At 40.5% G+C, this 139866-nt stretch overlaps 10 protein-coding genes across 16 annotated transcripts in view; 9 read left to right on the top strand and 1 right to left on the bottom strand.

The window, feature by feature from the left end:
- The first annotated feature begins 522 nt into the window (after positions 1 to 522).
- On the top strand, positions 523 to 6064 carry LOC143013259 (troponin C, slow skeletal and cardiac muscles-like). The gene is made up of 6 exons (XM_076166816.1): positions 523 to 662; positions 1811 to 1841; positions 2323 to 2469; positions 3408 to 3522; positions 5251 to 5387; positions 5904 to 6064. Exons 1-6 carry the CDS (start codon positions 639 to 641, stop codon positions 5933 to 5935), a joined length of 486 nt encoding a protein of 161 aa, XP_076022931.1. The 5' UTR covers positions 523 to 638; the 3' UTR covers positions 5936 to 6064.
- Positions 6065 to 10636: 4572 nt separating this feature from the next.
- LOC143012830 (sodium-coupled neutral amino acid transporter 3-like) lies at positions 10637 to 25257 on the top strand. The gene is made up of 16 exons (XM_076166154.1): positions 10637 to 10820; positions 13362 to 13469; positions 13573 to 13642; positions 14413 to 14528; positions 17382 to 17455; positions 17539 to 17631; positions 17976 to 18057; positions 18786 to 18868; positions 19414 to 19472; positions 21453 to 21569; positions 21685 to 21764; positions 21855 to 21955; positions 22504 to 22628; positions 23125 to 23269; positions 23412 to 23515; positions 24339 to 25257. Exons 2-16 carry the CDS (start codon positions 13405 to 13407, stop codon positions 24441 to 24443), a joined length of 1419 nt encoding a protein of 472 aa, XP_076022269.1. The 5' UTR covers positions 10637 to 10820; positions 13362 to 13404; the 3' UTR covers positions 24444 to 25257.
- A 447-nt stretch (positions 25258 to 25704) lies between these two features.
- ccdc22 (CCC complex scaffolding subunit CCDC22) lies at positions 25705 to 34142 on the bottom strand. Its single transcript, XM_076166153.1, has 16 exons — positions 33768 to 34142; positions 32719 to 32896; positions 32344 to 32476; positions 31872 to 31978; positions 31481 to 31565; positions 31137 to 31306; positions 30338 to 30553; positions 30057 to 30227; positions 29402 to 29521; positions 28985 to 29101; positions 28809 to 28910; positions 28553 to 28660; positions 28271 to 28366; positions 27720 to 27779; positions 27536 to 27610; positions 25705 to 27154 (listed from the first exon to the last, which is right to left on the bottom strand). The coding sequence occupies exons 1-16, from the start codon at positions 33815 to 33817 to the stop codon at positions 27041 to 27043; spliced, it is 1902 nt and encodes a 633-aa protein (XP_076022268.1). The 5' UTR covers positions 33818 to 34142; the 3' UTR covers positions 25705 to 27040.
- Positions 34143 to 35868: 1726 nt separating this feature from the next.
- On the top strand, positions 35869 to 75734 carry vps13d (vacuolar protein sorting 13 homolog D). 3 transcript variants are annotated; one of them, XM_076167061.1, is made up of 69 exons: positions 35869 to 36397; positions 36992 to 37121; positions 37610 to 37687; positions 38755 to 38945; positions 39318 to 39398; positions 39999 to 40115; positions 40199 to 40303; positions 40601 to 40771; positions 41037 to 41137; positions 41558 to 41726; positions 42266 to 42367; positions 42634 to 42826; positions 43403 to 43585; positions 44110 to 44240; positions 44370 to 44421; positions 45238 to 45417; positions 45570 to 45700; positions 45786 to 45918; positions 46290 to 48551; positions 49194 to 49345; positions 49504 to 50550; positions 50835 to 50925; positions 51019 to 51145; positions 51243 to 51423; positions 51802 to 51984; positions 52728 to 52881; positions 53457 to 53673; positions 54051 to 54222; positions 54584 to 54699; positions 54861 to 55085; positions 55169 to 55461; positions 55934 to 56067; positions 56534 to 56689; positions 57081 to 57267; positions 57435 to 57509; positions 57591 to 57791; positions 58372 to 58461; positions 58839 to 58979; positions 59385 to 59510; positions 59774 to 59879; positions 60424 to 60576; positions 61037 to 61172; positions 61275 to 61322; positions 61838 to 61988; positions 62111 to 62327; positions 63255 to 63502; positions 63649 to 63840; positions 63922 to 64048; positions 64181 to 64323; positions 64737 to 64867; positions 65418 to 65593; positions 66839 to 66962; positions 67538 to 67773; positions 67866 to 67968; positions 68158 to 68315; positions 68473 to 68581; positions 68710 to 68880; positions 69472 to 69573; positions 70026 to 70175; positions 70271 to 70423; positions 70531 to 70627; positions 70711 to 70856; positions 71345 to 71479; positions 72129 to 72296; positions 72429 to 72561; positions 73221 to 73416; positions 73501 to 73632; positions 73778 to 74018; positions 74532 to 75734. In XM_076167061.1, the coding sequence occupies exons 2-69, from the start codon at positions 37025 to 37027 to the stop codon at positions 74664 to 74666; spliced, it is 13062 nt and encodes a 4353-aa protein (XP_076023176.1). In that variant the 5' UTR covers positions 35869 to 36397; positions 36992 to 37024; the 3' UTR covers positions 74667 to 75734. The 3 variants fall into 3 exon arrangements, with proteins under 3 accessions (XP_076023176.1, XP_076023178.1, XP_076023177.1); XM_076167063.1 differs by having other exon boundaries at positions 59777 to 59879; XM_076167062.1 differs by having other exon boundaries at positions 43406 to 43585.
- Positions 75735 to 77585: 1851 nt separating this feature from the next.
- On the top strand, positions 77586 to 90105 carry dennd2da (DENN/MADD domain containing 2Da). The gene is made up of 14 exons (XM_076166164.1): positions 77586 to 77779; positions 82911 to 82958; positions 83477 to 83581; positions 84982 to 85157; positions 85742 to 85854; positions 85953 to 86022; positions 86829 to 86906; positions 87048 to 87188; positions 87739 to 87887; positions 88287 to 88458; positions 88624 to 88674; positions 88771 to 88852; positions 88955 to 89200; positions 89796 to 90105. Exons 1-14 carry the CDS (start codon positions 77713 to 77715, stop codon positions 89858 to 89860), a joined length of 1563 nt encoding a protein of 520 aa, XP_076022279.1. The 5' UTR covers positions 77586 to 77712; the 3' UTR covers positions 89861 to 90105.
- Positions 90106 to 90588: 483 nt separating this feature from the next.
- Positions 90589 to 100990, top strand: LOC143012840 (serine/threonine-protein kinase 38). Of its 2 annotated transcripts, none has more exons than XM_076166166.1 (14): positions 90589 to 90682; positions 92119 to 92256; positions 93842 to 93893; positions 95172 to 95294; positions 95745 to 95828; positions 95904 to 96027; positions 96568 to 96722; positions 96932 to 97043; positions 97249 to 97310; positions 97965 to 98082; positions 98250 to 98373; positions 98568 to 98663; positions 98783 to 98877; positions 99456 to 100990. In XM_076166166.1, exons 2-14 carry the CDS (start codon positions 92126 to 92128, stop codon positions 99590 to 99592), a joined length of 1413 nt encoding a protein of 470 aa, XP_076022281.1. In that variant the 5' UTR covers positions 90589 to 90682; positions 92119 to 92125; the 3' UTR covers positions 99593 to 100990. The 2 variants fall into 2 exon arrangements, with proteins under 2 accessions (XP_076022281.1, XP_076022282.1); XM_076166167.1 differs by having other exon boundaries at positions 96932 to 97034.
- A 3542-nt stretch (positions 100991 to 104532) lies between these two features.
- On the top strand, positions 104533 to 114211 carry tbc1d25 (TBC1 domain family, member 25). 2 transcript variants are annotated; one of them, XM_076166463.1, is made up of 8 exons: positions 104533 to 104691; positions 106322 to 106431; positions 106529 to 106680; positions 107528 to 107655; positions 109815 to 110003; positions 110649 to 110924; positions 112273 to 112770; positions 113196 to 113575. In XM_076166463.1, exons 1-8 carry the CDS (start codon positions 104587 to 104589, stop codon positions 113445 to 113447), a joined length of 1710 nt encoding a protein of 569 aa, XP_076022578.1. In that variant the 5' UTR covers positions 104533 to 104586; the 3' UTR covers positions 113448 to 113575. The 2 variants fall into 2 exon arrangements, with proteins under 2 accessions (XP_076022578.1, XP_076022577.1); XM_076166462.1 differs by having other exon boundaries at positions 112273 to 114211.
- A 1578-nt stretch (positions 114212 to 115789) lies between these two features.
- Positions 115790 to 117555, top strand: ndufb11 (NADH:ubiquinone oxidoreductase subunit B11). Its single transcript, XM_076166464.1, has 3 exons — positions 115790 to 116024; positions 116944 to 117074; positions 117340 to 117555. The coding sequence occupies exons 1-3, from the start codon at positions 115857 to 115859 to the stop codon at positions 117467 to 117469; spliced, it is 429 nt and encodes a 142-aa protein (XP_076022579.1). The 5' UTR covers positions 115790 to 115856; the 3' UTR covers positions 117470 to 117555.
- Positions 117556 to 118603: 1048 nt separating this feature from the next.
- rtel1 (regulator of telomere elongation helicase 1) lies at positions 118604 to 135432 on the top strand. Of its 3 annotated transcripts, none has more exons than XM_076166137.1 (33): positions 118605 to 118888; positions 119479 to 119677; positions 120587 to 120677; positions 121470 to 121551; positions 121837 to 121897; positions 122350 to 122425; positions 123082 to 123166; positions 123942 to 124007; positions 124331 to 124487; positions 124669 to 124701; positions 124836 to 124911; positions 125493 to 125590; positions 125850 to 125905; positions 126321 to 126392; positions 126476 to 126554; positions 126994 to 127126; positions 127335 to 127448; positions 127709 to 127749; positions 127916 to 128001; positions 128124 to 128201; positions 128410 to 128487; positions 129467 to 129613; positions 129713 to 129828; positions 130421 to 130538; positions 131286 to 131442; positions 132155 to 132300; positions 132710 to 132805; positions 133076 to 133271; positions 133631 to 133768; positions 133859 to 133990; positions 134540 to 134752; positions 134871 to 134990; positions 135350 to 135432. In XM_076166137.1, the coding sequence occupies exons 1-33, from the start codon at positions 118787 to 118789 to the stop codon at positions 135415 to 135417; spliced, it is 3510 nt and encodes a 1169-aa protein (XP_076022252.1). In that variant the 5' UTR covers positions 118605 to 118786; the 3' UTR covers positions 135418 to 135432. The 3 variants fall into 3 exon arrangements, 2 of the variants coding, with proteins under 2 accessions (XP_076022252.1, XP_076022253.1); XM_076166138.1 differs by having other exon boundaries at positions 134546 to 134752; XR_012965085.1 differs by lacking the exons at positions 134540 to 134752; positions 134871 to 134990; positions 135350 to 135432 and having other exon boundaries at positions 118604 to 118888; positions 133599 to 133768; positions 133859 to 133983.
- A 1135-nt stretch (positions 135433 to 136567) lies between these two features.
- The window catches only part of icmt (isoprenylcysteine carboxyl methyltransferase), a 4796-nt gene continuing 1497 nt past the window's right edge, over positions 136568 to 139866 (top strand). The window contains exons 1-4 of the mRNA XM_076167208.1: positions 136568 to 136821; positions 137601 to 137689; positions 139510 to 139679; positions 139796 to 139866. The exon at positions 139796 to 139866 is cut by the window's right edge and continues 147 nt beyond it. Coding sequence (XP_076023323.1) covers positions 136603 to 136821; positions 137601 to 137689; positions 139510 to 139679; positions 139796 to 139866 — 549 coding nt within the window. The 5' untranslated portion in view covers positions 136568 to 136602. The remainder of the gene's footprint in view (positions 136822 to 137600; positions 137690 to 139509; positions 139680 to 139795) is intronic.

Raw genomic sequence — 139866 nt, forward strand, 5'->3', positions numbered from 1 at the left:
TCTATCTATCTATCTATCTATCTATCTATCTATCTATCTATCTATCTATCTATCTATCTATCTATCTATCTATCTATCTATCTATCTACAGTATCTATCTGTCAGGACTTCCAGTAGTATTTGCACAATAGATTATTTGCGTTATAGATAACATTGTGTTCAGAATTTAGAAAATTATATTTTATACGTCATTTTAGGCAGAATGTATTTTTCTATTACTGTGGCTTTGATGAAGATTAGATCACATCCAAGGAAGAATTAACACAGAAATCCAGCAAATTACAGAGTGTTCACTTATTTGCTCTTATAGCTGTATGTAGATAAGCATGCACTCGGCATGTTTGCATATTGGACTGTTGGCATTGTGTTTGTATTTTTTTTATTTGTACATTTTCACGTTTGCTATTGTAGAAGCTTGTACAAGAGACAACCTGTCCAACACTATTGTTGGACAGCCCCTGTTTTCTATTCATAGATCTTTCCCTCTCTCTTCCTCCCTCACAGTTGGATTATTTAGGATGGGTCAGGATCTTTTTTGGTCCAACAATAAAGACGGGGACAGTCACTGAATTTCACTCTTGGTGCAGCAGCAGCAACTTGTGTGTTGGTGTGTAGGTTACACAGACAGACCATCAGAAATGGATGACGTATATAAAGCAGCGGTGAGTATAGATAAGGCCTTATTCAAAGTCTGATATGCTGTTTAATATATTCTGTATGTCTGATGAAGTTGAAGTGATGACTTCTAACACATTATGATCCAAAAATACTAATTTATTGTCAGTGTGAGCTAACCTTTAGAAAAGACCAAACACAATTGTATATGGTTACACTGCATTGTGAAATAATGTTTATTAGTACACATCAACAAAACACCATGCTCCAAGGTAGAAGTGATGATTTCAAAGTAACAAAACAACAGGAACAATATCCTGCTGTTTCAGAATACAGAACTTAGGCTGTAGTTACGGTGACACGTGTTGATCATTTGAAAGATGTCTTTGATATAAATCAGATTAGCGTTTCAGGCGTAAATGGATAGGCTTCTGCAAATATGATTTATTAGATTTTTATTGTGCTTGTTTTCTGTGTGATGATCATAGTGTTATGTTCCTTTTAATGGACTCCTTTTACTCTTCATATTGTTTATTAAAACAGACATTGTGCCTTTAAGAGCAACAAAAGGGCTAAATCAAGAGCGTGCTTCAAAGGCTATTTTATGTGTTCCCGAAATAAAAGCAGATACCCATGCAGTGCTCGTGTGTGTGAGTGTTGGAAACTGAAGCCTGCACATGTCTGCTATGCTTACTTCACATTTCTGACAATAGAACAGTTGGACAGTAAAGGACGTAGAAGGGAAGAGACAGCTGACGGCTCAAGCTAACAGTGTCAAATACCCCCCAGCCTCACACCCTCCACCGCAACACTCAGAACTCAAGCCCCCTGCCTGCTCTGGTACAGGAACTGAATGTAACAGATTCTTTTTTCCGGAAATTAATTTCAATTGAACAGCTTCAATATGAATGAACATTGAACAGAAGTACATTCATATTTTATATGACTTATTAAAATAAGGCTGTCACACCAGTGAATACAGGGATAAGACTCAGCTGGAGATAAGCCTAAATGGAAGAGCAGGCTTTACTAAAAAATCTAATTAGTTAACAATTACACTTTTTGAATTGACCGCAGGCAGGTGCTTTTGGGGTTAGCTAAATATGCTGGCCATTCCAACCACAGTACAGTGAGAGTTGCTCTGCAATGAAGCTGTAGACTGAAAACATCTCCTTACTTTGATTTTCTCCCACAGGTTGAGAATTTGACAGAGGAACAAAAGAATGGTGAGATATTTCTAATAATAATACTATACCTAATAATGCACTGTTACATAATTCAGTAACAGCACTAATACTACTTTACAACTGCTACTGCTGATAAAAACATAAAACATTTGTTTTGCAATGAATGAAAATAATTAAAAATGAAAGCTGGCTGCATCCCAAAATACAATAAAGCAATGAATACAAAGCTGTAATCTTGTTATTTTATTATATATTTGTCTTTTTTTGTCAGTGTTAATAGGAAGGAACTTGTGCAGTCATGTTTATTTGTAAAGCATATTTGTACATCATTATCACATCTGATCACAAACCTGTCTTTGTTCTTATAGCCTTAGCTGGTTAAATTCTTACTTCAAATGTTTTTTTATGTAGTTGACTGTAATAGTTTAAAATCCTTAAGCAAAAGTGGATTGATTTAATAATACTGTAATTTTTAACATTTCCTAAAAACAAATTGTTCCTATGGTGAAACTCCTTCTAGAGTTCAAGGCTGCATTCGACATCTTCATCCAGGATGCAGAGGATGGCTGCATCAGCACCAAAGAGCTGGGGAAGGTGATGAGAATGTTGGGACAGAATCCAACCCCCGAAGAGTTACAGGAGATGATAGATGAAGTGGATGAGGATGGTACGTCTATAACATATGTCATTCAGATCACAATTCTATTAAGTCACCACCCTCCTTTTTTTGTCTGAGTAATGGGTGCAATTCTGAAGCTATGTACAGTATATAATTTACCAAGGGCCTCTACTACAAAGGAAGCTCAACTGTTCTCGGCCTTGGTGCGTAAGATGGCTTGACAAAGTGAAAGCCCCGCAATCAAGGATAATCAGTACAATGAAGCAGCTTATCAGCAGGATTTGTTAATGCTGAGACCTGCACGCTCTCTGCAAACACAAGCCTGTAGGAGGAAGATAGTGTAGTCCCATGCTGATACATAATTCACGTCAGAGGAGCTTGTGTAAGTGTAGTGTCCTATTTTGTTTAGGATTCTAAGTAAAGTGTACTGAGCCGTGCATGTCAAATGGACTTTAAATTCAGGGATATCAGCAAATATCAGCAGTGATACGTAAAAATATGACTTGAGCTTCAACAAAGCCGACTAACCCTTAAATTGCGCCTCATAGTACAGGCCGTAAGTTTCAGACAAAATTCTAAATAATGGATAGATGCATCTCAGATCAAGGAGTAGCGAGGAAAAGCATTTTGATCCTTCCATGTCAGCTTCCAAGGTTATCCTTGACATTTAACTGCTTACCACCATCAAGTTAGTCGATGTTGTGATTTTTGTAGTATTGAGTGCGCATGTACACCAAGTTTGGTCACAATGGTAAGGAATATTAAAGAAAAACAAAGACTCAATTTTGTCAACCTGAGTCTAGACATTCTACATTAAATGTTTGCAAGAGCACACCCTTTATTCTTAGTTAGTTAGTTAGTTAGTTAGTTAGTTAGTTGGTTGTTTAGTTTGGTGGTTGCAGCAGCACTATGATTTATAATTATGCACTACAATTACAGTTTGTTTTTTTAGGTGGATTTCTTAATGTTTCATGATGTGTTTGCAGGCAGCGGCACAGTAGACTTTGATGAGTTCCTGGTTATGATGGTTCGCTGCATGAAGGAAGAGAGCAAAGGCAAATCAGAGGAGGAGTTGGCTGAATTGTTCCGCATGTTTGATAAGTATGTTTTGCCTCATTGCATACAAAATCTTCAGAATTCAAAGGAATTGATACAAACTATAGTTGATAACCAAATACTACACTTGAATCTAATCGAAATTGAATACATAGCTATTTTACTTAACTAGCTGGAAAATTTAATAATAATAATAATAATAATCGTAATGGTGCATGAATCAGGCTGTAAAATACATGGTGGAATGCAGGCCTACCCCAGGTTTCACCAGAGGGCTCTACCTTCTTCAGGTAGGTCTTGCTAGGATCTCTGTTATACTTCCTGCTCCTAGGTGTTATACCATAACCTTTTGAAGAAGAAGAAGAACACCCCTTTATTTTATCCCAGCAATTTCAGAAATTCAGATCCATGCAGTTCTTACATACATGCTTACTACACACAAATCTTAAAATTGCGCCCCTCCCGCACGCGCATGCCTATGGAGCAGCCAGAGCAGGTTGGGGTTTGGTGCCTTGCTCAAACTTAAGGAATCTGTGATGATAACCACATAATCTTCTGAAGGATTTCAAAGTCTTAGGGTGAGTAGTCTGCAGCCAATTGGTAACAGAGTTAATTTTCTGAGAATCTGAATTACTGTATATAACGAGCGATTTGTAAGAGAACATTGTAATAACATCACCCCTTGGACATGGTGTTGACATAGGCTTGGGCATCTTCAGTGGAAACAAATTCCTTTTCCACACAGCTGTAGCTGATTCGGAGACGAGTCTGGTAGAAAACTAGGACTTCTTCCATGCCCTGTAGCTGGCTCCTAATAGCTTTGAATGCAGCCCAAGCCCGGGTGACTTTTTTTTAAATATAGATTGAATGAAATGCCCTGTGTTTCCAAATATACCAAATATAGGAGGAGGCATTCTGGGGAAATCGGTATACCAACATATTTCAAATACACTGACTTGTAAGGGTATAGCTTCATGAAAATAATGGCATAGCTTAAAAAAAATTGCTGCAATGGATTTGGGGATTACATTTCTTTTTTTAAATTTTAGTTTTTATATGCTTATTCTATGTTGTACTATCTATAATTCAATGTATATTTTGACTTCAGAGTGAGTGTCTGAGACAGACACTAGATAATGGTGGCATTTTCACTGCATGACTATTGTTCAAAGTGGTATTTGCGTAACAGTGTTTGAACTCTTACAAGTGCACACTTGATAGCTAACCATGTTAATGCAACATAATTGGCAAACCACTAGCTTACCATGTCAACACATCCTTGTTTTTAAATTATACCTTGTAGCGCAATGTCTTCCTTTGGTTCAGAATCCGGCCCAAACATAGCATGTGGCTATTAGATCTTGTATTGATGCCAACCTCCACAGAGAGAAAACCGATCAGAGCTGTAACTCAGTTGCGTATTTGCATACCATCCCGCCTACCCAAACACCTTGTTCAAACAACTAACAGAGATAAAATTAGAAATGAGTGCAAAAGCATGCACAGATTTTTCTCTCAACCGCTTTCAGACCCCATGGGACTATGTTACATTTCTGATATTGAGCATAATATGGGATCTTTCATGTTTTCTGTCCTTTTATCTCTTATTCTCAAACTCTCCTTTTACCTAATTTTTGCTAAATATCCTCTCTTCTTTTACCTCAGTTTTGTAGAAAATCTCACTTTCAGTTTTCTTCAACTTTGTCAAAGTTAAAGGTTAAAGTAGGGTATTATTATGAATGCTGAATGGACATGTACTGTATGTGTATTGAGGAATGGCGATGGCTACATAGACTTGGAGGAGCTGAAGGCAATGCTGGAGTCCACTGGAGAGGCCATCACTGAAGATGACATTGAGGAACTGATGAAGGATGGAGACAAAAACAATGACGGAAAAATTGATTATGATGGTACGAGATGCAGCAGCACACAACCCAACATTCACCAGCTGAATTTTCAACAAGCGCTGACCAATCACATAATCCTGTTAACCTTCATGTCATTTTTGATCGTAAAATAGATGGTTTTACTCTGCTAGGGGAATATTGTAATTATTCATAACCAGTTTTGTAAAACTGAAGATGAATGGAAGTTTGTTTAATAATATGGCAGGACTGAGGCCTTTTTCCCTTTTCCTGACAAGATTTTGATTGATGCTTTGATGCTGATTGAGACAGGTATACAATGTCACATAATTTCAGTCATACTTTGTGACTGTCCTGCTATGTGCAGCATTAAGACTTTTACAGATTAACCTACATAGTTCAATATAATTCATCCTGGCTTGTAAGTATGTTTCACAAAATATTTCACTTGCTAAAAAAAGATATGAAATCGGCCTACATAGAAATTAGGTTGTACAGTACTCCCCAGTTGAAATGCTCATTTTTTTTAAACTGTGGAAATGTCTGTCGTCTCTCTGACAGAGTTCCTGGAGTTCATGAAAGGTGTGGAATAAAGGACTCATCAGACACATGGAGACCCCGGAGCATCACAAGGACACACTCACAAACACACAGTGATGGACTGTAAATTTATTTTCCTCCAATACCGATAAGAGGAGAGATTCATAGTAAGAACATTTTCAATAAAGAAGCATTATCAGAAATGCATAACTTGCAGAACATATGTTATTTCAGTAAACCTTCTTTTACATCTAATAGTGAGAAAAAGTAAATATTGTCCTTGTTATACAACTCGTGTATTCTTCTTGTGATGGTGCGTCTTGAGGGAGGCTCATACGTGCAATCCTAAGAACGTTCCTCAGACCGACATCTTCTTCAATATTAATTTTCAAAAAATCTGAGTTAATGTGCGAATAAAGTCATTGTCAGCCTAAGTAAATTACTGCGTTAATGCGATAACGCGATAACTTGCCAAGCCCTTGTATATTTATAAACTTATTTATGACACAAAACACCTATTTTATGTCTTACGTTGAATTTTGAAACATTTTGACAGACTATCAAATTATGAATCCTCATTTTCACCGCTGATATGTCCAAATAATAATTCACTTACTCCATCAGATATCTTTCTGTCAAGGTTCTTTTTGTTCCCTTTCTCTCTCTTTTATTTAATGTGTGGGGGTGGGTGTGTTTCTTGTTTTTCACCACCTGACCCAAAACTTTGTAAGAACAGTATACAATTTAAGGTTAAGGTTCCCTGCACTCATCTTTCTTCAGATTCACTTTTGTCTTGTGAAATTGGAACACATGTATAGATTCCTCAATTTCCTCATATTCTCAGATATTAAATGTGATGTCATGTCAAGCCAAGTCAACTCTATTTCTATATCCCAATATCACCTACAATGTCTCAAAGGGCTTTACAGGCCCACAACATCAGGAGAATTCCATACCCCAACCAAAGCTCTCAAGGAAGACGAGGAAAAACTACAGAGAAAACCTTTATGTATAAGGAAAAAAGGAAGAAACCGCCAAGAGATTCCCCCTCCAAGAATGGGCAGATGGAATGATGTCTGTCTTCCGCGAAGCCAGAGCTGCCCCACTTTTGCTTGTGTAAGTACTGTAACATAGTCAAGGTGTTATTCCAGTGAATGTCAGCTTCATTGAATAATTTAAGCGTTTGCCTGCTGTAGGACAAATTAAATTAAATACTAAAGGAATACTTCTGTATTTGCACTTGTGCTTGGGGAACCACGTCCCAATGGGTAAATTAATTAATTAATTAGGGAGGAACTTAAAACCCAATTCTATTCAATTCAATTCAATCAAATCAATCTCATATCAGAAGAAGAGAACTTTGTCACATCCTTACAAGCCAGACATTGTCTACTCCTACAGTGGAAATCCTCTACTATTTTCAATCTTTATGCTTCTACTTGGGCAAATGCCATGTGCAATGCCATTTCTATGCACACGGCTGCAGCCAGACTTTTAACTTGCACCAGGCAAAGGGACCACAGCACTCCTACAGTTTTAGGATTGATGTTTTACTGCTTGTTTTTAAAGCTTGCTTATCTATGTGACCTTTTAATTCCAAATGGGCCTGATCGATGTCTGAGCTCCTTTGGCAGAAATCTCCTGGTAATACCTTTATCTTGCCATATCACTGAGGGAAAGAGGGTGACAGAGCCTTCACTGTATGTGCCACTAAACTCTGGGATTGCTTGGCAGAGGATCTCAGAACAGCAAAATCATTAGTTTATGATCTAAGGCAGTGGGTCCCAGACTTTTTCTTTCACGCCCCCCATAGATCAGAAGGCTTTTCCGGATCTGTGATTTTTATTGTTATTTTTTTATGTTTATTATGTTTGCTATTTGAATGAAATTTTATTCTGCTTATTTTGTTTGTTTTTGTGTATTTTTGTGCACATTTTGTTTGACGTCACACTCAGAGGGTTTCATATGCCCTCTTTGTTCCGAACGCTTGATTCAGAATCTTTGAGGTTACATGCCTGGGACATTCACTGAGAACTCTCTCACCCGGGGAGTTAAATATAGTAGGACTGCAAAAACACACATGTGCTATGTTAGAAAAAGCAAGTGGTTTGATGTCATATAGGTCAACTTATCAGGCAGACCAGGGCAAAGGCAACAAAATTGCTGTTGGTGTTAGATAATATGCTGTTAGGCAGCACTGAACAACTAGATTCTAGACGATAGACCAGCAGAAACAGGCACCAGAAGGGTATGTAGCAATCTAGAAGTATAGGGTGGGTTCCAGGATGCCATAATGTTAATTTATGTCATCTTTTCTCTGTCATCTGTCTCATTTTGTGAGCTGTGGAAAACCATTGTGGCATTGCCACTTAAGCAAAGGATTTAGAAAGGTTCTACTGTCACAAATGGATACGGTCGTTGCTCTGATCCCTGAATGCAGAGAGGGGGTGGTGTAGTGGAAGCCACATACTAAATCAAACATCTCATAGTCTCTGCAGGTGAGCCTGGAGCATCAGTCTTTTCTGCTTTGGTAATAAAGGGCTGTATATACAGGATTAGAGAAGGAAAACACAGCTCTGTCAAATTTATACATGCCTATAAAATGCATCTTTCAATTCAGCATCCTAATCCACTCTCTGTAAATCTCATTCATAATAATGTCTTTGTAAACATACACTTTGTTTCACAGTGGAAGTTATTTAATCACCAATAGGAAAATTCAAGAGATGGTGCCACCTGATGACGCTATGGACTTGCTTGCACTAAATTCAATTCATAGTTGTTAAAGAGAAGTTTAGAGACATGATATGGTACATGACATGGTCAGTCTGTATGGTTTGATATGATGAAGAGGGCTGCTCTTCTCTATTCTATGCGTGCGTGTGTGTGTGCGTGCGTGCGTGCGTGCGTGCGTGCGTGCGTGCGTGCGTGCGTGCGTGCGTGCGTGCGTGCGTGCGTGCGTGCGTGCGTGCGTGCGTGCGTGCGTGCGTGCGTGCGTGCGTGCGTGTGTCTTTCTCTCTCTCTCTCTCTCTCTCTCTCTCTCTCTCTCTCTCTCTCTCTCTACTGGGCCTCAGCAATTGAGCTTGGCAGCCTGTATTATGTGCATAATCACAAAGAGCTTCACCTGGATAATAATCTGCTTTCCTATGTGCCTGAGGGGCTGCCAGAGATGAAGCTGCAGGTGGTTCATGTCCTGCTGAAACATAGGCAACCAAAATCATTCGAAAAATAAAGTATTTTAGGCAATGTGTTTTCTTTTTAACCTGGCCCTTATTTGCAGATTTTGCTACCAATATATTTATGATCTATCATCATTTATTTATACAAACTATTGTCGAAGCTGAAACAGAAAAATTGAAATAGAGACAACACAGAGGGAATCACACCAATGTGCAACAATGAAATTTTAGCTAGAAGGCCCCCCATACCTCTAACAAGGCAAAACGGGCTGAGGCAAAATGCGCCCTTTATTTTTTCCTCATTTTAGGCATGATCCCACATTTCTCCTTCTACGCATCCTCCATCTGGATGACTTGGACCTGGAGAACATGGAAACTCCACACAGAGAGGATCGGTGCTAGGCCCGGAGTTCTAATCCCCATCCTTCCTTCTGTGACAGCTCCATCTGCTGCCCTAAACAACTATTACACAGCTATTGCAAATGGGAAAATAACAAATGGGAAAATATGAAACAGCTATTATCATTATAGGGGTTAATTGCTGCATTTATTCAAAAACTAGTTGAGACCTTTTCATTTTAAAAGAGTTCTCTGACTTTAATCATCTAAAACAAACAAACCAAAAAGCCATTGGTCTCACTTAAGCTTACCGTCATCTCCAGCATGTTTCAACTACAGTATAACCTACTCAGCGCAGCATGCACATTTGTTGATTGACAAAGTGAAATGTGTAGTTAAGAACATGTATGACAGCTATGACTGGTACACGCTGAGGCTGAAGAGGAGGACTGCCTGACTTACAACAACTCAACAAGCACAATGAAGAGGTCCTTCTCCCATTTATCTATGGCATTGTGCTATTTAAGACCTAATTACATCGAGTTACATGTGTGGTCTTATTCAGGTTGTGTTTCACTCTCATGCATGGATTATCAGCAGACTATTATGCTCATGGTAAGTGGGACAATTATCCACTTCTTCTCAACAAGAAGTGGGTAATGGTGAGAGGATAGTTCAAACACTGATACACTTTCCAGTGCATTTGTATTGTCTGAATCGGAAAACTTCATTTAAGTCTCTTAATAGATTATTCCTATCAACCTACTCCTATCAATTACTATTCTGGCTTTGAAGGTTCATCTCAGCCATCCAGGTAAACAACTGCTAGAAGATTTCATTGGGAACGGCCTTATACTGGACATCTGTTCTTTCAACATGCATCACTTGCTGCGGGCCGCGTCTGGGGATAGTGTTATATCTGCCTTAATATGGAACTTTTCTGCCTGGATCAAATACACAGCTAGCTATTAGATGAGTTGATAATGTGGTTCAGATGTAACCTGCCTGCCTGTACTCAAACTCTTATCCAACTTAGTGCTGATCATATCTCCTTATCTTTTCCACAGCCCTTGCAAGCTGTGATGGACATACCTACTGTACATAGAACAAGTGTACACGGGGGCAGTGATTCCCACAGAGCCATCCAGACAGTTGACAAAATGTCATAGCCATGTATTCCCTTTTTTGACATGAAAGGGGAGTGCCTAAACATATGACATCACTAGAAACTTGAAACCATCTTGCCTCTTGCCTCCCTACTCATTGCATTCTCACCACTTTCCCTCACTTCCCCTCTGGTATGTGTGCTCTGTGCTGGTCTTCAGAGAAGGACAGCTTTCATACACTCCGCTCCAAACAAACACCTATTTTATAACATTTACCCTCTGCTTTCGGGAGTCGGCTGTACCGACTGTTGGAGGTAAGTGAATCTACTCCTTTAACTGTGTTGTAACTACTTGACTGCCACGTGGGTTTGCTACTTGAAAAGGTCCACTCAGGAGAGCGACAGCCTGCAGTAGAAGACCACTGCTCTAGGCAACTTTTGCCAGCATGTGTAATGGCTTATAGAAAATGAAGAGTGAAGAGGTGGTGGTGGAACCCACTCCTCTTCCTCTCTGTTTAGATTAGACACTCTTGTCTTTGGTAGCAGGCCTCACAGAAAAATGACCAAATGCAAACATTGCATGTATATTGACAACACAATTGACTTCAGGAGATGTTGTAATGTAATGTTGATGAAAATGTAGAAACATGTGACAAATAATGAAACACATGTAAAGGTTATAGTATTCCATTACTTGTAACTATCCATTTCATTCCTGGAAAGGGTCTCAAACAGACTTTTCCCTTATAGCACACGTTGTACAGCATTTACTCTTCAGTCATTGACTTCAAGTAAATTCTGATGTATTATAGCCATGGTGAACTTATATCTTCAGTTATTTTTCATGTTTTTGAATAAGTCTAAATGAATTAGGAAGGCAAGAGGATTTTTAATGTTAGCAGTGATCAACGTACAATCATAGATTTGGACTTTTTTGTTGTTCGGCACATCTGAAAATGTAAGTCAGTCCTGGCCCAGAATAATGTAGCTATTTACTGTTGTTTCAGTGTTTTTCTTTGCTACACAGTTTTGACTGTGCAAACCAATTTCCTTTCATGGGACAATACAATGTTGTATTGAATTTGATAGTTACACTAGCAGAAGCTCAGCAGTATTTTAGAGTTGTAAATGTGTAATTGATGTCAAATAAGTCTAGAAGCTGATTGGTTAACCAGGATGGGCGTCTCTATCACATCAAGTCAAATATTGAGAGGAAAGCTGGCCAAGAGGGGGGCGGATGAAGGACTGTGTGTGTGTGTGTGTGTGTGTGTGTGTGTGTGTGTGTGTGTGTGTGAGTGAGATAGTGTCTTCATGTGAAACAGTGGTGGCCACATACTACTGCGACGTCAATTACTACCTTGTGATATGCTACAACATAGCATTATGGTATTAGTACCATGACAATTGTGAAAACAAAGCACACACTTTGTTATACTTCAGTACAAAGAAAAACATAAATGAAAATCAAAGGTTAAAGGAACCTTAAATTGGCTACACACACCACTCTCGAAATCAACCAGCTGACACATCTGCCCGATCTAAATAAGAAGAGCTATTATTCCAGGGTTTATCCAAAACATAACTGCTGTCATGAAATATGACTCACCAAAAATGACAAACACAACCACAAGTGGTGACGAGTGAGTGAGTGAGTGTGTGAGTGAGTGAGTGAGTGAGTGAGTGAGTGGTGAGAAAATAAAATCAAACAAAGAGCAGTAGCTGGGTTTTTTTGTTTTACATGTGGTATTCAAACTGAAAAGATAAGCTGCTATGGCAAATGAATTAATATGCAAGGTGTGTCCTTGAGAAGACTACAGTACAAAATGTCAATGTCAGGAAGCAGCTCAGTCATGTTTGTGTTGGGAGGTCAGTCTCAGCTGTTATCAACCTGTCTGTCATTGCTGGGGCCAGCAGGGTTGAGATATCCACAGCTGGAGCTGCTGAGCTTTGGCCCTCGAGCCACCGTTATCTGTGGAGCCACACAACCTTTTCTTCCAACTATATGACTACATTTTGATGTTCTACACATGGATATCAATGAGGCTCCTGACCTTTGATTTTATATTTCTCTTTCTATTTTCATCCATGTGACCTCATTGCACTGTATAGTATAAATACTATAGAAGAAATCAAAAATAAGCCACAGTAAGCCCCATTTGCTCAGCTTATATCATATGTTAGAATATCCCCATTGTTTGGCATGGCTTTAGTATTTTCTGTTAAGGAAGTGTCAATGGTTCTTCTTCAAAATGTATGAGACTACATAGGAATTCATATCCAATGGTGTTTTCTATGCATATTTTACTAAAAATGTCACTCTGCAAGTGACGTGTTTTGCTTATATGTTGCTTATAACAGATTTCTACATAAAATGTCTTCTTCTGTAGATGTTCAAAATAGTTTTTTGTATTTTTTATGTATTATAGTGTGACTGTAAGGCTTTAGTTGGATGACAACTATTATGTACTTCAGTTTACCCCATGGCCACATTTGAATAAGATAGGGTGAGCAACCATAGGGCAGCTATGCAGTCGGTCTCCACATTGTGAATGCACAGTAGCACTGTTTAGTTTACCTTGTCAATTCATGTATTATTTGTATTACTATTCATTAACAGTTGTTGTGGGAATAATGTGTTTCATCTATTTAATGTTATTGAGAGTGATTTGGTCAAACCATACCCTTGGTCTTAGGAAGACCAAGCCACAGACATTCCCATTCTACTGTAAAATGTAATGGCAATATGAGCCGTTTCTGAGTTATGCATGCGGACAGATACAAACACATAGGAACCATGACAAAGCTAAGGTACTTATACTTGCTTCTCATACTTTTTTATACCTCTTTCTTTTTTAGATTTCACGTTTCCCTCTCACAAGTCAGTCTACTTGTCATAAGTATGGAACTGCACAAGCTGTCAAATGGAGCTCAGTGTCATGACACTGCAAAACCTATGGATGAAAGGTGCATTTCCTCTTTTTTCTGGATTGTTTGAATTTAATGACAAATCAAGTTCTGTTTGTGGCATGTATAGCTCTAATAACGCTCTTTTGATTTTATTTTGTAGAATCCCACCAGAAGAAGAAATGTTCCTGCAACACAAGAACGATGCAACAAGGAGTCCACAGTTCACAGATGTGAGTGGAGTGAGAGATGGATGTGCCTTTCTGTCTCTCAGTCAGTGAATCAATGAATATTAAAACTTGCTTGAGATGTTGGAGTCTGCCCCTGCATGGCATAATGATTAAAAAAACACTAAGACTACTAATGAAGCAAAATGGGCCTAATGGCCAAAATAACAGGCAAAATCCCAAACTAATCTTGCACAAAAAAGTTGAATAGAGTAAGTTACATGAGGGAAAACAACTGACAATACAAAACTCCCATACGAAAAATATGAGAAAAATGGTCTCTGAAAATAAGGTAAAATGGGTATGTCACACCTTACTAGCCTTCTTTTGTCAGATGTCTAGGTTGTAGTCTTGAGCTAGAAGAGCCCACAACATTATACCGCTGGCAGGGACTACACATAGACTTCAATGAGCTGCAGATATAGCAACACTGTCAGGGTTTCCTCCTCAGTGGTTGAATAACTGATATTTCTGGGATTTTGTAGAGAAGTATTAGAAGTAGTAGCATCATCTACAAGTAGTACCCCACCAGATCTAGTTGCACTGGTATTGGGAGCATTACATCAGGAGCACTACATGGGAGAGGATCGGCACAAACAAGACGTGTTTCACTAGTGGACACAAATGGTTTGAAACATATTTCATCTATAATAACCTGCCATTCCAAGGAAACGTTGGAGTTGTATACTGTATATACATCAAGGGGGTGTCAGAAGTGTAGAAGAGCACCAATGCTTCATCATGGCTGTGAACTTCTTGTTTTGTGTCTTTGCCAGTTTGAAGGTAAAACCTCCTTTGGGATGTCCGTCTTTAATCTGAGCAATGCTATTATGGGGAGCGGCATTTTGGGTCTGTCCTACGCCATGTCAAACACCGGCATTGTTCTTTTCCTGTGAGTATCATTACCCACATAATTGTATGGATTGTATGTATGGATCATGCACACATGCACATGCACCCAAACATGCATGTGAGCACACACATACAGAAACACACAAATGTACACAAACATACACACTCATGCAAACATACACGTGTGCATTCACACATACATTTGTCTGCTGCACCTCAGTAGGCTCCTGAAGGAAAACTTGCCTAACAGGGTAATTCACAGTCATGAAGATCAACAACAGACAACATTTGCTATGAATATGAATTAATCAACTCAATTAGATCAATCTCATTAAAGAAGCAGTGAACACTCATGACACATTCGCCTGTAGTTCTCTTCTCTAAAGAAATATTCAAAGACAACAACATATTGATAAATCATCATTTCTAAATGAGATAGCAGACAAACAAAGAACAGTCGAGGATTGATTTTGAGTGGATTATAAATGGCAGATTAAAAGATGAATGAGGGATGGTGAAATATGGCAGGGTGGTGAAATTAAACTATCAGGAGAATAGTTTGCTATGCTACTATAAACCTTTTAAACCGCCTGAAATTTCATATACCAATTTAAAGTGGAAATGACACAAGACTTGCTGCTTAGAAGCTGCTTTACTGGAGAGGTGTCTTCAAATGACTCAGGATGTGTCCAGCTGTTGCTCAGGTGATCACAGCTAGGTGGATAGTATTGTCACTGTTCGAGAAGGGGACATCAGCGGATCTCTTCAGGTGATCTGGCATGTTCTGCCAGAGTTGCCTTAACAGTAGAGTTTTTCTTTCTGTGGAAACTGCTTAGAAATGGTTTCTTGAAGCAGTAAATTGGTTGTAAGATGCTTGAATGAATCTTAATCTTCAACTAGAGGCAATTATGCTCTGAGTGCAGTTGAGTAACTTCTTAACTTGAGCACATTAGTGATGGGTTTCAAAATGGGATTGGGATTCAAAGAGCCAGCTCTTGTAGCCTTTGAAGTGAACGACAGGAGCCAGCTCCCAATCAGGAGCCGTTTCCTTTTTTTTTCTGGTAAAGCCGCACGTGATTGGTCAAGATGTGAGGGAGGGGCGGTGTGAAGCGCACCCCCCTAGGGTGGGCCAGATGGGGCCACTGAAAGTCTTGGTGTGGCCAACAAAAACCTAAAACTTCCTACGGTGGCTGTCCATGATTTTCACCGGCAAGTGCGCGAGAGAGGGGGGGGAGCCATTTGAAATTACATGCCATTACAGCTTCTTACCTTCCGCAGTGGGCCTCATCAACAAGGCCAATTGTTCTGATTGTATGTTCTTCCATTGACCATACAATCATATGGTCGGATGGCCGGTGCAGGCGCACTCTGTGGTGCACTCGGCGGCACACTCGGCAGATGAACAAAATGGATAAGTGATGGTGATGAGAGGTTGACTATACAACCCGACTGTAGTCAATAGCTCATAACTGTATGTTCATTGTCATGTCAAATGCTTTCTTCAATAAAAATTATAAAGAATGTAGAAGTTGTTCCTGGGCCTTGCTTTCACACACACACCCATAAAGAGGAAAAACTCCTGTTACCGTGCAGACAGCGACAAAATTCCCCTATAACGGAAAAAAACCTCAGGCCGAACTGGGTTCTAGGTGGGCGGCCATCTAAACTGTAGGGTTTAGAGAGAAAGAGAGGGAGAAAGTGTTGTGATACTGGCCAGAGAGTGAACACTCGAAGGACTCAAAGCTGTGTATTGAGAAAATGTAAATCTATAGTTAGTAAACTAATATTGTAGTAATTTCCATCTCTCCTGGAAGCGGCGGCCCTTATGATCAACCTTCCTCTCTTCATCTACCCTCACTATGGCAGAAATTACCTTTAAGATTAAGATTTAAGATACTTTATTCTAGTCATTTTGCATGTAATTCACAGCAATTACACACAATTGAAAATTTGTCTTGCACCCCCTACATATCACACACACAAACACATGCACTACAGAGGGGGTGCAGGGCAGCCATTCTTCGGCGCCCGTGGAGCAGTTGGGGGTTCGGTGTCTTGCTCAGGGGCACCTCGGCAGTGCCCTGGAGGCAAACTAGCAACTCACCAGCTAGCAGTCCACTTACTTGGTCCATACGGGATTCGAAGCGGCGACCCTCCGGTTCCCAAGCTGAATCCCTATGGACTGAGCTACTGCCGCCCCCCCACTACCTGGAAGGTGTCCCAGCATTACATTTCAAAGTTCCAAGTTTTCATTTTATTTGTCATGTGCTGTCGTACAAGAATGAATGAAACAGTGAAATACTTTTTCTTCTAGTTCTCCGACAAGCTTTGGTGAAGGGACATGCTGTTTTCTATTCTTAATCTTGTGCACACACATCTATTTACAGTTTCTACTGTAAATAGTGCACTGGAAAAAGGGGCTCATGAGCCTGTAAGTGTAAAGTGCAGAGAGAGAGCATTGTGCGTTTTGTAGTAGTTATGTAATGTTGTGTGGCTGTTTAGGAGTCTTATGGCTTTCGAATAAAAACTCCTCCTGAGTCTCTCAGTCCATGTTTTGTGGCTGCAAAGGCGCTTCCCTGACCTCAGCAGTCTGAAAAATTTGTGAGTAGGGTCTTGGTGGGGGTATGGTGTGGGTTGCCCTCTGGGTGGTTGATGTCATGCATGTCTGGTTGCATGGGTGCCGGCGGCTAGGGATGTTGGTGCTGGCAAATCCTCCTGAGATGGCTGGGGAGGGGATGTATATGGCAGTGGTATCGGCCATGTGAGCGCCAGCCTGTGACTGGTTGTGTACTGAGCAGCCATAGGGCAGGAAATATCCCCAAACCATACTGATAAATGTGTGCAAGATGATCTACTTATTACTTCACCTGTCACTACTGTCTGTGTTCTATAGGATCTTGTTGACGTGTATCGCTTGTCTGTCCTGTTACTCCGTCCATCTCCTCCTGTGCAGTGCTGGTATTGTGGGTAAGTTGTCAAAAGTCACCCAGCAATGCTCATTAGTGATGCAATGCTAATGCTGCTGTTACGCTCTTTGTTCTTCACCTCAGGAATACGTGCCTATGAGCAGCTGGGCCTGCGTGCATTTGGTTATCCAGGAAAGATACTTGCTGCTGTCGTCATAACTTTGCATAACATTGGTGGTAAGAAACTCATGTGAACATTTCTCTATTGCAGTGGTAAACGCAGTGGTCCGCCGCCAATATAAAACAACAACCAAGCCAAAGAGTTGCGGTAAAAATGAACAGACAAACCTGATAACAGAGGATACAAATACATGGAGCAATAGTGTTATCTGGAGCGAGACGAAGAAGTATTGCCTCATTCCTATACCTGAGGCGTTGCTTATTCAAATAGCTCCACTTCTGATCCCGGGACGTGCCCCCCCTTCACTAACTGTCTGAGCTGCAGTCTTGACATGTCTCTCACACAGCTCTTATTGTATTTTCATTCTTATGCTCTCCATATGTGTTTATCTTCTCTGCAGCCATGTCCAGCTACCTGTTCATTGTGAAATATGAGTTACCACTGGTAATTCAAGCCTTTCTTGGCCATAGGATAAGTTCTGAGTAAGTATTCACCAGCTTTGAGATCTGGAGATCTCTGAGTTCACCATTTCTCCTGTTTCTGGTTGCCTTAGCAATAGTAAGTCCAGACGTGAAACACTGATAGACACTATAAGTTTGATCATCATAGAAGGCATTTAAGGGTAAATGGAAGACATAGATGGGAACTGACACCCCAAGTTTGTTTTGCTTCTCCTTAGTGTAAATGTCACAGCTGGCAGTGTGAGCAGTGGTAACTTGAACTGGTTAGTTTGTGTATTTCAGTGTAAAGTCTACCAAGCAAAATGGAGAAAAAAAATCAAGAGATCAGATTTAGCCTCTATCCGACTGGAACCATCTGACAGAAAAAGGTCTTAACTCTTGAATAAATTTTATGTGACTACAATTACTACATTGTTTTCCTCATTTGCATGTTAGGTAATTACATACAAATGAGGGAAACAATGTAGTAATTGCTCTTTCGGGGTGAACACTAAAAAGGCCAGTAACAGCTATTTATGAATAAGGAAAAACATTCAATATACCGATGTGCTTTATGAATTACCCCCCTGAATTCATTTATCTCTCCTGCTACCACATGACAGAACTTATTTACAAACAGTGCTGACTATTTTGCTTTGGTTGTTGCTTCACATAATGTACTTCAGCTTTGGGTTCCAAACCCACTCATTGAAAGACAATTCTTTCCACCATTTGTCTGTATGTGTGTATACGTGTGCATGTGTGTCTAGGGATTGGTTCATGAATGGAAATTACCTCATCGTCATTGTCACTGTGTCCATCATCTTCCCATTGACCTTGATGAAACATCTTGGTAAGTCACTGACTTCAATTAACAGCTGTCTATACTAAATTAGAAATGGCATTGAAAAAATAAATCTGTCTCTTAATTGCTGTTTACAATAATTATGCAGCATTTCAGGCCGTCATTGAATAAATGCTTGTTTACTCTTGCTTTTTGTTTGCCTCCTGGGGGCAAGGACACGATTCCTATGCATTTACCAGGAACTATGAATGATTAAGGAAAGTGTTTGATAAAGACTTCGAAAGCACTTTTCGAATTTTAGACTTTTCACAATTTAGCAACATTTCAGGGAACATAGGCTAACATCTATATGGGTTTAAAGTCTTATCTCTGACTTGGCCATTCCATAACACACACCTACAGTATAACCTTACCTTCTCTGGTAAAATGTGAAACAACTTTGACTTCGCTGTTCCCTTAATGACTGTAAGTTGTCCAGGTCTTGAGTATATAAAGGGAACACGGCAATATACTAAAACATCAAAGTATACAGAATTGCTAAATCAGCACTTAACCAACTGTCATTGAGTGTTTTGTTTGTTTGCATTCTGCAGGATATCTTGGTTACACCAGTGGCTTTTCTCTCACCTGCATGGTGTTCTTCCTGTCTGCAGTGAGTCTGTGCTTCTATCACCATATTTATTCACACACTATACCATACGTTTATGTGTCGGCAAAAATGCAAGCAAGATGTGTTCCTGTACAGCTTTTATAGAATTATACAGTTACAGTACATGAACAGTTGTTTAATTGGCGGGTGAGGAGTCCACCGTGTAAGGGAATCCAGGTGATTATCATTTTTATATGATTGAGTAAATTGATTTACATGCTATACACAATCTAGGTTTAGAACTCTGAGTTGAAGTCCATTTATTTTAATAATTAATATTTTAAAATTTTAATATTGTAATGAATATACATGGTGTTTACATAGTCTTTGGAAAAAGCCTTCACCAGACTGACAAAGTTTAGAAGTTTAGTATTTAGTCCATCCATTAGTGCAGTCACATCAATAGCAAATGCAGGATCGACCATCAAGTCATCATCTGAGAGCTCTAGGATGTCCTTGAACACCAACACATAAATGTACATACATTTAAAAAATAGCAGTCGCCTTCAAAATAAATATCATGGGAAGTTGCATGATGTACACCTATTTGCGTTTGATTCCTTATTTACCATTGACCTCATGCGGGCCGGTCAGGGACAGCCAAGGGGCTAGATGAAATCTGCAGGCCACACATTGCTCTCAGGACTGGTGCTAATGCATGTTTAGCGATAACTAAAAAAGGACATGGAGAGTTCTCACGCGGTGGAATGCATCTGGCCACAGGAGGACCCAGCTAGCCCTCCACCGAAAGGTAATGCATGTTTTGAAGATTAGAAAACCAATATTTCTCTGTTTCTTTTGCTCTAACTGACCATCATAACTAACACATAACATGTGTGTCTGTATCTGTCAGATTTTGTGTCAATTCAGTGAGCCTCAAAGCCCAGGATTGGAGGGAAAATGTTCAATCAACAAAGGTTCATGTGTACACACACATATATACAGAAAATACAGAGAGTAATGGGTTATGATAGATAATGGGTGTGTGTATTGTACTGTACATGATTTTATTTCTTTACATTTATGTTATGAAAATTAAAATAATTTGTTTTTTGGTTCACAAAACAGCTATGGTTGTGTTTTTAGTTTGTGTGTCAAGTCAAGTCAATATTATTTGTATAGCCCAATATCATATATAATGTCTCAAAGGGCTTTACAAACCCATAATATCAGGAAATTCCCCAAAGCTGTGCCACTGTGTCGAATAGGAATTTGGGGTGGCTCTTATTATCATTAATCAATTTTGAGTAATATGCAATTCGAGCAGAGTGCTTGTTTGTAACTTATTAAACCATCAGACCAGGCAAGTCGAAAAACTTGAACCAGGGTCCAACTTGCAAGGCCTTTGCTTTAAGGGAGTAAAAATGTATGTGTTCCTGTGTGATTGTTCGCACCTGTTCCCCATTGTGTCTAGTCTGTGTGTGTCTAGTCTGTGTATATGTAGTCTGCGTCTCTCTCCTCTTGTCGATTCGTACTGGTTTCCTGGTTGTTTTCCTGCTTTTGCTCTTGCATTTACTTTGTGGTCCTTGTTGTTGTTGTTGTTGTTGTTGTGTTTAGTGTTACTCGATGTTTACTTAAGTCTGGTTTTTGCTCTAGTGCTCTGTTGAGCTGCTGTTGTGGACCTGGACTACCTGAACCTACTTTGCCTGCCATATTTGTCTTTTTCCCTGTAGATATATGCTTGAATTTGAATAACTCCACTTGTTGTACCAGTTGCAAGTATGCTTGTATTTTGAGTTTCCCTTTTTCTTTGTTCAGTGATTTCAGTGATGAAATATCCTTTTCTGTTTACCCCTGTGTCGTCCTCCACTTGAGTCCTCCTCCTTCCTAGCACATGATCTGGCTCATTGTTCTTGTGACAACCATGTCCAACATGTAGTTGCACCAGTTATTGTAGACGTGTATATATAGTATATTCTCTGTATATAATGAGAACACCTTTAAAATGCAAGGTGTAAATGGCTCCTCTGTTACATCCACCAGGTCATCTACAAGAAATTCAACACTGTTTGCCCCTTGGAAGCATTTGGCAACTACTCTGTGAATTTGGTGGATCCAGAGGATACATGCAATGCCAAGCTATTCACCATCAACCAAGAGGTGAGAGAGTTCTTTGTTGAATTACATGCAATAGTTGTTATACATACCATTGGAAGTGTTAAGAGCATGAATCATTCTCATGTGTAAAATATTCTTTGTTACATGGTTTTTCTAGACAGCATATACAATCCCTATCCTGGCATTTGCTTTTGTGTGTCACCCTGAAGTGCTTCCCATCTACACTGAACTGCACAAGTAAGATTACTGTGAGAGAGCTCCGCAGCTATATGTGTCTCTCATGTTCAGTATTGTAAAATAATAGTGTGTTATTTTGTTCCCCTAAAGTCCCACCAAGAAGAGAATGCAGAATATTGGCAACGTTTCCATCCTCAGCATGTTCATCATGTACTTCTTGACGGCCATATTTGGTTATCTCACCTTCTATGGTAACTATGGTATCTTTTTGTAGCATCAGACTCTCTAAAGCATACAACAGATATTACAAGTTGAAACAGCTTTATATAAATTGGAAGTGTTTGTGATGTTGAGGCTCCATATCTTCTTTTAATGCTCAATTTCAATCTGATCTATTTTCTTGACGGTTTGCATTCCTACAGATGGCACCAGGGGGAACACATGTCTGCACCAAAACTCCATACATGCTTAAATTCAACTAAACACGTGGTCCACATTGCCTCCCCATTTCTTGCAGATGGTTTTGCTCTTTCGTGTTGAATGTATAAGACACTTAGACAATCTTTTCCAAGGAGTGTTTGGATTTCTTTTTTATGTTTGGAACTGACTTTACTGACGGTGTGAGCGTGACATAACACACAACTCACAACTGTGTAAATATGCTTGGAGACGCCACTCGTATTTCTTCAACCAAAACAATATTGTCATAATGATAAGAATCTGGTAACAGAGTTTGGTAACAGTTGCTTTTGTGTGTGTGTGTGTGTGTGTGTGTGTGTGTGTGTGTGTGTGCTCACAGAGAACACTGAAGCTGAACTTCTGCATACCTACAATAAGATGGATCCTCTTGACACGCTGATCCTGTGTGTCCGGCTTGCCGTACTCGTGGCTGTCACACTCACAGTTCCGGTTGTCTTGTTTCCAGTAAGAACATCTTCCTCCAAACATCCAACACGTTATAAAAGATCAGCATATTTTCTGACTCTATGTGGTTCATTTAAAAGAGGTTTTGCTTCAGAGTTTTAATATAAGTAATCAGGTATAAGTAATCATTTAGGAAATACATTTTGCTACAATAGATGCCTCTTCTGAATCAAAATCCATAATTGATTACAAAAATATGTCCAAACTGTCTTACTGCTCTAAAGTTATTAGCCCCTGTGATTTCATTGGGTAGTTCTCTGCTTTGTCAAATGTTTTAATAGAAGTTTTTCATTCATTTATTTATTCAAATACTTCACATGCATTTACAAATATTAATGTGCAGCTACAACCTGCCAACTATTTGTTGTTTTCTAGGTAATGTATTTGGAAGTTAATAGAAAGACCATATCATAAAAAATGGTGTAATAGATTATATAACCATGAGGATTTGATCTGAAATCACAGCATTATGAGTTCATGTCTGTCTCTCCGTCAGATTCGCCGTGCTCTTCAGCACCTGTTGTTTCCAGAGAAACCCTTCAACTGGGCACGTCACATCATCATCGCCCTGTGTTTGCTTACTGCTGTCAACCTACTGGTCATCCTTGTTCCCAATATTCGAGACATCTTTGGAATCATTGGTGAGACATCACATGAACCAGGTTTCACTTGAGGAAATGCAACACTACAAATTACAGTAAAGGTGCAAATCAGCAATAAGAAGTGAATTTGTCTAAAGATACTGTACATTGAAGGAATTTCAACAATCTTCTTAATGCTCAGGAGCAACCACAGCTCCTAGTTTGATCTTCATCCTTCCTGGACTATTCTACATCCGCATCATCCCCACTGACCTGGAACCCATGAATACCAGACCAAAGATCCAGGTGGGTTCAAGTCTCTTGTGTTGAATATTTTTATTGAAGCAAGCATTTGACATGACATGACATCAAGTCTCTAATCAAATTATGTATTTCTCTATGTACTACTTATTCTATATGTATAGAAGTCAACAATTTTGAATGAAATTATAAATTCAGTCATAAGTAACCCAATGATACCCTTATTGCTGACAGTGTCATTGTTGGCACTGATCAAGGCAGATACACTTTATGGCCAAATGTATGTGGACATTGACTTTCGGTGTTTCAGCCACACCTTTTGATAACACGTGCAAACAATCAAGCACATAGCCATGCAATCTCCAGGTCGTACTAAAGAACTCAGTGATTTTAAACATGGCCCTGTCTGAAGATGCCACCACTAACACAAGTCAATTTGTGAAATTTCCAGTCTGCCCTGTCAATTGTAAGTAAATGGTACACACACTCATCAACTGATGGCAGTATATAAAATCAATCATTGATTGATTGATTTTAAAAGCTGATTTCATCTTCATCCATTTATATGGGATTGGGCCACAGTGGCAGCAGACTATGCAGGGCATTCCAGACATCCTTTTCTAGGGTCTCCACACAGTAAGATGTGCCCGGAAAGTGGTAGGAGGAGGTGCTACAGAGCCATATGGTTCACAGAGCACTCTCTGTATACATTCCTATCATGAAGTAATGAGGATATCTTCAAATTGTACAAAAATTATATATTCAAAATATTCAAAAAAAAAAGCTACATTCTGTACCTTTCAGGTGCTAGAAATGATTGGGCCAACTGTCGTGACTCCATTTGTATGTCTTCTTCTTGGATTTTCAGGCTGCGTGTTTCACAATGCTGGGGTTCGTATTCATGATCATGAGCCTGACGTTCATTGGACTCGACTGGATGAGTGGGGAAAATCGAAGCATCGGTGGCCATTAAAGTGCATTCCCTATGACCACCAACATAAACAAACCAACACAGCGCTTCCTCCTCTTGTCCTCGGTGGCAACTAAGCTTCCACTTATTGTTGGAAGCCTTGGAAATCATCCAGGGAGCTTTGCTGGGACTCTTATCATGCCAGTTTTGGATTAATAAAGAAAGCGTGGCAAAGGAGTCAAGTTGTGTCATCATACACCTCCTAGGGTGACCAATCTATCATTGAAGCGCTAAAAGAATTATCGATAACATAAGTAAATCTGGGAAGATGAGAAAGTGTTTCATGCTGTGATAAGGAAGTTACTGGATTTACCAGGTTAGAGATTCTATTTTAACATCGTAGTGGTAATCAGAGTGGTAATCTCATGATCCTGTCTGCAAAAATATTCCTTAACAATTAGTGAGGGGAATGCCCCTTAAGGGTCTTTTAATTGCAGGCATTTGGCAAATTGAACATTAAAATATGCTTCCAGGCCATGGTTGCCAATATTGTGGTGTCCCTTTGGTCGATACAGGTTGTTCTGCACAACTGGTGGATATTGTTTAATAAAACATATTTTAATGTAAAAACACTATACATGATTGCAAGTTTGTTGTGTGTATTGTAATTGTACTGTATATACACTGATAGAAGCAAGAAACAACACACTTTCTTACTTTCAGACTCCAGGTGTTTTTAGGACTCGCTCCCTTTAAGGGGCGTGGTGTTACCATGGCGGCGGGCGCCGTTTTGGTGTTAAAGGTAATGTTTGGGTTTGTAGCTGGAGTTTGAATGGTTGAATAAACGGCCACAGAGGTGTGCAGCCAAACAGAGAAATGTACTCGTCTTGTTGATCTCCACGACTCCTACATTATATGTGTAGGCTCAGAATATTATAAATATTTAACCAAGATTACCTGATGCGTCTTCAGAGGAGACTATTTGTGACTATTTGGGTGTTTGCCTCCATCAGAGCGCATCTTCCTAAGGAGGGGACTTGAAGCTGATTAGAAGCATCAACAGACTATTTTCAAATTGTAGCCTTGATGCTGAATGAAAATGTATTGTTGTATTGTTAAACTTGTAATTTGCAAGTGAAGTCAAATCAAATCCAGGTTTATTTAAAGGGTATTTGACATGAATGGCTCAGTAAACTTTACATAGAATCATACAAAAATAAGACGATACAAACACAAGCTCCCCTGACGTGAATTACGTATCTGCACAAGTCCATCTTGTTCCTATAGGCCCGTGTTTACAGACACTCCCCCTTTTGTGAGAGCGTGCACGTATCTGCATTAACAAATCCTGCTGATTAGCCACTTCGTGTTACCAATCATCCCTGATTGAGGTGTTTCCATTTTGTCGAGACACCTAAAAAGGCCGAGATCAGTCAAGCTTCCTTCCTAGTACAGGCCCCTGCAGAAGTATGGCAAATCATGTCTTCTGATGCGGTGATTCGTAACTTGCGTACATTTTCTGAAAAAACTGTAGTCACAAGTATTTTCCACATTGTAAGGGGATACGTTTTATTTTACAAGATATATCTGAAAACTGTAGTTAGGGTAGTTGCTTTTACTACTTTTGGGTGATCAAGGTGTATTAAATATGATTCAAGTGTATAAGGCATCTTTATTTAAGCTGGTACCACATTTCACACCTTGCTGACAAGACTGAACAAAATGTTGACTGCCATTCCCTGAACACAGATGTTGGGGGCAAAAATCTCTGAAATAACTTGAAACCAACAGATCTAATTGGCACCTTGCTTTTGATGATATATAAAAATATAATAACACAAATGGCCTGGAACTAATTCAAACAAAGGTTTCTTCAATCATATTAATCTTATGAGCAATTCAACCTTATTAAATGGAGTAAAGTTCCCTGTATGCCGTTTAGTATCATTGTGTGTGGGACCTTTAACCTAATATTTTGAAACACCTTTTTGAGGCAGCTGCTGCAAATCAAGCACTTTCTAGCTCTGAATCAGACTTCTACACTTCTCATCTGGAAGTTTGTTCCACTCTCAGGTTTACATAACCGTGTTAGAGGAGCCATAACCTGTGACTGAGACAGAGCTTTCTGACACCGAGCAGTGTGTTTGGCTCCAGAATACATTGATTACTCTCTGATTTGTGTTGTGCACAGATTGAAGACACTTTGTACCAGACAAAGCAAAACAACCCCATAACATAACCGAGCCTCCTCCGTGTTTCATTGTAGAGACGGTCTTTTCATTGAAAGCTTAACTGTTTCCTTGAACAAACATCTGATGTGAACTCAGTTTTTTAAAGGTGCTTTACAAAGAAAGTTATTATTAGAAGTAGTATGTGATTTTTCAGCTGCATAATTGGAATGATTACACCTGTGCATGGACCCTCAGGGAGCACGACCACGCTCAAAAAACTGAACTCTTCTTACAGACTGTGTATTACAAATATCATCTTAATTTCCATTGTACAAAAATCAGCTTTGCCTTACGAAAGAAAAGCACAAGTTTTCCAAAAGCCAAAGAGATGTTGGTATTGGCCAGCAGTCAGTTGAGAAAGGGAGTGCTGTTTCAGTGCAGCGCCATTTATGGACCAAGGCTTGCTCACGACTCACACAGAAGTTTCCTTCAGCTGTCTCTGACTTTTGCAGAAAGTGCAGAGTTCTCCTGTCGAATAGCCTTGTAGTCCTCCAGAATCTTCTCTAGATTGGCTACAGTCTTGTTACCATTTTCTGCCTCAATCTATGGAAAAACAACAGTTTGGTTACAAAAAGCTGAGACTACTATAGTTATGAAAACAGCTGCTATAGTTTAAAGGAACATAACTATATTCAAATATTATTTTCAGTGCATACAGTTAAGTCACATAAAGACAGTAGACGGGGGGAAACTGCAAGCCCAGCAATATTCACATTTTGCATTTTTGTTGGAGCTATGCGCTACAAACAGATTCCCCTCATTTCCAGCCTTTGTGTTAAGCTACAGCAGCGAAATATGCTGTTGACATGAAAATACGGATAAAAATTAGACAGATATCCATGTAAAAAAAAAACATTTTTCACAAAATGCCAGCTTGTTCATTTAAACCACGCCTGCAGAATATAATGAAATGGCAAATTATACCTGTTCCTCTAGATCTCGAATCTCCCTCAAGATTGTGCCCATGTTCTCAATAGTTTGAATCAACTGATGGCAATTCTATGGATAAATGAAAGATACAATGCAACATAATAAATTACATAAGTAAAAATTAAATTTGCACATGACATTCCCATATTGAATATATGATAACACAATTAAACCTTACTTCATGCAAAGCAGCCAGGTACTTGTATGATTTGCGGATGGATTCGTCTTTTTTGGCATCCTGAAAATGGTAAAGAAACAAAATTACATAAAACAAAGGGAATAGAAGGTTTTCAATAATTCAGCAAGTAAACTGATAATCAACCTTTTCAAATTGCATACACCTTGATGTGATTCAGTTATTTGTTTTTGGAGGAAAGGTTATCAGCACAATATCTAAGGCATATTCTGGGTAGAATCTTGTCGTCCCCAGCTAGTGATTCCACAAGTGTGGCTTTGAAGAGGGCATCCCTACCAAACGTATGTGTAAAGGCATCATGAAGTGCTCCATGCACATCTTTACAGTTTTACATGATGAACATGGCATCCCAGGCACCACTGTGGTCTACTATCCTGCTCTAAGTAAATGTACACGGATGTGATGGAGACAGTAAGACAGTGGTGACATTCATCCTTCTGTCTCTTGTAGTCATACATTTCACTATGAATGGACTGTAAAAGTTTTTACAAAGCAAACAATCAGCAAAATGTGACCTAAAATGTTGTTGCTACCTTGAAGACCAGTTCATCAGTCACAGCAAAGGTCCTGTCCAGTTTTCCAGTCAGGCTATTGATCTCTTTCTGTAGCTCCTTGGTGTCGGACAAAATCTGAAAGATTAATTTGACCAAAAGTTCAGACTGAAAATTCATGGCTTTTTGCAGCTTTTGTTGAAGGCTGGTTCAACATGATCAAAGTACATGTGTGATGTGTTTTTACATGCAAGTGCGTATCAATGCCAGTTGTGTGTCCCAAGTGAGTGCTATGCAAGCAACCTGCATCCAGCAAGAACATACCTTTGTTATTTCCTCTTTCTGTTTCTTAATGTTGTTGACAATCTCTAGAATCCTTTGAGTGTATGCCGAACGAGAAACATCTTGCGGAAGATTTTCCAACTCTGTGACCTAAGTGACAAATGAAATTGGATCTAGGTGTGTGTTTGGTAAAATGTGAAGATGCAACTCAATATGCAGAAACATTAACCCTAATATCACCAGACCCCCAGGCTAAAACTCCCATCATGCCTCAGAAGAAATCCAAATTCATGATTACCAATTGTTTATGTATTCCTTCCTTCTTCTTGGCCTCTTCTGCAGTTACACAGATTTTGTCATGAAGAGACTTGATCTCAGAAAGTTTTCTGGAAGATTCCAGCTAGGAGAGGAAAAAAAAGTTAGTTCTCATAAAAATAAACACATTAGTTTAAAGTCAACTCAGTTACTCCTTACATCATGTTTGCTGCAAATTTCTTTCAGTTTGCGATGCTCATCAATAAGAGGAGCACGGTGTTTCTCCCACTGAGACGCCAGGTTCATCACTCGCTTGGCACTGGCCTCTACCAGAACCTGGTGGTTAACAAGAAACACAAATAGTTCTTCAGTAAGCAGAGATGTCACAGACCATGGTGATTGTTTGATTATACACCACATTGGTTGACAAGACTGGAGTCAGTATAAAAAGTGCCGGTACCAAGTCCCAACACTGTAGTCACATTTGTATCAAAACCACTGTAATGTTTTAGAACCAAGTTTCTAGCTTCCTAGTCAGACAATTCTCAACATGGTGCAGGCCAGGGACGTTTGCCTCCCAGGATAACACTGTGACGTGTGTGAAAAACAATGACAAATGTCGAAGCGTGATCCTACCTGAAGTTTTTCCAAGTTGTTCTCAGCATCAGGCAACAAATCAATCGTTTTCTTCTTTAACAACAATTTTTCCTCTTTTTCAGAGCTCTCCAACTCTCTCTGCATCAACTCGTCCAGGACCTACCAAATTTACATAATGTTACTTAACAATTTCCCTAACATGACTTCAAAGCACAAAAAAGGAGCAAATGTGGAAATGTGAATGTCTTTAATTCCATTTCAAGACAGGCAAATTTGCCATGTCATGTGAAACACAGGCTCTTAGATTATGTAAATACTGTTAAACGTGAAAGAAACTGTTCATCCTAATAGGCAAACATTTGTATGTTGTGGTGCCATGAAATGAAACCTACATAATTGTGAGTCGCTGATGACGCAGCAGTTAACACAAAAGACTTGCTGTTGTTGACTATTATGCATGTTCTGTATAATGAACACTTGAATGCTGTTGTACATCAGTTGTACGCCAGGCATTAGCCATTTTACTATTAAGTGGCTATTTAAAAGGCCACAGTTTGGCCCTTCAGACAAATTGCATTGCACCCTTTGAAGATTCACATTATGATTGGCTCTGAAACAGAGTAGACTGCAAACATGCGCGAGCCAGACAACAAGTTTCCCTACTGTAACCAAATCACCCCATCACAAATCTTACCTGAGCATTAGTGACACTGATGCGTTTCATTTCTGCTGTGAGCTGGTCGACATCCTGGCTAAGATGCTCAAAGTTCTGCTGCAGAAATGCCAGTTCCTCTTGCTGAGAGATCTGGGATTCACTTTCTGACTGATGGCCATTGATGATGGGGCTCAGCAGTCCTGCCACCTCCTGGAGTGCACACATACAGATCGCTTAATGCTGAATTCAACAGTCAATGTAGATCAATTTAAATGTAATTATTGTATATTCAAATCTGCTAAATTGTGCATGGTTCTGACCTGAGTGAATGTGAACTTTTGTGTATGGGTGAAGTGAGTGCCCTTGGTAAGAATGAAGTCAGAGGGGGTGGTGCTTCTGAAGGTTTGCAGCAGTTCTGATAGGTCAGAGATAGACCGAGGTGCACCAATGGCACTTTCATTGCAGGGTAGTGCAGCAGAGCGAAGCTGTTCCTCAATGCGTTTATGCAGACGGCTAAATTTCCTGGTCCGGTATTCCTGAATCACAAAAGGAAAGGAGGTTAAGGATGATGTGTTCTTGTCAAACATACTGTACTGTAATAGGACACCTGATGGTTGGTGCTGGGCGCTATGGGTAAAACATTTTCATCATTATATCTTTCATACCTGTGATATTCAGTTTGTTTTTCTGTATTAACTGACCATGACGGATGCAGTTTCATGGATTCTTCATACTGGGAGGGATGCTGTCTGAAGCAGCGGATTAGATTGCTTGTAGTGGTCTCAAATGTAGTAGCAGCTTTCTTGGTGCATACATACAAAACGCCATGGTTTGCTCTGAACCCATTGTCTTAATCTGCGCGCGAGGGGGTGGGCCAGATCGGCTCTTCAATAGGTGTGTCGCCACAGTCTGACTTTGAGACCCAGAAGACTATGGCCATAACTTGCATTCTCGCTGCAAACAAACCGCTCCATGGAGTGCGATTGTGCTGTTGGCACATGCTCAAACGAACCTATCTAGGGGGGAATTGCTCCAGGTTTTATCTATTTTTAAAAGGCTGAACAAGTTCAGTAAGGGTATCAAAGATAACAGATACTTGGAACACCCCAAGTTATTTACCTGTGGTGTCAGACGAGAGAGGAGTCCCTGGCTCTTCCACTCGTTCTCCCATTCCATGCTAACACTCAGCTCAACCATGTGTTGCTCTAATAGGGATGCCACGACTGAGGAATGATGGGAGGGCTGGGCAGTCACAGGAGGGAGAATGTCCCGGTGGTAGTTCCTCACTTCTGTTATTTTAGAAATGGCACACAGACATTTGAAATCACCCCAGAACTTAAGCCCCTTAATTCATAATATTTTAAGTGGTTGAAGTCAAACTAAATTTTAAACAAACAAGCTGAGTTTGTGCAACTGTACAAAGACAAGTTAGAGAAATGATTGGAGTGCAGTGGGAAGCCTACCGTTAAGCTGCTTCTTCACTGAGTCTTTAGTACAGTATGGCAAACTCAGAGGCTGGACATGGAAACCTTGCAATGGTCCAGGGATCTACAAAAGGTTTAAAAATAAATTCAGCACCATCATTTTCTACAGGGGACCTACCTATCAGACCCTGGCACAGCTCCTGATACAGGCTCTTGTCCTCTTTACTCGTCTTAGTCTCTCTGAACAAGATCTTTGCTTGTGTTGTACCAACTCTCATACTGTATGTACGTCGCTATGAATGAAAGCTTCTGCTAAATGACACGACAATGTTTGTGAGTTTCATCTTTTTTTATGACAAGAGACCTTTTTTTTTCTTTGTTAAACACACTAGATACAGTGTTCTGTTCAGTAAATACATAAATACATTACATGTGAAGCATGGAGCAGTGGCTGTCTGCAGTTGGTGGGGAGCCAGGGCAGAGTGAGCTGGGATTTGATCACTGCAGCGATGGCTCTCTGGAGGACTACCGATTTACCTGGAGGACGAGAGGGCAGAGATTCCTGGTACTAGATTTCCAAATGAGAATTCAAACATTCAGACACCACAGTCATCAAAACCGTTGAACACACAACCAATAATATGGTAATAGCAGGCTTAATATGCCTGACAAGCAGTAGCATTGATTCAATAATGTAAGCCTCTGAGGGCTGATGGTAACATCAAAATGGCCCGTGATAGGAAAAAGGTTCCCCACCCCTGCTATACACAATTCCCAACTCAGTGTGTCACACTATCTTCTGTCAGAATGGGTGGGCGATATGACGTGAGATGATATTGATATTAACGTGCCTGCAAATGTTACCTAGCATTACAGTCTATCTATAGATTTCTAGTATTTACCTGTTGGCTGGTCTGAAGCTTCAGCATTCTCTCTGGGAAGCTTCTCCACCACAAACATCAACAAAGACCGAATCTCCGGCTCATTGCTGTATAGAAAGGTCTGGTAGCCTATGTCTCCTTTATAGCCAAGGTCCTGGAATTCAACATTTGAACATTGTTAAAATTACATTCTACCCCAAATTCCCCCAAGCGCCTTGGTTTGCTTCTGTACATCTCAGATAAGCTGTCTGCACTCTCTTATGTAGGCATCAACCAGAATACTGCCCGTACGTTAATGTGCATGTGAAAATGATTGATTATAGTTCAATTGCAGGATGTAATAATAATAAAACCAACAGTAAAACCATGAAAACACAACTTTCTATGGTGTCTTACCTGACATGCTTGAGCCAGGCTCATGCCCATCCTGAAGCGTGCAGACATGCCTGGAGGAAGTGAGCTAGGCAGCGTATTGCCCAGGCCTGGATCAATCACCCGGATACATCTGACCACAGCCTCTACTATCAGCTCACTGTTGAAATGTTTGACACTCTCGATGTCATCGCTTATTTCTCTGTAGTGGAAATCAGATAACAAAAATATGGTATCTTGTTCTTCCTTTAAAATTCACACATTTCAAGTTAATTTGACACATCAATGTAGTCACTTGGCCTTAGAGCGGGTATTCCATTGACACACAGTAGAATTAGGTATTTAGTGACTGGATGGCCCAGAGTCTGCCATGGTGGAATATGAGGCAGAGGCAGCACCGCAGGGGATCTAGATAGAGCAGGCAGTGGCACAGCCAGGGAAGGATCACAGGCTTTAATCAATGAAACATCGAAGAAGTGGAGGTGTGTTTGGAGGGAGTTGCCTTGAGGGTGGGAAAGAGGGAGAGAGTGATGGCGCGGGGGCGTGTAACTGTAAAGGTGAGCGGGTTGCGATAACCCTATGGTAGTTTGCGTATGATGAATTTTAATGCGTGTGGAGGCCGTGTACATAAGGAGTTATGAAGTAGTGATTCTCTTAAACATGTAACAACGAATCTGTTAAAAACACCTGCAGATTTGAATACAAATATAAATATTATGCAAGACCGCAGTTGCAGTATCGATTTATTGTCCAAACTCTAAATTTGTTTAGCACCAGGTCTTTAGTTATTCTGCAATTTCCAAGACCTTTGAGCTGTTAGTAACCACAGAGACCATCAGAGACCACTGGAAACTCGTGATCAGACAGCCGATGAGTAATCAATGCAGAAAAGCGGGCATTTCAATGATTTAATGAGTGGTAGTGAGGCTTCCAACATCATCAACATATAAAGATTCCATTACATCACAACAAAGTACAACACCTACACACAAACACTTCAAGGAAGGCTGAGAGTAGTAAGTTGTTTGTCATAGACACACAGAAATAGTGACGTGTAAACTGACAATACTTACGTGCCGACTTGTCTAAGAGCGTGAATCAATATTTTGTCAACTTCATCCATCGCTGATATTTTAATAAACAATAGACGCAATTACAGCACAGCGAGAAGCGCCAGCAGCCCTATAAATGAACACTGACTACACAGAAAAGTATGTTGGCGGACTAGCTTCGATTTCTTCTGCTATATGCAGCTTGTTAATGTTCGGTGCCAACGTTGCCACTCACTGTCACGAATACATGCATTACAATTCTCCAGTGCTACAGAGAAGCTCTTCTTCACATTAACCTAAAGTGGCAAAAGATCATGTTCACTTAATCAGCTACAAACCTAACAAATCTGACTTTCGGCGTTTTGCTAAATGAGGAAACGTAGCGATACGGTAGCAGAGACGCTATCTTTATGGGAATAAGAGTTCTCGTTTAACCAGCTGTTACCGTGGACAATAGAAAAACTGCCGACCAGAAACAACATTTCCCAGCATGCATCACGCGAGGCAGTCTCATGACCCGTAATTCGTGTGGCGGCCCTCCCTTCTCTCTACATTGATATACTGTATGTTTATGGAGTGAAGGAGGGTTAAGTAGCATGCTTGTGCAACTATACGGCCATATTCAATAAAAACCTTTACGAAGTGTGTCATTTAGGTGTCGAATGAGGTCTATTGAGAGGCACATGTAAATACAAATTAAATGAACAAATGATAAATTTAACAGAAACATAAATGCTACATGTTGTTGTTTACCACAGATTGTGGTGCTGTATTCCCATAATTGTTACTAATAATGACAATCTTGGAGTAAATCCATTTTCTCCACAGAGCCTAAATGAAATGAATGAAAACTCCATAGTACTCTGTAGTATTCTCTGGTCCCCTCCCCAATCTGACCAGTTGGAAACCAGTTGGAAACTGGTCAGGTAAAATAATCCAGATTTTAGAGATTAAATAAATGGTGGGCTGGTGACTGAATATTCAGTACTACAACTACTTTAGGCACCTGCACATGTTGTCCGACGGTGGACCTATTGAGAGACGCAATCACGTTGATGTAAATTTGAGTCTTGTATGTTTTCCCCATGTTTAAACTTCCGGTCCTTGTCTTACTTTGTTATCTACCGTTTCCCCACTATTACTCATCAGCTATATTGCTGTTATTGCTTGGTCGCTCAGTTTAGTTGAGTTATGCCACATTTTACCCTGAGCCTTATGTAGCTCCAGTATTTGTGTTTACCTTCTCCACCAAGCTGCTATTTTAATGGAAAGAATGGTGGAATGGGAACAACTTGTAGAGACTAGAGAAACTAGTGTATATAATAATCTAATTCCAAAACGAATTGATTAATTGTAAAAACACTGGATTCTGTGGTGGTTTTAGATCAAGATATTAATAAGGCTTAGGGTAAGGGTTGGATATTCGGAATGGTTTAGGTTTCTGTGTGGAGAGACAGTCTTCTTTACAAGTTCCATGATGAATAAATTGTTAGTCCAGTCCTCCTTGACATCATGACGAATTCTGTCTTTCAAAATCCTCATCATGGATTTGGATTATTCTATATTTGTGGATGGTGGCACCATCTACAGAGAGGGGAAATATTACTAATCTTTCAAATTCAAATAGCTTTTAACAGGTGGACATTATTTTGTATGACATTTGGACATTAGAGAATAATCCCACAATCTAAATGTTTCCATGTGTGAGTCTTCTCTTGAGAAAATGAAGGCATGTTCCATACAGGACTCTGTGAAGGGAAAGAGTATGCTTTAGTTATAAGGGGAATGACGACGTCCCGCTTTATTTACAGCCTTGCCCGCTAAATAAAAACCATCGGCCATAATCATCCAGGTGGATTATAGATTTGTTTCCTGTGGAATACACATCAAAGAAATGACAATGTTGCCCGTGGAGCTGTCGGGTCAGGGGATTCCTTACTTTTCTCTTAAGTACTTGATATCGTTCGGAACTAACGAGCAACATGTCGGGAAATTAGTTCCACTGGCCTAAAAATAAAATATAATCCTAAAAATAATCCTGTTACCGCGTGCAGTGAACAGTAGATGCCAGCATTGCGCTCCGCGGCGTTCAATCTGTCAGATATCCAATAGAAGAAGAAGAACAAGGACCGACCGGAAGTACGTGCAGGAAATTGAGCGGTATCAGTAAATGTGTTTATGAGATACTCAACTCTGGGGTATCAACAAGTCTTTTCATTCTGGAAGGATAACTCTTAGATTCTCTAAAAACTTGCGCAGTTAGTGTTGTATTAATGTTTGTTTGCCAATGTTCTGTTTTTGGCCAGGAGCACTCAGCGTCACAAGACAGCTGACTTGCTAAGTGGCTAGCTTACGAGCACAACAACCTTGCCTTGTCCGTCACGACAGTCCCCACAAGTTGCGTCCCCTGTATTGACGACAACCTTTGCACTTTTCCCCCCCACTTTTATTTCATTGTGTTTTGCTTTATTTTCGATAAAGTGGGAATGTGGGACTGGGACATTACCCGACAGTTCACGATGTGTTGCTAAAGTAATACACGCCTCGTATGCTTCTGACAAAACAAACCAAAGTGACAGTGAGCTGCATCAAGAATGACTTCAGCGAGTCAATGAGGACGACGACCATAGCTGATTCAGTCATATTAACAGGTAAATGACATTAACTAGCGCCAATTGAATCGTAGCCAGTATCACTTATAGGTTTGTTGATACTTTTTGCTTAACGACTGTGTCCAGTTCGGTCCTATCTTCTATTATTTTCAACGTCTGTAAAATGAACGCAATCATAAATTAAGTCTTCTATGCTGTCTGAAGCTGTAGTATTTGCTCTCAACGAGTGATCGGTGGTAGTTAGTTCCTGTTATGACGTAATGCCAAAGTCCATAGGAACAATACAAATGTGGTTTACTGGAAAAGGCTCAAGGCTCGTAGATTTGAACATTTACCTGCAGCAGTGTGAAGAATTTGTGTGTTTATTAGGATGCTTGATGGATATATAGTATGTCGTATTTTGTAAGAGAACTACATTTCTTAAATTTTCTTTCAAGCGAATGAGAGTGGTCAGGTTCATTCAAGTAACTAATCAAATGCTGCAGCTTTGTTCTGAAAACAGATTGTGCATTATGTAGACATATTAAACCACTATACAGGTCAAGATAGCATCCAGATGTTTTCAATCCTTTTGTTTTGAACCTGTCGATTGGATATTCCATTTTCGAAGCCACTGTCTTTCAATGTCTGCAGTTTCCTCCCACACTTGCTCTCTGAGCCTCCAGGATGTTGGAGGGCCTTGTTGCCTGGGTGCTAAACACATACCTGGGAAAATATGTCAGTAACTTGAATACAGACCAGCTCTCCATTGCCCTCCTCAAAGGTAAGTACACACAAAAGACCAGTGTCATCATGATATTGTATAGCAATATTGTGTATATTGTACATAATATTGTATTATATTGTGTATGTTGTGCAGTGTTATGATGTCAGTTACCATTATGAGTATATTTGTGTATTAGTTTGAGTGTGTGGGGGGCGGGGGGCGGGGGGTGGGCATTTGAAGATGGTATCAGATGACATAACAATGACAATGCCGGAAAGGAAAAATTTTAAACAAGAAAAATAAGTTATAAAAAGTAATATGTAACACTCAGATGGTCAAAAACAACAAACAACAATCCACAACAGCCACCACAACATTCACACACCCCTTCCTGGCTTATTAGGAGCAAAGAGTACGGTTACACAGAACAGAAAACTGCAGCATTAAAAAGTGTTGTGTTAGTTCAAGTAGAAAACATTCTGTCCATATCCACACTCTGAAAATAAATACATTTATTGTATTGTATGCTTCTTTTTGTCCTTCAGGTGCTGTGGAGCTAGAGAACCTGCCTCTGAGGAAGGATGCCCTGCGAGAGTTTGGTTTGCCATTTGAAGTCAAAACAGGTGAGGAGGAGCACATCTTTGAAGCAGACATCCACTAGACTTGACTTATTTTCTTTCGTAGTAGACACTGCGACAGGAAACTCTTTTTCTCATTGATGCCGATTCCCAAACTCTTAATATATGGATTGAAAATCTTTTGCACAGAAACCCATGATTTATTATGCCACGCTCAGATCAGATTATTGATATACTACTACTGCATAGTATGAAGTTGTGAGGATTACTTTTACGTTTCTTTAAGAATTGCAGCTGTGAAGAAAATGCATGCTACAAATGAGCCTGAAAGGGTTAACAGAAAAATCTCAAACAATCTCTTTCTTTGTTGTATGTGAGTTGTAAATATCTCAAGTGGTTGCATGTCTGTTCTTGGAATGTTAAACCAAATCAGGACTTTCCTGTCTAGTATCAGGTTCGGCAAACTGGGGAGCACATCTCAGTACAATCCTGTTAGTGAGAGTCTCCCCTGGAGCAGCAGCTCATTTAGGCAGTCAGTAACTTAACCGATTTAATTGAAATATATTAAGGTGTGTAATTAACTTGCACCACAATTTAACCAAAGATAACATTTAAGTTTGATTGAAAGTTAATTACTACTAATACACATAACAATCTTAGGACCTGCAACGGTTCTAATTTCATGAATAACCTACTCTGTAAAATCAATAATATGGAGTCATCCCCGGGGTGAAAAGGTAAATAAACTGTGGGTGTGGGTGTGGGTGTGTGCGGGTATGTGTGTGTGTGTCCGGAGAAGGGCAAATACATAGATAGATAGGAAGACATTGAGACCAAAACCACAAATAGCGACAGAGATGAGGCAGGCAAAGAAACAAAAATGGTCAATGTTAGGGAATGTGAAATTTCCACAGGAAAAAGTTTATTCTGACTGAATTTAAAGCCCATCTGAGCAGCGATGACAGAGGAAACGGTAAAGTGAAGTAGAGAAGACATTGAAACACAATAACTCAAAGGTAAATTAGCGTAACAACTTGTCTTTGTTTCATAGCAATTTTACCTAAAATTATGTTATTTCCTTTTGATCCATAATGATTGTTGTCTTTCACAAGGCTTCATTGGAAAGATCACGCTCCAGATCCCTTTCTACCGGCCTCACAGTGATCCATGGGTTATCTCCATGTCCAAGCTCAACCTCATCATTGGCCCTGCGCAGTTTCAGGAATATGATGAGGAGAAGGAAAGAGAGGAGGAGAGAGTGCGCAAGAAATGTCTCCTCAAAGCACTGGAAGACAAATGGAAAGTAGGTGGATCAACATGTCCTTATATTGATGTATTGTATTGATTTTTCAACTTGTTTTTTGTTAATGTTTTGTCTTAAATATTGCAAGCCATGTTGAATGCACGTTGTTACACTGACAGACAAAAAGCCTTTTGAATCTTAAATAATAATTGCCGGACACCCCAGTCATATTCCTAGCGCCACAAAAATGTAACAGTTTGGCCTAGCAGTACTATTGAATGGAAGGGGGCTGTGGAAAGTATGGTAAGTACATCTGATAATGTTTAAAAGAAAAGCTCAATGTTTTGAAGTTTTTGCTCTTGAAGTGATTGAAGACCCAATATTTCACAATTTACTACTAGCTAACCAGTCTCCTGTCTCTGTCTTCTCTAGAGTGGGCGTGAACAAAGAGGAGAGTCCTACTGGTACTCTGTCACAGCCTCAGTGGTCACCAGGATTGTGGAAAACATTGAGGTAAATCATCCACCATTGTTTTGTAAACAAACGGGTTACTACCTAGGTTTAAACTCTTTGGGCCAATTGGGCCAAAGTGGCTGGAAATATGGGGACAAACTTCAATCTCCAACTTAAATTAGCCTCCTCTTGTTTTTGTCTTGCAGTTGATGGAGGTTATTTATTTTTGCATTTCATTGACTGCTTTAAATGTGAAACTGCTCATTTTGGTCTTGTTATGCTAAAAACTACCAATTGTAATCAGGGGTCTGCTTTATCAGCAATGTGTTCACTAATTTGAAGAAATAATTAGTAAAATACAACTAATAATAATAAGACTAATAAATGTTACTGCAATCAAGCGTTCACTCCAAAAACAACACAGTTGCTCTACCTGCTATAGAACTAATGTTGCAGATCTGTAATTCCATTAAGCAAAGGGTATTTCTGACATGAGAGCCAATGTTTACAATCTGTTCTTTCCAACAGGCAACAGGCTTGTTCAATAGCCAGCCAGCCATGCAAACAAACGCCTACTGAGTGTTCAAAAGTTTATTTTCATGAGCAATGTGGTTGTTGAGCCATGAGTAACAGATTTCTTATTTTGACTTACTTCTGTAGTTGAAAATCCAAAATGTGCACTTGCGGTTTGAAGATGATATCTCAAACCCAGGGAAGCCATTTGCATTTGGGGTTTGCATCAACAGTGTTTCTGCTCAGAACACCTCCAATGAGCCGGTAAGTTTCCAGACTTTTGAGTTTTTGCACTCTATGTAATTTTACATATGAAAGGGATCTGTTGGATTTCTTCATAATAACAGGCGCAGAAGCTCTTCAGACAAAAGCAGCTCGAAGTACAAGACTTCAGCATCTACTGGGATACGGATAGTAACATGCTTGGAAACCTCCCTGCAGATCAGTTACAGGTCAGATACTCAATTGCCATCAACACCTATGAGCCATTGTATTATCTGTTTGTGACTTATTTTTTGTGGATAGTTTAAACTTCACATTGCTCTGCTAGATCCTCGAATTAAGACCACAGCTTTGGACATAGTTGATGTAGAGAGTATCATGTGTTCTTTTGGGTGCTGTCAGAGCCTATGTATCCTACCAATCCAGAGAAGACCTTTATTGCATATATGTTTTGAGAGGTTCTCCCTAGTACTGGAGATAATGTAGAGAACCTTCTTCAGCTCTTCAACTCTTGTCTCAATGGACAGGACGCAATGACTGAGTGCATGCAGAGTCGTGAACATCAGTACATCTTTGAACCAGTGTGTGCCTCTGTGTTGCTGAGAAGAAACACCTCTAAGGAGCCCCTGAGGTCCCGCCACACCCCACGAATTGAAGGCCAAATTCAGCTGGAACCTATGTCTTTATGCCTATCACAGGTTTGTACAACAATCTGTTTCGGCACAACAAACAATGTCGGACAATTTCAGCTCAGAACTGTCGGAGCTCGCAAGCCGTAGGTTCCCGAACCCTGCTCTAAATAGTTATACATGATACAGATATAGGGTATGTTTAACAGCAGCCATGTTCAAATTAACCACACACGGATAATGATCATCAATGGTACCTTACCAGTCCTCGCTGGTAATTGCTACTACTGACTGTCTTGGCACATAATGTGACTTGTGACTTGTTTCGTCTTAGGTCCAGTATCAACAGGTGATGGCATTCCTCAAAGAGCTGGACCGGCGGGAGAGAGAGATGCTTTATCGAAATTGGAGGCCTAAAAATTCAATTTCAGCGAAGTAAGATAAATTTAATGATTGCGATTCGAATCCCATGTGTTCAGCTGAACAGTTCTCTTCTTTTTCTCTGTCTTTGCTTTTACCCCCGCCTGTATGTAAAAAATAATCTGCATGTGGCAACGGACCCATCTAACAGAACCGTGACAATTTGGCTTCACTATGATCACTCTGGTACAGAATACAATTATTCATCACCAATAACGATATTATTCACCAAGTCATCCGTTTTCAGTGACTTTTTTATCATGGAGTCAAGGGAATGCCTGAGCATGGACTCAAACTCATGACCCACATTTTAAAAATATGACGTTCTACCAACTGAGCATTCCAGCTGTGATATAAACTTACTTCTTCTATATAAACTATACATTTCGAGGAAACAAAATGTAAAATAACACCCTCAGTGCTTTGTTTTTGCAGCTGTCGGGAGTGGTGGATGTTTGCCATCCAGGCCAACCTCAGTGAGATCAGGGAACAGCGGCAGCGGAGTAGCTGGGACTTTGCTCTGCACCGTGCACGAGACGCTCAAATATACACCAGCCTCTACTTTAGAAGACTCAAGGCAGACCTGCTCAGTGCACAGGAGGAGGTACTTGCAGAGCAAACAAATAATGTACTGTATTACATAGAGGGCAGGTGATAATTATAACTCCAAGGTGCATTTTCTGGAGAAACTGTGGAGTTGATTGCACATTTCTGGATGGCCTGCTTTGAAAATGTATTTTTCCAGAGAATGTGTATAACCTTTTTGATTTTTGAAAAATTATTGTCCAAAACATTGTAAAATTATGATATTTGAATTGGATTTTGTTGAAATCTAGGAAACCTTGGCTGTCTTTTATAGCACAATGTTGAGAAATATAAGAAATATGTAACTTTTGTCAGACCTGGTTATGACATTCTACATTGAAAATTGACCCACAATTGTTGGAGGAAATACATAAAAGTGGTATATACAGTGCCACCATCAGGCTGACCGATACCTAAGTTGAATTGGTTCTTCCCTGGATCATATCCAACCACAGCACCAGGTTTCATTGGAATCTTCCTCCTGGTTCCTCTGTACTTTGAGAACATAATTGTACCCTTGTTACCGAAGTGCCCTTTACTTGTATTCTTGTTTAACAGAGCGAGCTGGAGAGGGTGGAAAGGGAACAAACATTGGAGGAGCTGCAGAGTTTAAGGGAAATTGTCCATGATTGGTTCCGAAAGCAGGAAGAGATTTCAGAGGTGAGCTGACATTATTTAGCTTGTATTTTGAAGTGCTCAGCAGGCAGGGCAATAAACCAGAAGACCAGATGTCCTGAGGAATAAGTGGAGAATTGGAAGCATTAGAAAGAAATGCTCATCCTGCTCACTATCAGCTTTTTCTGATATTGACAAGTATCACTTTGGCTGCATATGACAATTCCCCATAAACTGCAATGTTCACTGATCTGATACGTGATAATGTGACATTGCAACTGTTACTCTTCTTCCCTTTTCACATCTCACAGAATGCTCGAGAGCCTAGCAGTGACCCCCAGCCCTGTCCACTCACCAAACCCATTCCCAAGAGTGGGAGCTCTGGGATGATACAGTATCTGCAGTCCTGGTTCCCAGGCTGGGGAGGCTGGTATGGAGATTCACAGGATGCAGAAAGAGATCCTGATGAGCTGCTACCAAGCTCAGCTTCCTGGGATATACTAGGTCAGTGGTTCTCAAACTTTTTACATCAGGTACCACCTCAGAAAATATTTGGCTCTCCAAGTACCACCACTATGGCCGATGTTAAAATACAGTAGCGTAGGCCTACCCTATTCAGCTGCTATGCAAAATTAGATTAGATTAGATTAGATTCAACTGTATGTGACAGCATAAACTATAATGCAAGCAGGAAGCAAATTTATTCCTCATAAGAATACTATTTACACACACACACACACACACACACACACACACACACACACACACACACACACACACACACACACACACACACACACACACACACACACACACACACACACACAGGCGCCGATGCCGACTCCTGAGTGTGTGTGGGGGCGGGTGTTACTGTCAAATGCGGCACCAGCAATTGTGCTGGCACCGGCTTAACTTATTTTAAGTTGCATTTCTGATATTTTTATTTGATTCGTCCGCGTACTACTACAGGGAGCTCGTGTACCACTGGTGGTACACACTCCTTGACTCAATTGAAAGGCAAATTATATGACTAATGATGTACTGACTCCTTATTACATTTATTTTTTAATGGCTTTTCAGCAGACACAGAAGACCTTTTTGATCCACTGGCAGACTCTCAGACTCTCAACTCATTCACAAGACGAGATCACACGTTTGCCCGGCTGGAGTTCTTACTGGAGAAGGGAGGAATAACCCTCTTCCATCAGGACAGGAGGGGGGATACGCTGCATGAGAATGGGGTTATTCAACTGGAATTCTCAGGTATGCAAGACTAGTGTGTGGAAAGATGTAAAGAAGTGTCAGTATGTGATATTGGGCTATACAAATAAATTTCATTTGATTTTGACCCAAAAGTGGTAAAATGCAGCATCCCAAGTAGCTGCCCATTTCTTGATGCTCTTGTTAACAAAAAGCTTCTTTCTGGATTTGATGAGCTGACCCTGATATGTATTTTTACACATCATTTATTTCAGAGTCTCACATTTTACTATTCCACACATTCAGAGTTTTAAAGATAAAGTATTTGAAGATTGTTGCTTGTGTTTATTCTTGAATTTCCAACCGAAAGTGGAGATTTGGATGGTTTCGTCCAGTCCACACCTCTGAGGTTGTCATCTCTGTGTCATCAATAGATTCATGGTGCAACCTGTTCAATTGCATGTTTACGCCCTCCCTCTCGAATACCCTCCATCCGCATCACCCTGTGCAGGGCACACCAGTATAGAGTCAGAGTGTCAGCCTATGCCTTTTATTTGATTAGATTTCCTATGTTGACTTTTTCACAGGCGTGAAGGTGATAGTGGAGTCTCTCCCCCGTTCAGAGTCCTCCCTGCTCTCTGTCAAGCTTGGCGGTTTGTTCCTCAGGGACTTGACCACACAGGGTACCATCTTCCCCTTCCTGGTGGCTCCAAAAACTGTAAGCAGTTATACAAAGTGGCTAGGAGTCTATTGAGAGAAGTCAGTCCAGTTCCAGTATTTATATTAACATGTATATCGTGGTCGTAGCCCTTACACTAATATTTTTAACTTTTCTCAATTGTTGTAGGACAAAGCCACTGCCACTAGCCAGCCATTTGGGCAGTCCATCAGTGTTACAGGTAAGACATCTGCCTTCAGTATTTTTATGCAGGTTCCCTGCTGTAGTGGATTATTAGTTGGTCTATTGATCTGTCCACCTACCTGTTTATTTTAGTTAATCCATAACAAGTAACTCTGATAAGAACTGGCAAGATGGCCACAAATTCTACTTGTTCATGGTGACCAGATAATTATTTTCCTACCTTTTACTGACCCCCAACCTTTCTTCCATTTTGAATGGTTTTAAAAAATGTTGATGTTCATTGTTCCCAGAAGATATATTATAATAATGTGGTGACCATTTCAGCTTTCGACTAACACGATTGTCAAGACAAAATATTGTTGGTGTAAAGTGGCGTGAGTGCTGGTGACAATTTGTAATGCATATCATAACAAATGCACCACTCATATGATACCTATAGATGAGATATATAGATTATCATATATAAATGATGATGTTGTCAGTAAGCAATGAGTGTAGTTAACTTGAAATGCCTTTTGTGTCTTCATGATTGGTATGCAATTCTAATTGCAAATGCAATGGTATTAAATGAGGTTTGTGGCAGTAGCAGAACTAACAAGAACAACTATCACAATGCTTTGACATATCACTGAGGTGGAGGTGTTTACTTCCTTTCCAATAGTTCTCAATTTCTGTCAATTACACAGATTCTCAGTTTGATGTTTAAAAAAATTCTGAAAAGGGATTTCTGGGTGTCTGCTTTTAAAAAGGCTGATTTTGGTCCATACAGCTTTGTCTTGGTATTCAAGGGCTTTTGACCATTTTCATTTTACCATACTCCACCTCAGCGAGCCCTTTTTTCTTTGTTTGACAGAATGTAACACAGGGTGCTCTGCGCCGCCTGTGTTTGAAATGATCTATGAGCGTAACCCTGTGAGGAGTCAATTTGAGAGAAGACTCGAAGTGAAAACAAGTCCACTGAACATCATCTACAACCCACAAGCCATTAAAAAAGTAACAGAATTCTTCTTTAAAGGAAGAGTTCACACCTCGGGTGAGTCACTTGAAAACATTAGAAATCATTGTCTTTGTGGTACTGCACACAGTTTGTTTGCTAATAGAATTGTCCTTTATTCATACTGAATTTTTATGTAGACATCACGTTACCAGATTATTCTTTTTTCAATATATTTATGTCATTCCAAGGTTTTGGCTATCAGTCAGAGTTGGAGCTGAGAGTGGCAGAGGCTGCCAGGAGGCAGTACACCAAGCTGAAGATGCAGACCAAAGCAGAGATCAGACAAACAATTGATCAACTGCTTGTGGGAGAGTTTATTGTAAGACAGATTTACTGGAAAGCCAGAAAGACAAATGTTCTTTGATTTTAAAAGGTAAATGCAGTTGTTGTGTTTGTCTTTGTAGGAAAACAGTAAGCGCTGGACCCTGAATCTGGACATTTGTGCGCCCCAGGTCATTTTCCCAGATGACTTCAAGTTAGAGGACCCTATGCTAGTTGTTGTTGATTTGGGCAGGATTCTGCTTACAAATTCTCAAGGTAAAATCAGATTAATTTTAACGAAGATAATGATATATTGCAGGGGAAGGGAGCCTCCGTTTGGTCCGGCCTGCGAGACAATTTTGGCTCTTTCGATGATGGCATATAAATCATTATACTGTGATCATAATCCCCCTGTCAGACCGGCAGATCGCAGCTGAAATTTCGAAGCGCACCCACCCCAATGAATGTTTGTGTTCAATAATTCAGTATGGCCCCTGAGAGCTGATGGCTAACTCCCAATGGCCCATGATAGGAAAAAGGTTCCCCACCCCTGATATATCGGATAAAGATACATTTCATCTTTTGTTTATTGAGAGTTTATTTATATATTTATTTATTTTACCTACTGTTATTTGTTTTTTTTGAAGATGACTGTAAGGCCAGCTCAAAAGTGACTCCACCTGAAGATGCAGAGATGAGTGATGATGAGTACCAGACACCTCTTGCCACACCCCCAGAGTCCCCACCCCCTGAAGAAGATTTGCCTTTGAAACAACAGTTCAAAAGCCCGGAACTTCCCAGCATGAAATACCCAGATAATATGCTGGCCTACAGCAGAAAACTTTATGAAAGGTATTCCCTGGCATTTAAAGACCTGCAAATTATGGTTGGTCGCTATAAGGACAATTGGAAACATCTTCAAGAGAGCGAGGTAGGACCTACACATGTGGTAGAAAAGTTCAATGTGCTGCTGCAACTAGAGCAGAGACTCCGCTACACATCAGATCCTCAACTGCCTGGAGCGGTGCTTTCAGGAACTCTGCCAGACCTTAAGATTCATATCAACCTTGAGAAGATGTCCGCCCTCAGGAGCTGTCTGGCAAGGCTAAAAAGTCCAGCTGCGAAGGACCTCGGAGACAAACGCCAAGAGAAAGGCCAGAAAATAAGGTCCTTTGATGCTTCTACTCTTCGTCATGAGAACATCTTTCAGAGGGAAGACAGCTCATGGAAGCTTCATGGTTCAGCTAGGAACCTCACTCAGAGTGTGATTACTTTAGAGCAACACACACGGGAAGTTCTGGTGGAATCCCGTCTACTCTTGGCTGAATTCAACATTAACTACATGCAGCTAGGTGTGGAGAGTGATGGTCGTTATCTATCTGTTCTCAAGGTGTTTGGCACAAATGCTCATTTTGTCAAACGGCCCTATGATGCTGAAGTCTCCCTGACTGTCCACGGGCTTTTGCTTGTTGACACGTTGCAGACCTATGGATCAGACTTTGACTTGCTGATGGCTTCTCATAAACATTTCAGTTTTGATGTACCCACAGGCAGACTCAGAGAGAGCCATGCCCCATCCCCTATGTCATCTGATGGGAGGTCTCCCCAGCATCAGGGCCACCATACTGAGTCTGGCATCCCTTTGGATAGTTCCATCCTCAAAGACCAGGATGCCCTTATTAAGCTTGAATATCAGTTTGTCAGCTCAGACTGCCCCTCCATGAACCTGGACAGCTCCCTTCAGGTGACAAACATGCAAGTTAACAACTTGGACATCATTCTCAACCCTGAAACCATGGTAGAGCTACTCAAGTTTCTCCAGAAGTCTTTCCCGAAAGAAGAAAGCACATGGCCATCATCTCCACAACAATCCACAACACAACCGGATAATGAGGGAGAAGAGGAGACCTATCAGGCCACTTATGACCAGAACAAAGAGCTAACTGTAGAGATTCACCGCCTAAACCTTCTTCTGCTTCGAACGGTGTCCACTGGAACTGTTCAAGGTCCAGAGAAAATTGGGTTAAAGATTGCCACAGCCAGCATCACCAACACTAAGGTCAATGTGTCCATGGGTAGTCGTTTGGAAATCAATGGTTCACTTGGGTCCATGCAGCTGGTGGACCTGACACAAGAAGGAGGCCGAAGCCAGTTTGTGGTCAGCATTGGCAATGTCGAGGATCACATCTCAGATCTTGGTGGATTACCATTCTTTGCCGACACAAGATGTTCCTCTACAGAAGCTTTAAACTTCTGCCTCCTTGAGAAATCCCAAGGAGAGTGTTCATTGCATCTTCAGATGGCATCCTTGCACTATAACCACTCAGCCAAGTTCCTGAAGGAGCTCAGTTTGTCTGCTAACGAGGTAGAAGACAACATCCGCTCCTTATTGAAAAGTGCTGCCTCCAAAGTGTCAACAGTACTGGCAACAAAAACGGCGGAGTACAGTGGCATGGTTTCTCTCTTTGAGTCCCCCCCACGGAGAACTCGTACTCAGAGTCAAAGCTTTGCTTACCCATTTGAAGATGAAGAATATGCTTCGCTAGTGGAGCCAGAATCCAGCTTGGAGAAATTCTTTGTGAAGCTTACCCTTAATATCAGCATTGAATCTCCAGTTGTTTCCATTCCCCGTAAACCTGGGCACCCAGAGCTGTTGGTCGGTCATCTGGGAAGCATAACAATCCAGAATTTTCTTTCTGGGCAGGACTCTGAAGGCGAGCGATTACAGGTGCTGGTGAAAGATATTCATCTTTATTCACTCAATATAAGTGATCTCTTTTTGAGGAAGGCGCCCAGAAGCACCAACATTTCAGGTTCCAACTCACTGCCTTCCCACAAAGGGAGCATCAGTCATGAAGAACCACAGTTCACGCGTCATGACTTCTTTGACTGCCTCAACCGCGGAAAGGGTAAGTCCTGATAGTCTTGAGTACCGTACAGGCCCACTGCAGTCAAAATGTCTCACTACTCCCACCCATGTTTGGTGCAATGCAGATGCTGCATGACAAAGGAAGACATGATTTTAACAAACTTAGCTGATAGGCTAGGCTACCTGCTCATGTCATACCAAGATGGAAAACTGCTGGGTGCTAGTTGGGAGGGAATAAAGATGTATATAATATGCCTAAAGTTTGTGTGTACCCTTTGTTTTCATGCTTTTTGATTGCACGTATCTATGCAGACTTGTTAATTATGTACTATTTAAGGTTTATTTATAGCCTGGGACAGACTTGTGTATAGTACATATACTCGATTCATTTTTAGCTGAGGAAAGAAGCAGGACAAATTATTCCACAGTGGTAAAATCACCGGGTCACAGTATAAAGCCTTGTTTCTGTATATGTCTGCAGTATGGAAAGTAAAATTGGTTGTAGTTACAAAAGCTTTTTCATAAGCCTTGAATTACAGGCTTTAGAGGTCAAGGTGTACCATGCTGCAATATACAGTGTGTTACGCGTTTTTATGCCTTTGGATATGATATTACATTGTGCTCAGTACATTTTAAGTTGTGACTTCTTTACATTTTTAATTTAATTAATTTTCTTCTTCAGCCTACCATATACTGAAAGACACCACTATTCAGTTTACAATGGAGAAAGTTCCCCCTGCTGATGACATCCAGTTTACCTACTTGACCACAGATGAGCCCTGCGAGAGCACTGGCTTACTGCGGATTGAGGGCAAACTTGTCAACCCTGTTCAGGTATAACATATCTCTCTATGTTCTATGTTATAACCTAAAATGCAACTTGATGTTTGACAGCCATGTATAGTAAAAGATATCCTAATTTTTTAAATGGACTTGATGATGTGGGATTAGTTGCTGATGCTTAACTTTAAATGTTGTCTCCCTGGTGATAGGTGTTCCTTTGCAAGCCTGTGTATGAACAAGTTCTTGAGACGCTGGATAATTTGTCCCTGATTGAGGCTGAATGTGTTGCATCCAGCCAGCCCCCAACACCACCACCTCCCACCCCCTCCTCCACCAGACCTCACCGTTTTCCTGACCCCCAGGGGGGGCTGTTTGCCAGGGATCCTCCCAATATGAATTTATCATACTCTTCGCTCTCTTCTCCCTTGCCGCTGCAGTCTCACAACCCCCCTTTCCATCCACCCTCATTCACTCAGGTGAGAGTCACCTTACACGTGGCAGAACTGCAGGTCCAGCTAAGTGCCGACCTTACCCAGGGCTCACAGGGCTTAGTCAGACTTTGCTTCCAAGATCTGAAGGGTGATTTCACCAAAGACCACCCGCACTTACTAGCAGTCCAGCTTGCTCTACGATCACTGCTGATGGAAGACCTTTTGGAGCAGAAGCCTGATTCTAAGTACAAACAGTTGATGGTGTCCCATGGAGCCCCCAAGCCATCTTCCTTTTTTCCAAAAGCCTACCTGTCCCAAAGCTGCCCGTCTGCATCCAATGTCCTCTATCCAGAGATGCCTCGCTCACTGCCTGCCCACATGGAGGAGGCCCAGAATGTCTTCCAGCTTTATCAGAGGCATCCTTGTACCCCCCCAGCCAACTGTAGCAAATGTCATAGGGACCCAGATTGCCCCAGTACTCCCCCGCCATCACCCACCTGTGATGCATCCTCAGAGTTAGCCCCAGACTTTGATGACTCTCTAGTCCACATCAATGTGCTCCTGGTGGACCAACAACACCCAGAATTTAAATCTCGCTATGGCAGTGTGGGGCGAAGTGTGGATGTTGACTTTAATTGCCTTGATGTTTTGATTACACTACAAACCTGGGTGGTTATCCTGGACTTTTTCAGCATCGGTTCAACCGCCAGTAATCATGCAGTGAAGGTGCCCAACGTGTTCTCACAACCTGGGCATCCTCTATATGAACCAGCAAATGATGAGGACGACTCAAAGGACGTAATCAACACTAAGCTCGACCTCAAGGTAGGCCCACAAGATTTGGCACATCCAGTTGGAGTGGTTTGGTAGGTTTAAATAATATATGTCGAAAAATGCAGTTATATAGTTCAGTTGAGTATAAAAGTGTGTATTATTTTCAGTCGGTGAAAGAATGTTCATTTCTGTAATTGGAATAGAATAATAGAATCAAAAACAATGCAACAACTGAAGGATACATTTTTAGAATATTCTAGCCTTACTGGAGAGAAGCTGTATGCTGATCATCAAAGTTTTAAAGTGACTTCATCTGTCTGCACTCTTATTCTTAGGTTCATTCTCTCTCTCTTGTGCTGAACAAGAAAACCAACGAACTTGCCAAAGCTAGTGTTTCCAAATTGACTGCACACTTTGAAATGTTAGGTACGTATGAACATGATAAAAATAACTTCTATTATTTTGTGTACACAACAACAAATATGCAAATGTATGATATCACCTTCACTTATTTTTTAGAGGGCAACTTGGCATTGCAAGGAAGCCTAGGAAGCTTGTCCCTAAGTGACCTAACCCCACATGGGGACCTCTACAGAGAGCGCTTCACCACACAGGGAGGAGAGGCCCTAATCTTTAACATTCTCAAGTATGCATTGCAAATTTGTTCAATATAAAAGTAGTGCATCATTGCTTTAACATTCAGAATTTGTGAATTGGTCTCATATCCGTTATTGTCCATCCAGATACAGCCAACCCGATCCTTTCCTGAAGCGGGATTGTGACATCAAGGTATCGCTGCAGATGGCCTCTGTACAGTACGTTCATACCCAGCGTTTCCAGGCCGAGGTGGTGTCTTTTATCCAACACTTCACCCAGTTACAGGACATACTTGGCAGACAGAGGGCTGCAATGGAGGGCCAAGCTGTACGTATTGCCCATGTATCCCTTAACCTTGTTTAATTCCACAAAGCATGCTCCTTTAAAGATTGTTGCTGGTGTATGTTTGAACATGCACCAGCATGAGTGTTGAAAAAGGTGGGCTTTTTTAATTCCAATTTGCTTGGACAATTTTAAGGAAATGTCTGTTTTTCAGAATAGTTTTTTGTTCAACTCATATGTTGTCTTTTTTGGGGTCTGTTTGGTTTTAGTCTTACCAACCCTCGGCAATGGTTATGGAGTAAAACACTAGCATTTCCACCACATTTCGTGCTAAGAGACCAAATATGATCTGTCATTAGGTGCTGGAAAGTAAACAGCAGCACTGTTCCTCCCTCTTTTCCTCCTCCTCTTCTTTTCCCCCAGGTGCGGGACCATCCTCAGCGGGCTTCCCGGATTCTCCTAGACATCAAAGCTGGTGCTCCAGTTCTCCTGATCCCAGAAAGCTCACGTTCGCCACGGGTCATTGTGGTCAATCTTGGCCAACTGAGAGTGTGCAACAGCTTTCTTCCTGTGGGTTCTCGTGGGACCTTCTCCTTTCAAGATAAGGTAGAGAAACTCATTATGTCACATGCCCGTTTTCCCATTTCCTTAACAATCATTCATACAGTACCCTCCCTCTCTCTTTTGCATTTTGTGGGATTACATTTTTTTTTATTTAGAGGATTAGACAAAGTTTGCCACACTATCACCTTGGTTTCCTACAAAATGAAATAGAAAACTCACTATGTTCACTAGGCCTGCACAATAAATTTCTTTTTCAATAATATTGCAATATTTTTGTATCACAAAGAAGGAATTAAGTATGTATCTAAATAAAACATTGAGTAAATGCAGTGCAAGACTTTAAAGGGAAAAGCAATACATACCGGTAATACAGATTAGTTTCAGCGATATTGACTACCACTTAGATGAAACTCAGATTTTTATGTCATTCATAGATTCCTACAAATCCCTTGATTCAGTGGAAGAGGAAACAGTTCGGTAGCTTTGAAACATGTCCACAGTACAATATTAAAAGCTCATGTTACAGCCAGTGTTCGCAGTTTACCTATTTATCTTAGTCGCGGAACTGCTTTCAATTCTTATTAAAAAAATAATAATAAACATGCATAAGCCAATATGCAGTTAGTACAGCAATAATGAGTTAGCTATATAAATATATATATATGACAGATTGGTCTGCCTTTTAATCTCTACCAAAGTACTTCGAGAAAATTGATTTAATCTTTTCTTTGAAAACTCACTCATTTACCTGACTACAATTTTGTATCTCTTTTCCTTTCCAAAAGGAGCATGAACTTAGTACAGCCACAAGGAGCAGTGACCAGGAGAAATCTACATCCTCCCCCTTCAGCTCCTCCTCCTTATCTGGTTTGAACGTGAGCAGAGCACAGCCCCCGGACACAGGAGGGGTCCTTAATGAGGGAGATCTTCACAGCTCTGGTTAGTATCTGTGGGCGCCATAGTTTCCGAATGAAAGAAAATGCACCTACTGTAGTGCTCTGTACTGTCTGTAGGTGGTAGAGTACAGACATCTGAAAGTATGGACTTGAATACTAAGCCCACCTTTTTTAACTTATCACATAATGATAGTTGGGATTACACATTTGGTTTGGAATTTAATGCTGTGTAGAAAATATGATACTTTACAATAGAAACACAACAAAATTACCCTAAAAATCAGCCACGTTTAGATTTTAGTAACCTATTTCACTCAAAGAAAACAGTGATTTTTCATCCTAAGATTTGTACATATCCATTTGTATGATGGCTCGGACAGAATTGACCCGATTGAAGCTGTAAGCTACTATAAAAACTGTTTAACTCAATGCGCAGCTGAGATGTCAGCAGACGTGGGATCACACAATGTGATCTAAACATAATTGGTTCCAGAGAGGGCCAGGGCTTTAGTTTTGTGCTCCTTCACAACCTTTTTAACCCACTTTTCCTTCACTATACACTTCCCTTTACTGAACAGACTTTACAGTATGTTTGTACTGCTTTGTTTTCTCTATTAGAAGACCATGTGTGCCTGTTGGACTGCATTGCTCTGGACTTGCAGGAGATGGATGTTTTTGCGGCGGAGTGTCTCCCTTGTCAGCCGCTGGGCAGTGGTGGTAAACCCCCCAACTCCTCAGACCTCATCTTCCCTTCTTATTTGGTCAATCGCACAGGCGAAAGCCTTCTGAGGGATCGATGTCACCTCAAACTCAAAGTGGAACGAAACCTGGACAAGTGAGCTCCATATTTTTTACATACGAAAACTAAAACCCAAGATAGGACAAAATTTAATGTGCCTATATTTTCCTGGAAATTCGCTCGCAAAGTAAGTATTGGGATATTTAATTCATTTTGCATGGGCTCTGCTGTTTTTTTACATTATGGCTATTCTCTCATAGTGTCAAGACTTAATACATTTGACAAGTATTGTCACTTAATTCTTGTATGAGTTTGTCAGTGGCCCTAACACAAATAGATCAGGTTTGTTCTTCCCATTTAAATGAACTCTGTAGCTGCAGTAACGAGGCCTATACCGCAATGATCTGTTATCTAGCTATCAACTCGTACAAATTGCATACAGGTCTAGATTATTTGTTTTCCTTGGGAAACAGGGACTTAAGCCATGCAGTGCCAGACATGACTATCCATGGCAGCCTATCCTCAGTGCACTGCTCCCTGGACCCAGAGCACTACCAGCTTATCAGAGGGCTGCTGCAAAATAACTTGGGTGAGCCTGTGGAAGAATTCCTCCGACCATATAACCTGCAGGACCCCAGCACCTATGTAAGTAACCAGGCAACACCACGCCAAATCTTCAATGTTTATTTTACATTTGTGCTTTGGTTCTTAATCAAGCTGATGAATTGTGAATTAAAACGTGGTTAGATTTGTAACACTTGAGGGAGGATTAGTGAATTTCTTAGATGATTCACTCCTTGTATATTACATACTGTAATAACATTATATTTTGCTTATTATAGTTATGATTTATAAGTTACCTTGTAATTTAGCAATACAAAATAATTGTCAGTTGCTTTACTTAACACTTTACTTTAAAGTGATAGTTAAGAATTTTACACATACATGCAGTGCCGGAGTTATAATCATTATAATACTAACACGATCTTCTCTTTCTTTTCGAGAGACGGTCTTGAGTGGAGATGTTTACATCAACCTGTCCTTTCTGGTGGATATGATGGATGTGAGTCTGGAGTTAATGGGCAGCTGCAAAGCCAATGAACCGAACGGCTCACTGGCCAGGTACGCTTGATTATTTGGTTAATCATTCAGAAAGCTTCCCATACAAAAATTACATTAATTCCACTAAAAGGTGGGCCAAGACCATGCAGAAGAAGGAGGAGAGATGTGCGTTTGGTTATCAATACACCACACAAACGAATATTTGTTTTTCCTTTTCTAAGGTTCGATTTCATGAAATCCAAGCTTCTCTTTGAGAGTTTCTCCAATGGTTCTAAGTCTGTCAATCTTGTGTCTCACTCACTGTTGGCATATGACACTCGATTCACTGGCTTGAGCAAAAGATTTCCTGCAGACAGTCGAGCCAGACACAATGCCTTTCACTGCATCCTCCAGCCCTCCAAAACGGGAACAAATCGGGCATCGCTGCAGCTAGAACTGCATTACAGGTATCATTTTATTATCATTTTACTTAGTTACAACATTATGTCATCCACAGCACATTTTGTTTATCCTAAACATGTTCCCACAGATCCACACGTGACGCTTCATCCTTTACGGTGGTCCTCAACAACCTGAGGGTCCTTCTTATTTTCGACTGGCTTCAGCTGGTGCATGACTTCTTGCAGGCGCCAATGGAGAGGGGCTCTGCTGGGGCCAATCCTCATCAAAATTATCCCAGCAGCCTCACCAGTGACTTTGGCACCACCAGCAGCACCACTGGAGCTGTCATGCCGAAGACGGTCAAGAGTGGTGTGGTTACCAAAAGGTCCACTGTGACGTTAACGCAGGAACACTGCCTGGAGGTCAAGATCAACGTAACAGGTTAGAAGAAGCATGTTCTGTTCTGTTGCTGGGATTGTTTGTATTCCAATTGTAAGCAGAGCTTGTGTGCTTGTATTATTTCCACTTTAGTAACTTTGAGAGCTTCTGATTTTACCCTGTCCAGATCAGGGATTGTTTTTGTGTCTGTGCCCGATTTATTCATCGTTGGCTGTATTCAGGGTTGGTGATCGATGTTTGTTGTGTAATTGGGGCTGCTTAAATGAGTGATTTTTAAATGAGTGAAATGACAGATTTGTGTCATTTAGAATAAAAATCCCCTGTTTACCATTTTGTTGGGACTTGTCAAGAGTTTGGGAATACTGCACATACCTCTGTCAACCAGTTGTGGAATAGGTGCAGGGCATCACTTTGCAATGGCTAAACTCTGTTTCTTCATAGAAACTCAAGATAAAGATGTTTTTTTTGCACGGTTTGCTTTTTATAATGTGCAATGTGTTTTTTTGTTGGTCAGGCACAGAATTTGTGGTTGTGGAGGACTCATCATGTCTGGATACCAATGCTATCATTCTGAAAGGAACCACTGTCCTCACCTACAAACCCCGTCTGCTGGACAGACCCTTCTCGGGCAGCCTGGCTGGAATAGAGGTAACAGCTCCCTTCATCACAGTACCTTTTCACAATGAAACTACAACTACTGCTTTGGTGTAAAAAAAAAAAAAGTGGCGCAACAGGTGCAATGGAGAGGCAAAAGCAAGACAACCCCCAAAAATGGAGCATGTGGTCTCTCTCCCTATCCTTCCTGAGTGATTCTTGTGGAGTTTTGTGTTCTGCTTGTGTCCTTGTCACTACTGGTAGCTTGAGACGGTACCTGCAGCCCAATCAGGTTGTACAGGTAGTCCAGCTCCTCCAGGATGACACATCCATACATGTGGTCGCAAAAAGGTTTGCTGTGCCTCCCAGCACAGCCTCAAGAGCATAGAGGAGATACCAGGCCGTTGGGCCCATCGACAATACCATACAAAAAGGAATAACATTGAAAATCTGCTGTTATAACCTGGTATTGCGACTACGCTTAACGCAAATTCTATTCAATCACTCTGTGCATATACAGGTGTTCTCCTGCCGGCTAGGCAGTGAGCAGGAGACTGCACTGTCGATCATCGACCCTGTCAATGTTCAGGTGGAGCTGTGTGGGAGCCCGACATACCCAAGCAGCTCAGGTCTGCTGGACGCGTTCAACGTGGAGGACGTCCCACCTCTGCTGGAGGTCAGTAGTTAAAGATGTGTTGGATTCAGATACGTTGAACATTGACATTTTGCCATGGGAAATTTGATTCATTACAGCAGAAAAGTATAGTACATCTTTAATGATCAAAACTCTTTTCAATAGCAGCCCAAGCTGTTAAACCTCTTCAGTATGTTTCTCTGCATCCTCATCTTAAAATTGCAGTTCTGCCAAGCAGCATAATCTAAAGACCAAACCTGTTATTGATGTTTATTTTTGCAGAATTTGTTTTTCATTCTACCCTCTGAACCAATGAAAGGCTTTTAGTTTGAATTACACAGCATAGTCCTGCAGAAAATGTAATTATTAAGAGGGAAAGCTGGCAGGTTGGCATTTGAAAGTGATTTCAAGTGTATATGCAATTTCCTGACAGATCCAGTTCCCTGCGCTGGACATTCGTCTGTCCTACAATGACATTCAGCTTTTCTTAGCCATTGCCAAATCCATCCCGACTGCCAGCGCTTCACATCCCTGTGATTCTGACACCACATCTTCAACAAGCACTGCGCCATCTGCTGTACCTAAGGATCCCTTCAGACAGAAGTCAGAGGCCCTTATTGGTACGTACAAATTAGCTCGTCGTCCTTTTTTGTGTACGATAGTGGGGAAGACAGTGAAAGAAACGTGCTGGTCCTCTCATGGATGAAAAAATATTATTATTATAATAATATATTATAATTGTTCTCATCAAAAGTCCCATTTATCAGTGTGTGCGTTGTGTCCGTAGAGGGCCAGCTGACACATTTGCAAGATCTTGGCTTTCGGAAAGAGGACTGCAAGAAAGCCCTACTCCACTGTAAAGGTGAGTAAAACCTTCAATCATCTGCATCTACACTTTGTAACCCATATTTACTTGTTGAACATAGAAATCTTTGTCTTAAAGGCCAGCTTGACCAAGCTGCCACATGGCTGTTGGAGAATGCTGAGACTGTACCCAGCCATCCAAAATCCAGGTTTCACTCTGGCTCCAGCAACCACTCTGCGCCTCTGTCTGGGGTGGAGGTTAAGGCAGAAAGTGTCTGCATTTGCTTCATAGATGATTGCCTGGACTGTGACATACCACTGGCTGAGTTCACCTTCTCCAGTGAGTATGTTTGATATCAAACTACATTTATGTCCACAACAGGATAGATTGAAACTTGACGTATATCAATGCTGTTAGTACCATATTAAAACCATCTTTACATCACACACCTTTTCACAATGTTGCAGGTTTATTGGTCCTAAATGAGCAAGATAAGGTGTTATATTTTTAGCTTGTTTTATATTTACAATTTCATTTTGACAGTGTTTGCAATCGTAAAAGCCGATGCCATCACAAACAAAGAATTGTACTGCATTATAACTAAATATCGTTCCTGCAGAATTTTCCTGAAATGTTGTGAAATAATTTTAAGGCTTTTTCAACTACCCATTACAAGACCTTACCCTGTCCAGAACCTTTCGGCCTGTCTTTGTTCTACTACACCAACACCTACATTTTACCCCTGGCATTTAGGTGACGCTTCAAAGATCAAAAAAGTAGTTTAATGCACAACACGATCTCTATTAAACGTTGTGCATTTAATAAAAATGTCTTTTAAACGGGGAACCTCAATGAATTTAAGGACAGATTTCTCTAATCTCATGTTGATTATAATCTGAATTTGTCTTTGTTGTGGCAGGGCTTTATGTACTGCAGCGCATTGGTTCCACCCAAGAAGGCAACGCCAGCTTCACGTTGTTTGGTGATTACTACAATCGAGAGCTATCAGGTAATGATGCTGTCGACTCCAATGGTCACTGTCAGTCATAAAATAACGTGAGAATTATGCCACCTTTGTTTAGTCATGATAAATTGTTGTTTCAGTCTAATGGTGAATTGTAGATGTTTAAAGTCTGGGTGATGCTTTAAACTATTGAACTGCTTCACATGTTCACAGTGCCAACCAAAAAAAGTAAAAAAAAAACAGGATTCATATAGTGCCTCACATTCAGCCATTGACTCCCTGATGGAGTTTGGCACCTTTGATGGCTCATGCAAGGGAGAATAAATGTTTACATTTCCAAACTATCACTTGAATGTAGTTTCCACAAACAGTGTGTTAATGTGTGTGCGTTAATGTGTGTGCGTGTGTGCTCATGTGCTCAGGCTGGGAACCCTTCATTGAGCCCTGGCCATGCTTCCTGTCCTGGCAGCAGCAGTCTGCCGGCCGTCTCCAGCCTCCACGCCTGAAAATGGGAATTCGCGCCAAGCAGAGACTGGACATCAATATTACTTCTGTCTTGTTGGGTAACTAACAGCCTCTTCACCAATTGTTATTATGATCAGTTCTAAAGTAATGTCCGAGTGATATTGGACAAGATCCCCTTTGAATACTCTCGAATACTACTTTCATGCCTAGTCTCTAGCTGTGGACACAAACTGCTTTCAGTTTGGCCTCCACTTATGTGTCTTCAGTTTGAAAACAGTGGGCTCCTACATCACTGAGGATATCACGCACTGAAAGGAAAAGTACAGTGTTTTTGTTGTAAAATTTATTTTAAAAACACTTTTTCTAAATTCATTAAGCAGGTCTTTACAATAAACCTATATAGAATTTAGAATAGAATTTATCTTGGGGCGGTGAAACTACAATATCTAAATCCCACAAATCACAAACGCTGAGCATACTGTATCTTCATTTGGTCTTTCCAGAACAGTACAACACCACCAAAATTTCCTGGTTGACTGATTACTGTAATGACGGAGAACAAGTTCCCCAAACTTCAGCTGCCCTGTCCTGGATGGGCTCTTCAGTTGACTCCCCCAACATCAAACAGAGTAAGTTCCATCTACACAGAAATATCATCATAATCAGTGCAATTATATCAAGTCAGGTCAACTTTATTTCTATGGCCCAATATCATATACAATGTCATAAAGGGCTTTATAGGCCCACAACATCAGAAAAATTCCTGACCCTGCCCAAAGCCCTCTAGGTATATAATGAAAAACTCTAGAGAAAACCTTAATGTATAAGGAAAAAGGAAGAAACCTCAGGAGAGGCAATTCCTAGAGAGATTTTATACCAATTCTATTTCCAGCAGATATCAAGCACTCTAAGAGGAGGCAGCCATTTGTGCCATATGCCCTGCGCAACCACACAGGCTGTACAATATGGTTTGCCACCCTGACTACAACGCCAACAAGGTAGGTGGACCCATACCTCTCTGATTCCATGGCAATCACCCCCAATTATAACATCTTAATGTGAACACAGACAGCATTTTTAAGACACAGGCTACAAATCAAGCACCATAAAGCACAGGGGACTGATAAAGATACTTTATTTGGGGATTTATTTTACTTGCACAGGGGAAAGTAAAGCCAACAACAGCTGTAAAAGAATAATATCGCATGTAATTTTAAACTTGAACTTTGCAGCATTGGGTTGCTATACTGTCTTGCTGCTATGTTCAATGTTGGCTCAGAGAGTATATTCTTTTGACATTTGATCCTGAAACGATTTTAGTCCTCAAGGATTACTTTCCCATAATAGCTTCTTGGTGCTGTTGTTAGGAAAAATAGTGCCCAAAGAAACTTTATTTTACCAGGCGTAACACCTTTCCAATTTGAAATCCACAAGATGACTAAGCTTTTATTGTGGCATGCATCTAATTTTTGTGCTGTTAAAGAAAAAGTTTGAGAACCACTGCTTTAAAGACACAATCCCAAGTAATCAGCTGTCCCACAGGGTGGCACTGTCTCATAGCAGTAGTGCTGACTCCATCGCAGATGTCCATCGCCCAGGAACTGATGATACTCACAACATTAGTCACTGGAGAGAGGTGCAACCTGGGGAGGAAATACCCTTTGAGTTTGAAGCCAGAGAGAAACTGCGCCACAGGTACAGCTACATTTCTAACAAGGACGATTTCAAAAATCCGGATTCCTGCTTTTTGATTTGCTGTATGTGTTTTTATTTTAAAGAAGGAAATGTTGAATAGCAGCAGAACTGGGACAGAAAATAATGAAGGCCAGTGTTTCCCCAAGGATGTTTCCCATATCCAGAAAGCATAACACTCAACAGACTTATTTTAATAATCTGAATCATTGTTTTGCTATACCACCGGATATAATTAAGTTTCCGTCCACATCTACGTGGTCCCACTCAAGTGTCCGACTGAAGTTGCCAACTCTAAATCATCCTTGCTGTGCTCAGCAAATAACAATCATTGCTGTAAACCTGTCCAGCACTTTATCTTATGATATTGTTTAAACTATATTGTAGTCTATGTGAAATTTGAGTATTTATGTTAAACATTGTCATGAAATTGGTGACTCAGCTTGTCTCTTCTTCTTTACAGACACACCCATGAATTGAAGTTGCACCAACTGCTGGTTCGGATTTGTGGTTGGGAACCCGTCAAGCCAGTGTCTGTAGATAAAGTGGGTGTTTTCTTCCGTTACGCAGCTCCAGATCGGAACAACTCTTCCAACACTGTGAGTGAACAACTCAAACACAAAATAATTTTTATAATATTACTATTTCACAATAAAAACAGTACTTTTGGAAGTTATTTAGTCTCCTCTGCCCTTTTGCAGGTTGGCAGTCCTGTAAGCAGGACCAATATTATTCACCCACATGTCTACGTAAGTAAAAACAAAGTCTTGCTTCTAGAGTAGCAAAAAACAAATCTTCTGTGAAAAATGTCCACGTCATTGAAGTTGCTGTATTACCCTGTGAAACTGTGATCAATCCAAGGAAGCCATTTTAGAAACATACCACCAAGGGCAAATAGCATCACAGAACTGCGTTACTTCATTCTTTATATTTTACTGGCTTTTTTCATCATTTATCTTAAGAGGCATCACAACAGCGCTTCCTCATGTGCATGCAACTTCATAGCTCTAAATCAAAGCATTTAACTTAAATTTGCCGATTTGACGTTTCCATTTTACTTTACACCAAAGGAAGCAATATACAGCTTGGCTTATAGAATCACATTAACATGCTGATTTGAATCGGCGTTTACCTGGAACACTCCCGAGAGAACGTGTCAGCAATGGGATACTGATCAGATTTTCAATAAGAAGGACTGCAGCTATAGTGACACATGTTTAATATGAATTACAAGTGTGTGTGATTCTGTTTTTCTGTCCATTAGTTCTCAGCCTTGCCTCCCGTGAGAGTAGTCTTTTCCATCACGTTGGCAGGCAGTGCTAGGAAGGTAATAACTGTCCGTTCAGCCCTCATGGTGAAGAACCAACTGGATGTGCCTATGGAAGTCAGACTCGACAGTCCCTCTGCTCCAGACAGTACGCTCCAGAAGGCCTCAATTTACAATTGCTTTCATTCATGAAATGTTTTATTACTTATTATAGATTGTTGTTTTTTTGCTGCCTTTATAACTTAACTATTTGGGTCAATGTTTCAATAGAACCAGTTGTCCTGCCTCCTATCCTGCCTGGTGAGGCCTTGGCAGTGCCTCTCCATCTGACGTCTTGGCGACTGCAGGCACGACCCAAAGGCTTTGGGCTGTTCTTCTGTAAAGCTCCCATCCACTGGACTAGTGTGGAGCAACCTGGCGAGATATCCAGCAGTAAGAGAGAGTGCCAGTCAGCAGACATTGGTGATAACCTTAAACGCAACTTCAGGTAAGTCTAATTTCAATACTAGAAGCCATATATGTGCTGCACAAGATCAGACCACCTGAACAGTTTATAGGGGTTTGAAAAACCTGATCATAGTGATCGGAGTGCCAACCCATCCTCAAGCTATGCCACTTTCCACCTCAGTGAAAACACGCACAGTGAGCAAACACACTAGGCGCTCTGGACATTCATTCCCCTGCAGTGAGATGAAGAAGTATTGCCTCATTCATTTACCTGAGGCAGTACTTATTCATATCGCTCCTTCTCTGGTCCCGCGCCGAGCCCCCCTGGAGTAGCTCTGCGCCCCCCACTTTGGGAACCACTGATATAAAGAGTAATCTACTATAAAGAACTTGCCAACTGTAATTTTACCGAATCAGTAACTGTGCAGCAGTTAGTTTCAAATATGGTCAATTATGTTGTGTAAGGGATTGGAATAGAATGCTAGTCAACCTTGCATGATGACTGACAGGCACTTAAACTCCTCAGTGTTTCATGTCAAATTCTCTGCATATTCCTAAGATTCTGTATGAAAAATTTATCCATTACACCTTGAATGAGTTTTTTATTGAAACGGAGAAGAAAAGAAAATTCCGATCACTGTAAACCTGTCACGTACAGTAACAGTAAGCATAGCACTCTGCTTACTAATGGCTATAGGTCGTCATTGATCCAAGAACTGCAGTCGGTTCAAATTTTTCAATTTCAAAAGAACTTCCAAAAGATTAGAAATATTTTTGGTGGCACTCATGCAGATTTGTCTAGTGTCATGGTTCCTGAGCTTATCTGCATCCTCATCATAGTCAGATATGGCCATGTAGCGCAGCCCTGCTGTAGACAACCATTGATCTTTTTTCTAGTGGCACGGTTTAAAGAAAACCTCATTTTTAATCCTACTCTCTATTCACTACCCTTTACTGGATCTCCCAGGTTTTGTGTCGTCATTAAAAAGGAGAACTACCCAGATCAGCGGCCTGCCAAGACAGTTTCAGGTGGTCCAAAACAGATATACCGCCAGCCAGGCCACACCATCTACCTGCTGCCCACCATGGTGCTAGCCAACCTGCTGCCCTGTGACCTCAACTACTACATCATGGGAATGTCCATCAAAGGGTCCTTGAAGCCAGGCAAAGAGGCAGTGCTTCACGCTGCTGACACCTCCCAAAACATGGAACTAGGTCAGGTTTTTCTTTATATTTTTTGAATAGATTTCTACATGTCGCGTTTTGGTCAACACTTATAACAAAGCCTAAAATCAGTCTTTGGCAAATGTTAATGTATACATTCAACTTGATCTCACTCCAGCTGTTCATGTCTTCTACAGGAGTGCTTCTAGAGAACTTCCCTGTGTGTAAAGAGCTGCTTATCCCCTCTGGAACTCAGAACTATGTTGTTCGCATGAGATTGTATGACACCAATAAGCGCCTTCTCTGCCTCACCATCCGCATCATCCTGCGAGCACAGGGAGCTCTCAAAATCCTTATTTCTACTCCTTACTGGCTCATCAACAAGACTGGTAATTATTTTTTTGTGCTTGAAAACAGTAATCTTGATCAGGCATCATTTAACCCTCTGTAATTACATTTTCTTCCCTTAGGCCTGCCATTAATCTTCCGCCAGGACAATGGCAAGACTGATGCTGCGGGTCAGTTTGAGGAGCATGAGTTGGCTAGAAGCCTCAGTCCATTGCTCTTTTGCTACACTGACAAGGAGCAGCCTGCTATGTAAGTGACGACGGTTCCATTCCATTTTTCTTCCTATACTACTCTCGTGCTCCTAGGTTGGCCTATCCTCTAAATATTTTCTATTTATTCATCCTTATAACACTTTCCAATTGTCAATTGTTGTGATCCTAGGTGTACTATGCGAATTGGGAAAGGAATCCACCCTGATGGTGTTCCAGGCTGGTGCCAGGGCTTCTCCTTGGATGGAGGCAGTGGAGTCAGGGCAGTGAAGGTTATTCAGCATGGTAACAGACCAGGGCTCATCTACAACATAGGTATATTTTACATTTGATATTATATAGGTTGAGTCTAACCCAGTCGTCTAGTTTATTTTACATAGCAACTTTATTTGCTGAGCTCTGAGGCTACAGAAACACTAATGGAATTGCCGGGTAGGAAAACATGAGACATACAAAATAGCTTTGACCAGATTAGTCCATAATATGGCCTCATTAATAGTCCATTATAATGTAAGTCCATAATCCTGGGTGGTGGGTGTCTTTTTTACTCTGGTAATTCATGTTTTGAAGAACTATGCAAAGTTTTTCAGTTCAGTTTTATTCCTTTTGCAACTGTTTTTATTTGGACATCTCTGTCCTTTTGAAAAGGGTCCGACTGAGCATTATTGTTAATTCATTGATAAAGGTTTGTCACCGAGTGAGTGTTTCCATCTAACATCTTCAAACAGGCATCAATGTGAGGAAAGGAAAAGGACGCTACAGGGACACTCACAATGTGACCTTTGCTCCTCGTTACCTGTTGGACAACCGCTCAACACACAAACTTGCCTTTGCTCAGAGAGAGTTTGTAAGGGGAAAGGTGAGAGCTGTGATTGATCAATTATGTTGTCATAACACAAGTCAGCGGTATATTTCTCTTTCATGATTAATTCATTAGATGTACTCCATTTATAATCCAGTATTGTAAAAGAGATTATGGCTCTCCCTAGTGGTGGTAGTAGTTATAACCACAATGACATAGCTACTGTGTAACTGTTTTTAAGACTTTTTTATTTGTACCTTAAAACATTAAAATCACCCTAATGATACTCTCCCTAGTACTGATATACTCACTGCTCTAAAATGAAGTTGAAACAAACAAAGAAGCATATTTTCTTCTTTAATTACACCTTTGTCTGGTGGAGAGTACACTACTGTTATTGTGATGTCTGTTATTATGATATTCGTTAAAAAATTATACAAATTAAATTTGGTTTTATTCAGTTAAGTGTGTTAGCTACATAAGTGTTTTTGCTCAGATGGTGATGAAAAAGTGTGTATTTTGTGACCTTTTCTTGACCAGAAATTATAAAACCCTGAACCTTCAAGGGAGACAATATTTTTTAATGAAAGAATCCTGTGTGTGCTAGGGTGCTGTCAACCCAGACGGCTACATTTCCACACTGTCTGGCTCCAGCGTTGTCTTCCACTGGCCCAGGAATGACTATGACCAGCTGCTCTGTGTGCGTCTCATGGACACCCCCAACTGCACCTGGTCTGGAGGCTTTGAGGTCAACAAACCAAGGTCGTTCCATGTAAACATGAGGTACGTCGTTCCATGTAAACATGCGGTACGTCGTTCTCTGTGCACATGCTGTACACAAGACGACTGTTTCAACTTTCTTATCCTGTATGTGCAAGCATAGTTTGAGTGACACCCTCTATACCTTGAAGAGTAGGCCTAAAACATTTCTTTTTGATAAAACTTAGAGTACCTGCCCCATTTGTTGCAAGTCAGCCAATGTGGTTGTGTTGGTCACTGTCGCAAACAGCACGCCAAAGCTGATCCCACAAGTGTTCAATGGGGTTGAGGTCAGTACTGCTGGCAGGCCATTCCATCCTCTCCACTCCCACATTCTGGAGGTAGTCTCTGGTAAACCCCGCTCTGTGGGGGCGAGCTTTGTCATCTTGGAGGATAGAGTTTGGTCCCAGACTGTGGAGATATGAGATTCCCACTTTTGCAGAATTTCATCTCAATGTCTCTCTGCATTGAGATATCCTCCAATGATGACAAGCCTGTTTTTTCCAGTGAGGGAAATGCCGCCCCACACCATCACACTGCCTCCACCAAAACATGCTACTCTTTCGGTACAGCATTCACTGAAGTGTTCTCCGGGTCTTCTCCACACTTTGACCCTACGATCCACACCAGCGGGTACCAGAAGCTCAAAACAAAAGTCAAGAGCAACAGTAAAAAAAAAACTGTTTGGCATGGGCGTAACCCACCTCATCCCACAAAAGCATGTTCCTCACAAATGTGGCACCATTTAAAAGGGAAATAAACTGGCTTTCCAACAGTATAACATTTATTAGCAGTAATCTACCAAACACAAATTTCCATCCTTTTTGTGCTATGTTTATTTACAATAATAAGCACTCCTAAAATAGTCTCAATCAATAACTACTTCCATCATAGTGCTCAAATCCATTTATCGCTTGGTTTGAGCTTTCTGGGAATCTGATTTTTCTATGTCTACAGTCCCTCCCGTTAAAGCAAGCACCAAACTGTCAATACCTGTACCATAGGTAAAGCGCAATTCACACCTTAGGACGACAAAGGACATAAGAATATCAAAATTGTATTACAAAGTGTTAGACATAGAATTCTATGTACTTGAAATTTAGGGACTGCCCTGGTTCTGGTGTCAGAATTGCTTGTGTAATGCGTTTTACGTAACCCTTACTTGATCACACCATGTTCTAGTCTTTACTTCATGTCTTGTAATTGTTTGCTGGGATTGATGATCATCCAGCTGGCACAGAGTATTTTATAATAGCTGTTTTTCATCAGGGACACCCTTGGAAACTGTTTCTTCCTGCGGGCAGAGATCACTCTTAAAGGAGCCACCCACCAGGTCTCCTTCAGTAATACTGATCAGCTGCCGCCACCATTTCGCATCGACAACGTCTCTGAAGTAAGCTCCAACGTAAAGATGGGAATTGACACAATGTTTTGGAGTGTTACTAATACTTGAATGATTGTACACTGTGATTTCCTGCCTCACTTCCTCTGCCTATTGGCCCTGAAAAAACAATAAGCAAGAAGACAAAATTAAAGTACATTATGATGGGCTTTAGGTCTGTTGAAGGTTTCTAATTGTCCCACCGCTGCTAAATATTTTTTACGTTGGTTTGAAGTCTTTAGCTTTAAATGTGTAGAGCTAGTTAGGTATAAACACTAGACATTTGAATGAAACGTGGAATTTTTTAAAGGTGATTGTTTCAGAAGTATGAGGTAGGCTGAATGTTGTGAAATTGGTTTTAGGTAAGCACTGTGATGTCTTGAGAGGTCGGGAGCTTTTCTTTCGGAGCTTTAGAGGTGTGGGTGCAGGAAATGAAGACAGACCGTCTTTGCTTTCCAACTTTAATTCAGTGTATTCAGTCTTCTCTTAACAGGTCAACTTAACACTTGCAGTCAGAAAATAAACAAAACAAAACTCCTCCACTCCTTAAGAAATGATTTTTGATTGTCTTGTTTTAAATCCACCAGGTGCCTATCCAGTTCTGGCAGCACGGGGTGGCTGATATCCGGCTCCACACAGAGGTGAAGGCCAGCTCAGCGTTGGACTATGCCTGCGATGAGCCCACATTGCCCCCCTATCTCACACTGACTGTCAAGGGTGCCGGCTCCTCAGAGGTCACAGCGGACATGAACTTCTTTAGAGAATACAACAAGCTGTATTACGAAAATTTTATCTACATTGCAGCTACACACACATTCACACAGTATGTACAATAAATTGCACATTGTTGACATGACTTATCTGACGTTTTCTTGCATCTTCAACCTAAAGCTAAAGTTCATTTTGTTGATGCAGGGATGCCAGTAAGAGACACATTGGCAAGAAGCATCCAGTGAGTTGTGCTGAACTGGTGCTTGATGTGGACACTAAGAATCAAAGAGTCATCCTGAAGAAGAAGGTAAAATTTAAGATATTATAAATTAATGATTAATGTTTTTGTTATTGTTGCGGAGAAAGTCCCAAACCGCCAGAAATGTTATGGAAGTCTCATTGTCCACATTGTTTTTATTACCTTTTCCCTGTAGTTTTCTGTACCTTTGTATGTCTTTCAGTAAACATGCTCTAGTTTATTTTAATTGTGTTGTAGGAGCCTGGCAAGCGTTCCCAACTGTGGAGAATGACTGGAGCTGGTATGCTTTGTCATGAAGGTTCCTCTCCCCCACAAAGCAAGCCAGCTCAGCCTCGACCACTGGATTCTTCCTTGGTCCTCGACATTGCTGGGCTGGCAGCTGTTAGCGACAACAGGTTTGTACCCTCGCTGATTTTTTAACCATAAACAAAGTTGTCTGTGCTTTGTTGTATAACAAGACGGAGTTGTGTTTTGCTAGCTGTCAATTGTGGATGGTCTCTGACATTGATCCATTACTTTTTTCGCTCTCTCTCTCTTTCTTCTCCTTCCTAGTTTTGAACCCTTGATGCTGAGGAGGCCAGACTTGCGCCGTAGCACCACCCAGACCTGGTATTTCAGTTCAGGCATGCTTACCTGTGGACTTCCCAGGCTTGTAGTACAGGTCAGTGCATCAACAAAGTGATAGTGAATTGACTGACTGCAGGGAGCACATTTTTCCTGTGGGATTTAGAAATGTTTTGCTTCTTGATGTGCCTGTAGTTTTTAATACATTACCTTCCGTATGCTCAGGTAAAGGCTGGGGTGGCAGGCCTGTATGATGGAGCGGAAGTTGTACTGGGACCAGACTCAGGGCTGCTGGAGCACACCCCTGAGCAGCACTTCATCAACCAGAAGATGAGACCTGGTTCTGGGGTATTGTCAGTCCAGGTGTTACCAGATGGACCGACGCGGGTTTTGCAGGTTAGAGCACATGCTTCCACCAATTCTCATGAGATAGGCTGGCACAGAGCTTTGAAGATACAGTCTGTCCTTGACACAACATTGCTCAGCTTTTCACAATCATGGTGTCCTAAAATAAAGAAGATGAGAGGAGACTGTAAAAGTATCAGAAATAGTAGTGAAATTGCATACATTGATATATTGATTGTCTGTAATAGGAAACATATTCCTTTATTTTTTAATTGAAAATATGGAAAATTACTTTTTTTCAAAATTCCTTGAACTGACCCTGGATCTGAATTTCTTCAAAAATTCAATAGGTCTCAGTCTTGCAGTTCACAACTTTTTAACAAACAAACAAACAGGACACAGGCAAGGTGGAGGTAAAAATTAAGCCACTTGCTCCTTTGACTGTTAAGCATTGTAAAATGATCACAACAAGTACCTACAAGTTGTAGCTCTGCTTGCACTGGTCCATGGGCAAACAAGAATGTCACATTTAGATCTAGAAAATGTGTGTAGTCATGTAAATACGGAAACAAAACTTCTCTCAACCAGTGAAAGTTATGATATGATCGCGCAAACCTGTCTTTGACTCTGCCCTGTTTGTAGATAAGCGACTTCAACCAGAGAAGAATGATCCGGACCTCACCCAACACTGAGCCAGACCAGAACAAAGATTGTGTGAAGAAGGGTTTCGAGCAAGAGCTTGAGGTAATATGAAATTATTTTCAAAGTAACATCTTATCTACTACAAAGGTCCTATAACTGACATGGATACATTTACATACTAATGAACATCCACATTTGTTGATTTGCTTTTTTATTTGTGTAGTTAATGCAATTTGGTTAATTATGAGATAGCAACAGAACAATGTGTATTCTAGTGAGGATTTAGATATATAAAACCAATCTCATTAGGGCAAAAACAAACTAGTTGGCCTGATATGATTTACTGAAAGAGAAAACAAGTATTCTCAACATAAAGCCTACAGATTTTCCAAAAAGCCTAAAGGTTATGTGACCATTGGGGACAATATAATCAACCAGTTTAAGGTGAATAGCCCGGGACATGGCTACGATCATTACGCAGAAGGTGAAAACGTATGTTACCATTGTCTGGAGGAAAATAGCTCTGTGATTCAGTATTCTCAATTTACTCCAAGGTCTTGATAAACCTGGAAGAAGGGCTCGGTGTGTCTCTGGTCAACAAGGTGCCTGAGGAGCTCGTCTTCACTACGCTGTCGGGCATAGATGTCCACTTTACCCGAACTACTGCCAATGAAGTGTTGGAGCTCAGTATTCAGAAAATCCAGGTAAGATCGACGAGGACATTCATATTCACTGTAGCAGTAAAAAGTATTACTTGAACATGGCATTTTTGCATTGTGTGTCTATTATATCTCTTCAGGTGGACAACCAGCTCTTAGGCACCACCCAGCCTGTTATGCTATACATGACTCCCAGCTCCAATATCGAGAGCAATATCGGTGACAGTGGCGCTGCCCTGCAGATCAACTCTGTCAAGGTTCCCAGCAACCTCATTCTTACTGATCTCTTCAAGGTGAACAACCATGGTTGTGTTTGATTATTATCACAGGGGAAAGGTGACCAATTTGTTTACTTCTATATATTTGAACACCTAATCATTTCACTGTGATATTACCACAGCACCTTATGGTTACAGCCCGACGCTTTACAGTCATCATCGAGGAGAAACTGCTCCTCAAACTTCTCATCTTCTTTGGATATGGACAAATAGAACCTGGTGGGTGATTATTGAAATGTTATTATTGATATTGGGCCCAATTCTGAGTTGAGATGTGCATGTAAATGTAATTGTAATTGCAGGGTTGGAATTGGATGAAAACCTCCATGACAAGCCCAGTGAGGATGCAGGAGCTCCAAAACGTTACTACTTTGAGAACCTCAAGATCTGTCTGCCCCAGGTCAAATTGAGTGTCTTCACCTCTCCCAAGCTCCCGCCTGATCTTAAGGTAATGTAACAATCTATGTGACAAACACTGAAAACAAAGGACCCAATACATAGCAATACATGTTCAATTCAAAGCAGGAATTAATGGAATCGGGAGGCTGAAGGAATTTTAAATTGCCCACATACCACCTCTGACAGCCTACATGTAGCACATTTTCATCATTTGAATCCGAGGAGCTGCTTATTGCAAGGATCCAGCTGCTAATTCTAAACGCTTTAGCCAGAACTGGAACCTCCAAATCGAACTGAACAATGACCATTTGCCATGATAATGTGTCGTGTGTGTGTTTCCAGCCACATGATAAAAAGGGATAGGATTTGGTTTATTTACATCTCCCGGCAGGTACCAGCCATCACTCAAATTTTGTACAACAGACTGATCATTAGAAAGTACAAGGTGTCGAGTCGCCCAAAGAAACCAGAGAAATTCTTGACAAAATGTTTTCCATGTTGACCTAATTGCTTATATGCTTTATCTTCCTACTACAGGCTCTCAAAAGCACACTGGGCATTCCACTCATTCGATTTGAAGATGCTGTCATCAACATGTACCCATTTACTCGGGTACACCCTTATGAGACCCAGGAGATCATCTTTAATGACATCCTGAAGCATTTCAGAGATGTAAGCCGATCACTCTACAGCTCGGGGAGACGCCTAAGGGCACAGTCGAGTCCACACAGCTGACTCAATATGAATACGCTTCTTTTCCTGTTGTTTTAGCCTTTTAGCCTTTCCTGCCTTCCATTCAGAGTAATTCAATTCAATTGTATGTATATAATTATAATACAACAAAAGATTATTCAAGGCACTTTTCACATGGAGGAGGCCTAGACCGAATCCAAACCAATGTTGTTCTTGGTGACGGTGGCAAGGAAAAACTCCCCTTTAACAAAAAGAAACCTCAAGCAGAACCGGGCTCTGGGAGGGAGGGAGAGAGGGAAGGAGGCACAGTGAGAGAGGCCCACAGTAACAACAACGATGATAGTATTACTAATGATAAGCGTAGAATATATGGGTTACTAGCAGGACAGGGTGTTCATCTGTACAGGACATTGTCCAGTTCCAAGAGCTTGGAAAGGGAGCAGGAGGATTTCAATTTTAAGTTTAGAAATGTGTAGTGCTTAGTGGTTTTGAAGTTTTAAGCCTGCAGTTGTCCTCAAAGTTTAGGGATATTGAAAATCTTCCCTTGACCGATAACTTTCCAGCAGTATGACGTAAGCCTCAGTTATCCTGCTTTGCCTCAGCTCACTGTTGTTTTTCCTCTGTGTAGGAGTTGATCAGTCAGGCAGCTCAGATCCTTGGCTCCGTGGATTTCCTGGGAAACCCCATGGGACTTCTAAACGACGTCACAGAGGGTGTGTCTGAGCTTATTAAATACGGCAATGTTGGTGGCCTCATACGCAACGTTACCCACGGCGTGTCCAACTCTGCTGCAAAGGTATACAGTAGCTTTTGTTAATGTACACATCATCAATTCCTATTTTTTGTCTTCAAAGTGTGTTTCTTAGTTTGTCGTGCTTTGGCGTCGCTTGCGGTGAAGTGATATTGTACCTCCTCTTTTCTATCCAAGTTTGCTGGTACTTTGTCAGACGGGCTGGGGAAGACCATGGACAACCGACACCAGAGTGAACGAGAGTACATCAGATATCATGGAGCCACCAGTGGAGAGCATCTGGTCGCAGGAATCCACGGACTTGCTCACGGTAGCAAAACAATGTCACAACTTTGCCTGTTGAAATTACCAATATAATATTATATGACTTAAAACTATATATTGCTAATATAATTATAAGCAGCAGCACAAGTTCGAAGCTAAAAAATAATCATAATAATAGTCATATTCACCATTACAACTCTCCTACTGTACTGCAACAGCTGCGCAACCATTTCCCTCGGGATAAATAAAGTTCTATCTCGTGAAGAAAGAAAGAAAGAAAGATAGGGTATTGATCCCCATGGGGTTAAATCAATTTTCCTCTCTCAGTTGTTTTTTTACATACATCACATGTACACAGACTTCCTTTCCCCCTTGGTTTCCAGCCAAGTCCCCATCTTAACTGCAACTCCACCCACGTGCACACAGCAGTTCAGCGCAAGACTTGTCTGACGGGCTGATTCTTAAGAAATAATCAGAGAAAGGATAATAATATTGTCTCATAACCTTTAACTCTAGCAACAGCAAATAACTATGTACACACTGACATTTGTGACTCAGGGATATACAGTAAAGGGATATTAAGCCAATGCACTAAACTAACCAAATATCCAGTCTATACCTATGTTCTACACACCAGGATCATAATTGTCTTGAGGAAAGTGTGCTTAACATTTGTATTTCTTTAACAAAATCTGCCGTCCCCAGGCATCATTGGTGGCATGACCAGCATCATCACTTCCACGGTTGAGGGAGTGAAGACTGAAGGCGGGGTTAGCGGTTTCTTCTCAGGCTTGGGTAAAGGCCTGGTTGGCACGGTGACCAAACCTGTGGCTGGAGCTCTTGACTTTGCTTCTGAGACTGCACAGACGGTCCGGGACATGGCTAGTCTCAGTAACCACAGGTATTTCATTTGTTGGTATGGTAAGGTGTGTTTTAACTGTGTCTATTCATCTGCATTTTAAGTTTGTATTGCTTGGTTTTGCAGGTTGAATGTACAGAGGGCGAGGAAGCCTCGGTGCTGTAAGGGACCCCAGGGCCTACTGCCTAGATACTCGGCTACACAAGCTGACGGTCAGGAGCAGCTCTTCCGACTGACTGATAACATCCACTCTGAGTTGTGAGTATTTCTCTTTTTAAAGACAAGTTTGTTCATTTATTTATTCCTTCTCTAACTATTCTAAAAGACTTGAACCAGGAAAAACATACAGTATTTGGTTTATACTGTAAACCCTAATCATATGCACTTACTTTCTCATTCCCAGTTTCATTGCAGTGGAGCTCATTGACACCTATTGCGTGCTCATCTCCTCCAAAGTGGTTTACTTTCTGAAACCTGGAGAGTATGTGGACCGAGAAGCAATCTTCCTGGAGGTCAAATACGACGACCTCTACCACTGTCTGGTCTCTAAGGATCATGGAAATGTGTATGTGCAGCTTACCAAGAAAGCTGAGAGTACCACCAGTGGCGTGGCGATTCCTGGCCCCTCCCACCAGAAGCCCATGGTGAGACTCGCAACACCCTGACATCTGCCTCAAGAATTAAATAGTTCTGAGCCATGCTTGAGCCCTGCATGCCCTTATGATCGCCTTGCAGACTCTGCCCCTTTTATGGTAGCGTGCTTTTTCCTTCACTAAGAAAGCCGGTGTTAACCAAGTGAGTTGATAGTTGCAGTGTGGTGATACAATTAAGCCTGTTTGCAGTTTAGAGATTTTGTCAATCCAGCTAACGTAAACAAACCCTTTGTCTGTTGAGCTTCCCTCGTAGTACACCCCCAGGCCATGTTCATCAACCATGCATACAAACAAATTTGAACTTAACCTTTGCATGAAAACAAATTCACAATATTTCAGTGATCTTTTTTTTATTAGGTACACATGGAACACTTATAAACAATGTGAACAAGTCTTTTGCCTATACTAGTACAAATACTTCTTTCTTTGTCAATATACACACATATAGATATACTGTATATATATTTATTCTGTGTCACAGCCCTCTCTATATCTTGTCCACAGGTCCATGTGAAGAGTGAGAGTCTGGCCATCAAAATATCTCAAGAAATTAACTACGCCAAAAGCCTCTACTATGAGCAGCAGCTCATGCTGCCGCCCAATGAGAATGATGATTGCTTATTGTTGGAGACAAAATAATGCATGAGCTTTTCTATCCCCAAAACAGGAAAAGGTGTCTTTAGATTAACTTTTCTTAACAATACAAAGTCATAGGCTTTTACTGCTGAGTTTTTTGTAATCCACGTTTTTATATCAAGTTTGTTTCAAAGGGAATAAGTAGACATAATGATCAAAGCTTTTTTGTCATGGAAGTATGACACATGGCACTGAAATGATTCATAGTGGCTCATCAGAGATATGCAAGATAATGTTTGATTTCATTCTAAATTTAGAAAAAGAACGGTTATATGGCACTGGTCCTCTTCTGTTGATTTCCCAGCAATGTTTGTGAATAGACATAAATGTACATGAAGCTACATACATCATTAAACTTTGTACATACTGCGATAGAATGAAAAACTGATAATGTGAAATGTAATGACATGAAATGCCTTTAAATCTCTTTTGTGTATAAGAAACATTTAATTTTTGTTGTGGGAGATGAATGGTTGATTGCACTGACCGGGGTGGGAAATGGACTTCTCCACTTCAGACACTGTCTTTACTTGTCACTGTCTACATCTTTTATAATCATACACCCTAACCTGCAGTGTCTTATTTTCTTTATTTTTATTTTTTAAGTTATTATAGTTTTTTTAATTATTATACTTATTCTTATTTTAACCACCACTCTACTCAGAGAGACTGTTTTGGCTGAGGGGAAGTGCTCCTCCAACTGCTCATTCTTAATTGTAAGCTTTTGGTTTTTGTCAACTTTCTTTGTTATCTGAGCAAACATTTCTGTTGTGTCTTTGAGGGAAGAGAAAGAAATATTTGGGCCCCATTTATACTTTGCAGCAATCTGCAATCTGTATTTCGATTGGTCCCAGAAAGCGATGTGATTGCAATACAATCTGACTTGTCGGACCACATCTGAGTGTGGTCTGGCTCACTTTAGGATGGAATCTCAGTCAGTGGCTCGGTGTCAATGCAATCCATACAGCTGGGAACCATGCGGGAGATAACCTCTAAACACAAGTCTTAAATGTCACCCTGTCTAGTCTTCAAACCGGCTCTCAGTACAGTAATAAAGTTGTTTTGAGTGTGGAGTTTTGTCTTGCTGTAGACCTAAACCAATTCAACTGTATTTTTTATAGTGCTTTATCACAGAGTTTATTAGCACTTCACATGCAGAGCATTTAAAGATACCCAACATTTTTCCATGAGCAGCACTTCCCCTTTACTGTTTTTTTAATTTTTTATTTCACACCAATTTTTGCAGTCAGTGTTACTCACTGTCCCTTGAGTACATACATGCTATGGGGTGTAAGTTCATTGTTGTTTGCATCAAATGTTTATTCCTGTAATCTACCAGTTTTCTCTCCATTACGGCTAGTTCCCACGAAAGGAGCTTTCTATGAAAATGAATTTCATTTATCGAGGGTAGATGCTGAGATGTTGGAAAACAAACCACATCGCACATGGATCAGTAATGAAGACATTTTTCCATTCATCCAAAAGGCTTCCTCAGTTCGGATAAAATGTGTTCAGGTACACAGAGCCTTGGAGATCTTTACAACGAACACGAGACGACACACTTCATGGAGTGTGGATTACGGTGCCAACACACTACTATACTATACACAGTATATAGAGTGACAGATTACTTTGTTATACATCCCAACATTTGCATAGAATGGGGCATATGCATGCAGCGGCTATAAATGAGGCCTCATGTAAACACCTCAATATGTTCCTGCTGTGTAATGGGAGCCACCTGGGATCTGAAAGACGGCAATCGATGGACAGGGCTTTAAATGTATTTCCATCATAAATCGACATGAACATTTTCCTGAAAACTTAACAAATGATGCAACTGTAGGCAGAAAAAAATACCGCTTAAATGACATCAATTAGATTCAAACATCTATCACGTTGGTCTTCTACTTCTGGATAGGTGTCGGATAGTCTTAATTTAGTAAAATGGACCCTGTTTATAACCTTGCCTCATATGCTTAAATATTGTACAGTTATGGTAATGTTGTTACAGGAGCTAAATAATGTTCAAAGAATGAGGGAAAACTAAAGACTTGACACAGAGGGACGAGGCACTAAAACTAAATACAAAGCCAAAAACGAGTGTGGATGACCTGGGACTATGCAAAACTAAAAACCAAGCCATAGATGAGGATAAGTAGAAAACACAGGACACAAGACCAAAGTGCACAACAATACTGGAGAATCACAGGGGCGGACAAGGGACAAACCAGGAAAAACGACTAGGAAGACGTGCAGATAACAGCCATGGAGCGCAAGCAAGAACCAGGAACATACAAGAACAAGCCAAGCACAAACCGACAAGAGGAGAGGGAAAGACGACGCAGACTAAATACATTACACAAAGGGTTTCTGACAATGTGGAACAGGCGTGGACAATCAGAGGGAACCAATCAGGTAACTAACTACAGACAGGGAACACGGGCAGGAAGTAATGTGAAACACCACAGAAACTGCATGCCAAAATAATACAGGAAGTAACCTCCGAAAAACAAAACACAAGATCCTAACACTGGATAAGATTATTATACTCATCGCAACAGGCCAGTGTCCAAACAAACGATATTCGTGCAGAATAATTTACGCCACAGTGGGGAACCTGCCAGGGATGCACGCCTCTTATCGCCACAACTGTTTGCTTTGGCCATTGAGACACGTCCGCCCCTTCCACTCTTCTGCCAAGTTCACCTGTACTGGGGAATCCTGCTTGTTCGTGAGTAGCCACAACCCATAACAGGACAATTCCTCTTGTTGAAATACACCAAATAGCTTCACTAATGCCCACTGTGTCTGTAATGTCTCTTTCTATCACGTTATTTTTATTTGTATTAACACAGGATGTCAACTTCCCGCCGCCGCAGGTAAAGTTGAGACATTTCCATGTTTTCCCCCGTGTGTCTTGAACGTAGCACAGGTGAACGGCGCCTGTGCAGTAAACTTGAGTGACCTCCATTATGCTGTTTGTGCAACAATGTTCACGGTCATTCACCGTAGGTAAAGGTGTGTTACTGGATTTCAAAGCGAAGACATGTGTGCGGAGGTCACAAGAAGGATCAAATGCGGATCCGAACTGGCGGACTCCAAGAGCAGATGGAGTGAGTATGGGACAAAGTGAAGCCCATGCTGTTCGTCTTTAACAGCTGTTGTGAACGAGACTTTGAGTTCTGTGAGATCATATTGAGGAAACCTCGCGGCAATCTCCGACAGTTTTATGTTGTTTGACTCACCTGGTAGAACTACACGCTAACAAGTGTAATGATAGAATGATCATGCAGACATGGTGTTGATTAGTGTTTAATTCACTTTCGTTTTGTCCTCAAACAACTAAAATTGATCTTATAATAGCTGAACATTCTTTGGATTCAACAATCCGTTGACAAATGCCCGGTGGCCTGATCTGTTAAGTTTGGTTTTGCAATGATTAGGCTCATTTTAAAGTCTCTAAAATGTCCGACAAAGAAGGATTATGTGAGACAAAACTCAAACCTCTTGACGTAATTGAACTGCCAAATAACACTAACGAATGCCGACTCTATGAGGTATAGACTCTTAGTGACCTTTGAACCAAAGTCACAGACTCATTCTGTCTATATTTGGCCTAATGGGGTTTGTGTCTGGGTTAAAGTACAGGTATCTGGTATCCTTTTGCCAAGCAGAAGTAATCAATCACTTCAATCACTAATAAACTAAAATTAAGGCGCTACAGCATAATTTACTTATTATGCATTTGTAGTGAGTATTTGAGCATCTAATATAAAAGCAATTGTCATTTCTCTTCGAAAGGACAATGAAATCAAAAATGAGCTGCCATCACCCTTTTTTCTTCTATTCCTTTTTTTTTTTTTTTTTACAGTTATGGCATCAGTCACAATGGATAAGATAAGGTAGCACAACATAAATGCCATAGCAACAAAGATAAATACAGAGATATGCTTCATATGCTTAAATATTGTTCATTTATGGTAATGTTGTTACAGGAGCTAAATAATGTTCAAAGAATGAGGGAAAACTAAAGACTTGACACAGAGGGACGAGGCACTAAAACTAAATACAAAGCCAAAAACGAGTGTGGATGACCTGGGACTATGCAAAACTAAAAACCCAGCCATAGATGAGGATAAGTAGAAAACACAGGACACAAGACCAAAGTGCACAACAATACTGGAGAATCACAGGGGCGGACAAGGGACAAACCAGGAAAAACGCCTTTTTTCTTCTCTTCCTTTCATTGCAACAAAGACAAATACAGAGATCTTCCTTTAACAGTGTGAGTCTTGCACTGTGACAGAGGTCTCTGTTTGCTGTGTTAGATAGATCGATAGATAGATTTACTTTATTGCAGTGGAGGGCCGTGCATTTCACACCTAGGCCTTTGGTTATGTCCTACACAGTCCTACCTGATTCCTACCTGATTCCTACCTGATTCCTACCTGATTCTTAATACCATCATTATGACGCCATGGCTCTAGAAACTATACAATTTGACTGAAACGCAGTATAGCGGGCGTTGCATCACCTTATTATAGTCGAGTACAACAGAGTTATATTAATATTTATTAATTAATATAAGCATTTATAATCAATAAATCCGCATTTACAATTAAGAGTGTGTAAAGCAACTTTAAGATCGCCTGGATCGCCAGCGTTTGGGTTGGCAGTTCTCTTCTCACGATGTCTAGCTTTTCTTGAAAAGTTCATCTTGAAAATGGTGTTATGTTAATTATATCTGCGACCAAATCGATCTCTTCTCCTCCTTCAGCCATTGTGGGTTGAAAAAAAAAACAGCTTTCAGCTACAGGCGGCCACACTCTTGATTCTGAAGGCCCAAGGACAGATTTCATCGACCCTGGCAACACATTAAGGCTGACATATGATTGGATAAACCTCTTCAAATAAAGCCCAGCCCCCTCTGACTCTTGTTCTGAGGCTGGAAGCAGCGCAACCATGACGGAAGCTATGAAATGAAGAGAATAGACTATGGGGAATAATTTAATACATATTTGTGAAAAAAATATATCAAAATTAAATTTATATTCTGATGGTGTTTAGGCCAGCAGAGAAGGCCTTGCTGGCCCTGACGGCCCGCCACTGCTTTATTGATCCCAAACTGGGAAATTGTTCTGTCACAGCAGCATTACAGTAAAACACGCTAGAATAAATGAAAACACAACACAACACATACCGTAGTAAAAAAAACACAGTCATAATAAATAAAATAATGTAGTAAAACTGCACATATTGATTAAAGGGCAGAAAAAGTGGACGTGACCCAAACAAAGACTATGGGGCAGAGTGATCTCTATCAGACACTGGTGAGGAGTTGTAATGGGACACGGCAGCAGGCAGGAAGGATCTCCTGTATCAGTCCTTGTGACAGCGAAGTCGGATCAGTCTCTTAGAGAAGGAGCTCCGCTGTCTGTCCAGTAGGTGATGGAGAGGACGATCAGGGTTATCCATGATGGATAACAGTTTGTTTCTTGACCTCTTGTCCATCACAGTCCCAAAAGTATCAGCCAATTACATAGCCAGCCTTCCTAATAAGTGTATTAGGTCGCTGCTGTCCCTGGCTACGATGCTGCTTCCCCAGCAGACAACAGCATAATAAAGTGCAGTGGCTACAACAGGCTGATTGAAAATTTCCAACATCTTGCTGCACACATTGACAGATCTCAGCTTCCTCAGAAAAAAGAGTCTGCTCATCCGCTTCCTGTATACAGCCTCAGTGTTGGTCTTCCAGTTAGCATCACTGTTCCTGCAGCAGCACCTTGATGCATCTTTGAAATATGCTTAAATTCCTTCAGGATATTCTTTACCAAAGCTACAGATTCTCGGCTGAAGGCAGACAGTTTTTGTGTTCACTTCTTACTTGCTTCGCTGTGCATTTTAGGCGCAGGGATTGCAACTATGACAACAATGATGAGAATAATGCTTTGTCTAAGTTATCGATCACAGGTGATTGTCAATTAACAAGAAACAGTCATGATACTGAAAACAACTTGTATTCTCTAGTCTGATCAAATCCAGCTTCATTTCAAATGCATTTCACATGAAAGGTGTATGCAATACATTACATTACATTACATTACATTACGGTCATTTAGCAGACGCTTTTATCCAAAGCGACTTACAATAAGTGTGTTCAACAAAGGTAGATAAAAGAACTTCAGGTCACAAGAAATCGTAAGCGCATTTCCTTCCTAAACCAACAGCTAAGAGCATAACTAGAGCTAGAGTAGAAGTGCAATAAGTTAGGTACTATGATGAATGAGAAAAAAAAGGACAGGTTAGAAATGAAAGATTAGAAAACAAGAGCATCAGAAGAGCTAGGACAGAGTAGGTGATGTCCTAAGAGGGAGGATCCGGGTAGTGTTTCTTGAAGAGATGGGTCTTCAGCCTGCGGCGAAAGATGGGCAGCGACTCCGCTGTCCTGACATCAGTCGGGAGAGCATTCCACCACTGAGGTGCCAGAACAGAGAAAAGCCGTGACCGCATCGATCGCAAGCAGGGGCCGCTGAGCGCCGGCCAATAGACAGTTCCATCTTGTTCCTATAGGCTTGTGTTGGCAAACCCTTGTCGTGATAAAGACTAAGCCTGATTGCGGGGTGTCGATTTTGTCTAGCCATCATTAGGTGCAGCAGGTTGTGATCAATTACGCTATCTAAAATAGAATAATAACTTTAATAAAATTGAAGTCCTCAGGGAACCACCCCTTTAGCGGGTGATCAATCAAGGCCTCAAAGGTCCAACATACATCAACTAATTCAAATTATCAAAATAAAAAAGGAACTTGGTGAAGGATGTTGGGAGAACTGCCCTTGTTTGTTCTCTCAGAACAAAGGACCACATGGCTTTTGCCAGGGTCAGGCCCTACACATCTTACACAAACAAAGCCGAGGTCTGTTTAGTTTCCTTTGTACAGTAGAACATGTTTTTTCTCTAGCTTTATGTAACACACAAGCTCAAAATGCTTTATAATCATTCTGTTATGCTTTGGATTGCGACAAGTGTGCTGTTTTAAGCCATACAGAGAGCGCCGATTTTAGATCAGGTGTGGACTGAGCAGTTTCTGTCTGAACTGGCCTGCATGTGAGCATGCACAAGCAGCAGGCTTAAGATGATGTCTGTCAGTTGGTAGAAGCCCTTCAGCTGAGAGGCAAAACGTCTTTGGGGCTTGAGTAGCAATTCCAGTTGCCTCAGATCAACTTTCCTTGCATTTGCAGAGTAACATAGAGATAACTAGCAACAGACAGAAGATAGCTCAGAAATAGCTGTATTTACAAAACATAATTGGCTGTATGAAAGTCTGCGGGATGATAACGATGATGATTGGTTTTGCATCTCCAGTAGAATCACTGTGGAAATATTCATTAAACCCAATATAGCCCTTCAGGGTAAATGTGTTTGGCATTGTCAGTCGTCCTCTGTATGGCCATTTGTTTTGTTTGCTTCAAAGGTGTATTTCTTCATGGCTGACATTATAGCCAGACTGGAATGTTGCTGCTGACACAGAAATGTTGAAATAGTTTGAGTTAATTACACCCAGTAAGCTAACTCATCGGCTGAACACAAACATTGGATATTACTGCTGATATGAAGATGTAAAGAAGTTCAAAGGCTTCTATGGAAAGTAAAACTGAAAATGTGTGTGCATTTGGTGTTTGAGAGTAGGTGAAAGAATGAAGGACAAATGTTCTTACAGAAAAGACAGCATGGTGTTGTAACATGTTTTTGAGCCTCAGGGATGTTAAACACAATGTGCCTTTTCCAGCTGAACAGCAGCAGCACTACTAGGCACAGCACACTTAAGAAAGGGGAACAAAAATAAAAAGATCTTTTTGGCAATTGAGATAAAAACAATAAACCAACCAACTTTATAATGAAATTTAATGAGCCTGAAAAATCTCAACTCAATTCTCAACTCCTTCACTAGTGCTCAGTATACGAGGAAATAAGAGTTCTGTCTGTGCACACACACACACACACACACACACACACACACACACACACACACACACACACACACACACACACACACACACACACACACACACACACACACACACACACACACACCTGCTGTTTCTTGAAATCTTGATCAAAATATATAAACAGCTATAAACTTAATGTAATTGGTATTGCAAATATAATATATATATGTATATAATATATATATATCTTATCATTAATGAAGACTGATTATTCATTTGACATTTGTGTCTGTTTAAGGTGCACAGCCCAGGAGTGAGCTTATGTCAGATGCAGATTGGAAGCAGAGTAAGTACCTGGACCAATGAGGGTTGTAAGACCAATGTAACATTTGTAAGATAAAGTATTCTCCAACCAGTGCAAAAGCAGGTTTTACACAATGACCATACCCCCTGTAAACCTTCGTTACACAATCATCAATGTTTAGGTCACAAAATTGGCCAGGTTTAACAATGTTCTTGATGGTATTTTGTTAGAGCGAATTCAACACTCAGACTGACAGAGATAGTGCTATCACGTTTAATACGGAAATACGTTTAATTTCAGGTAAAATTGTAGGATAATTTACTTTGTTTGAACACATAGACAATGTTAAGATTTTGCTGTTTGTTGCCTTTTGTTGAAAAAACTATTGATGGCATTATTTTTTTGTTAGCATCTGCATGGTACAGCAGGTTTCTACAAGTCCATAAAACCCTTGCACAGTCCTGTACTTATGAAATACTCCTTTTTGAAATGAAGCAAAAATAATTTTATCATGTGAAAGTTTCATTATGGGGCAATTATTCCTGTTGTTTCTCAAACAGGAATACAGGAACAGGAACCGTCATCCACAGAGGATGACGGTAGAGGAGCAGGTGCCCTCAAAAGAATCAGTGCCATGTGGTCCTCCTTCCGCAGACGCAAAAAAGGTGATGAGTGCCGCATTAAAAAGCTAAACAAAGGATTCATGTGTTTCTAATGGCAGCCAGGCAGGAAATCATCAGAGTTCTTCATCAATTCGCCGTAGGTCTTGCCCTCAACTATGATTTGAAGGATCCATGTATTTTTTTCTGAATTAATGTTCAAATATCCAATGTCCAGCTTTTTCTGTGTTGTATTGGATTTTCCAACCCACAGGGCCAATGGGCTTTGTCTGCATTTCTTAATCACAGTAAAGATGAGATGTGAAAGTGAGCCCCTCTGATCAGGTGTGGATGACATTCGTAGGGGTTCTCCTTTCTGCTGTTCTGATGTTTGTTAAATGCTGAATGGTTTTTTTAGTCACCTGGGGAGGGATGAAACAACAGCATTGTACGTGGGTTCAAAGATGCCTTCTCTATTTTCATTTAGATGAACGGCTGAGTCTTGGAGTTGGCCCTCCACTGTTGAGCCATGTGTTTGTTTAGTGGTTGTATGGTTTGCGCAGGTCTGTGCACACCTCACTGCATCAGGTTGCATACACCAGGTTGTTTTCTTGTTTGGGTGTGAGGCTTTTGGTGGACTGGTGTTGCTGGGTTTGGAAAACACAAGATATGGTGTCTGTGAAGGTTCTCAGTCATGCAGGTCATGGTATCTAAGGAAAGATGATTCTTAGGCTGGTACAGGCATGGATACGTTTCACCTCTCATCCGAAAGGCTTCTTCGGTTCTGGCAGACTGGTGGGGATCCCCAGGTTTTAACCTCTCTGGAGTCGTAGCCAGGGTCACTGATACTCCTGATTAGTCATAACCAGGCTTGTTGATACTCCTCAACACAACACATACTCCAACAATAATGTACACATCCTGGACAGGGAAGACAGATTTAATGACCTTACCTTTAGAAAAGATAACGTTTATGCTTAATGGCTAGCAGTCAATGTATGAAATAATGATACAAGATATGGAAGGTACAAATTTAACTCGAATATCGACATCTGGACACCAGTCTAAAGGTGGATAGAATCTGTTGTTAGTAAGCACTCAAATACTTGCTAATGCTACTGTCATACAAATGGGTACACTTTTTGAAAGCCTAATTCTTTGCTCCAAACCTCCTGTATGCAAGGTTAGTTACCAAGAATAGAAACTGGAAGTGGATTAGCAGTTTATGAATCATGACACTTTGTGTTTTTATTTTTTGTGTTTTGTGTTTGTCCACATTATTGCGTGCTTATTGTTCTTTTTACAATTCATTGGAGGCTGGAGGAAACAAACAAAATATGGTTGGACTAGTTGACAGACCGAGCACCCCTTTCATTAGCAGACAGGGTCACAAGCTTGTAATCATTCTCAGCTGAGGCTTGGAAAATCTTTACATGTTCTAAACATAATACTGTATGTCTGTGCAGGAGAGAAAGAGTCTGCACTAGTGGAACCACCAGACTCGGTAGAGGTCGACAAAAGATCCAGGCAGCAGCGCTATACCACTGGTCAGTACTTCTTTGAGTACTTAGTAGTGGTCAGCCTAAAGAAGTCCAAGGAAGGAGGCAACTACGAACCCCAGATCATCTACCAATTCCCCAAGGTGAGTTTCAAGGTGGCAAGAACAGTCCGTGCCACATTTTACAAAGCATCAATTCCATCCCTTAAAACCACCTTTAATCCCCTCCAAAATTGAAATATAAATATAGCCAAATATAGCCAACAGATAAATAAAACAATTGTAATTATCTTCATAATCATCAGGATATTTGCATATCCTGATAAATCAAAGAGATTGACAAACCTCAACACCATCTGACTGTTGAGCGGGTGGTATTGTTGAAAATCTGATCTACTCCCTCTTTCCCAAAGTCTACCCAGAATTATTTTATTTTATTTACAGAGGTGTGTGTATGTGTGCGTGTGTCAACGTGCACAGGTCACTCAGGTGATCAATCACTGACCCTGTTTCCATAACTCATTGGCAGATTGTTAGGTGCCTGTCAGTACTCATACTATTTTATGTATGAACTCTGATTTTGTCCCTGGACAACAAGTAAAGCCTTTTACTTAACCTGCTTTAGTCGCTGCTTTTCAGTCCAGCTTTGCAACAATGTTACAGAAGAGACCTTTATGTTTATCTAGTGTGATAGGACAATGTGTATGTATGTTTGTGTCTACCGTTAGCGAGATGGAATGGCAAGGTTTCAGAAGGAGGAGGAGGAGAAGATGCAAAGGGCCATCACTTTGTTTTGCTTCCCAGATGGCATCAACTGGGCTCCTTTGACAGAATATCACAGGTAGAAGAACCCCCTGTTGTTTTTTGACACATTCATGGATACATTCAGTCTACAAAACTGTAAAGTCATTGCTTTGGGCTGTCAATGTCTGTTTTCAGTGAGACTTTCTCCTTTGTCCTGACTGAGATTGATGGCAGCAGAAGAAATGGATACTGTCGGCGGTTACTGGTCAGTAAACCCCCTACACATTCATGCCCATACACATACTACAGACTCATTCAACATTTTTAAGCTGTGATATTTAGTTTCAGAAAACCTTTTCTAATCATACTGAGGCCGTCTTGGAGCCATTCTAGACACCCTAACCCTAACACAGCAAAATCGGAGATGTTCCTCCAGTTTGGGGAGATTGAGGAACCACAAGTTATTTAGCTGACTATCAAAGATATAAAAATTGAAATTCCTTAAATAACTTGAAACGGTAATAAGTAATTAAAAAAAGGGAACCACCCATTTTTTTTTTACAAAGGATAGAAGATAGCAAATTATTGATCTAGCCTCAATGGTTCACCATGAATTTTTCTTAATCTTAATATACCACACCTGTGCAGGAGATGGAATGTCTTGACAAAGGAGAAATGCTACCCAGCAGTTATATAAACAAATTTGTGTGGGCAAAATTTGAGAGAAATAAGATCTTTGAATGCAAAAACAAATCTTTGGGGTATTATTGAAACAAATTGAAAATGGCTATAAAAATAAAAGTGTTGCATTTCATATTTGGTCTTCCACTCACTCATGACAAACACAGTGAGTCATTATTATCAATTCCCGGAGAGTTGTCAGATGGTGGAAAGCTGCTCCATCTTAATAGGAGGAGAAAAGCAAGAGAGTGCAGTTTCTTTTTTTCATATAACATATCGGAGCCATAAATTACTGCATGCTTTGTTGTTTGAAGCTGAAGTGGTCCAACATCATCTATAAATCTCATCTATATACCTAAATAATTACTTTTTCCACTCTTCTTTCTGCAGCCTGGTGGAAAGGGAGCACGTCCACCTGAAGCTTACTGTATAATCAGCCGCCTGGCTTGCTTCGGCCTGTTTTCCAAGGTGAGAGGTCATAATGATTCATGTCTTTTCATGAAAGTCTAAATAACTAAAGTAATTCTATTTGTGGCTACTACAATTTTGATTAGGTAAAAACGTAAAGGTGGTTTTCAAGTAAAGGAATGTCTGCTTCTGTTTGGGCAGATTTTTGATGAAGTGGAGAAGCGGCGGCAGATTTCCATGGCCATGATCTATCCATTCATGCAGAAACTGAGGGAGGCTCCATTCCCTGATCCAGGAAACACAGTGGAGATCAAAAGCTTCATTCCTGAATATGGGACTGAGGTTAGATTTGTACACTCATTCTCCCACTAAAGGCACACCCTGTAATTAATTTGCTCTGGTCTAAATTAGGGTCTCAACAGTTACTTGTGTTTCATTTACTCTTGAGCTGGAGCCATTTAGAGTAAAAGAAAGATGAAACAGGTCACTCATGCAATTTTCTGTTATTTGCCTAAACACAGTACACTTTTCACAGCAGCAGAGTGAACTGTTTATACACTTGATGGTAATTCAGTTATATATGGTTTTGCAAATGGACATGGGTAAGTAAATAAAAATTACTTTGAAAATGACTTTTTTCAGCGGCCCCTTCAGTGGAAATCTGTTTCTGAAATTTTAATAATTGCTATATCTGGAATTGATCTGCCATCACAAAATAAAGTGTGAATGTCATATTCATTGCATACTTGCTTTCAATTTTGGTTTGTATTGTCATCATTCATAATGCTAAATCCATATAGTCATCAAGTAAAGATCAGTGTAATTTGTCATTTATCAATGATATGATGGTAACAGTGATGACATATTTGTGACAGTGGTGACTCTCCACTAGATCATCAGGCTGACTCGGCCGTTGGATTCCTGGCTGGAGCATGTCAACTTTGCCACGCTATTCCGCTTCCTGACAGACGAGGAGGTGCTACTGGTGTTCGCTACCACCGTCTTGGAGAGACGGATAGTTTTCATTGCTGAAGAACTGGGGTACTTTCTACTGACCAACCTGCACACTCACTCACCGTGTTTACCTGCACTCAGTAGTTTCACATAGCAGTACATATATATACAGATTCAATAGGATTGAACAATCATTGTCTGGTGTGCTGCTTACTTGCAGCATGAGGCAAGTTTTCCCTTTAAGTAAATCTTGCAGAACTGTAGATAATGTTCTAAATGTATACATGCCTGAATAATAGATTTACAAGTGCGTAAGTCCTGATCCGAATCCAATTAAACATCTATGGAAAGAGCTGTAACTCTCAATTTAGAATCACAATTCAGAGACGGGAGCATTGATGAATCCTGTTGAAATGTACTTTCTTCAGAATGAAACCAAATTTTGTTGTTGTTGTTGTTTCTGATGTTATTCTAATGTCTCTACAGCACGTTATCACAAGTCATTCATGCCGTAGCAGCCCTGCTCTACCCATTTACCTGGCAGCACACCCTTATCTCCATTGTTCCAGACATCCTGATCGACGTCGTGATGGCTCCAACACCCTACCTACTGGGGGTCCAGAAGCGCCTGCTGGATCTGGTGACTGACCAAAGTGATGTGAGTTATTATTGAATATGTATCAAAACAGACATTTTTGGGAAGACAGTCTTGTTTTCAGACCATAGTTTTGGAACTCGACTTGTGCAAAGACGTAAATGATGTAAAAATGCTTTGAGGTCAATAACGGTATTTACTCTTCCTTTTCTTCTTTTTGCAACACAGCTCCTTGTGGTTGACTTATCTGAGGATAAAGAGAAGACTTTCATTGTTTCTGTAAGTGTGAGAAAATATTTTTTTGAAGTTTGATTTTGTAATTGAGAATGAAAAAAATAAGTTTGTCAGTGATGTTGTAAAACTGACACCTTTCAGATTGGCGATGAGACCTCTATTCTGCCCCCGAAGCTCCAAAATGAAATACTACAGGCACTAAAGGACAGAAAGGAAACGATGAGTACGTAAGCTGAACTAGTTATGAATAGATTCTTGGAAAATTTTAAATGTTATCTGAGTCATGTATAAGAAATATCTTTGAACACAGTTGTGTTTCTTTCAGCGGTGGAGGAGCTGAACCGGGTGGTTTCAGAGGCTTTCCTGCCGTTCTTTGTGAAAACAGTTGGCCATTATGCCTCATATGTGACGTACAGCAGTCCTGGAGCAACGGGGGTGTTTGAAAAGCGGAAATTCTATAAGGCCATCAAATCAAAGACCACTCGCCACTTTGTCAAGAAGTTCATCCAGACTCAGATGTTTGACCTCTTTATTCAAGAGGTAGAGAAGCAGCATCCTGGCCCCCACCAAGGTGAGGACTCAAATATGAATTAACTCACATTTTTAGTCAAATTATATTTTCAAGATCTGACTTTCCATTTGAATTTACACAATATAGATACACTTGTTTTACTTGTAATTGGTTTAGATACTGTATCTTTCTAGTATCTGTGACCCATTGTCAAGTCTCTCAAGTCACAGCTCACACAATGATCACTCACAAATTTGAACTGAATCCAGGATTTCTGACCTGTAAAGAGTGAAATACAGCACACATGTTGGTGTTAAGTACAAATGGACATGAGGTCACCAGTTAATACTAAATCTACATGAAAAGTACATAGATGCATTCATACTACACAACATACTTGCATGTGTACCTGTCCTCAGGGCAGAGGTGAGACTGGGGATTTTAAACAAAGAAATATATCCATTTTGACACTATTTAATCAACCATTACCAACAATAACAGTGGTGCTATCTGATATCTTTGTAGCTGCTTGTCCAGTGTCCATGTGTGGATAACTTCACGCCCACATTGTGCATGTGTGCTGCATTTTGCTGATGTGTTCCAATGTGATGTAGCTTTGTATATTAACGCAACCTCCTGTTTTGTTTTTCTAAAGGGATTTTTCAGGAGAAGTTCATTGAATACCAACAAAAGAAGAACTGGGAAAAGAAGAAACATTAGCTATCTTGTTTGGGACCCGTCTGCAGGATTGACACGGTGTGGAAAAGTCAATCTTTTAGTTCATGCATCATTTTTCCCATGAATGGTTTTGTCAAGTGTAAATTACTATGTTAATGTTGCTGCTTCTTTTAAGAGGGCTTTAATTGTGCTGGTTGTAGACCTGTGGCCACTGTGTGATACTGTAACTAAATATGTGGCCCAGGAAAATCTTTTCAAATAAAGACTCATTTTGTAAATTGACAAAGGTCATTTCTTTGGGATTTAACACTTGCCTCGTATTCAGAAGTATGGACTTGATTCCCTTGATTCATCGTCTGTTGCATCTTTCTTGGTCCATACGGGGACTTGAACCGGCGATCCTCCGGCGATCATCCGGCGATCCTCGGCGATCCTCAAGCTGAATCCCCGATGGACTAAGCAGAACCTGGCTCTCTTCATCGTACTGTCAGTGTGGAGAAGTCCCCCTCCTATCTCCTCAGGGCTGTTGTTACTGTTGTCAAGAATACATTATATATGATAGAATGTCATAGGAATGTTCTGTTTCTTTAGTCTTTTTGTGTATTATCCAAAGATCCTGCTGAAATAATATCTCACCTGCAGGTACTCCATTTATACAAACCATGTTTGTCCTGCAAGTTTTGAAATACAAATGGGTTTATTACACTTAACCGTTTGCAGTCTGTGGTGCCTCTGTAGCGCTTTTCCAAGCCAGGGTGCTGGGAGATGTTGGCCACGAGGTGGAGATCTCGGTGTAAAGTTAAGGTAATGCATCCACGCTCACTACAGTAGAAGAAGAGAGCAAGATCTTCATCTCCGATCAAGGTAAGCGAACAAAGAACATATAAAGTAACCAAGACCGAAGGCGCAGGAACGGACCACCATTTAATTCATTACGATACTAAATACAACTACATGTGCGCTACTTTATGTTGGAGTTTGTCCCCGAATAAGCCTAGTGGAGTATTTGTGACGAAAAGTAGCTAACCTTTACCAGCTAACTTTTCATTTAGCCATTTCAGTCGTGGAAGTTCGCTGTAAAATCCACTTTTCCTGTGACTTTCACCATTAAACCTTCATAACTGGCACTAGGCTGTCACAAAGCGCGCCATTAAGTTTGAACACGACTTTGGCGTTTTACTTGCACATTCTTCGCCGTACTTGACAAATAACATGCTAACAACTATTAGCAGGTAACAGCTGTTAAGGAGTGTAACCTAACGTATGCTACCCAAAAGTTGTATATGTAGCTGAAAAACGTCACTAATGAATCACATTGCTGTAAACCATAATTGTTTGCCGTAAGAGTCGTCCAACTTCAACGATATAGCAACAATGCTAAGGTAGCTGTTTGACTTTGCCAACTGTGTTGTTAAACTTCTGTGACAATTGTTGAGCATCGCGTATTTCGTAACTTATATAAAGTTAAACCAGCCCTTAACTCTTCATTTACGTTCTGAATGTAAAATTATATCATGAACTGTCAATAATTTTACATAATGTTTGGTTAAAGTTCTTTGATAATGACTAATAAATAATATCATGCATGTGTTTGAGTGTCGGCAGGATAACTCGGTGCTTGTTGACCGAATATACTGTACTTTCAAATCACCATCTTTGGATAGCAAATTCATTTGTTGACGTTGTTGTCCATGATTAACCTGAGCAATAGATTGTGTTTGAAGGAGTCACATCTAAATTCCGAAGTAGGGGTCACCGACAGATGATTTTATCCGAACCCCAAAACTTAAATATATTAAATATAATAAGCAATAGTTTGGTGAGATTGTTGGACATACGTAAGCATGGCTAAAGCAGTCGACTCCACAAACAAGGGACACACAACTATATATGAATTCACCTTCTAACAATCGGTGGCCATGTGTAAAGAGTGTAAATGTAAACAGCAGCACTTTAAGGAAACACACACACACACAGCAATCTGTGGTATAGACACGGAATTTTATGAAGTCAAAGCCCTGTGTGAATGCTTAACAAACGTTCTACATTATGGCCTGAAACAGCATCCATGCCACGCAGACAATTCATGAAACTGCGTAAATGATTGTCGGTTAATATCCCGAATCGAGATCTATATTGAATAATGCCGAAGCATACAAAAATATAACGAATACATTTTGATCATATTGCCCAACCACTCACACTGTCACCGTGTAGTGTAGGGACATGCAGTTGCTGTGGAGACGGCTAAAATGGGTTGTATTGTACTGAAGACAGTCTTCTGCTGTGTTTTCTTGCAGGTAAAGCATGGCGATGACGGGCCAGAGCTCATGCTCCTCCATGAGTAACCACACCAGGGAGAGGGTCACAATGGCCAAAGTGACCCTGGAGAACTTTTATAGTAACCTCATTGCTCAACACGAGGAGAGAGAGATGAGGTAGGAGGATTACATCAAATTCTTACTTCCAGTTGACGGTAGTGATAGGCCCTTCTGTACCAGTTCTCAAATACGCATTCATTATGACGACAAAGTAGAACAAATTGCTATTCAGTAGTTTGACCTACACTTCATGTTAAATGAACTATGGTAGCTATGGAGTTAAGCCAGTCAACGTACTTAGCCTCTTTTTTCATAGCCAACTCTCTGTGCTTGCCTATTCCTCTGGACAACTGTGATTATCCAGCCAAGATGAAAGAATATTCATTTTTGGCACAGCTAGGCAACTTATCTGTGCCAAAAATGAAAAATGTCATAGGGAGTACTTTGCGCTAAGCAACAGCAAATAATCACAGCCTTTTGAACTGTACTTGGGGGCCGACCTTTAATTATGATTCATACATGCAAACCTGTCCCTTTTCAGCACATTTTGCCATTTTTGGTGGTTGAACAGATTTGTGTAGAGCTGAAGAGGCAGGTAGTACAGCATGGAATACATGAAGCTAGTGGTCACGTGACAGGCTCAACGTAATGTGACCTCACTTAAGATCCAGAGGTAGAATAAATGAGTTCAGGGAAGATCTGTGTATCGCCTCATTTTTCCTGTTACTGCTGGCTCTGTGATTATAACAGAAGTGTCTGAATTTGTTTGTTATGAATGTTGTTATGATTCAACCTCTGCCACGTCAAGTCTCACCCTTCCAGACTGATTTCTAGCGCAAAACTTATCCTTAAATTGTTCCCATTTAAGTAATTGATTCCATATTTTTATATTGATCAGTAAGATGTATTAATCTTTGAGGCTTAGGTGAATTATCTGCTATCTTTTACCACTTTTAAAACAGGGGTGGTTCCCCGAGGACTTTCATTTATTAAAGTTATTGTTTTTATTTTATTTTATTTTGATAGCAATATTAGCAATATAGTGTGTTGAATCCTGTCTGATGTATGATGAAGAACAGCATTAGCCTTGTTGGTTGATGCATGTGAACTGAAGGGAGTTGAGGGAGAAAGAATTTTCACTGTAGGCCAAATGGGTCAATTATTAATATCAAAGAGTATAAGTACTAATACTGTATCTCTCCTATCGCGCGCGTGTGTGTGTGTGTGTGTGTGTGTGTGTGTGTGTGTGTGTGTGTGTGTGTGTGTGTGTGTGTGTGTGTGTGTGTGTGTGTGTGTGTGTGTGTGTGTGTGTGTGTGTGTGTGTGTGTGTGTGTGTGTGTGTGTGTGTGTCAGGACCACTTAATATAGTTAAAGTTGTCAAGTCCAATTATTAATATTATAGCGTTTTAGCTTCTTTAGGGCAGCACAGTAGTTCAGTGGTGAGCACTTTTGCCTCACAGTAAGCAGGTCATGGGCTCAAATAGTTTCTTATGTAGGTGTAACTCGGCTCTGAATAAAACTAGTTTGTTCATTGCTGTGTGCTTGGCGTCAAAATAGTGCATATTCATTTTTGTTGGATAAATTAAAACATTGACAGAACATAATGGGGCATGTGTTCATTGGCCAGCAGGAAAATACATGTTTTGTTATTATTGTATCCAATGATTGTTTGTGTCTAATGATTGCACTACATATTTTTCAGGCAGCAAAAGCTGGAGAAAGTGATGGATCAAGAGGGTCTGGCTGACGAAGAGGTATGTGTCAATCACAGATGTTCTCTGGCCTGTTCTGAGACCAGATTCCTTTATAAAAACTGATCATTTTGTACTTATTTAACTCAAAACAATTTCATCTCACAGACAACAATTCAACATTTTCAATCACAAAAACAAGCTATGTAATGTATTATCTGTGTTGGGGTTTGTTTGTCTTCAATAGAGAGGGCTCAGAACACAGCCTTGTGGCACGCCGGTGTACAGGGTGATAGTGTAGGAGGAGAGGTAACCTATCTCCACAGACTGAGGTCATACATACAGGGCAGATGGAGGAAAGACAGACAAAACTCACTAACTTGAATAGAGCAAAGGGGCTTAAAATTAAAAGGCCACTCAAATATAGCTGTCCAGTTGGTCTCTTTCTGTCCGTCTGCTGCCAAGCATGTCTAGGAAATCAGCCACCACCATCTGTTGATCACCTTGAATTTAAGGGCTTTAAAGCCAGATACCACTGGTAATCCAGTATGGTGGTAGTGGTATCCTTAATGCAGTGGAGTCACTTAAGTGTGGTCCCAGCAGAGGGCGAATGGGCGGCGCAGATAACACTACACTACAGCAGTGACGGACTTGGCTAGAGAAGTGGAAAGGGACACTCGGTTAATATGGATACAGGCTCTGGGAATTGGTATGGGTGTGTGGATTCCCTCTCTTCTTTCATTGCAATGGAGTCAGGATGGACAACTAATTATATTGGGTGCACCCTGAAAGTGGAAGATGCTATTCCCTCTAGATCAGCAGCTAATTTCTCCCAACAGTCGAAACCAATTTAGATGTTATCTGATCATGTGGTCAACCTCATGTGATATCCTAAACATTGTGGCCCAAATGGCTTAAAACTATGAACTGATTACTAAGCTAAGGAACACAAATGCAAAAACAAAACAAAATCAACTGGCCACTCTACCACAGCAATGACCTGACCACTCATTCACAGCCAACACCAACGGGTCTCAAGGTTTTATGATGTTTCCCTGGCTTCATTGGGGTTTCCCTCTTGGCACAGGTGTGGCAGGGTCATCCAAACAGATGCAGATGATTGCAGGACAAAGGGGGTTTTGAGGACAAAATGAAGCGGAGATGAGCAATATTGAGCAGATTGGCTGGCTCAGCTCCTCCCAATCCCAATCTACCTATAAACATTAAAAACAATTTTGAGTGTTTTTTGAAAAGTTGACTGTTGTGAGTTGTATAATGGAGAATCCTGATTTTGCCTTAACTTATTTGTCTAAAGAAAATAATGCTGTCTCTGCTCTACAGAAACGTATCCGACGTTCTCAACATGCAAGAAAGGAGACGGAGTTCCTCCGTCTGAAACGCACACGACTCGGCCTTGAGGACTTTGAATCCCTGAAGGTTATTGGGAGAGGAGCTTTTGGAGAGGTATAGAATCTTTTTAAATAAGGTGTAAATAGTTTCCCGATATGAAGCACTAGCATAGCCAGAAAGTGTTGCCCTGTGGGGTAACCAATAACAAAAAAGACAAGTCAAAAATACATGTACAAGTTTATTTTTGTTTTTCCATTTAGACAAAGCAAACAAACCTAATATCACATTCACAGTATGTCACTGTATGACCAACAACGTTTTGTTGAAGTATTTCCCCTTATTGTGCTCTTCAACTGACAAGATTGACAGAGAAAACACTTCTGCAGCCATTTGCTGCTGCTTCCTGGCACTATGGCTCTAAAACTTCCCCTCTTCTGAAAAATCTCATAAAATAAACATTAACAACAGCCAAAAGCCAGGTTTGGGCTTACTGTAGGACTTAACAAACATTCAAGGGCGCACCTGCTGCCAATCCTTGGAATGAGCAGTACCGTTTGCTTTCAGGTTCGTCTGGTACAGAAGAAAGACACCGGCCATGTGTATGCCATGAAGATTCTCCGCAAGGCTGATATGCTGGAGAAAGAACAGGTGAGGAGAAAAGTTTTCAAGAAGATCATATTAAACGGCATTGAGAATGGTGGAACAGTAATGTGTGTTTGCTAGGTGGGTCATATTCGTGCTGAGCGGGACATCCTGGTGGAGGCAGACAGCCTCTGGGTGGTCAAGATGTTCTACAGCTTCCAGGATAAGATGAACCTCTACCTCATTATGGAGTTCCTTCCTGGAGGTAATATTGCTCATCATGCTCATCCTATAACCATGACTTCTAACACACATGAAAATGCTGACAAAGTGGTAGATTTTTAAAAATGTGTTTTCTAGGTCTTTTCTGGAAAATGAAATATCCTAAACACTGTACATCCTCATCTAAATGTCAGATAGAGGTCCCCTAAAGCATTATGGGGTTGTGAAAGCTTTATACATACAAACACAGAGGCCCATGCACTTAAATGCATCCTTTTAAACTATATAATGACTTCATAAAGTACTTCATAAAGAGATACACACTTGATTATCTAATGAATGAAATTAATTTCTGTAACTGCAGAAATGGTAATATGGCCATGAATGGTTTGTCAACTGTAGGAATGCAGCAGTCCATCAGTCTTGTTTGATGCCATAACTAAATCTTAGATTTTCTGAAATAAGTAAGGACTGTACCTAATGCATTTATTTAATAAAAATGAAATGTGGGGATATCTATATGGGGCAGGTCATCTAGGGATGGGAGGATTCCTGAGTATATGTCTATATTCTGGCCTTGCAGGAGACATGATGACTCTCCTAATGAAGAAAGACACACTGACAGAAGAGGCCACCCAGTTCTACATAGCAGAGACGGTGCTGGCCATCGACTCGATCCATCAGCTGGGCTTCATCCACAGAGACATCAAGCCAGATAATCTGCTGCTGGACTCCAGGGTGAGCATGCAATGAAGGAGACATCACCTATTTACACATTCAGTTCAGTCTATTGGTGATTTAGGGCAGCATACAGCATGCTAAACATCTTTATATAAGCATGTTCTTTAGTCATACAACTCCAGAAAAATTCTTGAAAGACCCGGCACCGCGGCATCCCGGTTGAAAAACACTGGCGTAGAGAATTAATGGTTTGTGTTGTGTTTCAGGGTCACGTGAAGCTGTCGGATTTTGGATTGTGCACTGGGCTTAAGAGAGCTCATCGGACGGAGTTCTACAAGAACCTCAGCCACAGCCTGCCTAGTGACCTCAGTAAGCAAAGTCAGGCACCTCCCTTTGTTTCACTTTTACCATTTGACATGTAGATTGCATCTAACTGTACTGTTGAATGTGTTTGCCATTTTCATTCAGCAAAAACGTTTTGTAGATAGAACGCAAATGCTGGAATGTTAAACTGAAGTATTTGCTATGGAAGAGATAAAGTAGGGCAACAGCATTCTAAAATACAAATATAATGTCTACACAGCCTTCCAAAACATGAACTCCAAGAGGAAAGCAGAGACGTGGAAGAGGAACAGACGCCAGCTGGTGGGTCTAAGGATAAAGCTGTAGAAAGGATACCTTTTGTCTTGTGACTCTGTTGCTAGGTTTCCATCCAAATGCTTTTGCCAGGCTTCTATGGGTTTCGGCTTCGGCCCCCTGATGGGTCGGGAATGTTTGTGTGTTGCTTTACAAATTTTTACATTTACGTGGCTAGATTAGTTACTGCACTGCATCCCCGTAAGCCCAGTTGTTTTGTTTATGAAATTAAAAATATATAGGGAAGTACTTCATCTTAGTCCTGTGTGTTGATCAGGGTTGTGATTAAAGGTGTGGGTGGGCCAAAGAAGATTTTCAGATTGGGCTGCGTCTTTCTTAAATTTGGGGATGGCTGCTCCTACTCGTTTTGTCATAGAAGCCACACATCCATACATTGGGACCCTTTGCCTCAGCCTCTCCTACTCTGTTACCTCACTGTGTGGCTGTACTGACAGGATCTAATGTAGAAAAGATCACAAGTATCAAGTCGAAGCGGTCCTTTGCCCTTTCCCAATTACGATTATGAGGATACAATCTGTATGCATAGTGTAGAAATCTACATGCATGGTGTATTAACTGACGTTAAGATTATTGAAAAGTGCTCTCAATGAACTGTCTCTCACCTCTTCTTCCTCCCTTCCGTGCTCCTCTCTTTTCTCTCAGGCCTTCTCCACAGTTGGAACCCCAGATTACATCGCTCCCGAGGTTTTCATGCAGAACGGCTACAACAAGCTGTGTGACTGGTGGAGTCTGGGAGTCATCATGTATGAGATGCTGATAGGTATTTGCGGACCACTTTTTTATTTTCATGCTGGGGACTCTGTAAATTATATTCTGGCTAAGCAAAAATGTGGGGAGGAAGACGAAGGAGAGAAGTAAGCACACAGGAACTTGTAATGTGTAGCTGAGGATTGACCCGTTTGTTGCTGTGGTCTGTGACGTCTACAGGATATCCCCCATTCTGCTCCGAGACGCCGCAGGAGACCTACAGAAAAGTCATGAACTGGCGGGAGACGCTGATCTTTCCTCCCGAAGTGCCTATATCGGAGAAGGCCAAAGATCTCATCCTAAGGTAGAACCTTATCACAGATGTACCTTCTCATGATTATATTAAGTGTGTCTATCAGGTTAAGGTTAATGCTTCTTTAATAGTGTAGATTTAAGGATGAACTATAGCATATTTATTTATCATGATTCTTTAGATTTTAGCTGTGATAAGAATATGCAAAAAATAGTTAATTTGTATTCTAAAAATGTCATGTCTAGGTTCTGCTGTGAGGAGGAGCACAGGGTCGGTGCTGCCAGCGTGGAGGAAATCAAGTCAAACGCCTTCTTTGAGGGCGTGGACTATGACCACATCAGGTGGGTGGCTAGTATGTAGCTAGCATGAATGTCATTCACAGGGATGCACACAGTCACAGCAATTTCTATTTCTTCTAGATCTTAAATAATGTGTTTCATGTGGCTCTTGTTCCCTCCAGAGAGCGGCCTGCAGCTATACCCATAGAGATCAAAAGCATTGACGACACCTCGAACTTTGATGAATTCCCTGACTCAGACATCCTCCAACCAACAGGTATCTTCCATTTTACATTTTTGAATGGAAGCCCATTTCCACCAGAAAAGAAAACCGTAACTACTTAATTACTTGAAAAACGAACCCTTGATTTGAAAAACACTGCTCTTAAAAACGAAAATTATGAGAAAAGATTGAATTATGAGATAAAAAGCTGAAATTCTAACTTACAAAATGTACATGTTGTCTCCTGCAAAGAGATCGTTTTGACTTTTTATCATTATTAATATTATTTTTTATCATTTTGTCAACGCAGCATTTTTATTTTCAAAGCTGTCTTTTTCTCTTTCACTGGTGGAAATGGGCTTCCACACTTTAACCCTGCATGCATTTAGTAAAACTGTACTCCAGACATCTTTAAGATGTTTACAATTCTGTTAACTCGCATGTTAGTCAGATGAAATAAGGTGTACATACATATAGCAAGCTACATACGACAATCAAACACGGCCCATTACATGACATTACACATGTAGGATTCACCCAGAGCGAGAGCACATGAATTAATTTGGCAGAAAACCTCAATTTTATGCCTGTATTGTGCTGCAATTGAGATAATATCAATCTTCCTCATTCAGCTGCCCAGGTGTCCAACCAGACCGAGGCAGACCTGAAGAACAAGGACTGGGTCTTCATCAACTACACCTATAAACGCTTTGAAGGCCTTACAGCGCGAGGAGCCATCCCGTCCTACATGAAGTCAGGAAAGAGATGAACACCTCAGACCTTGGCTTTTTATCCTAGACCTCCACGAAACCCAGACCCAGTGCTGAGTTTCAGCAATGAGTGGATATCAAAAATGATCCTGCAAGATGGAAAACTGCTCCTAACAAGGCCACGCTGTTCATCAAATGATTCCTAACCACAGCCATTACATTACAGAACGAATAATTTAAAGGAGCTGAATGTCTTTGTAGGAGCTGCTGCTTTGTGTTCTGCAGGTTTTCACTTTATCTGATGCTTTTCCATGGTACCTTTCTACTCTCCGCTCACGCATGACTATGGGACATAAACGATTCGGACTATTCCTACTCGTCTTTTTACACCAGTGGACCTGCCGCGGGATTTCTTCACTCTACATATCGGCATCATATACATTCCTTCTCAATAAAACCAGCAGCAGTCTTTTGCACCAGCATGCCTACTGTTTTTACCAAGGGCTCTTATCCTTCCAAACCACAACTCTTGAATTGTACACCCCCCTCTAAGCCACACACGTTTCCGCTTATGTTCGAATTGAGTTGTGTTTCGCTGACACTTGAAGTGACACAACGCTGTTCAGGGATTCTGTCCAAATGTTTTTTTTATACTCAGTTCTGAGGCCTCGGTTTGCCTGCTTTACCAAAGACTGTTAGCTGAGAGTGACTGGGATCACGGTTGTACTTGGCGTCTGTCCCAAGTCACTGCCTTCACTTCCTGCTTTACAGTAGTTTTATAGATTGATATTTAGAAGCTTTGGGGAATGAAAGTGGAATTGTCCGTCGTATGTATGTATTGTATGAAACAACAATCTTGTTACATGGTCACAATGACTCACTTATATTAGCACCTTATGTATCATTTGGTGGGATTACAATATAGTCAAGCCTGCAGCTGTTGTTTATTTGAGATTGTTTATTCTCTGTTTGGGGGTCTATTTATTGGTTTTGTTGTGCATTTCCGCATTAGTTCTGTTTCCATTCCTCTTTGTGTGAAACGGGCACATTTTTACAAGTCAACAACGTTTTCTGTGAAATGATGTCACTTGAGTAAGATAACATGCGTCTCCTCTGTGATAATGAGATCAGAACTAAACACAGAGGAGCTTTCCACCATCAACTAGCTGTCTGGGAATTAATAATCATAAACTGAAAGATGTGTTTTTGTGAACCTAAGCTGACCGAATGTTTGTGCTTTAATGAGGAAAAGGAACAGCTGAGTGAAGTCACATTTGTCCACCTGGCCAAAATATTGAATTGCCACCAGCGTCACCGCTCCAGGGCTCCATTGATTCAAACCTTTGCTTTCCATTTGGACTGTAAAGTGTGTGAATGTCTCTCCATACAGACGTCACTGCTGTTTGGCAACTCAATATTTGACCGTCTTGGTGTCTTGTCAGTGTTCATATTCAGGACTGCTTCAATAGAAAAAGCCTTAAAAAATGTTATTACCCATGATTTCTCCCTATTGAAAGCCAAATGTTTTGAAATGTTTAAGGAGGAAGGTTGAAGCACACTTCAAACTTCATCGACATTCAGTTTAAGTACAAATGTGCTATTTTGTTCCAGGTTGTGATGGGTTAAATGCATCGCTGCAGTGCAACAAACAATGTCGGGCTCTAGTGTTTGCCTGCAGTGTAACAAGGAAACTGAGTCAAAGCAAGGTGAAAATAAAACTTCAAACAAGTTCAACGCAACCAACTGTAATATAAAGCTTAGCTTGGCAAACATATTTGTGTAATGGAACAAAGCAGCCTTGTGGGAAGTCGAACATGATTTTGTCATTTTGACCCCATGTTTACTTTGCATTAGCATGTTATCTTGTGCGTTCTGTACAGAAGAGGAGCGGTAACATCCATTGAAAATACAAATGTCATTGCTTAACTCGTGACCACATGATAATTGTGATATTATCCTTAAACACGAAGGAACAGGATCTCCAGAGTGAGAGTCAGACATATACAGGAAGGCGTTGTTATATCATCGGTTGTATCTTCTGAAGCTGTCCCAAGGTCGCTGTTTATCATGTACCCCACTTTAAATGCACAATCACAGCATGTGTTAGCTTGTCGCACCTTTTCTGAGCCAGAAGAGCTCATTGATTTTTATCACTGTAATAGACTGGAATAGTAACAAGTTACTGCTCTGTGCCAAACAGCATTACTATTACACGGCCATGCCTTACATCACTTTGTGGCATAATTCTAATCAATGCTGGATGTCACCTCTCCTCTTCTGAAATTTTGCATTCTTGTGGGAATGCTTGCAGAATGGAATGCTATCTGGTTGGTCAGCACTATCACATTAGCCAATCCATAAACAAAGGACACGTTCTTGAGGTAAAATCCACCCACATGTTGAAAACGTGCTCCTCTCCTCTTCTTGCTCACTCTCACCATTAAAGTTCTTTTGAATCAGGAGTTGTGACTTGCTGTAAATGTGTACCTGCACCTATTATTGGTTAACGAAAATGGAATGATGACCATGCACTGGGAGAAAGTCGAACAAATCCAGTGGTGGTAGTTAATTCCCTAAATGGACTGTGGGCAATGAAAAGCAATAGACTTCATGGAATTTTATTGATTTGTATTTGACTTTTATTGATGCTGGCAGTTGATGTATGTGTTTTTAGAATGTGATGATTCTGAGTCAAACCAATGCAATGTATGATGAACCTTAGAGTGCTTAAAGACAGGTATGACCTCTTAATGCAACGATTAACCAAATATGTGTGTGCTCTGTATGTGGACCATGTTCCACATGTTATCTGGCAATCTGAGGATGCTCCATTCGTACTTTGGGGATTTGGAATGTTGGTGGTGATGATCTAAACTAAACCACTGTTCATTTTACGTATAGGGCTGATGTCTTGTTTTTGTGCTATTTGACAATGAATCCCTCTGTTCCATGTATAGTAAAGTCATACAATGTGTGGATGAATATTCTATGTTGATGCCCATTAAACGTTGCCCTTGTGTTAGAGGGCTGCAAAGGTCCAATTCACCTGCTTCACAAAACAGTTTATGCATTAACATACAGTATATACATGTAATAAAATCAAATAACTATTTTCTGAAATAAGTTGAAACTGACAAAGTAGTCATTCTTTACTCAATATTCAATCGAACGGACACATTGCTTTTGATTCTTGATGTAACGAGTAAAATAAATGAAAATGGCCCAGACAAAATTATGAATAAAGATATAAATAAAATTGTAAAGTGGAGTGAATTTTAAGTGATAAATAATTTATTGCACCCATTTTTCAAGCAGACGACTTAATCTACTACTGTAAAAAATATGTGAAATATTTGAAATACTTTTATTTTGCAGCCATTATTTTCAATTTGTTTAAACATTATTAGTTACATTACATTAGTATTTATTGATGTTGGATAGCATTTGTCCTTTGTCAAGATAATCCATCTCCTGCACAGGTGTGGCATATCAAAAGTCACAATCACAACACGTGTTCCTCATGATGGGGTCAGTAAAATGTAAAAGTTACTAAAATGTTGCTTATTTTAAAGTTGGTTTCTTCCTTGGGTTTTTGGGAGACTTCCCTTGTCTTCCGAGAGAGTCCTGTACTACGAAGCACGATTAAGGGGTTAATCAGCTATGGCAAAGTTCAAGTCCGAGTTGGTCTGAGTCACTTCTGATCTCACTCTGTCGCCATGGTAACTTATACTGGTACCACTGAGCCAAAAATACATACGGCAGTACTTTTCGTTAAAGAGGTGTTCTTCCTCATGAACGCTACTTGTGTGTCTGAGAATAAAATGATTTGTTCACCTCTCATCTTTGCCTTGTCTGTGGTTGTACTCACGGCAGTTGTTAATGCTATGGTTACAGGTGTGGTAACTGTCGGTGGTTTGGTTTTATCCGTGCTTATAAACTCAAGCTGTACTATTTGTGGGGGTTTATCACTTTTAGCACATAAATTAGACTGCCTGTCTGTATCTTTTGTCTGTTCTTCCCAGCTACTGATGCGGTACAGACCCTCTTAAGAGAACCCCTAATTTCTTCTCAGAATTATTCGCCTTTATTCGCCATCAGATGAATAATTTCCATGACAAACTTGGCAACCAGGATGGGATGTGAAGACTGATTAAATTTGAAATTTGAAATTAAATTTGAAGTCTTAAGGCTTGTTGTTCATTGTGGACTTCACGTAGAATGCTGACACTCATCTACCCATCCACATCAACGGTGCGGTGGTTGAACGTGTGACCAGCTTTAAATTCCTGGGGATCCACATCTCACAGGACATAACCTTGACAACCAACTGCTCCAATCTGGTGAAGAATGCTCACCAGCGCCTCTTTTTCCTGAGGACCCCGAGGACTCTCTTCTCTACGTGGTCACCACTGCACTGATGACTGCACTTTCACTGGTCACTTTGTTTAACTTTTTTTTACTGTACATACTGTAAACAAACCTTGTACTGCATACTCTGTAAAACTTACATTTCATATATCCTTGCACTACTGTATTGCCTTTGCACTACTGTATGTACTGCTCATACCCCTATCTGTCATTTAACTGTAACTTATCTGTTTTATAGTATTTAATTATCGCTTTTGCACTTCTGGTTAGAGGCTATCTGCATTTCGTTGCTTGTACTTGTGACAGACAATGACAATAAAGTTGAATCTAAATCTAAATCTTAATCTAAAACATTCAGTTCATCACATTATTATCATCATACATATTGTCAAGGCTATGTTTTCACTCATTGTGATAGTTTAGAGACGGTTTAATGATGGCATGTCAGTCCCAATAAACAATAGCATCAGAATCGTGATTTTTCATTTTTCATTGTTGGTATGCAAGTCTTAAATATTTTGAAAAGCATGAGAATCAATTCAACACACAACACTGATAGAAATGTCTATGCACACTACAATCAATAGAGGGCGGTAATCCACCATTTCGGTGTTTGACAACCACCGTAAAGAAGAAGACAAACACGAACAGGAAAATATCAGCTAGTGGCCCGTCTGACATCACTATGTTGCTACAGAGGGAAAAGAACTCAGTACCACCATTCTGTTCCGATACGACTCCTAAAATGTCTGGCGAGGAGGAGAGAGGGGTGGTGCGTGTCAAAGTCAAGGTAATCTAAGAAGATTGGGGGCGGCCTCGCTTGCCATTGTAACGAATACTCAGCTAACGCGAGCTAGTTAGCCATCGCATTCTCATGTTTATTGATGGCTGTCTTGTCACATCGCCATCGCGCTGCTGACATTAAGGCATTAATTTCATGCACAGCATGGCGTTAGAGGAGTGTGTTAATGGAGAGGCTCCTCTGTGTAAGGATTGCCATAGTTGAGCCATTTTGTCTGTCGCCTCCGTTGTTTGTTGTCAGCGGAAGCCGTTTGACTGTTGACATCGTTAGTAATGACGTAATGACAATATTTCCACGTTTCTCTAAACAGAGGTATTTAAGAACGTTCAATGTTTTATGAATTTATTGGTGAATCAGTTGGGTTTGACGTTAATCTAACAGTACTAAAAAATAAAGCTTTGCCTCAATAGTTATGATAAAAACGTAAAGATAAACTTGCATTTCTTCATCATAAATCATGTGAATTAAATACTTTCGAGGGTTATAACATTTGAAGAGACAAACTATGTTTAAACAAATCATACTTCGGTGTCTTGTGTCTGGCGTTTGTTGTTGTTTGGCTTATTTCTAAATTATTATTAAAAACGTAGCAGTATAGATTGGGGTCATTGTTGCAGTAAACCCCATGCAAATATAGAAGAAACTTTATTGGATCAAATCACATGCAAACACATCATCATCATGCAAACACGTCATCTGAAATGTGTCTTGCATGCCCCTCTGAAACATCACAACACACACAGCATTACAGAGGGGTAAACACAGGGCAACCGTGACACAGCGCCCCCTGGAGCAGTTTTGGGGTTCAGTGCCCCAGGAGCCACTCTAGATCTCTAGTCAACATTATTAACTTACACTAGTTTTACATTAAAACATGCACACATTTTTTGTTGGTTCCTTATTGAGATGAACCCTGAATGCAGGGGTGTGTGACTGATAAAATCTTTGATACGGATTAAAGAAAACAGATCACTAACGTTAAATTATTATTAGTATGGCTGCAATTTTTATAATTAAACAATTTAAATATATATATTATGTATATATTATATATTAAAATAATTTTGTCCAAGCCATTTTTATTTTTTTAAATAATATGTTTTGTCGAAAATCAAAAGCTAAATGTCAGTTCCATTAAATTTGGAATAAGTGGTGGATGCCAATTATTCTTCTCATTTTCAACTTATTTCAGTTCAATTTGTGGGGTTTAAAACAAGAATAAAAATGTGAATGGTACCTACACTGTCAGGCACATCTGTAGTATGTACATGCATGTAAATGTACTGTGTGTGGGAGATTGTGTGGTGGCTCAATCTTGTGATATCCTGGATATTGATACCCTATGAATGATTTTTCCTGAAGCTATTGGCCTTTCTTTTGCTGTCAGAAGAGATGATTTTGTTGAAACATTTCATCCCTGTAATTGTTTCAGTGATCCTTAGAAAATAAGGGATATCAGTGAAGGAAGTGACTTAACCTGTGATGGTGATGTTTGAATTTAGGTATTTCAAAAGTTAACTAACTATTTCTGAAATCAATGTCGCTGATTTTAATAATGCAATGAACTGTGACAATTACAACTGTTTTATTGTTCTGAGTATGACTCAATACCTTTCAGAAATGTGATGGGGTGCTTCCTGTGGAATATCGATCCTTTGCTGTCGATCCTCAGATAACATCGCTGGAGGTGCTACAGCACATACTCATCCGAGCCTTTGATTTGAATGGGTAAGAGTTGATTGACCCCTCAGCTGGACTACACAGTCATAGGCTATTGGGGGTCATTATTTTTTACATTTTCTTTTTTGTTTGTCCTTCAAACTAGGAAGCAAAATTTGGCCATCAGTTACCTGTCTCGGGATCGGAGTTGTGCTGAAATGTATCTGTCTCTGTTGTCTGACTGCGATTTGGATGTTGCATTTGCCAGTGCAGCCAAACCATATCTACAGCTCAAATTGGACATAAAAACACCAGACAGTAAGTAAAATCATCACTCATTTTTGTTGGAGGAATATTGATTTCTCTGTCATCCATCCTTTTCTTCTTAGTGACCATTATGCATTAACTTGCGATAAACGGGATTTGGGTATATTAATCAGTCACTGAAAATGTTACACCATGTTACACCAACTCTTCCTCGACACTTTTTTCAACTTTCTGTATAGTTTTTTATTTTTATTTAAGACCGTATCAGATGACATAACAATGAGCATTCTGTTATCCTTTTTTTTCCAACAATATTTTTTATAAGCAACAACATTCACAATCGTTAACAATGAACAGCCTCCATTGAAATGTTAAATGGTACAAATTGGGGTATAATAAAATATCTCTTCACATACCATGCATTGATCATGTTCTGAGCTATGGGGTTACTCTATCTGAGTATAATTGGTGGTGTAAGTGAGTAGTTCTCCATGTTTTCCCTGAGAGAAATAGAACACAATTGTTCTTAACTGTGCTGCCAACTAATACCAAAGTAGGTTGGGACATTTAAGTCCTGTGTCATATGGGAGGTGTAAGAGTGAGAGGCGTAGTGTAGTCTCGATGTCTATCATTCCAAAGACAACATTCTTTGGAAATTATATGAATACGAGGTGGCAGTGGAATATTGATTTATAAGCTGATGTAGATTCAGTTTTGAATTAGCACGCTAATGGTATGTAACCATGCCTTCACCATGAGGAGGTGAATAGAGTCAGCCAGGACTTTTATGTGACTTTGTTAGACCGCCAACTGAAGAAATGATTCTTTGATTAAAAAGTGATGGACTTTATGAAACACTGTGTGACAGGACCATGGAAATTGTGTTTTAAAACTACAGGTCCTGTTATGGAGGACTGGGACATCATAAGCCCGAAAGACGTTATTGGTGCTGAACAACTTCTAGGGGAAAAGACGAGGTCTTTGGCCTCTGCTGCACTCCCCTTCACTCAGTCCCTGCTGTCTCAGGTAACTTGGTGCCCCCGTCTGTTCAATGCTCTATTCAGAGTGGACCCACTGATGCATCCCACTTAGGTCAAAAGTTTTGCTGGGAAAATATATATTCAGAGTTGAGCTGCAAGGGCATGTAAATCAGATTCTGGGCAGCATATTTAAATTATTAATACCAGCTGAGTCATTATGGTGATCATACTTAATATATAGATAATATAACGTAAAAAGTTTGTTTCCTCTATGGACACAGAGCTGACTTACCAAAAAGTTCCAATTTAGTTTCATCTGTCTAAAAGACATTCTCGTAGAAGTGTATTACATGTATTATTACAAACTCCAGTCTGTCTTATTTATGTTTTTCTTTGAAAAGTGGGGCTTCCTGGGTCTTCATCCATGAAGCCCACTCTCGTTCACAAAGTGACAAATGGTGCGACCAGACACTGCTGTACCTTGGTCAGCTTGTATCTCTTTGGAAGTTTGCCTTTGTCCATTTTCCATCATTCAAACGACCCTTCTGTTTATTCTGGGGTCAGTTATCTTCTTCTATGGTTCCGTGGACCTTTCAGATTATTTAGCAACCATGGTCAACAACAAGCTGCTTGGAGATGGTCTTTTGGCTTTTACCTTGACCAAGCTTGAAAATATTTTCATCTGTATCCTCTGTTGAGTGTGGTGCACACAATAATACCAAACACATGGGGTACTTTAGTCCATTGAAATAGGCTGGATGACTATACTGAAAGATTGACATCTGAAAATATCGTCTGCTTGAAGTATCTCTACCATCCAGTTATTATCACCTTATGGACATACTGTCAAAAGCTGCTAAGGCTGTCTGCATTTCTCAGTCGCTTACTGTGGGCAGGACTCATTGTCTCTGCTGCCACTCTGACCTGAGAAAGTGGATGAAACGAGGGCCGTCAGAAAAGTCTTCTTTCTTACCTGCTGCACACCAGCAGGCAACTCTGTCAAAATCTGGTCCTGTCGCCACTGGAGTTTGCTATCTGCCAGACTCAACCAATACGAGGAGAGGTTGGCTGGCCTGCCTCTATGCCAACCCCAAATGTGGAGGTTTGATGGGGTTGGTAGGACTTCATTCACAGAATAGAGCAGAAAAGTGATTCAGTGTCCTTCCATGCTTTAGATCTCTTGCCAGGTCAGTGCCCTCTCTTTCACGCGCTCTCATCTTGTCCAGCTGCCCTGCTTGTTCATGGCTATAGCCTCAACTTTCATCCTCTGCTGCTTGTGCTGTACAGGCCAATGAAGCAGAAGCTTCTTGGGATGCCCAGCCATCTCCTCAGGTAGGTGTGAATTTTCCTCTCCAGCCCCTACAATTTGAAAGAAATACTGACCCTAAACACACCACCTCCTCTGTATGTGGCTTCTGGAAGGCTTGAACTCCATCGATTTTGCTGTGATGTTGAGGTCATCCATAAATGCCTTTATATGGGCCTGTTGGATGCCACTTGCCTGTACTGCACCCCAACGTCAGCCAGTTCATTGCTGTGAAAAACACAATCACTGAGATTGTGCACCTAGTGACAATGCTCACCTCCAGCCCCTGCCAGTCAGTGGTAAAGTTTCTGCAGGTGAAGGCATGTTGAACTTGTGGAAGTAGCTCTGCAAGAGCTCCCTTCACCACTCAGGGACATGGTAGGTCTTCAATGTTCTTTCCACTAGCTTGTGGGGTATCGTTCCGTTGGCATGTGCTAGATCTACTTGGAGTACTGTCATGGCGCCATGGTTCCTCTTTGCATCTTCAATGACCTTAGAGATTTCAATGATGCGCTCAAGACAGCCCAGTACCCCTGAAACTCCACCTCTCTGAACTAAAGGGTCCATGTTGACTTGTTGGGAGATCGTGCAGAATTGTTTGATCTCAGGAGTTTTCTTCCTTTGGGTTAAAGCATCCCTCAGCAACTAAGCAATCTTCAGCGAGGAAGTTCTTCCTCTATGCTACCCTCAGTAACTTCCAGAGTGGTCTCTTGAACAACACTTGTACAGGGCCGGGCACTCAAGGTTATAATGCACAAACAATAATAATTGTCCTTATTCAAATATGTCAAACGTTTTATTTATCTGTGTTCCTCTACGTGTCGGTGTAAATTACCTGATATGCTCAAGCTGGAGTGAATTTGGGTCTTTACTTATTTAGTTGTTTGACTTATGCCAAGGTGGGTCGGACCCTTTCCAGAGTCCAGCAAGCCTTCAGCTGGTCTTATGGGGAGGAGATCAAGCCTTTTAAGCCCCCCCTGAGTGATGGTGAATTTCACAGTTACCTCAACGGACAGGGCCAGTTGACACGACCTGAAGAACTGAGACTACGAATCTACCATGGTGGAGTTGATCCGTCACTGCGTAAGGTAAGGCGCCTGTTGTACTCATTTAAAGTAAAGCGTGAACACTCGCCTACCACCACAGAGACCAGACATCGCTTCCTGGTCCTTCTACTTCTTGCTCAGTCGTCCTATAGACACAATTGGCGTCTTCATGGTGGGAAGCTGACAGAGAGAAGATGGATGAGAGAGCAACCCCCCATTGGAGAACAGTAGGGGCCAACAAAAAATGCAAGAGCATGGAGAATTTGACAGAAAAGTGGGGAAATTTCCAACATCATTAAAGTGTAAAGTTTAAATGTCCATATGTGCCAGATGGTGACTGGTAAGTTGTCTGTTTAGATGATGGTTTGATACTCTACTAGATGTGTTGACATGCTTACATTTTTGTCAAATAGAACCAAAATGCTATTTGGCAAATGTGTGCCACAGACATGGCACACAATACCTGAGGGTTTGAGAAAAATTGTACACTTTTTTTTTGTTTTAAGTTTACTCAAGTTGTTTAAAGCTCTAAAGCAAAACCAGGCATTGTACCACAATAAACCCACAAAGCATGTAGAGAATTTGTAGAATATCTTTCCAGTTGTTGTTATTGTAATTCTTATTATTTTTGATATTATTTGATGCTTCTGTTTGGTAACTTGTTGTCATGGCATTGTGCTCTATTAGGTGGTTTGGCGGTACCTCCTTAATGTCTATCCTGATGGACTGAGTGGTCAAGAAAGAATGGACTACATGAAAAGGAAGACCAGAGAGTATGACCAGCTGAAGAGAGATTGGACAGACGGGGTCAGCACTGATGACCTCGAATTCATCCGTGGGAATGTTCTCAAAGATGTTCTCAGGACGGACCGGGCCCATCCTTACTACGCAGGCTCAGAAGACAGTCCTCATCTCACTGCCCTTACTGATCTGCTAACCACCTTTGCCATTACACATCCACAGGTATGCACAGCAACCTATTTTGTACAGGGGCACAATATGAGTATTGACATTATGAGGCACTGGCAAAATTTACATAAATGTTTTACAGTTTCTGAAATTGATATGTAAGTTCATCATGAGAGCTGGGGTTCTAAAAATCAAGGATTTTCAAAAGGTGTTTTCCAGGCCTGGAAATATTGAAAATATACTAAAGGTGAGGAGAAATCATGGAACATTTTAATAATGACCATAAACTTAACGAGTCAAACAAGACTTAGAGATGTAAAAACAAAGAAGATAATTTTACTTTCTGGAAACCTGCTCCGGTATCGTCTCCAGGCAACGGTCGCTACTATTTGTGCAAATATGGATTTTCCTGATGATTGATTGATTAGAGCCAGCTGGCAGCGACGCACTGGCATCATCATCATAATATCAGATTTATGTGTTTTTAATAACACCTGGTTGTCTACTCAAAAATATCAAACAAAAACGGTTCTATAGAAATGAGCAAACTCTGGAGGAGTCAGGGTCTCTGCGATTACTTGTGAAATTGCATCATTGAAAGACTCTTTCTGTCTCCATGTTGCTTCAGCAAACAAAATTATGGAAATGAACAATGGTTATTTGGTTTTAACTGTTTCATTTTCACATATTGTTGTAAGTGATTTTAACATTCTCCAATTGTAAAAAAAAATAGTTTGGCACCTAATAAAAAAAAGAAAGGCACCCTAGGTTTTGATAAGGCTCTGGCAAAGCCCTTTCCTCTGGGGCGACTACAGAACTGCTGTGAAAAAGCAGAACAGAGCAAAAAGAATGGGATCAAATCTCCAACCTCCAGTACTGCTGCTTGATCCTCAGGAGATGGTACGGTGCTGAAAGCCGTCTGCGAGCAGTGAATAAATGAAAGAGTTGTTCATTAAAGTATCTGAGTGATTGTAAGCATAATATGACATTTGTTTTGCTGCTGCAGCAAGTCTTTTTTAATAATTCCCTCGTTTAACACTTTAGTAGTAAGTTAAACGTTTTTGTGGTGGTGATCCATTCTCAGGAAAGTGCAAATTTATATTCTCAGGTCAAGATCGGAGCCAGACGATGTTGTCGTTAGCTGACGGCAATGTCACAATTTGAAACAAGGTTCTGCTGTGTTTTTCATTCAGCCACATTGACTCATTCAACATTGTTTGATCTTTAAGGGGACATCATGGCAAAACTATGGAAGCTATTTTGCCTTTTGCCCCTGGATATTTTCTTCACTGAACGAGTGCCCTTTTAGTGAAAGCATGTGCTTTTCCACATGATTTAGAAGTCATTTGGATATTCTTTATTTACTTTAGAAGTTGTAACCTCGCTTTGTGTTGTTTTTCAGATATCATACTGTCAAGGCATGAGCGACATCGCCTCACCAATACTTGCAGTAATGGACAACGAGGCTCATGCCTTTATTTGCTTTTGTGGCATTATGAAACGTCTGGAGGGTAATTTCCGGCCAGACGGACAACTTATGTCTATTAAGTTCCAGCACCTGAAGCTACTTTTGCAGTACTCGGATCCTGAATTCTACTCTTACCTTGTCTCCTGTGGAGCTGATGACCTCTTCTTCTGTTATCGCTGGCTACTTCTGGAGCTCAAGCGAGAGTTTGCCTTTGACGACGCTCTGAGGATGCTTGAGGTTACATGGAGTTCCCTCCCACCAGATCCTCCGGAAACTGAAGTGGAGCTTCAGGGACCACCACTAGAGACAGGTGACAACGTGTTCTGCATGGACAAAGACAAGATGGCCAAGAACTACTTTGGAGACAATAAAGAAGAAAAAGAGAAACAACGGAGACGGCATATGCTGAGGCCTTTAAGAGAGCAACCGGATGTGAGTACAAATGCCGTAATAGACGAAAAAACCCGGCATTACATAACATCTAGTCAGGAAAGTGAAGGCTACTGTGATATTGCTCATGTTGCCAAAGGGAAGAGTGTGCTTACTCCTGCTTTTGAGAAGCAAACTAGTTTTGGTGAATTTAAGTACTATATTGGTAACCATGAAGATAGCTTTGATATGGAGCATAGTGAGTCACCTGAGCCACTGCAAGGTTTGGTGCTTTCCAAGTCAGTATCAAGTGTCTCAAGTCACCAAACTACAGAGGATTGTGAGGATCCAGGAGAGAGGCCACGTGTCATGAAAAGCTGTAACAGTAGTTTTGCAGCAATAAGGTCACCCTGTCTGTTTCCTAATGACCTACCCATCTGGAAAACTGGCTCCTCTGTCTCTACAACAAATTGTTCTTCTCCCTCCAGCTGGCCAGGTGCTTCTGCAGACTTTTCTCCCAACTTCACATCCCCTTCCACAATGAATGGAAGCGATGCTGTACTGAAAACAGCCCCAAATGTGTTAACTTCCTCTGCCCATGTGCTCAGTGGATCAGGGACCAACTCGCCTGTGACCCCTGCTGTAAAGTCATGTGTTGCATATCCTGCCTGCACCCAGAATCAATCCCTGCTGCCATCGCCAATTTTGTCCTTTGTGAGAGGCCTGCCATTGCCCAGTGACAGGCAATCTTCCTGCAATCTATCACCTGGAAACAAATCCCCTAGCGTCACAGATGATGCACATATTTCTACCAAACCATGCTCTCTACCGCCCCCCCAAGAGTTTGGCAAAGGGAATCCCTTCATGCTGTTCCTATGCCTTTCCATCTTGCTTGAGCACAGAGATCACATCATTAAGAACAGCTTGGATTACAATGAGCTCGCCATGCACTTTGATCGACTTGTGCGACGCCACAACCTGAGTCGAGTGCTGCAACGGGCCAAGGCTTTATTCGCCGACTACTTGCAGAGTGAAGTGTGGGACTCAGAAGAAGGGGATGAGGTCAGCTCAGACTCCCTAACAACAGGTACCGCTGCTCAACTCTCGCCTTCTTCAAGCATCTCTGCCAGGACCATGTTCAGCCCTTCAGCATCTCCTCAGCCATCATCTCCCAATTCAACATATAATCTTACAAGTACAATCCCCTCCCCAGCAGCCCCAGTTTCTCTCTCCCTTTCCTCCTGATTCCATGAGGTGTTATTGACTACTCAGTGAGACATTAAGTAGGCTGTCGACTCTTGGAATCGTTCCATTTTTTCAGCACCCCGTCACGGTTCAACCATCATTAATCCTTACATTGTGTATGCTTGAAAATATATTTCATTGTCCTGTATTCGTCATAATGTTTTTCACTTCTTCTTTGGTCTGTACTTGAAGAAGGGATGAATTACCTGAAAGAAGGGTATTATGAAAAATAAACATGATGTCTGTCATAGTGAACAGCCATTCTTTCAAACAGAAGTCATTGTTCTAAAACTCTGTCGATGATGGTAAATCTTGTGTTTTTCTGCTGGAAGAAACATACATCGCTACCTAGTGCATTTAAGCTGTGTTGCCCTCTTTATTTATTTGCGTAGACGTCGATGTGAAGTCGGTAGTCAGATTTACATCCCCAAGGCGTGCATGAGAAAATCTAGAGTTCCATGATACAAGCATTAGTTTTCAATATGATATGAAAATTGATCTGTTCTGATATTTGGTTTGTAATATAATTGCTGCCTACTTGTCAATCACAGCTTACTGCATGTAACTGGTTTTAAGTGTTATATCAAGCTCTTGAAGGTTATTCTCCAGGAAAGGTAAGTGGTACTGGTCTCATCTGCTTTCTTTGCCTTGTTAGCATCTTTGAGGCCAGTTGCAGTGCTTGTCCGTTGTGGCCGCAGTCAAGCAGAGTTGCCAAATTAAGCGGGTTCAGCAGTGGGAACAAAGAAAAAGATCTGTGGGGAAAGAAGCACAGTCAGAGTTGTGTGCTTCAGTCAATTTCTGGGTGACCATTCAGATTCAGATTTAGAAATCATCCTCGTGCAGTCCAGGCCTCTAAGCCTGCCAGAATAATCTGATGTTCCACTTGCTGGGAATGAGATTTTGTTAAAAACGACCACCTTGAGCCCGGTGCTGCTTGACCTTTCTTCCTGTTAAAGGGAGGCTTCTCCTGTAGCCAAGTGCTTGCTCACAGGGGAATGTTGGGCTTCTTTAAATGCTCTGTCGAAAAAGTGCCTTGAGATCAACTCTGTTAGGATATGGCGCGATATAAATAAAGCTGATATGAATTGAATTGGATTGAAACCTTGACAACGAATGTGGACTGTTATGTACTGACAGTGATTGGAATATGCGATGATCAAGTCATTTTCTTTGTCAAGTTGGATTAGGGATTTCCCTCCAACATCGCGATAATGGAAATGTGCAAAGCAGCTCATTTCCTCAGACTGCAGCTGGAGACGCTATTGATTGGCCAGTGCAAAAATTAGATCCACCTCAAAAATTGTGTACTAGAAAAGTACAAATCTTTGTAATTATAAAAAATGTTAGGAAATATTGCTCATCATTTGCATTATAATTTGGTTTGTAATTAATTTGTAAACCATTGAACAATTGAAAGTAGGTCTTTAAACCGTTTTGGGTTCGTTGTTGGCATTAAACATTAAATACGGGTGTGATGCTGCAGTGCATATTCTTTGTTTATTCAAATGGTTCAGGTGCACATGCTCCAGAAATAATACTTTGTGTTTGCAACATGCAGTACAGACAAATTGTACAATATCTGTTAGGCATGAAAAATGTCCATGACTAGGACCATGTTTGTTCACACTGTTGAGCAAAAGCAGTAAGGCATACAGTAAACCCTGAAAAAAAAGATGGTACCTGTATTTTTGTCTTAAGTTTTGGGAATGATAAAACTAAGATAACAGGGAAAATCATTTCAGTCTGAAGTGAAATTTTGGAATATTAAGAAATGATAAAGGTTCACGTATTGTCCGTTAGGTGGCGGTAGCGGCCGTCTTACTAAACGCAGTAGAAATTGAGGCGAAGGAGGGGAAGTTCCGGTTCCGGGTCGACATTAGTTTGGCAGGGCACGGATAGATACAATGTTCGCCCGTGTTTCGCGGCTGGGGACCGCTTTACCACGTCTCTACCTCGGCCAGGGACCTCGGTTCGTCTCCCAAACGAAACCGTCGGGCGCTTCGACCGCTGTGACCGAATTGCACTCCCCTGTAGCGAAGGCCGGGGACGCGGAGGTCAGCCCGTTTGTCAAGGTGAGCTCATCCGACTGGGACCTGCGCTTAGAGGAGAATGGCGAATGTGTTCAAACTAAGCGGTTTGGCTTCTGCCTTATGAAGCCCCTTCTGTGTGGCTCGCTGTGTACGTCAGGCTTCGGTAAATCGTGATGTGAACTCAGCCGGACGACTGCGGTCAAGCCAGTCGGCATTTGAAACTCCCGTCATCAAATCAGTCGCTCGTACATTCGGTGTGCACGAGTATTCTCGCCTTTACGGTAACTGCACCGAATCGGAACTTGGCAATGTTAGGGGAATATAACGATGCTAGATAAGGATTACAAGGGGGATATAGTGACTATACAGCGGGACGGCAGTAGTGTAGTCCGTAGGGGACTGGGAACCGGGGCGGTCGCCGGTTCGAGTCCCCGTATGGACCAACAGAGTGGTTTGGCAGCTGAAGAGTTGCCAGTTTGCCTCCACGGTCCAAAGCAGTGATTGCTCTTGGAAGTTCTCCTAAGCCAAATTCAACACAATTGTGGTGAGACTCGAGGAATGTAGGACCAACAACACCACAGCACAAGTCAGATCAGTGCGGGTTAATAATCAATCTAGCTATCCCAGTGGCATGAGGAGGAGAATCAAAGCTGACAGCGTTCATGAAAGCCTGAGGGTGATTCTCTGTGATGATGCTCCCTTGGTATCACTTCCTGGTTCACTTGATAACAACACACTGGTTCTGTTTCTAGCTCAACTGTCCTCCTTGTGTTGAACGGGTTATTTGGTCAATATTAATGTGTAAATCAGTTGTATTTTTATTTTGCTGCGGCCAAAAGTAATTCATTTCCCATACTGACCCATGTGGTGAAAACAAACGTGTATATATATATCTGTGAAACTAACTCCAAACAAGCCTGCTTAAAGTCTTTTGGGTTGCCTGTGGTTGTGTTTTTGTCAGAACCCAGATTACCATGGCTTCTCCACCGACCCTGTGGTGGATGAATGGAACATGAGGATCGGCTGCTTCTTTGGCATCTCTGTGTGTCTTGTTATTGGAGGAACATTTCTCCACTATTTACCAGACCATGGGTAAGATGTTCTTCAGTATTTTATCTTTTTATTTTCATGGGATTACAATAACTTTCATGTTAACCATAATGACAGCAGCTTGCATTGAATACATGAAATTTAATATACTTGGAGAATGGCATAATCCTATTTATAGCCTTCTCGTGCTCATATTTTGCCTTAATTGCTAGTATGAAGAAAGTAATGGGAGTATTGAGTGCAGTTAAACGTTGTGGCTGTCTCCTCATGTCTGTCTTTTGTTTCTACGTCTCCGTCCTGGTGACAGTATGCGGCAGTGGGCCAGAAGGGAGGCAGAGCAGCAGATCCTGCAGAGCGAAAGGGAGGGTCGACCCCTCATAGAGGAAAACTACTACGACCCCGATAAGATCATTTTGCCAACGGTTCAATCGGAGTAGGATGGACAACTGCAGCACCTGCTTACTGTATTTCAATATCGTATATTCCAGCCTCCTTAAATAAATGCTGTACTTGTGTGAATGTGTATTCTTGTGGACAATGATTTTCTTATAAACCCCAGTTCTGTACATATACAGTATACACACACACTCAAGTGCACAACTCTTGTAAAACACTGGGGTGCATTGGGCTAAACTAGGTCAAACATGTAGAGGGCAGCATTTCACAGTTTTGTAATGTAGAGGTTATAAAGAGTTTGTTATTGAAATATTTATTCATTCATGCATCATGATGATAATTATAATATGTAAGAGCTTAATTAATAATAATTATATTAATATTAATATTTCGAATATGAGAAAACAGCAATGCACCCAGATAATCGTGATTATGATTGTGTTTTCTCTGGGGAAAAACAGAGCTTCATAAACTCATGATCTGTTTCCCATCTCAGGACACTTCCATCATCCAAGCTGTTAGTTTTGTGAGAAGCGTTAGATAGTGAACTATATTTTTCTGCCCTTTTTAAATGTTGCCTTTTTGTAAGCTGACCAGAATAAACATACATACAGTATATATATGTGCACTCGTCTCTATTTCTGTCAAACAGTTTTATTTGGCAGAACACGGCTTGTTCAATGCTTAATTCAGTCGCTCATTTGCATTTATTACGTATGTTCGTTTATATACCTGAAAACAAGGTATGTGTGGATTTTGTTCATTGTTAACAGATATTTGTATTTTATTAATGTAAGTCTGAAATAAATCACACCAGATTCTCCGAGCGAACTTGTGCACAAATGTCAGTAAATGTAAAATGACCAATAGGGAATGTGTTATCTGTAGTATCCAAGCAGGAGATTGTGAAGCACAATTTGATCAAACACCGACCGAATCGTTGGTTAACGATTGGAATCGCTGTACATCGCTACGTGGAACTGTTGCGGCACTGCTGCCTTGACGCACCTTCTGCGGCAGTAGAGCGTGGCAGACGGCAGAGTTGTCAACACGAACACTTCTGCATTGCGCTCGCGCATGGACGCTTGGCCAATCCCAGCGCTCGAAAGCTACGAAGGGCGGGTCTTGCCAAGAACATGCCCTGGATCTCATGTAACCGCGTCGCTTATGGTTGAGCTGCGCATGTGCATTGTGTTGAACGCTTCCTGGCGGGAAGCGAAGTCATGTTGACGTAAAGTAGTTTAGCAGTTAAGCAGTTGCTCTTTCAGCTTCTACTCGTGCCATTTGGAGGTGATCTTGTTTTTCCAATGCTTACGTTGCTTAACAGGGGCTAAGCTAAGCCGGAAGACTTGAACGCGATGCCTTCACTGACTTTAAGACAAGTCACAGTGGATTTCCCGTTCAGTCCCTATGAATGCCAGAAGGATTACATGACTAAAGTGATTGAATGCCTTCAAACTGTAAGTATCAAACGGCATGTCTTCCCTGTTAACATGAATAACCCTCATATCATTTTATTTCGTCATGTTTATCCCCCCACACCTTGAAGTCTGGTATGTGAAAATTGTCTTTCATGAAACAAGGTTGGGGACTGCTACTGTAGGGGGAGACCGGGGATGGATGTAAGATCCCATGTACCATCCGTGTAACTACAACTCGCTAGTTTCTCTATCTTACTCCTTTTTTTCAGAAGGCTATCCCAAGACAATGGTTGAGGAAAACTAATAGCGGTGTGTCTACATGCATACTTTGTATCATAGCTGTATGAGACGAGTGGCGACAGGAAAAAAGTGTGAGGTCAGACACTGACACTGGGCAGATACTGCAATAAATGGCAAAACCAGTGTTGGCTATCACAGCAGTCAAAAAGTCAGAGGTGTTGACTGGTTACTTGATTGAGGCAGCAGACGTGGACTATGGAGGTAGGCCTACTGAGTATCTGACAGGAGCAGATTTGTGTGTCCTAAGTATGAATTAGTTACTACTGTATGTATCAATTCTTTAGGATGACAACAGACATAGGATGACCGTGTATATGTGTGTCCTTCAGGAGAAAAATGGGGTTTTGGAGAGTCCCACAGGTACTGGTAAAACCCTGTGCCTGTTGTGTGCCACCCTGGCTTGGAGGGAATACTTTAAGGATTCCATTTCTGCACACAAGATCGCTGAAAGACTGGATGGGCAGGAGATGTTCAAAAACAAGACCCCGTCTTCATGGGGGGCAGCTGCTACTGATGGCGAAACCCCAGGTAGGAATATATCATATGTAACTGAAGCTGTTCTGCCATTACTAAATGAGATGAGAACATGACTGATCTGTCTTTTTCCCACGTGTTTGTCTATACAGCAGTGCAATGTTGTAACAGCAATCTTTGCCTGCCAATAACGCTTGCATGATGGCATTCAGTTAAAAAGTCAATTTAGTATTGTTGCCATACATATTGTTATTGCTACTTCAACCAGAATACAAGAACAAGAGTAACTAGTGTGGTTAGATATACTGTAAACCAGTGGTTCTCAAACTTTTCCATCAGGTACCACCTCAGACAATATTTGGCTCTCCAAGTACCACCACTATGGCTGATGTTAAAATACAGTAGCGTAGGCCTACCCTATTCAGCTGCTATGCAAAATGCACACAGGAAGCCAATTTCCTCATAAGAACAGTATTTATTTTGACCTTCTGTCAGTTACAGCCACATTGTACAAATTGGTACTAGAACACTCTCATATGAACAACTCTCCTATATGGGGCAGTCCCTCTTACACCCACAGCATGTTCACGCACGCGCACACGCACACACACACACACGCACACACACAGCATGTGAGAACATTAAATTATCAAAAACACAAACAGCAGAGCATTGATAACAACTGTGTGTACCATCTCTTTGGCTAATGGTAAACACAGCTGTTCACCAATTGTGTGCGGCTTCCCGTCTTTCGCTATGCGGAGGCTGGCACGATACGAAGCCTCCTGATCTTTAACCACAGGTGTACCACAGAACCATGAATCATGCATTTGGACTGCCTCAGTTCATCATGTTGCGTACAAAAAAATCCACTGGTTTGTCTTTCAGCACTGTGTGTTTGTAGTGTGCCGCGGCACACAGGTTGAAAAACACTGCTCTAAACATTTTCTTTCTGTTTTCCAGGTTTTTGTGACGTTCCCAAGATCATATATGCATCAAGGACACACTCTCAGCTCAGCCAGGTTATCGGTGAATTAAAGAGCACTTCATACAGGTGAATATTTACTTTTTCTCAGTGTGTCAGGAAATGTACACAGATTATTCAGATTTTATTATTCTAATCTGTATGATTCATAAAATAAAAGAAAGGACCATTCAACAATTCTTCCAAAATTTTATTCGTGGAGGATTTATACTGAACAAAAAAATAAACGCAACATTTGTCAATTTCAAGGACGAATGAGTTAAAATGTAATGTTAACGGAAATAGATTAATTAAGCACTTATCCATTGATTTCATGTGATTAGGGATAAAGATATGCATTTGCTGCTCACATGTCCCCAAATAGTAGTAGTACTGATTAGTATCTTGCATGATCGCCATTTGGCTCATGCAGTACAACACATCTCCTTCACATTGCATCGATCAAGTTGTTGATAATAGCCTGTAGAATATAAGCACTCTTCTTCAGTAGCTGTACCAAGTTGTTGTATGTTGATCGGAATTGGAACGTGCTGTTGTATGTTGCTCAAGGGCTGACATGTCTGACTATACAGGCCTTGGAAGAACTGTGACATTTGAGTCTACATTAGACTATTGGGATACATCTGAAAGTGTATTGAGAGAATGGTGTGATTTGAAATAAGTACCTATAAGGATTCATTGAGCAAATTTACCCAGGCTTTGCTAATGGTCATTTGAATCATCGTCATCGTCATCGTCATCGTCAGTGTTAGGGTTAGGGTATGGGTTTAGGGATGGGTATTTTTGAAGAGCCTGGATTTAAAAACAAAGTACAGGAGGAATGTTTAAATCTGAAGCTGTGGTTTCACTCCCTGTGCTCAGGCCTAAGGTGTGTGTGTTGGGATCAAGAGAGCAGTTGTGTATCGATCCAGAAGTAATGCGCCAGGAGACCAACCATGTTAAGGTATGTGAACCGCAGTTTTGAATACCTCTGCCGAGGTACTTTTGCTCATTTATCTCAGTTATGTACAATTGCTGTACATTTACTAACATTTTTAGAATCTCTAGGTGCTTTTCAGAGATGTTTAGGAGTAAATTTCAGACAATTGACATTTGATCATTGAAAAATGTAGCTATTCTGGGCTGCTGAGGTGAAGGGATACAAATTGCTGTAGTTGTGGTATCATTTCTCGTATAAATGGAACTCTGATTGTTTTGTTTTTTTATTTGCTTTAATCATATTTTATAGGTTAATATGTGCAAGAGAAAGGTAGCCACCCGAACATGTGTGCTCTACAATAATGTTGAAGGTAATGCTTTTACATTTTATGCATGTCAATATGAAATGATTTGAATAATGTGTTTGGTAATATGAGTAAAATACAAGTGCACATCGATTTTAAGCATACTATACGAAAGCCAGAAAAAAGAGACGACAACTTTGACTCAACCAGTAACAAACGCACAAGATACAAGACATACATACAGACACATACACATGATTCATACAAACATTGGGAGTGTGCGAAAGGTATGTTTATAGTTGAGCGTTGACTACGCAACGTTTGAAGCTTCCAATATGAGTGTGAACAAGGGAGCTTAAAATGTTGTGGTTGACGTTATCGAAAGCACCATTGAGATGTACTAGAGGCCGAATGTTGATGAAACGGTCATTGACACCTCTGAGGTGGGCCGTTTCAGTACTGTGGTGGGGAAGCAAGACTGAATTGGCTCATACATGTCATGGTATTTATGTTTTCAGAAAAAAGTACTGACAAAGACTTGGTGAATTCTATCTCTGATGTTGAAGACCTCGTCAACTTTGGCAAGAAACACAGGTGAAATTGACCTTATTTCTTTCTTTTTTACCATCACTGGCATACTAATCCGCTGATTTTGTGGCATGGTGATTTTCAAATGGTGGTTTAATTGTTAATTTAAAGCTGGGAGATTGGCATAAAACACTCCTGCACCTCTAGACTGTATGAATGTCTGAAACATTGGATTTAATAACATTTGATTCAATATTTACTAATATTGACTAAATAGATATTACTATAATGGACTTGTTACAAATCATGTCGTCTGTGCAGCCTGATAATAATGAATTACAATAATCCAGCCTAGAAGCACTTCTTACAGTAGAGGCCAATGCAACCTCATCCATGATGGCTATCCCATTAGATAATGTGTATCCAAGGTGTTTAGGGCCAAGCACAATAATGTCACTTAATGAGTTAAGCAGGAGAAAATTATAGGACATCCAGGTCTTTCAAAACACTTTTTATTGTTTATTGCATTATTGCTTATGAGTGCATCAGTTTTTGGTGACCAATTGAAGAACACAGAATGTACAACTCTATATTATTCCAAGCCCATAGTGCAGTACGGAGAGAAATAACAGTTATACTCTGAGATTGCTGGTCTGTGTTTAAGACTTTTCTGCTGCTTCATTATTCAAGATATTCATTATTTTGATTTCAACTTTCCATAGGGCCTGTCCATACTACCTCTCGCGTTCCTTGAAACAACAAGCAGAGATCATTTTTATGCCTTACAACTACCTCTTGGATCCAAAGGTGAGCTGAACTGCATGTTTAAGTAATGCTGTTTTTGCTCCTTATTCCTGCTTAACCTCCAGTACATTTTGAAAAAAAAAACTTGTCATTATGCTGTATGATATATACTGTATTTGTTAGCATCCACTTTCAACTATGTTGCAACTATAGAATGCATACAATTACAAACATACAATTAATGCTACAGTATAACAAGTATCAAATCAAATGAAAATATTTAACATGTGCATTATTTAAATTAAATTTAAATTTGTTTAATAGCCTTATGGTTTGTACCCCTTCTTAACCAATCCAAGTCCAACAGTGCCGGCTGGTGAGTTTTCAGACAAACTGAAAGAGCTCCGAACCTCTCAGTCAAAATGAATGGGACTCTATTGGCCAAATTTACGAGGCTCTCTATAAATGTCATATTTTACAATCTCTTAAAACTTTCGTTCTTTTAATTTACCTCTATGTTGAATGTGTTTTAATTATGAAATTTCGCCGTTAGCACTGTTTACTGTTGCCACAGCTCAACCACCGTTATCTTCCATCCAAAGGCACCAGTTTCCCCGACAATGTACATCCAACACATGTCTACATGTATGCCCCAAACACTAAATCACACATAAATAAACAACAACATGCAAGCATATAAAGTGTATGATATAACTAGTATGGCATTAGAAAATAATTTGAATTTTAAAACTTAATGCATTTGTGATACACTCTTGATATGTCCAGTTGTGTTGCTCTTGTGTTGCTCTTACTCTCTCTTTTTTTTGTTTGTACATAGAGCCGAAGGGCGCATAATATTGACCTGAAGGGGGCGATAATCATCTTCGATGAGGCTCACAATGTGGTAAGACATTATACTGCACATGCAATTGATTGATTCTGCATCAATTACACTTCATATGTGGCTTGATCGTAATTTAAGACAGTAATAGACATGGAATATCTGAACTCATGATACAAACATTTTCACATCTTTATGAAAAGCTATGTGAGCAAATGAGGAAGGAATTTGAAGCAATTGTTGAACTGTGTCACTCCCATCACTGCTCTTTTTTTGTGTCTTGGATAGTTACGTGCAAGCAAGCCGTAGTTTGAATGAGTGAGTGAATGATAAATGTTTCTATTTTGTATGGCTGCAAATGTTAATGTTTTTTGTGTTGTCTACAGGAGAAGACATGTGAAGAGTCTACGTCTTTTGACTTGACACCCTATGATCTAGCCTCAGCCATTAATTCTGTGGACAAGGTGCTAGCAGAGCAGGCTCAAGAAGCTAGCCGAGGAGATGCCTTCTCTGAAGAAGTAAATGTAGAATCCCTCACCTCTGGTTAGTGGCAGTTTCTTTTCTTAATTTAGAGTTTGATCCCTAGGTTAATTTGTACACACATGTGGTGGCTTTCACTGAATTGAATCCTAGATCCTCGCTTGTGTTTTTACATTTCATGCACTTGGCTTTGAACAAAAGATAACTTAACAATTTTCATGACACGGTTATGATTTTGTTTCAGTTCTAAAAATGGAAACTGTTGCTAAAGTAAAACGTAAGTATTTTGCATAACACAAATATTTGAGAAAATGTGTATTCTGGATACGTTTTGCCACCGTGACTGGCAGATGCGATGTAAACACAGCCCCTGACTGTTTTTCTCTCCACTTGTTTATTTGCTTTTGTCAGAGATACTGTTGGATCTTGAAGGTGCCATTGATTCCTATAATGTTTCAAGTAACACAGGGATCACAAAACCTGGAAGGTATGTAAAAGAGTACCTGTGCGCGCGTGTGTGTGTTGGGACAGGTGCATGTTTTCCATTTTGGTCAAGTATTGGTGAGTAATCATTTTCCAGTCACTGCTTTTATTTTGCATTTTACTCATTGTCAACCTTTTATGAATTGGGGTTTGTATATGTATATATTATAGTGTGTTTGTTTATGTATGCATATATATATGTATATATGTATATGTATATGTGTGTATAAAAAACGTTACTTTTAGTTAATACTTTTAATGTTTTTGAAGAGATTTATTTAGCCTTTTTGAACAAGGACACTTTTTGTTTAACCTTTTGGATGAACCAGTGTGGGAATTAAAAGCATTTTTGTTGGTTAAAACCTTCTTTATTGCATTTCTTGGACATCCTTTCACGGCCTGACCCTGACATCTGGAGGAAGAGCCTCTCGTGATGTCACAATATGTTTTTATCGTCAATCGTTTAGTGATGAGATGCTTCAAATATTTGTAAGGGAATGTGTTTAAAACCTTCTTGCAAAGTGTTAATATAACCCACAGGTGGTTGGATTGAAATGTTTCTGCTCTCCTCTGTTTGTTTCTCAGCTTCATTTATGAGCTGTTCCAGAAGGCTCATCTGACTTATCGTACCAAGGATGACGTCTATGGATCTCTGGAACAGATCATTGGCCACTTAGCAGGACGTGAGTTTCTTTTTTTTTTTACATTTTGCATTTTGTAAAAGAAATGGCTGACAATATAAGTATAAACAAAAATAAAACAGAACCGTTCAGTGCATCTTTATCATGGTATTCTTAAAAATGATGTAAGCTATGACCACCTCAAGTCTTACAGGGTCTCTACGTCTGCCTGCTTTGTCTTATAGTCAAAATTAGTAGAATATGTACAATGTAGTTATCTGTACAATTAAGAAATATCTGTGAAACTTGTGCTTGTCATCAGATCCAGGAATATTCTTGAATACAACTGGATTGCAAAAGCTGGCAGATATCATACAGGTTAGAAACTTAAAATGTTCCACGAAAATTTTACTACTACCTTAATATGCACATGGCGATCTTCACAACAGTCAATGGTTAATGCTTTGGTCAGTCTTTGCCACATAAATGTATCTCATTCATATGGTAACCGTGGTTTTATTAGTGCACTGGAATCCTATTACCCATCATGTTATGTGAATGAGCTAATGCATAGCCAAGTCCATTTCTGAATGGCACAGACAGCGAAATGAAATTGTATCATAGTCATCATCTCAAGCCTAAGTGAAACGTTTGCTTTTCGCCTCAACTTTGTAATATATAGTGACAGTGGGTTTTATTTTCTAAGAACGCATAGATTATTGAAACTGTCAATTGTTGATCCAGTTTTTCACTGCAGGAGCAACGATTATTTTGACATTTTCCTTTTTTGTAGTTGGTGTTCCCTGGTGAACCACCAGAAGATCATAAAGAAAAACAGATACCTTCCCACACAACATTTTTCAAGGTTTGTATGCCTGAAAAGGTTTGACCAGACCATTGAAATGGTTTTCAGTGACTTCATCTGCTCTATTGTGCTGTCTTGAACAGGTTCATATCCATCGAGACAACAGCTTTCAGAAGAAGAAACAAAATGATGGATGGGCTTCATCTTCATCAAAGAAAGAAGGTAATGGAGCACATAATATTAATGTTATATAATGTATAACAGTGGTAGCAACAGCTGTTACATTACTTCTGGAGCATGATACTGGCAAAACAAAGTTCTCGTTGTTTTGGTTTGGTTTAAAGTGGAAATTCTGTACCAAGAGGAGAAAGAATTGGCGGCGTTTGTGAAGAAGTGGATATGTCAATTTACTGTCAATGCTTGTGCTTCTTGATACGTAACTTCCGAATAACATAACCAGACGAATTCAGGCCGTTTCAAGACATTTCTCACTTTTGTTTCAAAGCCAAAAATCAAAGGAACAACGGGTACAACTGCCAAGAAGCATGATTTGGATGTTGAGAAATTAAACCATTTTAACTTTGATGCCTTTTGTTTTTTTGTTACTAGTGTTGATATGCATGAATGTAATATAACATTTTTGTTCCTTTGCATCTCGTAGGCAATATTCTAAGTTACTGGTGTTTCTCACCTGGCTTCAGCATGCAGGAACTGGTGAATCAGAAAGTGCGCAGCATTATTTTGACCAGCGGTACCCTGTCCCCGCTTTCATCCTTCACCTCTGAGATGCGGATGTAAGTTTTTTTGTGTGTGTTTTTTTTTTTTCTCTTTTCCTAGCTTTTATAAGTTTAATGCAGTAACTCCCAAACTTTTTCTGCAAGGACCCCCTTTTGTAGATAAGAAAATCTACGCCACACACACACACACACACACACACACACACACACACCTGCCCATATGCTCATATTTTCTAACATGTTTCTTCCTGTGAATGGTTGTCAGTCCCTTCCCTGTGTGTCTAGAAAACAGCCATGTCATTGAGCGAGACCAAGTCTTTGTCGGAATTGTTGAAAAGGGGCCAGATGGGGTCATGTTAAGTTCAGCATTTGATAGAAGGTGGGTATCTTCTTTGTACTTTGCAATACATTATGTCGTTAGTAGATTGAGACTTCATTCCCCTCTTCTTAGACTAGTTTTTTTTTTACAAAGTTAACACTGGTTTGACAATGGGGAAGAAACAACCCATATCCTTGGTTAAGCACTTCAAACATGTTGGTTTAGTTGTTAAATCCTGGGTTTAGCACTATTTCTTTAAGTTCAGTTAGTTTAAAACTCGAGTTGAAAGAAAATTTGTATTTTTTTTCTTTTTGTGATAGGTTTCTTCCAGAAAACATGGCGTCTTTAGGCAACACTGTTGGTAAGAATAAATAATAAATCTTTACATATTCATGCTATAAAGCTGACTTTTGTCCATAGAATACCATATTTTAAGGGGTTGATGTTTAGCTTTTTCCTATATTTTGCTGACCGTACGATCTTGCAACTTTTGTCTTCATACGCCCCATGTATGTGTGTTTCTTCAGCCAACCTGAGCCGGGTAGTTCCTCAGGGGCTGTTGGTGTTTTTTCCCTCCTTCCCCTTGATGGAAAAAACTCTGGAATTCTGGCGAGTAAGTTTCTAATGTTGCAAATTACCTAAAAAAGGAACATTTTCCTGCATGCATATCTGATGTATTTATTTATCCTGTTGTACTGAAAAATGTTTATGATAATAAATGTTGACTTCTACTAGGCAAACGGGCATGCAGATCGTATCGAAAGCGTTAAGCCAATATTTGTTGAATCAAAGGGGAAGAGCACCTTTACTGAGGTCAGTGAAGTTTTATTCATATCTATATATGGTTAAGACTTTTTCTTTTCACTTTTTTCGTGTTGAAGTGATTGTTTGGACTTTCCATATACTCATACTCTCTACATCGTACCAGTGTAATTGATGCTCCAAGTTTGACCCATCAACTGTCTCCAGAACACTTCAACGTCAGCAACACAGTGTCTTCCCTTTCTGTCTGTTTTTTAAGGTTGTTGATGGTTATTACCAGAAAGTCGACGATCCGAACTCCAAAGGAGGCAGTTTCTTTGCTGTTTGTCGAGGAAAGGTGAGGATTGGAGGAATACAGGTTCATAAATGTGACTTTAAAGAAAATCTAGACAAAATGAACCATAAAGTAAACGTTCTAAGATGTTTCTTATTGCAGCGCTCTTGTACAGTACTTGCTTGAGATTATACAGTGCATCCGGAAAGTATTTTTAGCGTCATTTTGCTATGTTACAGCCTTATTCCAAAATGGAATAAATTCATTTTTTCCCTCAAAATTCGACACACAACACCCCATAATGACAACATGAAAAGTTTTTTAGAAATTTTTGCAAATGTATTAAAATTAAAAAAATAAAATCATATGTACATAAGTATTCACAGCCTTTGCTCAATACTTTGTTGATGCACCTTTAGCAGCAATCACAGCCTCAAGTCTTTTTGAGCATGATGCCACAAGCTTGGCACACCTATCATTCCTCTTTGCAGCACTTATACATGGATAAACTGTTTCACTTACTGCAGAGAATACAGTTATCACTTTTCCCATATTGACCAGATGGCTCATAATGACTCCAGCACACCACCTGTGACAATATCATTTGAGAGACATGATCAGAAGCCTTCTCCAAGTCTATAAAGCATATTTTGTCTGTACAAACTCCCTTGGCCCCTCGAGCACTCTTGCAAGCTAAGGGCTGGTCCATTGGGCCAAACCACAACAGAAACTGCATTGCTCCACTTAACTTTGTGTGAGTAATCTTAATATTACTGCCCATGGGTTTAATATAGATGTATGTAAAAAGACATGAGGAAAAGATGCAAGTAAAGGCTTTTCCTGTGGCACCATTGCCTGGACAGACAAACCTTTTTATTAAGTCAAGCACTGGTATGACTCGAAAAATTGCATTGCATTGTCAGTGCATTTTTCAGATATGCAAATGTAATTAAACTTTTACGAATTTTTTATATCGTAACTATGTATTGTAACTGTAACTTAATTCACGTTGAATGCAGTTTTAATTTCCTTCCCAAAACAGGCGAGTGAGGGGCTGGATTTTGCAGATGCCTTTGGTCGAGCGGTCATCATTACAGGCCTTCCTTTCCCACCCAGGATGGACCCACGAGTGATCCAGAAGATGCAGTTCTTGGATCAGATGAACTCAAAGAAAGAGCCTGGTGTGAAGGTGTGTGAAACCGGCCCCTCCCCCCAAGCCCGGAATGCTTATTTTTCTTGGAATATTCCTAATATGTCCTTATTATTCTTCCTATTTTACACTTGGCAGTATTTGTCTGGTCAGGAGTGGTACAGACAGCAAGCTTTCAGAGCTGTGAACCAAGCCATTGGAAGAGTGATTCGCCACAAAGAGGATTATGGAGCCATCTTCCTTTGTGATGAGAGGTGAAGTGTCAATTGATTGATTGATTGAATCATTGTCTATTTTATGCAATTTATCTGTGTGTGGTTTTGATTCAACCATTTCACTCATGTCTGGCAGCGTTAAAACAGCCTTAATGACTTTTCCCTGTTCATATTTTGATACAATGTGCTCCTCCTACCCCTTCTAAAACCTGTGAGTGTAAATGAAAGGTGAAATCCAGAAAGATTTTATGCTCTGTCTTTTTAAGAGGTAACATAATAACAAACTTTATTATCTTATAATGCTCGGTAGCAGCAACATTCTCCCACTCAACTCATGTGTACTTTTACTCTACTCTTTATTTGGTATTTTATCCCACTGCTACAATTGACAAATTCCCCCCAAAATTCTGATCTTGACCTTGCACAAGTCTATGTAAATTGATCTCCCCGTAAAGTTTTTCCTTTAGTCCTGGGTTCAGACATCTCCACTCTGAATTACAGAGCAAGACCGGCTCACTTCAATCTGCATCAATTCATTTGTGTTGAGCGTTTATAGTAGTATACTGGTGGGAGTGTAGGGAGAGTTTTTTTGTAAATGTGACTTAACGCAGATTTGTCTACATTTCCACAGGTTTAAAAACTCCCAATCCCAGCTTCCATTGTGGTTGAGGCCCTATGCGCGTGTGTACAACAACTTTGGAAATGTGGTCCGTGACGTCACTCAGTTCTTCAGGGTTGCGCAAAAAATGGTAGGTTGTAGAGGTGTAATCTCACAGCTGAACAGAAAAATATATGCTCCCCTTAACTCGTTTGATACTGGGCCCTATCTAGATAGGGCAGTGCAAAGACCAGTGTTCCCCGCCTTGTCTTTTAACAACAGGTGGGAATTCATTCAAATGGGGCAGTGCAGGGATATCCTGCCATACTTGTAATTGTAAAGAAAAATCAGATTTAAGGCTTAAGTTAGCTAGCTAACTCCTTAATCTGGCTTCATAGTACACCCCTCTGCACAGCCCTGAAGACATATTTGGCTAGATTTCATATACATTTGAAATAAATCATGGCTTCTGAGTGTTTTTTTTTTGTTGCAAGGTGTAAATGGGGCATTAGACATGACAATGGATTTCAGTCTCTGCACAAATGTAGATTCATCTCAAAAACAAAGATTGTTGACTTTGGTGCCTTATATTTGTTAGTTGACTGCATTTCCCAGCCAACATTATTTTGCTCCTTTTTGAAAAAAAATCCTCTGCTCTCCATTTGCCGTGGCATTTTAATCATGTGTAGTTGTGCAGGTGGTTAAAGGATTTGAGATCAGAAATACGACACACTGAGAAGCTGATGTGTAGTAAAAATAGAAGTGTTACTTGGTAAAATGATAAATAATCTTAACATTGAGGGAAGCGTTGAGGGCCCACAGGGTCCTTAAAGGAGCCGTTGCATGGCAGTTATGCGAAATGGAAATGATCGTTGCTTATTGTGTCTGAATTCAACAGAGGCCCACTGTGAAGAAGAAGAAGAATGCTGCAACAGAGACCCGCAGCTCAGTGTGTTCTTCAGAGAGTCAGCCTGGCTCGTCCTCTCAAAGGGTCCACGCCCAGAAGGCTAAGATGCTGGATACCCATATGCACAGTCTGAAGAGGAGAAGATTGAGTGAGAATCAAGGCTCTCCACATTACCCGTTATATATCCTATGCAAGGTCATGTATAGGTGAGGGATCCTCAAACATGGGCTTTCGGGACCGTGATGTTGCATTTTTTCCATCCTTTTTGGTTCGAGCTGCGCCCAATTAGTTTCTGAGACACACCATTTTTCAGGGCCCCTGTTGGTCAATTGGACTATTTTTTTATTTGTTAAGTTGGAATTTGCTTGACTCAGAGCATCTGTTTACAAATAAGTTAATGTCTAACATCTGTATACAATTAGGGGACAGTGCACATTGGGTAAAGATTGTCCAGTGGATATGAAAGAAGAAAGAAAACCTAGTGTCTTCTGGATTTCTTAGACATAGTTTAAGAAACAGACTTCACTAATTAGTGCTTTTGTGGGAACATGACATCTAGTATTTCAACTCCTGGAAGCATGAAGAAGCAGAAAACTAGAAGCATGGTGCCGATAGTGCGGACCAAATTTGAGAATGACATTTTCTTAGATTTGTGAATAAGAAGTTACAATCACAACATGATTTAATGGAAACAATCCCTGTCAGCTTAAAAATTTGCCTATGATTTGCGCAGAAATGGAATGGAAAAGTAGCTTATTTTTGATGGTTTACAGTGGCAAGCCTAGTTAGCATATCATGCAAATATGTGTTTTCCAAGCTTCCTTCTTTGATTTGTTATCTGGGTTGGTGTTTATGCTCAGATGACCACAGTGCATTGAATGGGATGGCCAGGATTTGCATAGAGTATGAGGCTGAGGTGCCGGAAAGCCAGAAGAGACCGGCCACCTTACTGGATGCCCTGGAGTGCACCAACCTTCACAGTGGACAGGATGACGTAGTAGATAAGGTAATTTCATTCCTCCATCATTCCTTTTTTTTCCCAGGAGACCTGCAATAATAAATCTAAAACATTTACAGTGAAGATTGTTCAGCATGTCCTTCCTGCTAAAGTTAGACATATAGAACAAGGCAGGCTACTTGTATAAATTCACACTCAAGAAAGACTCACATTGCACAAGCAGTCACCCTAATTGTTATGGCTGCGTATACTTACAACTAACACCTTTCATATTCTTATTTGCGGTTTCTTCATTTGTTAGTCTGCTGCAGTTAAACTCACATTTTCATATGGTTCTCTACTCTTCTTAGTGGTTAATATCATCAACTATTTTCCAAAAATAGGTCCACCACGACTTGGTGGTTAATATTTTCTTCTAACATTATGTTCATTTGTTCATTGACGTTATCGTGTGTAGGTGAGTCATTTATCAACGGTCTCTCTTCAATATGACAAGAAGATGGATGACAAATTGCGGGGAGGAAAACGTAAAATCAAGTTGGTCCAAGAACAGGTATGGGTCTGCAAATGAAATCCAGATTGAGCCAAAATATGCAACCTTGTGGCCTCACCTTGTCATCAATCCAGAAAAACTATAATGGTCTTTTCTATTAACTGCCATTTAACAAAACCTCTGCACATGCAAAATAGCCACACAAGCTCCCTAATGTTGACGACTGGAAACACGCACACATTATTAACTCACTATGAAGCTTCAGTTGCTTTTCTCTTCTAAGACTACATTGCTACTAAGCAGTTTCTTTTTCCTCCATCTTCTTTAAAGATTGCCGATTCTGAGGAAGACAAAACGGACAAGGCAAAGAATTTTCTTTCAGAGATGAAAAGGTCATTGAGCCAAGTCAACTTTGAACGAATTTTGCGGGCTCTGCATACTTACAAGAAGACTGACAACCTAGATGTCCTGTTGACTGAACTGGCACTGTTAACTGAAGATGCTAACACTCATAGTCTTCTGCGCGGTAAGTGATTTGCCGTAATGGGTTTACTTGTGATTGCACCTGTCTTAACCCCTACTGTTTCTGCTGAACCACTACATGATTCAGTCAAATTATGGTGTGCGGGGCGAAAACGTCCATCCATCCATGAGGATTTCTATTCATAATAATTTCTAAGTGATGTATTGACCTATGACCAATATAACTTGGTCTCTCCTCACTCGTCTAACCATGGTTCTTTCCTCATAGCCCTTTCGTCCTTGACCTTATTGTATTTTTTATCATTCACCAGCTATTCATCTTCAGATTACACTCTACTCTGACATTGTCCTGTCAATTCTCTTGATATAGTTTTCAGCTCTAATGCAGCAAATGTGTCACAGGCTTCTATCAGTTTGTACGGCCACATCACAAAAAGAAGTTTGATGACAGAAGCAAGGAGCTGACTGGACAGGGTTGTGGCTATCAACCTGATCACTCACTGTCCAAAGAGGAGAAAGAAAAACTCACCCTGCAGAGCGGTATGAAAGCCAAAGGGATTGTGTGCTGTAATTTTGTATCTTAACGTGCAGGGTTTTGTAACTTTTGTTTGCAAATCTTTTTATCCAAAGCTACAGAGCGAAAAACAGTTGTGGCCATTGCCTCCTCCAGTGACACCCCTGCCAGTAGTCATCTTAATGCCAACCTACTCAACAAAGGAGGACATCACCTGACCCATCAAGGCTTAAAAAAACCTCAGTCTGGTACAGTGATGCATTATTTTAGCTCATACATACTGGGGGTGATTCAGAGCGCTTAGATGTTTAGTATCTTCATTAGGTTTTCCTAATGGATAGAACAGGCAGAGAGGTTTTAACTCTTTATTACAAAACGCAAGAGTAAAGAACTAAGAAAAATATAATTCTGACAAACACAATATATGGATTGTGGTGTGTTGTTTTATGAGAGAGAGAGGGGGAGTGAGAGGCGAGTGAGAGGCGAAGAATGTAAATATGACCAATGATATTAATACTAATAGCAGGACAGGGTCTTCATCTCTACAGGACATGCTTCCACAAGAACCCGTGAGACGAGAGCACACAGAATAAACCGGGGAAGAAGTTAAGTTAGTGAAATGCAGTAATATTGACATGGAGATGCAGAGGGGAAGAGGAATAGTTGTGCGTTATGTGTCAGTGTCAGTTTTGAGAGAGAGGCAGATAAATCAGATAAGTAAATTGATTGTATGCATGTACAATATCTGTCACTCAGATTAAACGTCGATTTATGCCAATGTCATGTCTCTTTGCCAGCTTCAGATTCGGCGGGAAAGGTTCAACCAGCTCCAAGCAATGAAGTCCATGCTACCTTTTTGGCTCATGTGAAAAAAGCTCTTGGTGCAGAAAAATCTACAGAGCTTTTTCAAGCAATTCAAAGCTATAAGAAGACGGACAACTATGAAAACCTGGTTTCCACGGTGGTGAACTTGTTTACAGAAAAGGATGAGAACTTCTGCCTTCTAACCCGTAATTTGTTTTTCTCATTGAAGACATTTTTTGTAATGAAAATATGGCTCCTTTAATTATTATTTTCTTTTAAGGTATTGCTATTGATTCTCTATTTTATCTTCTATCTTTCTGTCAGGATTTGCCATGTTTATTCGCCCGCACCATAAAAGGCAGTACAAGGACATGTTGGTAGCTCTGACTAGTGAATCAGTTCCTGTAGATTGTTCTTCTACGAATACGGACCAGCCACAACAAGGTGAACAGGAGCTGATGTTTTATTACTAGAAAGTAGTCGTGTGTGTGTGTGTGTGTGTGTGTGTGTGTGTGTGTGTGTGTGTGTGTGTGTGTGTGTGTGTGTGTGTGTGTGTGTGTGTGTGTGTGTGTGTGTGTGTGTGTGTGTGTGTGTGTGTGTGTGTGTGTGTGTGTGTGTGTGTGTGTGTGTGTGTGTGTGTGTGTGTGTGTGTGTGTGTGTGTGTGTGTGTGTGTGTGTGTGTGTGTAACAATTTCAATATACATATAAGATCTGTCTGAGTCTGAGACCACATTGAAAATCTGGGATTACCTGAAATGTCCACACTGAAACACCTGACACCTTGTTCATGCTTTTTTTTGCAGCTTTGTTTTCTCCATTGAAGACACAAACCAAGATTTCCAACTTTTGCTCCAGCAACCTAAGAAAGTAAATCGGTTACAGTGACAGCTTGATCCTACACAGATGTATGCCAGCTGTAATTAAGGCAAAGGGTTTATGCTGCTTTTCTTAATAAAATGTGAAAATGTATGTTTTCCTAATAAAATGTTTAATATTTTTACTCGATTTAATTACATAGGTACACTTGCCATGTTTCTATATTATATTATTCTATAAGTGCCCTGCTTTTGTTAAGAGCCTGAAATTCACCCCAGGCATCATCTGTCAAGGTAATTTGGTTTGTCTGATCGTTTGGTGGGCTTTAATTTAAGTTTGTGTTCACTCGAGTGTTGGACACATGCAAGGAGACATTTATGTCAACCAGAGCTCTCTCAATCATCTCTTATGGGTTTTAGAAGTGGAGGAGACAACTGTATCTGGCTGTGTGTGATCACTGATGTGTTTGCATTGAAGGGCATTTGTCTTTTTATCGCCAGGCAAACTGAAATTGAACATCATGGCAAAATAGGTGCATTCCATTTTGACTGATCTGGGACTCTGATCTGGACAAACTGCTCTGCAGGGGGGTGCGCTTCACACCACCCCTCCCACACATATTGACCAATCACGTGCGGCTTTAACAGAAAAAGAAAGTGAACGAAAAAAAAGAAGTGAACGGCTCCTGATTTGGAGCCGGCTACCGTCGTTCACTTCAAAGCCAAGCTCTTGGAGCCGGCTCGTTCGCAAACGACCCATCACTAGTGCACAGTAATGTTGCAGATTGTTGGGTTTTGTCATTCTTCCCCATACAGCAGTTGGGAGATGAGATAAAAGTGTAAATATTTTAACTGAAGCCTCTAAAAAGAAAAATGTCATTGTATTTATCTTCAAGTATATTAAACGATCAAAGTGTCAAGGAATTAGTCAGAGCGCAAGATTATTGCAGAGATGGACTGAACGAAAGTCAGTAATACTAGATGGCAATAAACCCAAAAGATAAAACTGCATTGTTTTACACAACACAAATGTAACCGTTGACGTGGACCGAAAGAGTATTGAACCAATTTTCTATATAATGGTTGAAGCTTGGAAAAGGCCATTTGCCCATAATGAACAGTGGTTACCGTTCTCTCATCACCAGCTGTCGAAAGATCCAGAATTCCGACAACCTCTGAAGGCAACAGAGAGGACATCGAGAAATCTCGCGATTGTTACTTTTTAAAGCGGTACTCCCATCATGGCAGGCAATAAGTTAGTGCTGGAAGGAAGAGTTAGTATAAAAGCCTTTATTTTAGGACTAGGTGTCGTGATAATCCCTTTAATCAGAACCTATTGTGGACATATTGACTGGGTCTTTGATTATCTCACGGACACGCCCGGGAAAATAGCTGTTTGTCTTCAAATTGCAGTTGTCAACGGCCTCTTGCTAAGCATCTATTCTGGACCTCTGTACAAGGTAAAGCTTAATCGTTAGCTCGCCGTCTCCTACCTGCTCACTAACATAGGAGCGCTCGCTATGTGCTACGTGCGAATAGTGTCGCGTTTCTCTGTAAATTACCAATGGTGGCTAACCAGTAAGCTAGCTAGCTATTGTTAGCGACGTGTTGAGTTAAAGAGCTTAGTGAGCCCGATAGACGCCGATGAGCTCTAAATAGAAACAGAAGCGTGGTTAAGCTCAAAGACGCTGCATTAAGTTCATATTGAATGGGTTGCTCTGACTGCCTTTGTGTGGAATGATGTAATTTGGTGCAAAAAACAAGAATAGCTCAGTTTGTTTCCCGAAAGATGCTAAATAATGTTTATATTATACAAACAGGAAGTGCTAACGATGGGGACAGAACATGTTCGTAAAGGTTTAGGTTTCCCTGGGTGATGTGTTGAATGTATGAAAGTGAAAATCAAAAAATCAATTCATGTAATTAGAATTAAAGTAAACATCTTTAGTGAATTCCGTGTCCATTTCACAACAATCCAAATATTTTCTTGTACATATTGCTAATGTATGTGTCTTGTGTCAGCTGGCCAGTTCAATAAGGGAGTTGTTCAACCACATTCAAGACCCCTTAAGCCTGATGCCTATCCGGATCACATGTCTGGATATGCATATGGTTGTGCTGCTTCCATGATGTAAATCAGTTGCAATGCTGTAACTGCTTAAGTTAATCTGTGAGTAAACGTGATGATTGGCTTGCATGTCTTCTTGTGTGGCTGACCTCCCTCCCCTCCCTGTTCCAGGTCGCTGTCAGAGCCTGTTTTCTGGGGGTTACATTTGGCTGTGGCTTGATCTTAAGCTTTTCTCAAACCACTTGGACACATTTTGGCTGGTAGGTGGATGCAGCTTTTGGTGATTTTGCCGTTTTCTGACTTTTTTGTCATCAGTTTGATCAGAATAGGTAAACAAAATACAATTTTGGACACAGACACCTGATTTGGACCGTGCATGTGCATAATGGCGTCTACATCCAGACTTTCAATGTTTCAAGATATTGAAGCATCTTAACGGTTTACTTGTAATATATGTTGTTTTTGAAGTTCTTAAGTTGAATAAAGGTGTTCAGTTATGTCTCCGTTATTAACGTTTAAAAGCAGACCTGTAAATAATGAAAGGGAGTCTTTGGTTAGGTTGGGGGAAATCAAATCAAGGACAATAAACATAAAAATACCATTTTCAAACGTCGTAAAAGGAAACTGGTGACCGATTTTCCGGGCCCAGATCAGGTAGCTACAAACGTGTCATAGCATGTGTACTAAAAGGATGTCCATATGCATCCTTTAACAGTCTTCTTCATTTTTCAACATGTCTCAAATGAATATGAAAGCCTATCTCTTAAAGGTCCCACATTATGCAAAAAAAAGGGAGCATATGGTGGCCACAGACAATTGCTCTCTCCTTATCTCTCTTCACTGATCCTTCTCTAGTTTTGGTGTTCTGCTAGTGTCCTTGTCCCTACTGGTAGCATGAGGCGGTACCTGCAGCCCAATCAGGTTGCACAAATAATCCAGCTCCACATCCACACATGCGCAAGAAGGTTTGCTTTGTCTCCCAGCGCTGTCTCAAGAGCACAGAGGAGATACCAGGAGATCAGCAGGTACAAATCCTGAAATCCTCATCATCTCCGTACTTAACAGCGTCTTCAGGCCCTGTCCAGCTGTCCTTGTGCAACGGCCGGCCTGCATGCTCTTGAGACTGTGCTGGGAGACGCAGCAAACCTTGAAGTTTAACTCACTTGGTGTTACACTGTGATGATTCACTTAAAGAAAACAAAGAAAGACATGCTCATTTTTGTACAAAACCACATTTTTGACACAGAGGACACAGATCAGTTCAGTAAATCTGTGTGTCCTATCTGTTATGGCTAAGAAAGATCTTATATATACGGTATATTAGAAAATAACATTTATGTATTCCCAAATCTTCCATGTCTGTTCTTTACATATTAAGTCGTTTCAATGTCAATAGTAAAGCGTCCCGTCTAATGCCCTCTTTTTGAGCAAACAGATGTTGTCATGACATTGCAGGTGTAAAGGTACATTGTGAAGGGAGGAATAAAGATGCTCTCTCCAAACCACCTAGAAAGGGCACATTTCTTAGTTTCAAAATATGGTTTACATTTGGTTTAGTCATTTAGTATACGCTTTTAGCCTAAGCGACGTACATGTGAGGTTTCAATACCACACGAGCAAAAATAGATCATTGTTTAAGGTGTGCCAAAATGTCTTCAGGCCTCCAACATGTTGCATTCTGGAGATGCACGGCCTGGACTTGTCATAACCTCCAAACCAAACCAATATGCATGAAGTTGCGTGTCATTTCCCACCCATCCAAATAGCTCGTTCAGACTATTGACTGTGAAAGGGGACGAGAGTAGCCTGCAAAACCTGGATTTGTGTGGAGTTTTCTTTCATCAACCTTCACACGCTCTATTTACACTGCTTCCCAGTGCAAAAGGGCCTCACTCACTCACACACACACTTTTGTCTGTGAGTTCAAAACTATGTGTTCCGAAATTCACAATGCCTCTCCAACACAATTATAATATTCAGGAAAGAACGAACAAAACAAATGTCCCTTCAAAATATGGGATTCATTGATGCAGTGGATTCTGGTGCCGTTCTCTCACTCTCTAATGATTTACTCTTCCAGGTACATGTGTTCACTCTCATTCTTCCATTACACCGAGTACCTGGTGACGGCCATCATCAACCCTCGCAGCCTTTCGCTCGACTCCTTCCTGCTCAACCACAGTGTGGAGTACACACTGGCTGCTGTCTCATCATGGCTGGAGTTCACTGTTGAGAAGCTAACACTTCCAGGTTACAGCAATCAAAATTTCCCACAAACTGCCTATAAAGCCACATCCAGCCTTTTTGTGATAATATGTAGTGCCTTCCATTGCTTGTAAACCTTTTTTTTGGTACTCTTTCCTCAGATATCAAGCAGTTGAACTGGCTGAGCTGTGTGGGTCTGCTGATGGTGTTGTGCGGCGATGCCCTCCGTAAG

The sequence above is a fragment of the Genypterus blacodes genome, unplaced genomic scaffold, assembly GCF_046128005.1.
Source record: "Genypterus blacodes isolate CSIRO-AG114 ecotype Tasmania unplaced genomic scaffold, CSIRO-AGI_Gbla_v1 ptg000156l_1, whole genome shotgun sequence".
NCBI lineage: Eukaryota > Metazoa > Chordata > Actinopteri > Ophidiiformes > Ophidiidae > Genypterus > Genypterus blacodes.

What these genes read in the sequence shown, in the direction of transcription:
- LOC143013259 (XM_076166816.1), top strand. Translation starts at nt 639, where the DNA reads ATGGATGACGTATATAAAGCAGCG. An exon ending in GACAGAGGAACAAAAGAATG is followed by an intron (nt 1,842 to 2,322) that starts GTGAGATATTTC and finishes AACTCCTTCTAG; the next exon opens with AGTTCAAGGCTGCATTCGAC. An exon ending in TTGTTCCGCATGTTTGATAA is followed by an intron (nt 3,523 to 5,250) that starts GTATGTTTTGCC and finishes ATGTGTATTGAG; the next exon opens with GAATGGCGATGGCTACATAG.
- LOC143012830 (XM_076166154.1), top strand. Translation starts at nt 13,405, where the DNA reads ATGGAACTGCACAAGCTGTCAAATGGAGCTCAGTGTCATGACACTGCA. An exon ending in ACCGGCATTGTTCTTTTCCT is followed by an intron (nt 14,529 to 17,381) that starts GTGAGTATCATT and finishes TGTGTTCTATAG; the next exon opens with GATCTTGTTGACGTGTATCG. An exon ending in GACCTTGATGAAACATCTTG is followed by an intron (nt 18,869 to 19,413) that starts GTAAGTCACTGA and finishes TGCATTCTGCAG; the next exon opens with GATATCTTGGTTACACCAGT.
- ccdc22 (XM_076166153.1), bottom strand. Translation starts at nt 33,817, where the DNA reads ATGGATGAAGTTGACAAAATATTGATTCACGCTCTTAGACAAGTCGGC. An exon ending in AGTGAAGAAGCAGCTTAACG is followed by an intron (nt 31,307 to 31,480) that starts GTAGGCTTCCCA and finishes CTAAAATAACAG; the next exon opens with AAGTGAGGAACTACCACCGG. An exon ending in AAGGAATACATAAACAATTG is followed by an intron (nt 28,661 to 28,808) that starts GTAATCATGAAT and finishes TTTGTCACTTAG; the next exon opens with GTCACAGAGTTGGAAAATCT.
- vps13d (XM_076167061.1), top strand. Translation starts at nt 37,025, where the DNA reads ATGTTGGAGGGCCTTGTTGCCTGGGTGCTAAACACATACCTGGGAAAA. An exon ending in GCAGCCTGGCTGGAATAGAG is followed by an intron (nt 56,068 to 56,533) that starts GTAACAGCTCCC and finishes GTGCATATACAG; the next exon opens with GTGTTCTCCTGCCGGCTAGG. An exon ending in GCATCGACAACGTCTCTGAA is followed by an intron (nt 66,963 to 67,537) that starts GTAAGCTCCAAC and finishes TAAATCCACCAG; the next exon opens with GTGCCTATCCAGTTCTGGCA.
- dennd2da (XM_076166164.1), top strand. Translation starts at nt 77,713, where the DNA reads ATGTGTGCGGAGGTCACAAGAAGGATCAAATGCGGATCCGAACTGGCG. An exon ending in GATACTGTCGGCGGTTACTG is followed by an intron (nt 86,023 to 86,828) that starts GTCAGTAAACCC and finishes TTCTTTCTGCAG; the next exon opens with CCTGGTGGAAAGGGAGCACG. An exon ending in TTCATTGCTGAAGAACTGGG is followed by an intron (nt 87,888 to 88,286) that starts GTACTTTCTACT and finishes ATGTCTCTACAG; the next exon opens with CACGTTATCACAAGTCATTC.
- LOC143012840 (XM_076166166.1), top strand. Translation starts at nt 92,126, where the DNA reads ATGGCGATGACGGGCCAGAGCTCATGCTCCTCCATGAGTAACCACACC. An exon ending in CACGAGGAGAGAGAGATGAG is followed by an intron (nt 92,257 to 93,841) that starts GTAGGAGGATTA and finishes CATATTTTTCAG; the next exon opens with GCAGCAAAAGCTGGAGAAAG. An exon ending in AGAGGAACAGACGCCAGCTG is followed by an intron (nt 97,311 to 97,964) that starts GTGGGTCTAAGG and finishes CTTTTCTCTCAG; the next exon opens with GCCTTCTCCACAGTTGGAAC.
- tbc1d25 (XM_076166462.1), top strand. Translation starts at nt 104,587, where the DNA reads ATGTTGCTACAGAGGGAAAAGAACTCAGTACCACCATTCTGTTCCGAT. An exon ending in CGAGCCTTTGATTTGAATGG is followed by an intron (nt 106,432 to 106,528) that starts GTAAGAGTTGAT and finishes CCTTCAAACTAG; the next exon opens with GAAGCAAAATTTGGCCATCA. An exon ending in TTGATCCGTCACTGCGTAAG is followed by an intron (nt 110,004 to 110,648) that starts GTAAGGCGCCTG and finishes GTGCTCTATTAG; the next exon opens with GTGGTTTGGCGGTACCTCCT.
- ndufb11 (XM_076166464.1), top strand. Translation starts at nt 115,857, where the DNA reads ATGTTCGCCCGTGTTTCGCGGCTGGGGACCGCTTTACCACGTCTCTAC. An exon ending in AGGTCAGCCCGTTTGTCAAG is followed by an intron (nt 116,025 to 116,943) that starts GTGAGCTCATCC and finishes TGTTTTTGTCAG; the next exon opens with AACCCAGATTACCATGGCTT. An exon ending in CACTATTTACCAGACCATGG is followed by an intron (nt 117,075 to 117,339) that starts GTAAGATGTTCT and finishes TCCTGGTGACAG; the next exon opens with TATGCGGCAGTGGGCCAGAA.
- rtel1 (XM_076166137.1), top strand. Translation starts at nt 118,787, where the DNA reads ATGCCTTCACTGACTTTAAGACAAGTCACAGTGGATTTCCCGTTCAGT. An exon ending in TACTGATGGCGAAACCCCAG is followed by an intron (nt 119,678 to 120,586) that starts GTAGGAATATAT and finishes TCTGTTTTCCAG; the next exon opens with GTTTTTGTGACGTTCCCAAG. An exon ending in AGAAAGAGCCTGGTGTGAAG is followed by an intron (nt 129,614 to 129,712) that starts GTGTGTGAAACC and finishes TACACTTGGCAG; the next exon opens with TATTTGTCTGGTCAGGAGTG.